Below are 144,179 nucleotides of genomic sequence, written 5' to 3'. Positions count from 1 at the left end.
AGATTTCATCCTTCTTAAGGCTGAGTAATATTCCATTGTGTATGTATACCACATCTTCTTTATCCATTCGTCCCTTGATGGGCACCTAGGTTGCTTCCAAGTCTTGGCTATTGTGAATAACGCTGCAATGAACATAGGGGTGCGTGTATCTTTATGCCTTTGTGTTTTCAAGTTCTTTGGATAAATACCCAGCAGTGGAATAGCTGGATCGTATGGTAGTTCTATTCTTAATTTTTGCCCATTTTAAACTCACCCAGAACTTCTGGTTCCCAATCTCATATGAGAGACAGAATCATAGGCACTGTTTCCAGTTAAGAATGTTGAGAAGGCTGCTGGTGGATTTTAGTCGGGGCTAAAGTCAGAAGATTTCTCTCTGGGGTTGAGAGCAAGTGTTTTGGCTAAGTCTGGGTGAGAGGTTGTGAAGGAAAAGCAACAAAATGGTGAGGAATCAGGGTCTCATTCTAATTTGTTATCTTCACTACTCCTTGCCTAAAGGCTGAGTCCTCCAGTATCTGATCGATTCTTCTCATTAGACTAAATCAGGCTGGGGGTGGGGCACAGTTGTAAGGAATCTTGATCATAATTGTATACTGGAGCTCTGAATCCTCTACTGGAAGAGCAAGGATAATCGAAGCCAGGTGGTCCGTCTGAAGATGCAGGGATCAACTGGAGGGGCTATGTGGAAAGGAGACCAAGATGATGGAGATGGACGGACACTGGGAAACCAATGATGCTGAGGGAGAGGCACAGCAAAAGAGGGGGAAAGTGGAAAATGAGCCTTTGGCAGTTTCAGGCCTGAAATATTCAGATATAGTTTCTTTTTCTGGTTGTTTCTATAAACTAGTTTCAGAGAAATAAACATATTAGACAAACTCAGAAGTGAGGAAGTATCAACCAGAATGCCAATTTGAGTGATTTACCAAAATAAATTTAATTACCAATATAACTAGACTAGCAGGCTGGCAAATCTGTTCTGGAAGTGAATTGAAAATTAGAAGGTGGCCCAGTGAGTAGAGCACTAGAACAAAGGGAGTTAGTTTTAGGCACAAATGTTTAATGGCAACGGACTAAGATAGCCCAGGGTATCTTCTTCACAAGAGGGACGCACAGGGATTGGAGGGCTAAAGGCTGTGAGCCGGGGGCCCTCTCTTCTACCCACACTACGCTCTCTGACTCTGTTTTCCTAAGTCCAAGGTGCCCCTTCTCCATCCTTTCTCTTTGGCTTACTCATTCTTCAGATAAGCTAGTCCCTTTTACTATGTAACATCCATTTTGATTTTCTTGCTTGTTTACTCCAAATGATTTTGTCTCTAAGCCACCTTCTGCATATTACATCTTTTAGTGTTGACTGTATAGTTTAATTCTCAGAATTCAGGCTATATGTTGCTGTCATCCTTATCTATTTCTGTCACTTGTAAAGAAATTTTTATCGACTAGTTCCCTCCATAGTTCATGAATGATCCATGGAAAGAAAAAAAAAATCAACCTATTTGTATTTTGGAACTGTCCCTCCTGTCTGTCACCTTGCTAAAGAGAATTTTACTCCCACATTTACCCCCTGGTCTTTGAGGTGGGTTCAGACATTGCCAGATTTGTTAGGTTGCTACGGTGCTAAAATCATCTTTGAACTCATGACACCCTTGTTAGGCTTTGCTTCTTGATTGATATTGAGAACTCAGAGCTAAGGGATCTGAGAGGTTCTTTTCTTCTAGTCTCAACATATTATGTTTCTGTGGTTCTTCTCCTTAGGTTGGGTTTCATGACATCATGGGGATGAGGCTTTACAATAGAAGGTTTTACAGTGATATTTGAATGGGTCATTTAGGGAATGAGAGGGACCATTCTCATAATCAGTTACCAAATGCTTTTCTAGAAATGTCTGGAAGTGCAAGTATGCTGCCAGGTTTGTCTGTGTGTGTGTGTAAGAATGAGAGGGTAGTTCAAGACATATCATTAATTAAGAGTTTGTGGGAGTCACTTTTCTTTTTTCTAACTGATTGCTTTAGTAGTCATGCTCCAATAAACTTTGGCCTGGTAAACAGAATGATGGCAGTGATTCTATTGAAGTGAATTGACTCATTTTCAGAGACACCAAAGGATAATACTAAAGTAAACATGAAGGGAATTGTTTTAACAGTTAGTTAAAACAAAACAAAATAAGCGAAAACTTCTACCTACGTGCGAAGATTTACTGACATTTGTATTTCTTTTCTCTTGAAGGATTTTTATGGAGTCTGCATTCAGAAAATTAACAAGATTTACAATAACACATTGAAACCCTACAGTAACACATATGCCCACAAATCCATTATAATAACAGTATTTTAAAATGATGCTGGAAGAATATTAAGTTAATTCTATAATGGCTGTCGCATCCTCTGTCCAAAAGAGGAAACGCCAAGACCAAAAATTACTGTCGCTGATTACAACACGGAAGCAGATTATTAAAACTGTCAAGTGACAAGAAATCTTATATATCAATGGGTGGTATTAAAAGTCAACCTTGACAGCAGTATAAAATAATATGTTCATTGAAAGGAATACACACAATTTCTTTCCTGTGTTCATAACATAGACGTAGGAGAACTCAATGGCCAATCCAAGAGCTGCTGAGGTAGTCTGTGTCTAATAAGGCCCAGGCATGCTCAAGCTCCTTGTAGCCTCCTTGTTTCTCCATGTGGCTCTCCGTGGTGGCTGGGAAGCATTACACAGTGCTTCCTCTCCCTGCCCTTCAATTCCCGCCTTTGCAGGACCTGACCAGCAGTCCTTTCCTTGTGTTGAGAAACTGTGAGGCTTGCTTGATGTGTCTAGAGCCCTACAGCATACTTGGACACAAGACAGCATCACCAAGGGTTAGTATTATTACTTCTAGGTGTGCACCTTGAATGGCTCTGGAGCTCAGGATGCTTTGCAGAGTTGTGCGCTGACAGATAGCCCTGTCCTGAGATGGGAACAAATCAAGTACAGAGTAGTTTGGGAGACCACAATGAGATGGGCAGCGCCAATATTCTTCCTTCTGACACATGCCAGAATGAGAGAGGATATGTTTAAATTTTAGCATCTTTAGGCAGCTCTTAGACTGCTTTTGAGGGGGAAATAGCAACTTGCCTTTAGGTAAATATTTTGAAGATTTACTATTGTAAAATTTTTTGGTTAGAAGTTAGCACAGTGCTTAATGATATTCACCTCATATCTCATTAGTTCATTAAAGGGTGGAGGATTTACATTCCACAGAGACCTATTACGAGAAGTAATTTTATTAAAATCCTAATTATTATTTTAAGGCATATAAATTAATATTCTTATTTGTGAAGTGTTCCCTCTCTCTGCTTAGGACGCTGCATCGACAATTAAAATATAATAAAGATGATTAAAAATGAATAAACATAAAATTAAAATATCATAAAATATGCAATTAAAAAACACTAAAAATCCTAGCTGAGTGGAATCATTAAAAAAGGCTAATCATGAATGGAAGAGTAGTGCTTCTGGAAGATGATTTTGCTAAGCTTTATCTAATCATGGACAGTTTTTAAAAATGCGTATTGCATGACTTATCAGTGATAATGATGTGAATCTTGTCAGACCTTTGATGCCCAAAATAAGCAAACTGAAAGAGACCCAGGTCATACCAATACGTAATTTGACCTTCCAGTTACTTCTGTGTCATAAAAAGGCCCATCTTGAACCCGAAGGAGAGTGGCCAGGTGTGTTATCAAGCACGTGCCACTGGTAATCAAAAATTTCAATATTATTTTATTAAATGTAATGTTGTTTATGTGAGTATTGATATATGTGCATTATTCAAAACAGCTCTCTGAAAACTGGACTAGATAACCTCTAAAGTCCTTTCCTGCTTCAAAATTCTACCCCGAACTGGGAAGTTGGGGCTGTAGTGTGACAGAAGAACATTGCACAGGGCCAGCCCACTGGTGCAGTGGTTAAGTGCACATGTTCTGCTTCTCAGTGGCCCGGGATTTGCTGGTTCGGATCCTGGGTGCGGACATGGACATGGCACTGCTTGACAAAAAGCCATGCTGTGGCAGGCATCCCATGTATAAAGTAGAGGAAGATGGGCATGGATGTTAGCTCAGGGCCAGTCTTCCTCAGCAAAAGAGGAGGATTGGCAGCAGTTAGCTCAGGGCTAATCTTTCCTCAAAAAAAAAAAAAGAACATTGAACAAAGAATAAAACCTCTGGGTCTGACCATTTCACTTTTTGGGCCTCAGTTTCCTTATCTGTAAAATGGAGAGTGTAGTGCCTTCCTCACTGATTGCTGGGAGGAACAAAAAATGTATGCGAAGACACTTTGAAGGTAAAAATTCCTAGAAATAATACAAATACTTTTGCTTTAGTAGATGAGACTCTCAGATCCAGGTCTGATGTTTAGGCCCCAGAGCTCTGGATGGTCTTCTGGAAGAGCGAGCTGATTTCCGATTTTCTGTTTCTTTTTTTTATTGATTTCACAATATATGCTGTATTCGTTTCTCAGCAACCTCACATCCTTTCCAAAAAGAGATAGGATGGAAATAAATAAAAAGTTAAAATGCTGTTTTCATTGTTTTAGGAAAAGGATTTGGCCCATGGGATATCTTAATTAGGATAATAACGTATTGTGGTAGAGAATTTTACTTTTTTCTGTTAGAAGTGGATTCCTTTCTGTCTTTAAAGGTGCTTTGATTTTCAAGATGCTGCTAGTAAAATGCCTTGGGAGGGAAAACATTTAAATTCTTGCCTATGCTGTCTATATGTCAAAGAGGGGAATTTTGCCTTCTGACTAATAAGATAGTTGAGATAGTGAGGCTATGAGGATGGGAAAAATAACAACCTACTTTGTGCCAGATGTATGTTAAGTGTTCTGCATAGCTTGTTCCCCGTCATTATTACAGTTCAACAAATGTTGGTATTGTCAGTCCTCTTGTACACACATGAAAATGGAGGCACAGAGAAATTAAATTACTCAGTTTACATGGTTGTAATATGGCTAGCTGGTAAGGCTAGACACTGGGATCAGAGTAGAATCTTAGGGTGAAGAGGGTCTTCCATCAAGAAGAGAGAAAGACAGGCTCTGGCCAGATCTCCATCACAAGTTTGCCTGGGAGCGTCGCTGTTCTCATAGGATTTAGATGGGCAGGTCCTGTGGACTGGGAAAACACATGATTTTACTTGACAGTGTTTCATGGAGTATTAGGTGGTGTTTGTCCTCATCCCTCATCATGGTGACATGTGCTGCTTCATTCAAGAAACAGGATAAAATAGCTTGTCATTCCTCCTCCTTTAACTATAATCTCTACTTTTAACACGCATAGTAAGAACACAAGGTTTTTACGTCAATTTTCTCCTCTGTGAAATAGAAATAACAGTGGCACCATTCTACTTAGGAGGATTAAATTTGACAATCCATGTAAATGCTTAACCCAATGCCTGGCAAAATCAAAGGCTTGATAAATGTTAGCTTTACTGCTCTAATTTTCTCAGCTACTGGGAATAGCTAGAGCACACAAAACTTGAGTTTTCTTTGATGAAACTCACCCTAGCTCATAAATCCTTCCATTGCCCCTTATGGCATATTATGGACTGTTTGTGTCCCCTCACAATTCGTATATTGAAATCCTAATCCCCAGTGTGATAGTATTAGGAGGTGGGGTCTTTGGGAGGTGACTGGGTCCCGAGGGTAGAGCCCTCATGAATGGGATCAGTGCCCTTATAAGAACAGACATGAGAGCTTGCCTACTCACTCTCTCCTCTCCACCCTGTGAGACATGGCAAGAGGACAGCCTTCTACAAGCCAGGAAACAGGCTCTTACCAGATACTGGATCTGTTGCCACCTTGATCTTGGACTTCTCGGCATCCAGAACTGTGAGAAATAAATTTCTGTTGTATACAAGTTACACAGTCTATGGTATTCTGTTATGGCAGCCTGAACGGAGTAAGACATGGCAGAAAACATAATCCTGGGCTACAAAGTTCTACTTGTTTAAAGCTTAGTGTTCTTGGGGTTGATATTCAGTGAAATTCAAGACTCTACTCCTTTCTCTCCTCCTCCTCTGGCATAGCATCTAGGTTAGTGGCAAGGAGGTTTGCATGTGTGATTCTTTTCTTGGGTTTCTGCTGGCTACAGCTTTCCACATCATCACTGAGTTGGTCCCCAGTGTGGGAGTTGTTAAGGCTGGCAGAGCAAGAGATGGGTGCTAGCAGGGGACTGGGAGGTGTCCACCATCTCTATTGGGGCTGGTTTGACGTATGTGGTCACAGCTGAAATGGTGGTCTTGGATTATGTCGTGCGCACCACCCTCCACCCCTCACCCTGCACCCCGTGCTCCACCAGAATTCAGCTCTACTTCTGCCTCCTGGTGAGGAGGGGCTGTCACTTCCCCATTTGGGCTCTGTCGCCCTAGGTGCCCACCTTCTGCACTGCTGTCCAGAGCAGTATGCCAGGATGACACCTCTGCTAGCCTCTGTGCCTCTCCATTCAGGGGCCGGGAAACAAACATAGAATGCTCTTCACACCTCCAGAGCACAGGGAATGAGGCAGGGTCCCTTCTTTTGACAAGGCACACCTCAATCTGGTTCCTTCACTCCCCACTGAGGGGGGATTAATTTGTAAGCCTCCCATTTTCAGACATCTTCAAATGAAAAGTTAATGTCAGTCTTCTTATTTTGAAATCATCCCCCTCCCCAGGTGAAATCTCTTGGAGGCGCAGCATATGCTCCTCTTCCTTTGCCCTCTCCACTCTGCTCTTCCTCAGACTCACCCCTGCCTTTAGTCCAGGAGTGGTTGCAGAAATGAGGTTCACTGGACTGTTTCTCCTCGGGGTCACAGTCTCTCTATACCACTTCATCTGCCTGAAGGGAAGTGGTGTGTCTGGCACCTGAGAAAGATGCTTCTTTGAATGTCAAGACTGAAGAATGGTGGCCTTTTCTCATTTTCCTTAGTCTGATACCATTTATGGGATACTCACCACTCACCAAGCATTGAGCTGTATGCCTCATGGGCAGCCTGACCTTAAATCCTGTGAGCTCTTCCTAAGGAGTAGGCATGGGTGCTCTGACTTTTATAGAGGATGAGGCTTAGAAAAGTTAAGTGACATGGCCAGGTCAGTCAGTGGTGGGCCTGGGGACTCTCATCTCGAAGATCTTGGCTCCGTAGATAGTGGCTCAATAAATAATTGGGAAGCTGAATGTGTCATGGGGGAAGCACTAGATTGTGTGTTTGCCCTCTCTCTGTCTCTTTTTCTCTCTTCCCTCTACGAGAAAGTTTCTGTCCTCAAGCCACAATAAGGTGATTATTCACCATTGCTTTCTGCCCTCATGTCTTATTGTGTTGCTCTTTCTTCCTGGATTTTCCTCTATCTGGAAATCTCCAACTTATTTCTCAGTGCTCATATTTAAAATGTTGCCTCCTGTATGACACCATCTCCCACATCCTCCTTGGAGGATGACTTGTTCACTCATTTTGTGCCTGCAGGAGGCACTGTGTGTACCTGTATTATAGCTCTTGTGCTGGGGTTGGCAGATCTCCCCTCTTCTGACAGTCTTTTCCTTCAGGTTAGAACAATTCTGAAATTTATATGTATTTTACAGTCAGTAAGTGCATTTAATGTTGCATTTCTCTTTTCTCCCCTCCCCTCTCTCATTTACGCATTTTACAATAATGACATCTTAGAATTAGGAAACATGGTCAGTGCTAACCTTTTTTAATCTTGGCTGGTGTGTTGTGAACTCAGGAGCGCAGGCAGAGATGGAATATTTTTTCCTCTTTTTAGTCCCAAGTACCTGGTAATTTCTCTTGCACATAATAAGCTATTGAATAAATGAATGAATAAATAAATGAATAAATGGTCTACCGAAAAGAATACAATTATGATAAATGAAATGTATTTAACTTACGGCTTCATAGAGTATTGGGCATTTGCTTGGAAGCTTTTATTGAAACTCTGTGACTTGGAATTTTATTTTAGGGAACTGGCAAATCTTTAGTAAGTGTTCCAATGCTCTGCTTTCTCTTCAGACTGTATCAATTTGTTGCCTTTTACTAAGTGTTTGACTCCCCACATGTAACTGCTGCTTCCTAACTACAGAACTCTGTACATTAGTCAGTTGAATCTTTGTTTCCTTATTTGGAAAGATGGTATAATAGGACTTATCTGCATCAGAGATTTAGGAGGGTTTAGAAACTGTCAAATACTATGCCCATGTAAGATATTTCTCTTAAGATCACTGTAATCTTCAAATGTCGTAGAGCTAACCTACGTTGCTAATTAATCATTGATGCTCATGCTCTGGAATACTGATGGTTGCCCACACAGCAGTTCTCTCTTCTTTCTGCTCCCTAGCATAAACTTTTTTTTTTCAGGTACTCACCTCTCTCCACGCAGCCATATGCCTTAGCATAAGCTGATCACAACTCCTATCAGCCTAGTGAGGAGAATTTCATTTACCTTGTGAGTCATGTCTTAGGAAAGGACCTGGAATCCAATCAATGAGCTGTGAAGGGGAAAGATTCTGAGAGCTCCTTGGAAAAGTTTCGTTGCTGGTAAAGAAGAGCTGCAGGCTCTGGCTCTAAGAATTATGTTTGCTCAGGTTCAGGGAGAAAACTGTAGTCAGGGGATTACAAGCCTCATTAATAGTAATGAAGAGCATGCATTCTTCAAAAATAAATGAACAACACATACGTAAATAAAGTACAGAGAGAGCCATAGGGAGTGATCGTCTCTTTTCTTCCTGTGACATTATTATCTGGATGTGACATCTGCTTCAGTCATTGTGCTACCATTCAGAAGTCATATTGATATCAAGGATTCTGCACAGCCAAGGGTTGGAGAGAACGTGGACCCATGATGACAATTTGAGTCTCTCAATCACCCAACCCAGAAGCCTACCTACCCTAGACTATTAGTTATATCAGAAAATATATTATCATATTATTTAAGCCAGCTTCAGTTAATATTTCTGTTGCCTGCAGCCAGCAGTGTCCATTTTCATTCTTATATACCCCAGTTGCTATTATTCTCCCCAATAAATGATTTGCTTCTTGCATATTTTCACTATTCCTTTGCAAAGCTGACATTCTTTTCTTTTTCTTTTGAGGAAGATTAGCCCGGAGCTAACATCTGCCACCAATCCTCCTCTTTTTGATGAGGAAGACTGGCCCTGAGCTAAGATCTGTGCCCATTTTCCTCTGTTTTATATGTGGGATGCCTGCCACAGCATGGCTTGATGAGTGGTGCATAGGTCCGTGCACGGGATCTGAACTGGTGAACCCTGGGCCGCTGAAGGGGAGCGCATGAACTTAACCATTACACCACCAGGCGGGACCCCTGCAAAGCTAATATTCTCATCCAGGAAGGACTGTCTTCTTTTTGTAGTGTCAATAACTTTTCTGCAAACCTCTTTCCTACTTGGCTTAGCTTGGCTCTATTTCTAAGACAGTTCTCATCTTCTCCAGGTGCCTGTACTCTTGTGGTTCTTCACTTCTAGTAGTGCTGGTAGCCAGGAGGCATCAATTCATGGTCGGACATATGACTATTTGTTATTCAGTAGACTCTCATACTTTGGCTGCATGTTACTTTGTTAATTTCTTCAGTAACTTATTAAAACAGCTATAGCAGTAGACACTAGGTCAGGTTTTGGGGCTACAACAGTGAACAAATGGAAGATCCTTACTTGGAGATTAAGAAATAATTTTTCTGGCCAATCATGAACGAGGATGGGCTCTGAGAAAGTTTAAGAGAAGGGGAGGCATAACATTTGCTCTTGACTGATGCTGCCTCAGGAGGCACTGAGAGTTTTCTAATTATCCGTAAATTAGAAAGAATGGCTTAGGTGAGCAGTCATCTTTCTCTAGCTAAACACTAAACTCATTTCCTTTTTCCTAAATCTCCTGGAGAAAGAAATACCTCTCCAGTATTAATACCACCAAACAAGTGCAGGGACTGGTAACGAGCAGGAGACAAGTATTGCAGGTGTTTGTAATGACTTAGATGTAGGTTATAATTAAGGGCTGGGATAGAGCCCTCACAGGCTTCTAACGCTTTGAGGTAAGCTGTTGATTCTCTCTGGGTGTTACATCTGGAAGAGTGGAGGACTGCACGTTTCCTTAGCTCCCTCTGGCCTCTTGCCATATGTATTTTTATCATTATAATTAATGAAGTTCAGGATCAGTCAGTAGACAACTAACAAACACCCTCAAAATTCATCCTAGGCAAATATAAGGAAAATATTTAATTGATAAATAGATTATTTTTACCCATAAAGGTGAGGAACATTGGAGTTTTATAAATTTGGACAAGTCATTTGGGTGCCAAAGTCCAAGTTTTTAGCAGTGTGACCAGAGCTCATACAGATTCTCAAACAGTCGTTCACCTGGTCTTTCAGGCAGTGGCACCTCATAAATCAGGGCTGATTGACCATTTCCTTCTTGCTGAGGAGTTTTCTTGCCAGGTTTCAGGGAGAGAAATGGCTACAACCACTAAGTACTTCAGTTACGGGTTCTTGGATCCTATTACTTGCTCTCTGGTCAGTTCTTTGTGCATTTTGATGTTTTGAGCCTCTTGGGTGTGGCTGTTAAGAGGTGGCATGAATGCCATCTTCTCAGGTTTTGCTCATCAAGCTGTGAACACATAGTCATTGACAGCATGTCCATATAATATATTGCCTAACTGGGGAAACACTGGGGAATGAATGAAGATACTATTGTCAGTTATGCTGGGGAATAGGGGTAAACTGGGAATGGCTTGAACAAACGGGCTTTATGCATACCCTATCCATGGAGCACCAGTTATTTAGAAGTGGACGGATTATATGTAACATGGAGACATAGATACCTACTCTGGTCACCCCTCTCAGCAAGGTACCATCATCCCCACTTGCTAACACAGTGGTCTGCAAATGCCCCTGCAGTCCACCTCTTACACTTTGTGAGGTCTTTATTAGCCCCTTTAAATGTCTGATTCACTTGCTTTGTTTGAAATAACAAATGTTGGGCGGCTGATTGCCTCATAGGAAGTCCCTGCAATTTGTTGCTTTGCTAAAAATTAAATATATAAATGATTCATCCTTGCTTTATCCCCTATTCAGTATAATTAATTCTAATCTTTGCATTTTCATTTTTCCATGTTTAATTCCATAATTTAAAAGACATAAACAGAAGAGAACCCTTTTAAAATTAGTGGAATAATTGTGCTGCTCATGCTACTCTGTGAAAAGGCTGTTGAAAAAAATACCATGACCCAATCTCAAACATTCAATGGTTTAGAAGTGAGACCTTCAAAATCTGATTGAAGGGATCACATTGAGAATTGTTTTTATCTTGCCTTTTACGCCTTCTGATGTGTCCTATCTCCTCAGCACAGCGCTTTACTCTTGGAGAATATTAAGCATGGATTTCTAGTTAATTAGTTAACACTATGGATAGCTTTGTTTTTATATTTCCAACTCATTGTTTCTGGCATTGAAGGGTATCATAAATAAACTTCAATTTTACAGCAAATAATCTGAGTATTGAGATAACCTGAAAAGTGCTTCAGTAATTGCCTCTATGCATACAAAGCTTGTCACTACCAGGGAGGAAGAAGAAATTTCAGGGCATTTCAAGGTGCTCAAATTGGAGGAAAGGGTTCTGATTGCCCTGGCTCATAAAGCATAATTTGTAGAATCTGCTTGATCCAAAAATTTTAAGTGCCTTTTATATCCATAAGCTTTCTTTTTTTCTGAGGGATCTACCACTCCCTGTTGGTAAGGTATTCATAGAGACAGCACATATAGTAATTAAAATAAAAATAGTACTCTATACTTGCATAGCAGATTATAATTTACAAAGTAATTTTGCACACTCATTATCTCATATGACCCCCTCCACAACCACTGAAAAAAGTGTTTTTGGCAGAGAATGTTATGAGCTCGTAACACCTTATTTTCTTTTCCTCCTGGGCAAAGAAATTATTTTCTAGGCTTCCTTGGAGTTAGGTATACCCATGTTCTGGTCAAGGAATGGGCAGAAGTGATATATGCCATTTTAAAGTCAGGCCCATTAAAAACTCCTGCCCATTTCTCATACTTTGATTTTTCCCCTTTAACCAGTTGGTTGCAAAGAATCCAGAAGAGGATTTCAGTAACTTAGGGCAGGGGTCATAAAACCATGGCCAGTGGGTCAAATCTAACCTACCATCTGTTTTTCTATATGGTTTTATTGAAACTGAACCACATGGATTTGTTTACATATTGTAAATGGTTGCTTTTGTACTGCAATGGTAGAGTTGAGTGCTTGCAACATATGGCATGTAAAGCCTAAAATATTTCCTCTCTGGCCCTTTACAGACAATAAAGGGGATGACAGATCCATAAGATAGAAGGAGCCTGGGTCCCTGAATCACTCTGTGGAAGGCTGCAGGCTAAACATCTATACTGAACAGTTATGTGAGCAAGAAATAACCTTCTGTTGTGTTAAGCCACTTAAGGTTTTAATATGTTTGTTTTTTCAATCATTATCCTATCTTTATTACCATAATTTTTCTTATATTCAATTTATTGATGAAATAATGAGGTTCAGAGAAGTAAAGTTACTTATTTACACTCACAGAGTTAGAGACTACTAGCGATAGTCAATCTAGAAGTTGAACCAACTTAGGTATTTTAATTCCAATGCCAGTGTACTTTTCAACACATCTCAGATGTCACTACTAAACATATTATAGCAAAAACATATAATACTACAAACTAAACTAAATATCTAAAGGCCTAAAATGTAATAAGTCTGTCATGGTCAAGAGCAGTTAATGTGCCTCACAAATCATCTAATAGGGTATAGAAAACCATTCTGAAAGAAAGAGTGTTGCGACATCCTCATTTTGTAGACTGGTAAAATTGGGGCTTAGTGAAGTAAGTTGATTTCCAAAAATAGTGATACAAATTGTGATAATCAAGTGATATAAGGTTTTGTGAAGAATTAAAATGAGGTCTTCAGATCATCTTCAGTGTCTTTCTTTCAAGCCATATCAACAGAAGACAAACAAGTCATATCAACAAAGAAATCAAAAAAGAGAGCTTCCTTAGTGTAAGAACAAAGCTGTCAAGAAAATCACTAGGTCTTCAACATTGAATGTTTAGATTTCACTATCTTTGAAGAGGGAATTTTGGGGTTTTGAGTTTAGTGAGCATCTTGGTTGTTTGTAGACAAGTCGAGGTACTGTTAAATGGTGGGTACTTTCTATTGGGTAGATTACCAATAAAAGTCTAATCTCAATTGTTCTTCAGCTCTGTTCATTTGGGGCCTGCAACTCTCCTCCTGCTTGGACGAACTCAGAATTGACACTGTGAGGAGATTCTTTTAGGTGACGAGTATTTGAGGCAAGGAGTATGTAGGAGCATTGGAGGCACGGATTGCCAGGATGCTGTGTAGAACTGGAAATAAAAATCAGAGACCAAATAATGCAGCAACTCCCAGGGCACCAGAGGAGATAGGACAGGCTAATCACACACAAAACAATTTACATTACTGATCTTTTCTTATTGTAAACCATGTTAGCATAATCTGAATAAATCCTGGGGCTGTGCATAGCCCAGTCTCACTGCAGGGTCCTAGTTAAATGACTAGAGTCTAGCATTCTGAAATAAAAATAATTATAATTTTGATTTTTTTGAGTAATGTCAAAAGAGTTCCACGTCATCATCCCTGACAGTATTTCTTAAATTCTTTCCCCACACTCCTCTCATTCACCTCGTTTGCCACAGCATCTATCCACGCACCAATTTTTGTTTTCTTCCCTGTCTTGTAGATTTTCATGAAATGCTTCTCTACACCCATTTCTGTGGGCCCTATTTTTATGTCCCTATCCCCTTTTTCTCTGACAGCTCTGTAAGATATTTCCTCAGTGCGTAGATGGGGGATGGGTTGAGTAAAGGAAAGCGGTTACCTATATTCATCAATTACTGATGATTGCGCCTGTTATATTAGAAAGGCAAGAATGGAGAGAAAATATTTTGGGACGAAGTGTAAGAAAATTATAAAATCCTTGTTTAAAACCAACTAGCCTTTGACTGTGTATTAAACAGAAGTCCTTGGTTTTATTGGATTGAGAATCAATAAGCCTTGATCATCTTTACGTTCAGGTACATGGCCTTTGCAAGGTCCATTGAAAGTTCCATCAGGGTTGCTTGACAGCAATTGTTAAATGCCCAATGCTTTTCATTTTTGTAGAATAATAAGGTGCTGTGACTCATTATTAGATACATTCTAAAATATCTACCCACCTATCTCCTATTCGTGACCACCCCATCAACCTCCAGTATTCACTCTGCCATGGAGACTTATTCTAGCCAAACGAACCAACTGAGAAAGAACATTTATTCAAGCCAGACATGACAAAGTGGCTCTGAACAAATGGTGTTGGAACTGCCTTGCTGGTGCCTACTGTCACAAAATACTTGTGGGATAAATGAGAACAATACATCCCCAAGTGAAGTTTAGGAACCTTGGCCTTGACAGGTGCGTAAGTATATATGAGGAAGTTGCATCGTTGGAGGTAATCCAGTTTAATTAATTGATGTCTGCAGTAGCTAAGAAAGAGACCATGAAAAACTCAAAGTAAATGAAATGGTACATAACAAAAGCTCCTTCTTCCTTTTCCCAGCCTTAAAGGGAAGTAGCCTTGGAATTGGGAACATATTATGTTGAATCTCATGCAAGTGCTCTTTTTGTAGGTCAAAAAGGGTTGAATATCAGGAATTTCATGTGATTCAGCCTAATGTGCATTTTCCCTTTGGTTGAAATAGTTTGTAAAATATTTAGTAGTCGTATTTCAATGCTGTATTTGAAATCCACTTTAGTAGAGGAAGCATACTGCTTGAGGTTGGAGTATAATGTGGATTTGAAACCCTGCTTATGCATTTCTCATTGTGTTACCTTGAAGAAGACCCTCCACCTATCTTTGCCTCAGTTTTCTTAACTGTAAAATGGGAATTAAACATTTATAGGAATTAGAGGTTTTGGAGGAAGGATTAAATACACTAACCTGTGGGAAAAGTGGTGCCTAGCACAGCGTCATCACACAAGTAAACCTTCCCAGAAATGTGCTACGTAGGTTAACACAGACTATTGCATTTGGGTCACGCAGAGTTCACTAGAAAGATTGGATACTACACGTTGTCAATCAACACCATCTAGAGCCTACTGAGTTCAGTTTAGTAAAACAAATACTTAGGAGTGACGTAGACCTGCCAAGCATTGTGCTAGGGGCTGGGCATGGAGGCAAGGACCTTGCAAAGTGTCTGCCAATCTCTGGCTTTCTCTTTAACTTCAAAGGGCACTTGCTGGTATTCTTACTTGCACATGGTAATATGTAGGCAACAGGTATCCAGGAAACACGTTTTAAAAATATTAACAAATCTTGCTTGATTTGGGTTTAGAAAGAGGTATTGGTTTAAATGAGGAAACTTTTCTCTCAAGGTTGTGTTTGTGAAATATTAGGCTACAAAGCACGGGTGCCACGTCATACATTTTACTCATTTATGCGTTCCCAAGATGCAGCACCATGTGTGACCTTGCTAAGCTATCCAAACTGTAAAATAAAAGATTACCCAAATGCTATTGGATATGTATAAGAAATTACTTTGCGAGTCATAGCTGATTTCTCAGTGCTTGATTTTCTCTTTCAGCTGAGCAGACAATTTTTTCTTGGTCTGAAATCCCCTAGATGGCACTAGAGAATACTGTATGTAAGTGGTTTATATACTACCCCTAAGTAGATGAGGGGAAGTAATTTTTATTTTTCTGCAAATAAACGCTAATAAGAAGTTGAACAGGATGGAATGTAATGTGCAAGGTTAGCGTTTATGCATTCTGTATTTAAAAGACATACTAGATGTTTCTTGAAAGTGAAAATAGGAAATTTTAACTGTGGATGTCTCAGAATTGGTCTTTGGTATTTTAATTAGAATAAAATTTGTTTGGTGGAGACAAAAAGACTTGTAGAAACAGCTGAGATCCTGAGACTGATTGTTGGCCTAAATGACATTTATATCAGAGCCATATGAGGCAGAATCAGCATCTCATAGGATAGGAGGGAGTGGATTTAAATGGGGACCCTGAACTCAAATGGCCCACGAAATGGACAGGTGAGATGAGTGGAGAGGCCTGGACGTAAGACAATGGGATGTGAAGGCACAGGTGGCAGAGCTACTAGGCACATGTGCCAACAAAAACCAGCACAGCTGTAGGTCCAGTGTGGCCCACAGGCTGTCAGCTGACAACTTCTGTAAATCTAATCCTGAGAGTTTTTAGGTCAGAAATCTAAGAGTGAGATAATGTGCCTTACCCAAGGTCAGAGAGTTATTTAGTGATAAAGTGAGGACTCAAGTTCCATTTCTCTGACTCCACTCCCTCCCCTTTTAATTGCACCATAATATGCCAAAGTTGTTTCCAGCACCTCACATCCCTCTGGCTCCCCCTTGTTCTTTCCTTCACCTCCTTTCAGAAGTGCAATGTCCTTGTATCATGTGATAGTTTGGGCACTCTAAGCTGCAGGTGGCTTGAATGCTCCCAACACGTGAGGCTTAAACAAGGCAATTCTATTCCTTTCTAATAGGACACTTGAATAAGGCAGCTCTGGGGTTTGCTAATTCAGCACCTCAATGATATCATCACGGGCCCAGGATTTTTCCCATCTTTGCACTCTGCCGTCTTTTCATTCTCAACTTTTGCCCCCATGGGTGAAAAATAGCTGTTGGAGCTCCAGACATCACATAGAGACTTAACCACATACAGTGGTAGAAGAGGAACGGTTCCTTCTTTGGGTCTGTTTTGTAGTGTATGGTCTCTTTCTCAGAATCCCCCAGCAAACTTTACCTCCTGTCTCATTGGCCAGAACTGGGTGATCCTGACCAATAAACCAATGACAACCAAGGTGAACGTATAACCCCGGTTGCCTGACAGCCTTCAATTGCGTGAAGGCCCTCCCACAACGAAAGGATTTGGAAATGTGCAAGGATGTTCTTGGTTTACAAAGTGACTAAATGCCTGGGGGAGGTATTTAGGGCCCAGTACACAGGAACAAGAAGTATCCTGTGATATTCAGGTGAGTCCCTTAGGATGAAGAATCTTCTTACCCAGGTGGCAATACTATGCCTGTTGAGAAACACTGGAGCCCAGTCAGGACTTGCTACTGAGTCATAGGGAAGGGGATGGGGCAGAACCATTTAGGACTCCAGCAACAGAAGAAAGGGAGATGTGACTACTGAGTAAACAGTCAACAGCCCACTTCTCCCTGCACCAGTAACATAAGGCTAAGTGCTCAAAGAAGGCCAGCCTCCCAGATCTTTGGGTGATAGATTACAATAAAATAAAGTAATATCATAATTATCAGGAATTTACTTAGATAACATGAATGGGAAAAGAGCTGTTATTCTTCTTCAAAATAAAATAAAAATAAAAGCAAATAGTGCTTTTATTTGCCACGGGGGTGAGTATAGGAGGAAGCAGATAACTGGTGAGGATAGATGGGTTTATTTGTTGGTTTGATTTTTGCAGGGATGGAGGAGTTGGGAGGCCACCTGGAACTAGAGAAGGGCACTGGATTTCTTCCACATTTCCTAAGTGTCATGGCAGAGAATTAACAAAGATGAGCCGTCAGCATCGTTATATGGAAAGAACTCAGGCTTTGAAGCCATAGAGACCTTGGTCACCAAATCCAGGCTTGTTGTGAACTATATGACCTTGGGAAAGTCACCAAAGTTCTCTGAGCCACAATTATGTCTCTTTGAAATATGGTTAACAATGATATCTATCTGGCAAATTGTTGCCATGATTACGTGATTACTTACTAGGCAAATCTCTAGCACAGTGCTCAGTAGATGTCAAGCCCCATCTCCTTTGCCTGAACATGACATTGTTATTTGTTACCCACCCTTACTCCCCACATAGGGTTGCAAAATTTAGCAAATAAAAATACAGGATTCCCAGTTAAGTTTGAAGTTCAGATAAACAACAAATAATTTGTTAGTATAAGTATGTCCTGTGCTCTCTGGGATATACCACGAGACATACATACACTAAGAAATTATTTGTTGTTTGTCTGAACATCAAATTTAACTGGGTGACCAGCATCTTTTCTCGCAACCCTATTCCCTCATTTTCTCTCTTCCTTGGGTTTTCTCCAGCAAATGATGAATATAAATGAAGCCAAAATTAAATATCACTCTCTCACTCACATGTTTTAAGCTTATTGGGAAACTGGCAGAACAATGGACAGCACCTTCAACTTGTTTAAGTGAATAAGCCCAGACCTGAGCAGATCTCAAAAGCCACCTTCGTCTTATCAACTTTGTTGTTAATCTTCTTCCAGAGTGTTTTCGTTCACAGTTGGCTGTTCCATGTTTGCATAGATCTGCAGTCAGTACTGTACTGTACTGCTGAAGACGGAGGAAAAACATCACCATCTGCATCTACAGCTTGCAAATTACAGCTTGCAATCACCTGCTATTAAATAAAGACACTTTAACAATATTTTGGGTTTTAAATTAGCAATTTACATCACAAGACTCCGAAAATACTAGTCTTTTAATACTGCAATTTTCTTTCCTTTTAACCAGGCATCAACATGCATTGAAGTTTTTTAAAAGCAATACAAAGTAATGTTTATTTAAACAATAGCCACCAATGGTATGAGATACACAGATGGAAATCCAATAGTTCCTTACTCAGCGGGCAGCTTCGTTGGAGGACCCTGATGGGGCCAGAACACTCTAATTTACATCTTGGGGGGAATCTAAGCATTGCCTTATTTTTAACTGCTTGGCCACACCAGGCTCTGTGTCTTGTAAGAAAGTGGTCTCAAGCTGAGAATTAGAGGCAAAGTCTTTGTTTGAAGGAGACTTGAAGCAAAAGGGCTGAAAGGGAGAGAGTTCAAGTGGGAGTATTTCCCTTTGTCATTTGACATCAGGGCTGAATTGGAAGGGACTGGCATTCAAACAAAGCACACTGGATGCAAAACGAGATGGGATTTGGATGCATACAAAGAGAGCAAGATTAAGCAGCTTTGTGCCTCACGGACACTACTTCTATAGACAGAGGGTTATATCTATATCTAAATATAGTGGTTTGCCTTCAAGTTCTTATTATCGGAACTTTCTTCCCCTTTTCTCTTGACATCTGAGTTAGGGAATGGGAAAACACCAGGAGCTGGCACACGCTGCAAAAAGATAAGTATAAGCTTTGCAGTGTGAATCGCTGGGTTGTAAATTCCTTTACACAAACAAAAAGCATTCCAGAGTACTGTAACTATTAGCAAGCAGCCTGCTTTTCTGTGTGTTCTCGGCTCTTCCGTGCATTCAGCTGCTCTTGACAAACAGCTGCTTCTCAGAGCTTTCCCAGATTCGGGGCTGCTTTCAGTACTCATTTTTCTTTAAGCCTAAAAAAGAGCTACTACTCTTGTCTTTGTTGTTCATGCCTTGCCGTTTTTGCTTTTTATAACCCAAGACACTGGTCTAAATCTTAAATTCTTTCCTTTTCACGGTGTACTGAACTTTGATTCCTACACATGGTATGTGCTCAATAAATGTTAGATATTCTTATCATTTTTATTAGTCGTAAAGGTTTAAAGCTATGTCATAGGGAATTCAAGTTTGAGAGGGAAGGTGTCTGAAAATACTGTGCAGTTTACGTTTCAGCTCATTCCACGAGCATGCAGGGGGGATTGGTCTAGGGCTGTAGGCAGCGTTAGATCCTTCTCAGCTTCCGTTAATTATGCTGTTTCGCTTCACAGGTTCAGTCATGACTCAGACCAAACACAGCTTGGGTATAGCCAGTTGTGGCTGTTAGTGATTTACTGGGAAAAGCAGCAAACTGAATGACTCTCAGACTTTTCCAGTCCTCTTAGGTTTATCGGTCACCTCTGATGCTGTTTATCACTGTGTCTTGTTATCTCTGTTAAGGTCTAATGTTAGTCCCTGTGTTTAAGGATTAAATTGGTTTCAATCTAATCTCCTAAATAGAATTCAGATGATTTGGGGCCCAGCCTAACTGTTTCCTGGCCAAAGGGCTTTCCTCAGGTCCTTTAATTCACTGCTATTTATAGTACCATTTGCTACTTGAATCAGGAGATAATGGATAGATTTTTATTTTGTGTTGATTATATACATATTCTTTTTAAAGGCTTTTAGAAACTCAATGTACAACTTTTCACCAAAGCATGACACTGGAGTCATTCTCATTTGCTTAAATAGAACCTGCAAAGATTTAAATTCTTCCTTCAAACCTATATACACATTCTTGAGTGATGGAAAAGCCCTTATTGGCTATTGCAAGGTGTTCTGGATTAATGACCTATCTCATGTCTTTTAGTAAATATTCTAGGTCCGGACAGCACTTAGATATAAGTATTGCCTGAAACAGAAAATGTCATCAGCATCTTTGGATAATTAGGCTTTGACTGTTTTCTCAAGGGTGCATGTTGTTTTATATATGTGTGTTAGTCATAGATGTCATAATATGGTATCAAGAATGCAATCAATCCTCGAATTTGGTCCTGCCTGATTCAATAGGGGCTAGAGTGAGGATAAAGTAAGATAGTTGTGAGAGCCCTTTGCAAAAGTGGAATGCTATTTTTTAAAAAGCGATTAGAATTACACAGTGAAAGTCCATCCTAGCATTGATGTCAGGGCCTAAGACCAACACCTAACTTGGCTAGTCTTTAGCAGGATATTAGTCTATAATGTGTGTGTGTGTGTATGTGTGGTGTGTGCAGGAGCATTTGAATGTGTGTTTAATTAGGTTTATTTAAATGCTTCTATTGAATTTTCCTCAAAAACAGTGTTTTCAAAAGCGGCTACTATAATTTCTTTTCAATTATGAGACTGCTAATTTCTGTTTCCATGAGATATTCTTGAATCATTTTGAGGAAGAGAGAGAGAGAATGAGAGAGAGAGCGATCTAGCAAGAGAGCAATCTGCTAACCTTTATTAAGACTTCAAAACATTTGTATGTACACTTCCTTAAGACTCAATAGCTCACCAGTCCTGACATTTTACAAATCCTTGGACACGATTTAACATTCTTCATATCCATTTTTATGATCTCTCAGCTGGAGAGAAGATGGTAGACTGTTTTAACTACCTCTAAGCCTTTAGCTAATTAAGTAAACAATTTCATGTAATGGCCTTTGCCATTGAGTTTACATTTTAAAGAGTCTCTCACAATCTATTTGTTCACTGAGGTTTTATATAATGAATTTGGCATTACAGGACTGTAGCTGAGAAAAGCACATTTAAGAGCCATGGTAAATGGGAAGATGCAGAATGTTTCAGTCCCCAATCCTTAGTTTTACTAATGTTGTAAACATTTTTAGTCCATCTCTCTCTCTCTCAAGAATTGCTTGCAGATAGCCAAATTGATTTGTTTTTCTTTCACCATTTAAAAATTTCCTTCTGCCTACTCTTTTGAGGCTGGTAGTGATCACAGAACCATAGAATTTCAATCTTAGAAGGTATTTTAAATGTCATAAAAATCCAACAGCTCATCCCATGCTTGAATCTCTTATATTATATTCCCACCAAAGGGCTAGCCAGGCTTCTCTTAAATTCTTTTAGCCACAGGACACTCACCACGTGTCAGGGGAGTCTATTCTGTTTCCACAGAGCCCTAGTTGTCAGACTAGTTGTTATTCTGACAAGACATTCCCCTATTGACTTCTGCTCTGTTCTCAGTGGACAGACAAAACATGAGCAATCCCTTTTTTCCCATATAGTGAAGATAACTATCTTGTCTCCTATATATTTCTCCATGAAAAATATTCCTGATAACACAAGTCCTTATATGATGTGATTTTGAGTCTAGACACCCTGAATCCTTGAACTCTGAACATGCTATAGTTTGCTGATAAGAGTAATAATGAAAATAAAAGCCACCATACTGAGCTTTTAATAGGTGTCAGGTATCTTGCAAACATTGCCTTTAATATCCACAATGGTCTGAGTTATGTATTTCCATCTTCATTCTATATATAGGAAAGCCAAGGGTAAAGAGAAGTTGAGTAGCTTTCCCGGGGCTGCATATCTAGTAGTTGGCAGAGCCAGAATTTGAACTAATGTCTTTACTGATTCCACAGTGCATGTTCTTAACTGTAGATTATAGTCCCCTTTATGAGATATGATAACAACCTCCTCACCCGCCCCATGAAGTAAGCTGAATGCTCCAAGTCTGGGTTAAGCAATTTAGAGTGGAAAACGGTTGTCACTACCTTGTTCTAGAAGTAATGCCAAACCAAATAACTGATAAGGATGAGGCCAGCCAGAGAAAGAAGGAGGGGGAACAAAGGATCTAGATGATTAATAGGATGGCTTATGAGCTGGGAATAATTAAAAATGGTGTGTCTGGCAGGTGGAGAGGCAAGCCCTACATGTAATGGCTGAAGTGGAAAGTTGGCAGACAAAAAGCAGAGACATGGATACTGTTGCACAGATCCTCAGTGTAGGTTCCAGTTGGAAATTCAGCTCTGAAAAACACATTGTCTGGCAGCGTTTTTAGGGACTGAGCTGTAGTGTATTGTGAGCTGCCCATTGCCTTTGGGATGAGAACAGTGAAGTTATGGGGGCAAACACCAGCACTCAATGTCTTGCCCGCCTGTGAGTATGCTGGGCTTCTTGAGAGCCATCAAGCTTTTATTTAAATCGACTTTGGAGGGAGGGTGTAGCTGTAAAGAAATAGTCATTAAAACTAGGCATATTCTGGGTATACCTGGTTCTCCCTTTGAAAGTGTAGCCGGGTACCTGAGGGTTATTGTAAATATTGAACAAGAACATGATTACCCTTCAACCTTGTTCCCAGCACAGACACAGATGAAAAGAAGTTAATCTTGTTAATTTGCTGTCTTCTTGTTTAACCTGAGGGGTGACTGAAGGGTCACAAGGATTTATGAGCTTGTTTTGCAGAAGAAAAAAATGCCTTTAAGGAAGTTATGACCACCAGATAAGACCACCAGATAAGCACCCCCCAGCAGAAGTCTGATTGCCCAAGGTTTTATCTGGAGTGAAAGGAGCAAGGGCTTACCATTTGTTTCTCTGAAACTCCACCTCCCAAGCCCCTTAGCTCTATAAAAATCCCCTGTATTCTTCTTTTATTAAGGCAAATTTGAGAGAACCTATCCTCCCGCCTTCTTGTTTTGGCCAATTTGAATAAACCTTTCTCCATCTCCAAGTGCCTGGTGTCTCAGTGATTAGCTTGTTGCACATTGGGCCCATGAACTTGAGATTAAGAGGTTGAGTATCAAAAGGACATAATTTTTGCAGGAAATGAGAAATAAACCCTGAACGTGGAAAAGAAACCCTTATATTCATAAATATTCTCAGCAAAGTTGATTAGAGATGAAAGGAAAAAAAAAAGAAAGTCCTACTGTCTTTTGCTTATTTCTTAATGGACTCAAGTGGGCCACTATGTTAGAGGATATTATTACTAAAAGCACCTAAGAGATTATTTAGTTAAAAACTCACCTTTTATATATCGGGAAACTGAGGTCCAGAGATGAGAAAAATCTTTCCCAATGCTGTAAATCCAGGCAGGGACTGAGAAGAGTGTTTGATTTAAGTCTACCAATTGCAAGACCACAATGCTTTTTACTATACTTCCTTACACTTAATGTTCCTTTGGTGAAGCAAATAATAGCTGTCCTATTGAAAAGCACTCACACAACGAACAGTTGCAAGAAAGAAGCTTACACTGGAAGCTTGCTGTGCAACACGATGCAGAATTCAGTGTTTGATGCATCTTTCTTGGGTATGATTGCTGAAAGTACCAGGGTAGGGTGAGGGGGGGATTTGTGACGACATTATTCCAGCTAGTGTCATGGGTTCCTGTATGGTGAAACTGGTTTCATTCAGTGCTGGAACCTTGGAAGCAGAATCATGAGGGGTGGGAGATGTATTCATTAAAAATGCAGGTTCTTAGGCTTACCAGCAGCCAACCCACATCAGAATTTGGGGAGAGTGGGAGTCTGGAAATTAATGTTTGACAAACATTTTAGACAAGTGTGCATACTAAAGTTGGAGAAATACTTGTGTTAGTCCATTACTGTGTTAGTTTCCTATTGCTGCTAATAAATTACCACAAACTTAGTGACTTAAAAGAACACATATTTATTATCTTACAGCTGCGAGGGCCAGAAGTCCAAAGTGGAGGTCAGAAATCCAAAATGGGTTTCCCTGAACTAAAATCAAGGTGTCAGCAGGACCACATTCTTTCTGGAGGCTCCATGGGAGATCTCTTTCCTTGCCTTTTCCAGCTTCTAGAATCTGCCCACATTCCTTGGCTCATGGCCCCTTCACCCTAGGATCTCTGCTTCTGCCGTTACATCTTCTTCTCTGACTCTGATTTTCCTTCTTCCCTCTTTCCCTTATAAGGACCTCTGTGATTGCATTATCCAAGGTAGTATCTTTTCTCAAAATCCTTAAATTAATCACATCAGCAAAGTCCCTTTCACCGTGTAAGGTGACACGTTCATAGAATTTGGGGATTTGGAAGTGGACATCTTTGTGGAGGCTTTAAACTGCCTTTCATAATTGGTTTTAAAATGTTTCAAAGAAACAGAAAGGGGCTGAGAGGAGAACATTAGATACCAGTAGGTGTGCCTGCCCCTCCAGGAGTCTCTGGGATATCTTCAGGAAACTGAGGACTCTGAAGAGCACAGTTTGAGAAAAGTAGTCCTAAGGTATATGCTTACTTAAGAGGCCATATGGGTGGGTGGGGGGTGGCCCTGTGGTCTAGTGGTTAAGTTTGGTGTACTCTGCTTTGGCAGCCTAGGTTTGGTTCCTGGGCACGGATGTACACTACTCATTGGTGGCCATGCTATGGGGGTGACTCACATACAAAATAGAAGAAGATTGGCACAGATGTTAGCTCAGGGTGAATCTTCCTCAAGCAAAAAGAGAAAGATTGAAGCAGATGTTAAGTCAGGGCAAATCTTCCTGAGCGAAAAAAAAAAAAAAAAAGGGAGTCCATATGGGAGAATCTGTCTACCAGTCTTCATTTAATATATCTTGCATGACTTTTTTACATTGCAGCTATCATTCAGCCGTCCCATTCTCCTATTTTCAGTTTTCTAAGAAACTCCATTCAAACTTACTGCAGAAAACAAATAAAACGTGACCTTGCTTTATTAGGGACAAAATCACTGCTTTAACTGATTATAAGAGAAAATGTCTGTCAGGAAGCGTAGGGGGCTTCCAGTCAACTTTACCTTCCTTGTTACTATTTTCCAATATTTTTCTATTAAACAGAAATAAACAGGTAATTAGTGGAATTTTTAAAGATATTCTTTTCTTCTGTTTTCCTGTACAGCTCTGTCTCTTGTCATTATGTGCCCCTCCTCCCACTCCAACATACGCATTTTTTCTTGGACTAATCTTGGCATTGTTTGTGAAAGTTTAATTCCTCTTGTAGTATTTTTCCTGTGAGATGCTACTTGGGCTATGACAGAACTTTGTGGATAATTCTGAATTAATCTAAGAAAAATGGCCCTGAGTTATATATTTTAACTTTATATTTATGTAGTTAACTTTTAACTATAAACTTTAACTAGTTTATTTTTATATTTTAACATATAACAGCAGCAAAAGTTATCTAATGGGAAATAATCCAAAGGCAGAGAATTAAGGGTTTTTCTTTAAAAGGCATACTTGTATTTCACTATAGCAGGAGACCCTTGGTCATCTGCTCTATGACAATACTTGTAAAGAGTTGAATTTCATAATTGTCCTTAGTGTCTGTATTAGTCAGATTGAGCTGCCATAACAAAATACCATAGACTAAGTGGCTTAAGCAACAGAAATTTATTTCTCATAATTCTGGAAGCTGGGAAAGACCGAGATTACTTTGCTGACAAGGTATGTTTCATTCTGAGGCAACTTCTCTTGGCTTGTAGATGGCTGCCTTCTTGCTGTGTCTTCACCTGGTGAAGAAAGAGAGAGCTCTGGGGTCTTTTCCTCTTCTTGTAAGGGCACCAGCTCTACTGGATTAGGACCCTACCCTTATGACCTCATTTAACCTTAATCTCTTCTTTAAAGGCCCTATTTTCACAATCATATGGCCCTATTTTACAGTCATATGGAAGGTTAGGGCTTCAACATATGAATTTTTGGAGGGCACACTTCAGTCCCTAGTCTGCCCCTAGAGCATCACAATTGTTTCCTGATTCCTGCAAGACCTTGGCTATTTCATTACAAAAGATGGTTTATATGTTCACAAGGGAAGAAGCAGAAGCACAAACAGGTTTTTTAAACTCACGTCTTGTTTTTTGTTTAGAGAGATTAGTCATCCTTGTTCCTTTGCAAGATTTCTATTAGACAACAGAAAAATCCTGCCTTCAGGGCCCCCCAAATTCAAGAAAAGCTGTAACTGGATGAAATCGCTGTCCATCATTCACATGCCTCCCCTCCTAGGAAGCAGTAGTCATATGATATCCACAAGGATTGGCTGTAGACGATTTTCTGTCTCCTCTTCTCTCCTAAGATGGGTGGGGTACGGATGGGGTTCTCTGTTGCTCAGAATTTTGAAATTAAGAAGAGAACTTATCAAGAGAAGTTTTAGAAACCAGTGAGGATGATATTGATCATTATTAATATTATCTTTGTGTGAGAGCTCTTTTGATTGATATTTTCTCTTGGAGGTTTGAATAAGGTGGGGCAGGTGAGCAGGAACAGGCACAGGAGACTCTGAACCACATGCAAATGTGCCTCTTGTGAAAGGGGAGAGGGAAGAATGGATGGTTAGGAAGAAGGAGTCTGAGATTGCCGTGCAGCTCTGAGAGTCTTGGCCAGGCTGATGAGCGTCTCAGAGCGAGATTGCCCATCAGAGAAGCTGCGTTGGGCAGGAATTGTCCAGCCCTAGTTGGCCTGCTGTGCTCAGTCAGTAGGGGAGACTGGCCCCAGGTGAACAAGTCCTAGATATAAGTGCGGTGGCATGTCTGTAGGTGTGGCAGCTAGAGGCTGCCAGCTAGCCATGCTCTGCTCCTTATAGCAGGTTCACCTGAAGGGAGATCTGAGAGGTGCACCTTCATGGACATCATAGGACTCTTTCATGTTCTACGTTATAAAAAGGACCAATTGATTAATTGGAGCATGGCAAAGGAAAAGGCATCTACCTGAATCTCTGGCCAGAAATCCCTGAAACAATTATATCTACACCTCTATCATCCATCTATCTATCTTACTTATATTAAAGTAGTTATCTATTGCAAGGAGGGAACCAAATGGTATGCTTGAAATAGAAGAAAGTGGCTTTTTATCGGTCTAAAAATCTGTTTCCCAGCTTGAATTTTGCCAGTCTCCAAGGAAACTCTTATCACTACAAAGAGGTAATGGAATTTACCTAGCAGTCATCAAATAGACTATTTGTAAATCACTTGCATTGAAGACATAAAAATGATTTTTTTTGGGTAAAATTTCTGTTCAAACTGTCCTATTTTAAAATCTCTTTCCCTTTCTTTACTTGCACAGGTCTCTAAACTTGTCTACATCACTGCTAAAAAACATATCACATAAAGGGAATGAAACCAAATCTCTTGGTGACCTCCTTCTCTGACTCCAAACACAAACAAACAAGGATCTTTGTTTTCATCTCTGTACTTTTAGTGCTTAGTAAGAACTTGGCAAAATATGAAATGATACATCAGTGCTTATTGAATAAATGAATAAATAAATAATAAATATAATAAATAATGAATGAACAAATGAATACAAGAATAAATGTTTGATGGTTTGCTTTTAGTATGGGTTGAAATATATGAGTTGGGGAGAGAAATAATTAACTTATAAATTCAAAAAATGTCACAACTCCACAATTGGAGGAAATCATGGATTAATTTCCAGGGATTGAAGTGAATGACTTCATAATCTGTACATCTCAGTCTAATACTCTGAGAAAGAGCCAAAAGAACTGTTCTCCAAAGGTGGCCGAGAAAATAAGCCCTGTTTAACTTGGTTGGATCCTACAAGAAATGTAGACATCTTTGTATGTTATGGAGTGAATATTCACCTCTGAGTCAGAAGACAAGGATTAGAGTCTGGCTCTGCCACTAACCACCCTTATCCCCTGAACAATATACCTCACTTCCTTAGACTCAGTTTTCTCATCCTCTTGGTGAGATTCAATAGTCTCTAAGTTCCCCAGCAGTCTAGAAACTCCAGAAAACTAAACTGATGAGCTTAGGGTCTTGTTGGGGTAGGCTGTTGAAGAGCACTGGAAATTATAGCTGGGGCATGCTATAAACAAGGAAGTTGGCAGAGGCTAATGCAGACAAAGGAGGCAATTGAAGATCTACTTAGGGAAATATTGCAAAAAGCTGCCTAGAGAATCTCAGTGATTTTCAAATAACACCCAAGTATTCCCAGGGATGCTTGGGGCAAGACAGTGCTCTGCTATTTCAGAAAAGAAAAATATGTACTGTGTTCCATGAATTTGAATATAGTCAAGGACATATATCATAATTGCATGCCAAGCTAGCCTTGTCAGGGTAAGGTACCTTCTGGGGACAATTCTTTTCTGGAACAAAGCTCTGTGAGGTATGTAGGAGCATGTAGTACTTTGAATATTATCTCTATGCTAATGTAAGGGTTTTTTTGGTACAAGTTTTAACAGAATTAAGTTCAGATATTATGAATATTGTGCGTGGTAATGGGAGTCTTTGAAAGTCATGTGATAAATTGTGTTTTGGATATTGTGATGACTTCACCAATTTATTACAAACCTCATTTATCCACCAATGAAGACAGGAAGGAAATCCTCCTGGCCTACTATGTTACCACCATTAATTAGGTACTAGGGCTACAAAGAAAAATAAGACAGGGTCCTACAAATATATTTATGAAGAATGTAGGCCTAAAGCAGCTGCATTTAAATAAAAAGATAACTGGTCATTCAAAAGTTTGCATGCATTCTGGAGAAGTAGAGTCGTCAGCTAGAGCTTTTGAACTCTGGCAGCCACACTTATCGACGCAGGAATCCCAGGGAATAAAGAAAAGAAAACAATAAAGAAAATAAAGCTACCTTTTTTAACCTTGCAAATAGTATTTTAAGTGTTTTTAAAATAACAAATTTAACCTACTAGGGCACATGTTCATGAAACATGAAGTCAGAAGGAAGACAGAAACCACAATTCATGCCTTTTCTTGTTCTGTGGACATTTCCTTTCTTGATTTAAAGTAGGGCCAAATCGTCTCCTGCCAATGAGCAGCTCACTTATAGGATGCCAGTCCACTGCTCACAGACTCTTAGTGTTAAAGGCCAGCATTGTTTTCTGTTTTTTTTTTTTTTAACTTTTAAAAAACCATTAAACCTTCTGGTTTAATCCTTTAAAGATTCTGCTCACAGCTTTGAAGATTGGCTTTGGCAAAGGCTACCAGTCCAGCATTACTTGAGCTCCTGCAGTCGTCAGTTTGGATCATTCCTTCTTGGAGTTCTTTTCTCCCTTAGTTCTATGACTACTCCTGATTCCTCTAGACCTCTCTGGTCTTTCCTTTCCAATCTCTCTAGAAGATTCTTTTTTTTTTTTTTGCCTCCCACTTTCCACGTGGGAATCACCTAGACTTCTCTTTTTGTCTTCAAATCTGTATTAGTTTTCTCTTGTTGCTATAACAAGTTACCACAAACTTAGTAGCTTCAACAACATAGAGTTATTATTTTATAGTTCTTTAGGTTAAAAGTTTGACATCAGTCTCACTAGGTCTCACTAGACTAAAATCAAGGTGTCAGCAGGACTATGTTTCTTTCTGAAGGCTCTAGAAGAGGATCTGTCTCCATGCTCCTTCATTTTTTGAATACAGAATTAGTTCCTTGTGGTTGTAGGACTGAGATCTCTTCTTCTTTGCTGGCTATCAGCTGAGGTCCACTCCCAGCTTTTAGAGACCATCCATATTCCATGGCTTATAGCCCCCTGTCTCCATCTTCAAAGCCATAAATGGAGGGTTGAATCCCTCTCACACTTTAAATCTCTCTTCCTTCTGTTTTGTCTCTCTGCCCATAGCTGGGAAGCTAGAAAAGTTCCTATGCTTTTAAGGATTCATGCAATTTGATTGGGCCCACATGGATAATCCAGTATACTCTCCCTAATTTAAGGTCCATAACCTTATTAACATCTGCAAAGTTTCTTTTGTGCCATATAAGGTAATGTATTCACAGGTTATGGAGATTGAGGCATAGACATCTTTGGGGAACCATTATTCTGCCTACCCCCAAGTCCAAAATCTAATTTGTTATCAGATTCTGCAGACTTACCTCCTTCCTGCTTTCATATCAAAACTTCACTGTGTATATCAAAGTCTGTGACTTCCAATCAACAACTTCAGGCACCATCTAGATGTCTTTGCTTTGTCACATCTTCCCAATTCATCTCAAATCTGGTCAAGTCCTTTCTCTGCTAGAAAACTTTCAATGGTTTCCACTGCCCACAGGATGAAGTTCAAAATCCTTAGCAATGCTTAAAGATTCTAATATTTTTTTCCTATCCTTTCTTGTGGCTTTCTCCTACTCCACCTCTTTCTTCTCCCACATCCTTCATCTAGGTTGTGCCAAGTCTCAGTGCCTTCATTTACATTTTTCTTTACATCTGGAACATAGTTCACCTTCAACTGCTCATTAAGTGTCTTCCAAGTTAAAATGCTCTATGAACTGACTTCTCCCTTGTCTTTGACTACCATCTACATGCAAATGGTCTCCCATAAAACAGATTTCTGCCATAAGGTCTCTTCCACTCTATTGTTCTTACTTTTTTTTGTCTGTCTCTTGTTGTTTATTTGTAAAGTTACAGATCTTAAGTACCTGGAATTATTCGCTTTTGTACTCCCATTGTCTGGGAGAGTGCGTGGAAAATATTTATTTTTTATTTTTGAATATATGAATAAATGAGGGAGTAAATAAAAATTTATCTTTTGAGAAATTACATATTTTTCATAAAACTCAGTTAAAAAGTTTTGCTTATAGTTTACTATTTATTAAGCATTTATATCCATTAAGTACGTGATCTATATATGACAATTGGGTTATCATTTTTGTGAACTGTAGGTAAGCCAACACATTTAACTGTATTTTCTTCCAAATACTAACATTGAGTTTTGTGCATAGTAGGTGCTCAATAAATGGCTATTAAATCGAACTTCTGCCCTGTTTTAATTCAATTAATGTAAGACATTAATTGAAGGGTCTGGAATTGTAGAACTCTATATCTCCTGCAACCTCATCATTCTGAGGATCTAGTTGGCTGGACTTGGAGGGCCAAGTTCTTGGAACATGAAAAACCTAGATTTTCATGGATTTGATTCCTGGATTCCAGTCCTGGCTCAGGCACTGGTTTGCTATGCATATGACTTTAGAGATTACATTTTGTTGTTTTGAAAATGCTTTACTATTTGTAGATTTTTAATTATATGATTTTTAAAAGCCCATCACATTTTCTGCCCATTAATAAGAACATCTTGATCATTACTGTATGACTGGTATTGGGCTGGTGTCTGAGAGTCACGCAAAGAGGTATTAATCATAGTCCTTGTCCTCAAGGAATAATCTCACTCAGGGGCCAGTGTGGTTCTGTAGAAAGAGAGGTGGTTTGATAACAATAATAGGTTTGATGCACAGCCTGAAGCATGAGAAGAATACTTATATTCATTCTTTGCTTTTATTCTCACACTTTACCACCTACATGAGAAGGCAAGATACTTGGCTTTTAGGTCTCCCTTCACACGGGTGGGCGATCTTAAATTAGGAGGGGAGAAATGCCTATTTATAGCAGAGGGTGAGAGATACCGGCTGTGAGTACATAGAGTGAGTATAGAGTGGAGCTTCCTGGGCTTCCACCAGAGAGACGAGCAGGGAGGGTGGTGAATCAATGGTGAATCAACACTCTGGAAATAGCCCCAGGACAGCAAGGATCAGGCAGGCCTCTTCCTGTCTTTCACTACATTTGAAAAGGCTGTGGCCGACATATGTTTTAGAAGCTAAAAGGCAAAACAAAACAAAACAGAAAACAAGCTTTCTTACTGCCAGTGAGAAAAGGCAACAGAACATTTGTCCTGGTGGTTTAGAATGCAAAGATGAAAATTAAAGCTCTGTTCTCAGTGACTCACTCAGACAAATTGAGATCTTAGTCATCTCCATTTTCCTAACATCGATTTTGTTGTTTATCGCGCTTGATGGAGTGACTGGCCTGATCCAGCTTGGTTTGAAAGGAGTGCCGCTGACAGAAATGGTTGGGTGGCTGAAACAGTGCTTGACAGACATCCGTAATGAATCCTGCCCTTGAAATCAAGTTCTCAATTAAAAGAGCACCTTTTTGAAAGGATGATGCCCAGGTGATCTTAAAAGGATCTTTCCTTTGGGAACATAAGTGAGGTAGAGCAGTTAGCAGGCAGCTTGAGAGAATACACAGTGGAAAGGAGAAAACCGTTGTTATTAGGAGAAAATTGCGTTTTTCTTATAAGTTTTAATTCAACAAAGGAAACTTGCTGAATGACTCTCTTCTCTTGGTGGCGTCAGAAGAGAAACAGAAAAAGAGAAAGACTCAAAGTGATAATATTGTCTCTCAAAAGGAAACAAAGCCAACACTTTGATCCAGGCTTGTGCCTTTTCTGTTTTAAATGATCTGTTCCAGCTTCCCTGATTGGAACAGATCATTGAGACCCAACTGGTTTCATGAGATCTAGGATGTACAGCTTTATTGCTTCGACAGAAGTGTTCTAGACCAGGAATAGAGTAAAAGACTCTTGATAAACAAAGGTGTTGACTTAGTAATGCTTTTGGAGTGGGTGCCACATTTTCTCTGATCCTTTCTTTTCGACATAGTTAGGTCTGACTCCTATGGATACGTCCTCATTTACGTAAGAGTTTGGGTGTATTGGAAAGTGGTATTGGGGAGTCACCTTCTTCTCAAAGCCAAATCAATTGTTTCAGTTTTAGAGATAAGAATAGTTTCTCCCATTCAATGGCCACTTTACCCCCATACTCAGTGCTCTTTAAGCAGGAATTGAACCCCATCTGCCAATTGAAAAACGTGTAACTCACCCTAACCCAAAGCCCTAAGGTTACTTTTGTTTCCGACACCAGTTAAAAGCTTCAAGAAGAGCAGAGAACGATGATTATTGCATTTCTCTCTGCTTGGGCTGGAGATAATGAGCCGCTCCTGCTGCCCTTTTACATGCATAATGCCTATTGATGTCAACGAGAGCCTCATGGGGTACAAAAGCCGTTAGATCACATGTGTCATCTTGAAAATAATAAGGACAAAGGGACACTTTTTTTTTTTAACTTGGCAAAGAGAGCCTCTATGGTTCCAAGCCTCTCTAGATGTTCCCAATTAAGAAGAAATAATTTTCCTAGAGTAGAGCTCACTGTTTCAAGGTGAGCTTTTCATGAGGAAAGGATAGAGCAGTTCCTGAGATGGTTTCACTTTTCCAAAGTCACTTCTCCTGGGAGACGTGATTAGGAAGTGTTAGCAGTCCTCTCAGAGATTCATCAAAAACATGGAACTTCTTTATATTAGAAGGGGAATGAGGAAATTTGAAAGAAGAAAGCAAAAAGAAAAATTATTTCTCAACTGTGGGAGGTGAACTGCTTCTTTTGGAAATTACTTAACTCTTTGGGCTTTTGTTCCCTGTTTTGCAATGAGAGTTTGGTTTTTGATCAGTGTTTCCCAAACTTAGCTCATCATCGATATAACTTGGAGAACTTGTTAAAAGAAGAAAAAGAATAGGTTTGTAGTTTCCTCTCTGAGAGATTCTGTTTCAGTAGATCTGGGGTAAGTCCTGAAATCTGCATTTTAAACAAGTTATTTTGATAATTATGCAAGTTTGGAAAACATTTGTAGATGATTTCAAGTGTTCTGAACACTAGAATTCTTTCTTCTTTTAATGCTCTTTATGTATTAGACTATGGATTGGCTTAGTCTGGTTAATGACTGGGCATATTAGGAAAGACTATACCCTGAATCTATGCCTAGTTATTGGCTACAGTGGGCACCAGGAGGACAAGTTTCACAGGTTGAGAAAGAGTCTAATCTGTCAGATAGGATGTAGTATTAAATGTCATAGCCACAGGGAGCAGACACTGGTTCTAACAACGTAATGGAGCTGTCCAAAGACTTAGGTAGAGAAGGAGACATTGGTCATTCAAATTCAGGTATGTTAGTAGCGTTTGATTTCAGAGATCTTCCAAAACCTTGCACAACACAAACCACTGTCCCTACATTTTGAAAGTCTAGAATTATCTTTGATTCCTCTCATACTCTTCCATCTGAGCATGATCAAGCCTTCACAATTAGGATGTATCTCCCTACTTGTGACATATATCCTGAATCTGACTGCTTCTCACCATTTTCAGAACTACAATCCTAATCTAAGGTCCCACCATTTCTTGCATGGACTACTGCAATATCTTCCTAGTTGGTCTCCTTGCCTCCACCCTTGCTTCCTTGCCATCCTGTACAAGGAGCCAGTATAACCTTTTAAAATATAAATTACATTATATCACTCCCTTACTTAAACTTTGATCAGATATTTTTCTAACTTCCTCTTGGATGCAGGTGTAGGGGAGGAAGACATTTCCTCTACCAACTCTGGGTTCTTCTGGCTGGAGAATGAATTAAATTCACATGAGACAGAATCACAGGAGAAGATTAAACAAAGCTGTATAACATGTATACATGGGAGAGGCTCAGGCAAGCTGAACAACTTGCCAAAATGGCTGAAGCCACCACCTTAAATATCATCCTCAGCTAAAGACAAAGGAGGATGTTGGAGGAGTTTACCAGACAAGTACAGTAAACAAGATGCAGATTTAAGTCCTTGCCTTCAGCATAGATTAAGAGTTTCTAGAGCTAAGGTCATCCCCCCTTCTTCCTGGTACAGAGAGGGAGACACCTCTACAGATGGAGATTTCCTTTACAAATGTAAATGTCTCTTAACAAAGGGTAAGTAAATTCTACTTTTCAGAATTTCTTTCTTGTCTGCAGCTTTTTAAAAGTAACCAGCCCAAAATATTCCTGACGACAAAGAGACATATTTTGGGGTGGCCAATTCCAGGCCCCCACACAGGTTATAGGCAAGGAGTCTATTTTATCAATGGAAAAAACAATCTGAGAAAGCTTACGTAGCCTGTCAAAGGTCACCCAGTAACTAAATTACACCAAGAGTGTTCCTTAATCCAGAAAAACAAAGTTTTTCTGAATTCCTTTCTGCTATATTGCCTTTGCTGACTCGTAATTAACTGAACCTTCTGCACATATGAAATCTTCATCTTTCTTATTCATATCAAATGAAGTCAGGAATCTAATTATGCTCACTGCTTTTAATAAATGCAGTTGATGTTCTACAGTTTGTTGTTAGGAAAACTTTCTCAATCAATTATTTATAGTGACTCCTCTTTTCTTTCCTAAAGTCACTTTTCTTCACTAAATGCTGGATTAAGTAATTCTCTAGTAAAAGTCAGTCAGACAGAGTGCTGGCAAAGGACATTATGGGAAGAGGAATAGTACGTCTGAAGGCATGGACATGTGTGAAGTAACGAGACAAACTCAGGGCAGTACAAGTTATTTTGTGTCCTCTGAAGCAAAGATTCTCTTGGAGGAACAGAGGGAGGTGAAGTCGGGGATATGGACAAGCGCCAGGTCATGAAAGATCTTGTGAGCTATATTAAGGAGTTTATATTGTGAAATTTATGGAGAGCCATGGAATGTAAGCCCCATAAGTAGGGTGATAACATCTGAAGTGTGGAAAGACCTCTCTGGCTCAGTGTAGTGGGAGGGATGATGGTTAAGGGTGTGAGGCGAGAGAAAACAGAGAAGATGGATTGACAAGACTTAGGGAGGAATTAAAAATCAGTATCAGGAAATTTTATTGACTCTACCTTCAAATTATAAACAGAATGTAATCAATTCTTACCATGTAAACTGTTACCATCTTGGGATAAGTCATCCTCATTGCTCTCCTGGGTAGTGAAGTAGTCTTCTAACAAGTCGCCCTGCCTCTGTCCTTGCCTCCCTTCCTTCTAGAGTTGTTGTCAATATAGTATCCAGAATGATAGTTTTAGAACATAAAGTATATTATGTTGCTTCTTCCTTAAAACTCTCCAATGGCTTCTCATCTCACTAAGAATAAAAGTCAAAATCATCGTGATAACTACAAGGCCCCCCAAAAAATAATTTCTAGTTATTTCTGTGATCTCATCCAATGACTTTCCCCAACATATCTGCTTTATCTATACTATACTCCTTGCTGCTCTTTCAAAATACTAGGCATGTACCTTCCTTAGGGTCTTTGCAATGGCTGTTCCATTTGTCTGGCATGCTCTTCCCTCAGATATCCACACACAGCTAATTCCATGATGTCCTTTGACTACTTGAATGTCACCTTTCTAAAGAGACCACCCTGACCCCTCTTTTAAAATTGTAACCTGCTGCAACTTCCTACCCTGGAACTCTAGATTCCCCTTATGCCCTAACACTAACCACATGGCAATACGCCTTATGATTTACTGATCTATTGTATTATGGTTAATTTATTTATGTATTTTGGTCTGCAATATAAGCTCCACAGGCAGGGATCTTTTTCAGTTTCATTCACTGATATAACCCAAGAGTCTTACAAAGACAGTGGACTTGAGAAAAAGTGTGGAAATTAAAATGGTAAGTCTTCCTGGGAATTTTTGTTTTTGTTTTTCAGAATTCAAAGAGAAGCATTAAGGGGACAGATATTATTTGGAATTCTCTCTCAGGGCTTTAGACTTTTGGGTAATCCAACTTGAACTTCAGCTGATTGCTTTCACAGGAGATTGGGACCCCAAGTGCTCTAACCCCAGGGTCTTAGAATTCCTCCATGGCTCTGTCTTTTCCTTTCCCACCCATTCAAAAGGAGTGGCTATGCCAAGAGTGAGTCTCACCTAATTGTGTAATTAGCTCAGGGGAAAATAATGTCAATAGGTAACATTTGTTTGGTACTCATTATGTCTCAAGAGCTTAATTAATTCTCACACAATTCCATGCTAATTATTATTGTCCCCTTTTTGCATATGGGGAAAACTGGACACAGAGAGATAAAAGCAGTTGGAAGCAGCATAGCTGGGATTTGAACTGGAGTCCATAATAGTAACTAGTGTGCTTTACTTTTATCTCTTACACTGTTCATACTTGTTCATGAGGTAAAACTCTTGGGCATCATAAGAAAAATACCCTAACTATTGAATATTTAATTTTTATATGAATCAAGGAACCTGGTTGTAAGCAACAGAAACCAAGTCTTATTATTTAAAACAGAAAGGGAATTTATTAAGATACAGAATATCTCACAAAATCTTCTGGACAGATGGAGAATCAAACTTGGAGCTTCTGCAGCCAGGAATAATGCCTGAGTTATGCTGTGGAACAAAATCTGCTGGGCACTGCCACTGAGTACTGCTCCTGGGTGTAGACATTCAAGCTGTCACTGCCAATTACTTCTCAGATGCTGAACATTAGGTATTACAAGTAGAACTGTTATTACTCACACTGCCTCTGCAAGCTGGTCACTCCTTTTGGCACCCTCACCAGAAAGAATTCTGCATGCACCCTGCTACTCTGTGTTCCTAACTTGGATTTCAAAGTCTGGGATGGTGCATCTGATTGGTGAAGCACAGGGAACATGCTGTACCCCACCTTCAAAGGCGACTGGGAAAGTGAGAATTTGGCATTTTCAACTTCTGTTGGTGCACATTTGTCATTCTTTTAGCTTCCCAGTAAGATAATCCCTTCCCTACGTCTTGTGAAATTGGGGTTTCAGAAAACAGAGGAAGAGAGACTTCTTACGAGGTAGCTAAAAAGAATGATGCAGGTCCACCAAGCTCCATATATTACCAAAAAATATGCCTACATTGTATGTATGCAATGGAAAATCACCACCTCTAATAAATATTGATGCAGCTAGCTGAAGTGTCAAACAACACGTGGTCAGGTCTCTTTTAATGTAGCAACTGAATGGGAAAATACATTGTCTAGTTTGTGGAAGAAGATTTTCAGACTGAGATTCTCCTATCTATAGATTTATTTTTTTTTCTATGAATTAGGCAATGATAGTTAAGACTTAATTTCATTAGCTGATCAACTAGATTCAGCTTTTCAAATTCTGTTTGAGGAAGAGCATGTTTTTGGAACCAGAACTTAGTTATAGGGGGAGGAGAAGGAGAGGACAAGGAGAAAGAGGAGGTGATGGCAGCGATGAGATGGGAGATGAGGAGGGGAAGTAAGTCTTTCCAGAGGGAAAGCTGTTCCTTCAAATGCTTATCCTGTGCTCTCAAAGATAGCAACTAGTGGCTTACAACTGAGTTCAATTCACAGTTGTGTTTTATTTGGACTTCATAAATCAACATTTCCAAAAATCTGGAAATGTCTTATAAAAATGTAGATTTCTGGTTTCTCTTGGAAAACCAGAACTGGATTTCTAGTTTCTCTTGGAAAATCAGAACTGGATTTCTGGTGTCTCTTGAAAAATCTTACCCAGACCTGCTGCATTCAGGACTTCCCTGGTGTGCTTATGGCATTGATTGGTTGGAGCTGAGTAGCTTCTTCCCGATTTGGACACGTGCCACAATCTCCACTCTTCCTCACTATCTGCCCGTAACTGAGGTTGTGTGCCAGCCACTGCACATCATTTGTCTTTTAGCTGAGAAATGTTTTTCTACTTACGTCTCTATCAAAAGTTGGACAATGAGTGCTGGACTAAGAGTGTGTTTCAAGAAAAACGAGACAAAGCATATTTCTCTGTGGAAGTTAAGAGCATTTCTACATTCTTAATAAACAGTGTCTGTGTCAAAAATTCAATGCAAGATGCCTATGTAAAACAAACCATAATGAGAATTATGAAAATTATGTGGGAAAAAAAGCACATGTGGAAAAGTTTAATGATTTCAAAAAGGAGGTGGGGACTCAAATTTCAATAAATGTTATTTTTTAAAGTGAATAAAATAAGTAAATCAGCTTACACTAACCAGTCCATTTCGTTGACCAGTGTTATCTTTCCAGCCCTTATGGGCATACGAGCTTGTTACTAATCTTTGCAGTTGGAGACTTGTTAATATCCAGAATGTTTAACTAGATGGTTAGTTCCCAGAGTAGGGCAGAAAGGAACTTTACTTTTTTACAATAATGCTCCTTTTTTTCTCCCCAAACTTTCCCACTAATCAGTGTTGTGGGTTGAATTGTGTCCCCCATAAAGATATGTTAAAGTGCTAATTGCTGGTGCCTGTGAACATGACCTTATTTGGAAGTAGGGTCTTTGCAGAAGTAATCAAGTTAAGATGAAGCTGTACTCGATTAAGGTGGATCCTAATACCCTGCTCCAGTATGAGTAGTGTCTTATAAGATGAGAAGAAGAGACACAGAGACAGATACATAAGGAGAATGCTGTGTGATGAGACCCAGGAGAGGGCTCCCTGGGAAGGTGGAGGCAGAGAATGGAATAATGAATGTACAAGCCAAGGTGCACCAAGGATTGCCAGCAACCATCAGAAGCGAGGAGAGAAGCAGGAAACAAATTCTTCAGAGTCTCCAGTAGGAACCAAGCCTGTTGACACCTTGATTTCATATTTATGGACTCCAGAATGGCAAGCGAATACATTTCTGGTGTTCCAAGCCACCGAGTTTGTGGCAATTCATTATGGCAGCTCTAGGAAACTGATACAATCACTTTAGGAATATGTTTGGATGGCTGGTCTTGACGCAAATCATTCTGTATGTTATTCTGATTATTCATTGTCAATGACATCAATTTACAGCCATAGGTGTCATGCTTCCATATCAAACTGTGATCCTTTTATTTTTCCCCATGGAAACTTAGGAAGTTACTTTTCCTATCCATACAAAGTGTGTGACTTAAAGCCATTAATTTGTGTCTGGTGTCCCGGAAGAATCTCTGAGCATTCTCCACCAAGTGCATACTTAAATGTTCTGTGCTATTTGCTAATTTGAAAGGCAGTTTCAGCTTATCTTTTATCAGTATCCTGTGATAAAGGGAAGCTGTAAAATGCTTGCTGAGCCTTCTAAGCAGGTTTACTTCACCACTGAAATAATTGTCCTCCTTCCGTGTAAAACTGCTGCTTCGGCTCCCATGGTGGTACCATTTCACTCCCTTGGAGAAGATAACACTGTAGGTTGAATCATCTGAAGTAAATTGGCTAGGATTATTTTCTTAGTGACAGCTTTGTTGTCATTCTGTAACACAATCTTAGAAGCTGATGAACTTGATAAAATAAACAAGGATGTTTTCTCTATCTAAAAGTAAATAGAAATAAACTCTTGAAAAACGCAATTTTACTTTTTGTTTCATGTCAGACATCTATTCAGGAGTCAGCCCGTTTGCCCAAGAAGCGTTTTACTGAGGTCTTAGCTTAAACTCTTCTTTATTTGACTTTCTAAAATGCAGACTCATTGGTAGAGAACTAAGAAAGGATATAGGCATTGCAATTAGTTAGCTAGACTTCATTCAACTCCATGGTGTCACGTAATTATTTCTTAGATTATTTTATTATGCTTATGCAACCTTAAAAATGATTTAAGATGCCTTAAAATTTTCATGCTTTGCTTTCCTTTTTGTGTATAAATTATTTAAACTATCATAAATGGGGATCCTTTGAAGTGCACATGACACATGGCTGCTGCACCAAGGGAGGAAAACTTTTATGGCAAAATTCCCTAGAAATTGAAATGGCTTCTAAAAAAGATCTATACCATGATTAATGATTTGTGATTGTTGTTTGCTGCATGGTGTTATAATGGAGAGTTTCTACTGAGTATTCAGGACCAAGTACGTACAGTTTTCTTTCATTTTTTCTTTGTTTATTCTTTGATACACTCTTCTCTTCAGTCAATGAATGTCCCATAACTACTTTCATATTTAGTTATTTTTAATAATGTAATAAGCATCTATGAACTTGCCATGCAAAACAGAAGCTAAGATCCTGAAAATAATCTACATCCAGCTCTATGGTTCACCCCTTTCATTCTACCTTCCTTTCAACTCCCTTGTTCTAACTCCTGTGTCCATTCTCTTCCTTTCATTTTTATTGCCTCTATAACCATTCCTAAAACAGTGTGTCTATTTTAGTTATTTTAGCTTTTAAAATAGGGTGTGATGCTTCATGTAATCATTTGAGACTTAGAATTTCACTTAATATACAACTAAGATTCATTTAGTTTATTGCATGACACTAGTTAATTCATTTTCACTGCAATATAGTATTCTATTGTGTGAATATAGGACATTTCGTTTATCCAGTCTCTAATGGGGGATTGGGTTATTTCCAGGTTTTTGCTACTGTAGACAGTACTGCTATGAATATTCTTGAATATGCCTTCTATTATATCTTTGTGAGGGATTCTCTTGTGTGTACAATAGGAGTTGAATTGCTGAGCCTTCACAGTTATAAATATTAAATGTTAGACTATGAAGTCAAACTCTTTTTCAAAGTGATAGTGTGTATTTACATCCCTACCAGCGAAATATCAGAGATCCTGTGGATCCTCTAACACTTAGAATGTTCCATAATTTTAAGTTTTGTTAATTAAAACAGTGTTAAAAGGTGCCTCCCTATGGCCTTAATTTTCATACCTCTGATATAACGAACAGCTCTTTATTCACGTATTGGTCATATGTGTTTCCTGTTCTGTGAAGGATTCTAACATTTCTTTTCCCTTTTTAAAGTAATTTTAGGTGTTCTTGATACTAATTTATATTGCACTATATCTTCTTGATATTGATCTTGTCTATTTCGAGTATTATAAATATATTGAGTAAGTATATGACCTGTAATTTCACTTTCTTAAATAACCTTAAGATTTTTTTGTTGAACAAAATTATTAGTTTTAATGTAGCATAATTTAGCAATTTTTAAATTTTTACAGTAAACCTTATAAGAAGTTTTTCTATATCCCAAAGACTAAAAAATTGTAACCTATTTTTCTACTGAGAGTTTTAATTTTTGTTTTTGATATTTAAATCCTAACTCATATGGAATAGGTTTTTGCATATTATGTGAGGTAGGGATCTAATTTCATCATTTTCCATATAGATAATCAGTTTTTTTTCTGTTTTCTTTATTGACCAATCGCTACGTTCCTCAGTGATCTCCCATAATATATCTCTAATGCCAAAGATCCATCCATGCACGGTCATAGTACCTATCCATGATTACTATAGTTTCACAGTCCATCCTGATATGTGGTAAGAAGAACCTTTCCCCCTTGCCCTTCTTCCAAGTTGTCCTGGCTATGTTTCGCCCTTTTTTTGTCATCTGGATTTAAAATAATCTTTATGAAGTTCCATAGAAAACATTTTTGGGAAGTTCTTTGAAATTTTATTGACCTTTTACATGAATTGTTGGAGAACTGACATCTTTGTGCTATTAAGTCCTATCCATAAATGTGGTTTGTATCTCTTTTTATTTGGGTAATCTTTAATACTGCTTCATAGAGTTTTATAATTTTTCCTTTACAGATATTGGGCATCATTTTTTGGATTTATTCTTATGTACTGGATTTTTTTTGATACAGTTCTAAATGGAATCCTCTCTTTAATTGTGTTTTCTAGATTTGTGTTGCTGGAGAATAGAAATGTATCTGACTTTTGTGTTAAGCTTATATCCGTACACCTGGCTAAATGCCACTATTATTTCTAAAAATTTTTATGTTCATTTTTCTGGGGTTTATAGGTGGATGATAATATCTCCAAATATGATAGTTTTATGTCATCCTTTCTAATTCTTGTGACTTTAATTTCTTTTGCTTGCTTGATTATAGTAGCTAAAACATTAATACACTGTTGATTAGAAGTTGTGATAAATGTGCTTCCTTGCCTTGTTTTTTTGGTTTTAAGGCTAATGCTTTAGAATAATGTATGTTTTTAAATAGACATTTTTTATCAAGTCAAGGATGTGCCTTTATAATCCTAATTTTCTAAAAGCGTTTTGTCATGAGTTTTGCATTGTATCAAATTTCTGCACATGTTGAGAAGATTGCATAATTTTCTCTTTTAGTCTGTTGCTTTGGAAAATTACATTAATGGGTTTTATAATATAAACTATTCTTATAGGACCTAGAATAAACCCATTTTGGTCATAGCGTATTATCTTTTTAATTCACTATTGGATTAATTTTTTTCTTTTGTGTTTTTTAGGAATTTTGGTTCTATATTTATGAGTGAAATATGCCCATAATGATTTGTCTGGTTTTGGTATCAGCATTATATTGGGCTTATAGTTTGAACTGAGGAACAATCCTCCTTTTTTGTTGTCTAGGAGAATAGGCACAAAAATTTTTTGAAAGTTTGGTAGAACTTGTCTTTTAAAACCAACAGGGCCTGGTGTTATGTTTACAGAAAGAGTTATTGACCACTGCTTCAGTTTCATTAATGGCTATACAACTATTCCAGATTTTAATTTCTTAAATTATGTTTTTTTCTAGAAATAGCATAGCATTGTTAATACTGTATTCTCTTATCTTTATTCTTTATCTGTGATTATATTCCCTTTTCATTCATAACATTGCTTCTACTTTCTTCTTTGTTCAAACAGAATTTTCAGTAGTAAATTTATTTTGTTACAATTTTTTGTAAAAGAACCAACTTTTTCTTTGTTGATTTTTTAAATTTTATGAATTTCTGTTTTTATGTTTATTATCTCTTTCCTTCTATTCTACTTGGATTTATACTATGATTTAGGGTGGACCACCTAACTTCTTTGTTTTTTTTTCTGTGTTTTTGGTGAGTAAGATTGTCCCTGAACTAACATCTGTTGCCAATCTTCTTCTTTTTGCTTGAGGGAGATTGTTCCTGAGCTAACATCTTTGCCAGTCTTCCTCTATTTTGTATGTGGGATGCCACCACTTAATGAGTGCTGTGTAGGTCCACACCTAGGATCCGACCCCCCAAACCCTGGGCTGCTGAAGTGGAGCGTGAGAACTTAACTACTAGGCCTCTGGGCCAGCCCCAACCACCTAACTTCTTAGTGTGAATACTTAGCTCATTAATTTTGAGGTTTAAAAATTTCTAATGTAAGTATTTAAGACTATAAATTCCTTCAAACAACTGTGTTCGATGCATTACGCATATTTTGATGTGTAGTGTTTGCTGTTCTCTTGTAAAAATGTCCATCATGTTTTCTTCTTTAACCTGTGAATGATTTAGCAGGATATTTAAAAAAAATTTCTACTGGAAATGTATAGAGTAGTTTTTGTTTGTTTCCTCTGATGAATCCTGACAGATACAAGCTCTAAACTCTATTTCCTGATCTGTAAAAGCAGGATGTTGAGAATATGTACCTCGAAGCTTTGTTTTGAGGTTTCCATGAGTTAAAGGAAGTGAACCACTTAACACAGTGCCTGGCATACAATCGTTTCTCAAAAATATTAGCTGGGATTATTTTTTTACTATTTATTTATGAATCATGATATTTATGCAAAATTGGAGCATTTAGGGCTTGTAGAGAGGCTCTCAGTACCCATAAAGATAACATGCTGGATAAATTCTATGTGAGGAAATATTTTGTATTTCATCCCACATTAATGGAAAATAAGAATTTGGAAAATGCGGCTACATGGACATATTATTATATTTTCTTATATAGGCATACCTTAATTTATTGCACTTCTCTTTTGATCTTCGCAGATACTGGGTTTTCTACAAGTTGAAGGTTTGTGGCAACCTTGAATTGGGCAAGTCTGTCTGTACCATTTTTCCAGCAACATTTGCTCACTTCTTGTCTCTGTGTCACACTTTGGTAATTCTCACAATATTTCAAACTTTTTCACTATTATTATATAATCTGTAATCAGTGGTCTTTGAAGTTACTATCGTAATTGTTTTGGGGTGCCATGAACTGTGATTATATGAGATGGCGAACTTAACAAATGTTGTGTGTATTCTGACTGCTCCACCATCCAGCTGTTCCCTTGTCTCTTTCCCACTCCTCAGCCTTCCCTATTCCCGGAGACACAACAATATTAAAATTAGGCCAATTAATAACCTTACAGTGGCCTCTAGATGTTCAAGTGAAAAGAAGAGTCGCACATTTCTCGCTTTGAATCAAAAGCTAGAAATGATTAAGTGTAGTGAGGAAGGCAATGTTGACAGCTGAAATAGGCCAAAAGCTAGGCCTCTTGTTCCAAACAGTTAGCCAACTTGTGAATGCAAGGGAAAAGTTCTTGAAGGAAATTAAAACTGCTACTCCAGTGAACACATGAATGGCAAGAAAGCAAAATAGACTATTGCTGATATGGAGAAAGTTTTAGTGGTCTGGATAGAAGATCAAATCAGCCACAACATTCCATTATGCCAAAACATAATCCAGAGCAAGACCCTAACTCTCTTCAATTCTTTGAAAGCTGAGACAGGTGAGGAAGTTGCAGAAGCAAAGCTTGAAGCTAGCAGAGGTTGGTTCATGAGGTTTAAGGAAAGAAGCCATCTCCATAACGTAAAAGTGAAGGTGAAGCAGCAAGTGCTGATGGAGAAGCTGCAGCAAGTTGTCCAACAGATCTAGCTAACATAATTAATGAAGGTGGCTACACAAAACAACAGATTTTCTATGTAGACAAAACAGCATTATATGGGAAGAAGATGACATCTAGGACTGTCATAGCTAGAGAGGAGAAGTCAATGCCTGGCTTCAAGGCTTCAAAGCACAGGCTGACTCTCTGGTCAGGAGTAAATACAGCTGGAGACTTTAAGTTGAAGTCAGTTACCATTTACCATTCTGAAAATCCTAGGGCCCTTAAGAATTATGCTAAATCTACTCTGCCTGTGCTCTATAAATGGAACAACAAAGCCTGGATGGCAGCACATCTGTTTACAACTTGGTTTACTGAATATTTTAAGCCCACTGTTGAGACCTATGGCTCTGAAGAAAAGATTTCTTTTGAAATATTACTGCTCATTGACAATGAACATAGTCACCCAAGAGCTCTGATGGAGAAGTACAATGAGCTTAATTTTGTTTTTATACCTGCTAATATAACATCCATTTTGCAGCTCATAGATCAAGGAGTAATTTCAACTTTGAAGTCTTATTATTTAAGAAATACATTTTGTAAGGCTACAGCTGCCATAGACAGTGGTTTTTCTGACGGATCTGGGCAAAGTAAATTGAAAACCTTCTGAAAAGAATTCACATTCTAAATGCCATTAAGAACATGCATGATTCATGGGAAGATATCAAAATATGAGCATTTACAGGAGTTTGGAGGAAGTTGATTCCAACCCTCATGGATGACCTTGAGGAATTCAAGATCTCAGTGGAGGAAGTAACTGTAGATGTGGTAGAAATAGCAAAAGGACTAGAATTAGAGGTGGAGCATGAAGATGTGACTAAATTGCTGCAATTTCACAATAAAAGTTTACTGGATGAAAAGTTGCTCCTCATGGATGAGCAGAGAAAGTGGTTTCTTGAGACAGACTCTATTCCTGGTGAAGATGCTGGGAAGATTTTTGAAATGACAACACAGGATTTAGAATATTACATGAACTTAGTTGATAAAGCAGTGGCAGAGTTTTAGAGGATGGAATCCAATTGTGAAAAGACTTCTATCTTGAGTAAAATGCTATCCATCGCATGCTACAGAGAAATCGTTCATGAAAGGAAGAGTCAATCTATGTAGAAAAGTTCATTGTTGTCTTAATTTAAGAAATTGCTACAGCCACCTCACCTTTCAGCAACCACTACCCTGATCAGTCAGCAACCATCGACATTGAGGCAAAACCCTCCACCAGCAAAAATATCATGACTCCCTGAAGGCTCAGCTGATGGTTAGCATTTTTTTAGCAGTAAAGTATTTTTTAATTGTAGTACACTGCTTTTTTAGGCATAATGTTACTGCATACTCAATAGACTACAGTATAGTGTAAACATAACTTCTGTATGCACTGGGAAACCAAAAAATTGTGTGACTTGCTTTATTGAGATATTCACTTATTTTTGTGGTCTGGAACTGAACTTGCAATATTTCTGAGGTATGCCTGTAGCTTAATATGCCTCTCTTTATATTCAAGAAAAAAATATTTTGCTCAGTAACACAAGGGATAATCCATGTTTAATGGCGATCCTCAAAAGAAAATGAGTCATATCACACCATGTCTTTAACTAACATAAAATATTTCTGAACAATATGCGTTTATACATTTATCTTAATTGAATAGCTACAATCCATAATCAGTGAGCAGAAAATCAGAGAACACAATGCTGGTAGGAATTTACCACAAATTTACTTGTGTAGGCTTAAATTTCAGTTTCTATAATAAAATAGAAAGGCTACCCTTCCACTTTTGCAGATGGTTAATTAGTATCCTCCCTCTAGTGTGAAAATCCTCTTGCTAAAAACAAGACCCCATTCTGAAGAAAACGTAAGTGTCTTAGCGTAAAAACAATGCACCAGCTTTGTGAGCGTAGTTTTTTCTATTTGGGCACAAACTATAATTTAAAAAAAATGTAACATATTTCTACAGTGCCTTACAGTTTTCAAGGTGTCTTCCTATCCACAGTCTCATTTGATCCTCACAATTTTAGGCCAGGCAAACATGGCAATGTTGATACCCATTTTACAAATGAAGAAACAAGCCTAGAGCAGTAAAATGACTTATTCAGCTCTGGAGAGTCTGTAAGTAGCAGAACCAAGACAAAAGCCCAGATTTTCCAACTTTCTAGTCAGTGCCCATTTAGTACCTCTGATTCCCAAATATACTGTCCACTCCTTCCCTATACACGTTTTAATCTTAATCGAATTAGCCAACTTGCCTTATACACGCCCAGGTATTGTGTTCTTAGAGAGCAGGGCTTTTTAGAGGACAAATATATCTATTCATCTTCAATAAGAACAACACTGTGTCTTCATTTACCAATAAATGCTACAAACTTTTGAAAAATTATAATGCCCTGTTTAAAAAGATGATTTTAGTTTTAAAAAAATAAAAAGATGATTTTATTTAACTCTCACAAAACAACACTTTGATGAAGAATCTGACTCGGTGGTATTAAGTAACTTGTCACACAGTCTATTAATAATGACCAGTCACTCCTGGTCAGTCTGATCCCAAAGCCATGTTTTAATCACTGAATTCCCCTATAGTAAAGGAATAAAAGACGAAGCAATGAATAAGCTGAATTTGGTAATGATGACATTTTCATACACTATAGAGAAAAAACAACTTGACCTCAAAGCATTTTTTTGCTCTAACAATAAAAATGATTTTTTCTCAAGCGTTTACTTTTTGCTTGATGTTTTGCATATATTATATATTATTTCTAATTTATAATTTAGTTTCTAATTTCTAAATTTTTTTAAAATAATAATTTATAATGAATCATGTCATTCCAATAGGGCATGTATTATTCGTATTTCTATTTTATAGATGGAGTAATTACTAAGCTTGTGAAATATGGTGTTACATGCTCAAGGGTAACTTGTAAGTGCTTGAAATAGATTTTGAATTCAGTTCCATACACTATTAAAGCCCATGCTTTTACATATATTCATATGACTAAATTTATTGTGAAAAGAAAAATTTAGCTACAGCATATTTTAAAAAATAGCCATTGAACCAGAAATAAGTTGTATGGTTATTCAAAGTCCCTAAGTATTTCCTGATGTCTTGGAGTAGGTAGCCATTAGAAATCTTACTTTCTATTCTTACTACCCATAATTCTACCATGGATAAACCACTTCAATGTCCTTCTTTTACTTTATTTTCCTCACTTACAAAGCAGGCATTGATCCAAGATTTAACTAACAAGTAATTATTACAGATTACTGGGTACTTTTTCAAACTGTTCATAAGAAGATATGTTTTTAAAAGAATGACATAGTCTCCATATAAGAAATATCTAATTAAACAGATACTATAAGAGAAATCACTTGTGGCATAAGGAATTTAAGAAACCATGTGGCAGTTTTAAAACATGACCTTCAATTTTTTACCATTTATCCACTGAGTAATGGTCTATGTCCTCTTCTCTTGAATTGGAGTGAATGTTTTGAACAACAAATTATGGTAGAAATAATGCTTTGTGACTTCGGAGGTGAGGTCACAAAAGACCACGAAGCTTCCTGCTGTTTCTTCCAGCTTCCATTCTCTCTCTGGAATTTCCCTCTTGGATGCTTCCTTTTGGAGCTCAGTCACCATGCCTTGAGAAACCCAAGCAGGAAAAGGTTGTGTGTAGATGCTCTAGTTGACACTGTGAGCTGAGGTAAGCCTTCAAATCATCCCAGTCTAGAGGCCAGATGTGAGTGACTAAGCCATTCTGGAAATGGATGCTTCAGTCCAAGTTATTAGAACTCTCAGCTGTTTGAGTCATGTCTGCTGTTCACATCTTTCCAGCTGAGGCACCAAACAACTTGGAGAGATAAGCCATCCCTCCTGTACCCTGTTTGAGTTATTGACCCACAGAATCTATGAGAATAATACAATTGTTATTTTATTTCACTAAGTTTTGGGGTAGTTGTTTGTGCAGAAATAGCAATGGGACACAATTTGGTATCAGAAGTGTGATGCTGCTGTAACAAAAACCTAAAACGTGGCTTTGAGATTCGTGGTGGTTGGAAGCTGGAAGGCCTTGAGGAATTTGCTAGTGGAAGCCTAACAAACTTCAAGAAAGCTGTTGGTTAGGGCTTAAAGAAGATTGAGCAAAATGTTATTGGGACTTAGATGAAAGGAGACCCTTATTTTATAGTAATTCAAAAATTTTAAATATTGTCACCTGTAGGAATGTGAAAAATAGGTAATATTCTTAATGAACTGATGTATCTGGCTAAGGATATTTCCAGGAAGAATGTTAAAAACGTTAGCTGGTTTCCTTTATCTGAATATTATAAGATAGGACATAGATAAATGAGCTAAAAACAAATTTAAAATGAACAGGGAATTATTTAATTTTCAGTGTCTAGGACAACTATAAAAGATCCAAATACAACTGAAAATTCTACTATTTATCACCCCAAATCTCTCCAAGGGCAGATTATATCCAGGGCACTGTCAGGAAAATGTGTCTTAGGGTAAAGAAGTCAAAGGTGAGACCATAAAACTGTCTATTAGGACCTCAGAAATATTTAAATGTGTTGCCTCATAATTCTTTTCAGTCAAAGAGCAATTTTTATGATTATACTCTCAGTTCAATAATAGATCTTCCAGGAATCTTAAAGTGGCTGTCCCACAGCAGCCTCACACCAGACCCCAAGTAGAACATATCTTAGAAAGAGATTTGTAAGTATGACTTCTATTTAAATAGAGTGGATTTATAAATTGATGCATAAGAAAACGATAAAATTTTTAAGATAACTGTATTGGCAGAAATACCACCAGCTTGGACTGAAAGTAAGAGAGACAGAGCAACATGAAGAGAAGTTCTTGGACCTCCATATTTTAATGGGCAGGGAGGAGACTGAGAAAAGCGCTCAGCAAACATAGGGTTATTTTTATGGAAAAGGAAGGGTGACTAAAACAGAGAATTCAGAGTCTAGAATTTGAGGCTAAGATCATTGGAGAACAGCTCACATAACCTAGGACAGGACTATAATCTAGAAACAAGCTATATATGCCTACCTAGATTTCAGAAATAATCTGATCCATGGATAGCTATGCGCCTCCATTAGCACTTTGTAATACAAGTATCCATAATATTTATTCTATGCCCAGCCTATGATTGCATGTTGGGTGGTTGCCTGGCAGATGGCTGATCTCTTTAGTGCACCAGTTTTTAGATGAAGAGGAACTATGCCTGATGACTCTTCTCCACATTTGAACTTAATTTAGGTGACAAAATCCTGACTTTGAGCCTGAGACTGAACTGTAATGCGATGATCCTTTTGAGCACTATTGAAAGAGGGCGAGCGTATTTTTCATGTGGAAGGAATGCAAATAATTTGTGGACAGAAGGCAGAATGTGGAGGTTTTGAAATATGCTACACAAAATTTTTGATGTTACTTCCCTCATAGGTGATGACTAGGTTCCTTCTCTTTGAATCTGAGAAGTCTTGTGACTTCTGAGGAGAGGTCATATAAAGGGTTTGCAACTTCTGTCAGATTCTCTTGGAATACTCCTTCTTAATGCACTTTTTCAGAAACTGGCTGTCATGCTGTGAGTAGCCTGTGCCATGTGGAGAGGTGGTGTGGAGTAGTACCTGTCAACGTTCTCAGCTGAGACCAACCTTTGTGTCATCTCAGCAAGAGGACAGACAAGTAGGCGAAGAGGTTATCTTGGAAGTGGATCTTTTGGTCACAACCATTCTAGTTCCCATCCCTTGGAGTCATCCTCAACTCCTTGGTTCCTCCTAGCTGAGGCACCAGGCATTGTAGAACAGACAAACCATCCCTGCTGCGTCCTATCCAAATGCCCGACCCACAGAATTCATGAGCATAACAAAATTGTTGTTTGTGTCACTGAGTTTCAGAATAGTTTGTTACAAAACAATACTAACTGGAACATTATGAAAGGGTTGTTTAAAAATATATATATACATATTTTCAGAATGCTATGGTAGCTGCCAGATACACTGTTAAGTAATAGAGGCTGTCGTGAGCATAAGTGATATCTCCCATAAGTTTTGCACATCTAACACCATTATTAAAAAAATTTGCATAATTGATATCGTCCATAAATTTTGCACGTTTAACATCACCATTAAAACAAGGCAATTTTTGTAGATATTATGCAGATTGCAAATATTTCTATTGGATATATGTACATATTAGTCTGCTAAGGCTGCCATAACAAGTACCACGGACTGGTGGCTTAAACAACAGAAATCTATTTTCTCATAATTCTAGAGGCTAGAAGTCTGAGATCAAGTGGTCAGCAGGGTTGATTTCTTCTGAGTTTTCTCTCTTTGGCTTGCAGATGGCTGTCTTCTCCCTGTGTCTTCATGTGGTCTTTCATCTCTGCTTGTCTGTGTCCTAATCGCCTCTTCTTACAAGGACAACAGTCATATTGGACTAGGGCGCACCCCAATGACCTCATTTAACCTTAATAACTTATTTAAAGACCTTGTATCCAAATTCAGTCACATTCTGAGGACTGGAGGTTAGGAGTTCAACATATGAACTTTTAGGGGAAACAATTCAGCCCATAACACAGTCTGCCTCTCTCTCATTTATCTATATCCATATATATATATGTCTGTCTATAGCTGTGTACCTATGTATCTACGTATCTATCTATGTGCCTATCATCTATCTATCTATATCTCCAAGCAGGAGAGGATTAAGCAATTTAAATGTTGACTACCTTCATAAACACATTTTGCAATATCGCTTCTTGCATTCTCTGAGACACCTGTTTTTAATTCTCTGGGAGGGATTTCAAATCTTTGCTGAGAATGTCATTCTGAAAAGAACAATATCTATTTAATGATGCTTCTAGTTTCATCCTTAAGGAAGGAAACAGGGAAAAAGAACAGCATTCTTTCCGTTACAGCCGGATATTGGACACCAAGATGCCATCTTACCAAACAGGTTCTATAAATGTTTAGTTGTGTTTTGATCACAGGGGCACAAGATCTGGTCACTAGACTTCCTAATTTATATATGTCAACATTCTGAAACTCATCAAGTTCAGAGTATCTTTTGTGAAAAGAATCCAGAGCCTTCACAGAAAATATCTGTGTTGTGTTTTCTATTTAATTATCAGAGAGGAAGCATAGAATATTCACAGAAAAATTGAAGAAGATAAAAAAAATTCCTTGGAAGTGTTTCTTTTTCTACCTTAGACCTAATAAAAGAGAAAAAAATTGGTGTTTTCTCTGCTAGAGGAAAATGTCTATAGACTGTAAACATGAACTGTTTAGACGATAATGCAATGTGCCAGATATCAAAGTTCTTTTTATATTAGTTGATAATGTTTCAGAATATCCTGAAGAAGTAGAATTATTTTGTAGAGTAAATCAAGGCTCTGTCTGGTTGAGGAATATGTTGTACTCTTGCATGTAATGCCATTAAAAATAATAAGCCACATCAGTGGCAAAGGCTAACATAAACTTTAGCCAGACAGAATAGAGTGAAATTGGAATAGTTTATGTCCCATGACTCCAGGGTCAGCCAGATCAAAGTCTACAAGGACAACACTCTTTCTGGATCCCTGGACATTCTCTTTCAGTCAGTGGGCTGGGTCTCTGTCACCAACTAGGAATGAATTATATTCATGTATTAGTGTTAGTAGGAACAAGCAGGCTTATAGGATCCTGGCATTGATGGCTATCCTGTTGGGATCCACAGACTGGTCTCATCTTGGGATTTCACTTGCAGTGTTTTAGAAATCTGCTCAAATGTTCTTTTCTTCTCTCCTCCATTTCCAAAGACAGATAAATAAGAAAATTAAGTAATATACCTCACTCATGTCAGTTTGTTCTCTCACTTGTCTCAGTGAGCAATTTGCAGGTGAGGTGGCCTATATGGCTTGTAGAGCTGGCTTAATTTTTCTCTGGATGTTCTATACTTTCTTGCAGAGACCTTCCCTGATCATCTATTATCATCTGAAGGTTTGCTTGGCTCATTTCTTCTCTGGCTAAGCATTTTCTCTCCATTATGCTCATTGTAACTTGCCATTATTTTTTTCTGGTCTATTTACCCTCTTGCAATAGAAGCTCCATGAAGTTCAAGACCATGTTTTTCTTGTTCAGCTTTATAGTTCTAGAGTATATGTTGAGTGCCCAATATATATTTGTTAAAGAATGAAAAATTATGAAAAAAATAGCTACAATGTAGGGTTCCTTATGTGGTTCTTACATTTTTCTGATCAACTACATTTAGTCCTTGCCAAAAGAAGTCATAATATACACTTCTGGATTTCAGGGAGAACTTACCATAAGGCTCACCTTCCATTTCAGATGACCAGATAAATCTCAAGTTCTCTAATGAAAAACAACTTTACATCCTCTTCCATTAGCATGATTTTACCTTTGTAGTTTTCTTAGACACTAGCAAGGCAATTTAGGTAGATTTTCCGTTTGTCTCACTAGAGTTAAGCCGGTATCTTCATCTGACTATTTTGGCATAAATAGCATAAAGTGAATGAGATACATAATTATTGACTATGTCTAATGAAGTAAATAGATTTGGATCTAAGAACAAATGTAAAACTAAACCTTTACCTAAGGTAGACAACTGCATGAAGGAACTCCAAAAGGAACACTTAAGAAAGAGCAGGGTTTAGCCTTGGTAGTTTAGATGTCTCAGTTTATCTGAATCCTAAGTTTAGGTTGTGTTGGCTTCATTTTCATGAGCATATTGTTGGGTTTGTTCTGAATTGCACACATAAATTGTGATTATAAAATTTTAAAACCTGGCTTCCACTAACCATGAAACTATTGAAGTTAGGGTGACACAAAGAGGCTCACATTCTACCTCTCATGGTACGCACTAATTTAAGAAAGGATTGTTCATTTGCATTCCAAGCATAAGCAAGAAAGTTTTGGTGATATTGAAAACTCTATTTCACATCGTTCTCAAACATTAATTCAGTGTGAAAGGTAAAACAATACCTGAAAGGTAAAATAATAAAGCTTTAGAAGAAAATAGTAGAATATCTTCATAACCGTTGGGTTGGTGAAAATTTATGAACACAATTCAAAAGTACTAACAATGAAAGTAAAAAATGATAAATTGATCTTCTGTTTATCAAAATACATGATGAAGAAAGGTAATAGGCAAGCTACAGACTGAGGTGGAATATTTTCAAAATATTTACCTGACAACACATATCCAGAATAGATAAAGAAATTCTATAAATCAAAGAAGAAACATACAGAGAATTCAATGTGAAAAAAATAGCAAAAGTCTTGAAGAGGTATCAACAAGCAAATGTGAAGGTGTTAAACATCATTGCTCATCAGGGAAATGAAATTAAAACCGTGATTGAAAACCACTATACAACCACCAGAATGAAAAAATTAAAAAGGCTGTCAATTACAAATGTTTTCTAGAATGTAAAGTAATGAAAATTCCCATACATTCTTGATGGGCTGGTTAATTGTTTTAACCACTTTGGAAAAATTTGGCAGTATCCATTAAAACTAGAGATAACACCAAGCCTATGATTCAGCACTTCCCTTCCTAGGTATACACCCATGAGAAATGAGTACAAATGTCCACGAAAAACATGTACAAGAATATTCATGGCAACCCAATTGTTATAGAAGGGATAAATATGTTTCAATATATTCATGTTAGGAATACTCCACAATAATAAAAAATGACAAATTCTGATAAGTGTGATCACATGGATGAATCCCAGAAAGATAAGGTTGATTAAAGAAGACAGACATAAAAGGGTGTATAATGTACAATTTCATTTACATGGAATTCAAGATCAAGCAATTCTAGGTCATAGAAGTCACAATAATGCTTACCTTTCTGGGAGAGGCAGGTATTAAGTGGAAAGGGACCCAATGCAATATTCTAGAGTAATGGCAATGTTTTAACATTGATTTGGGTGGTGACTACATGGAGGTATAGAAATACAAACAGCTTATTATGTCATACACTTAATATTTGTTTACTGTATGTAAGTTATAACTCCATATGGCATGTATAATGCATTAGCTATATTTTCTTATTTTCTATATTCTTTTTTTTATTGATGTTACATCGGTTTATTTAAATTTCAGGTGTACATCACTATATTTTGACTTCTGGGATGCTTTGGCATCTAAGCCCTCACTGACTGGGGAAAGAATGCTCCAGTTCTTAGAGATAGCAAATGATTGGCCTGGGAGCATGACCCTTATATGTAAACTAATCAATCCAGAGACCATATTCTGAATCCCTTCTTCTATCTGGATTTTATAGTCCAGAAGGCAATGTTGCTCTTTCCCAGTCATCCCAGGGCCAGGTACCAGACAACTAGAGACAGCCCCTATACACCAGAGGGGCTACACCCAGAAATTACTCAAACTACGACATCCTAAGCCTGCTTACTCTGATGTGCCTTGCCTTTCCCATGGAAACTACAATAAGGGCTACTGCCTATGCTTTCTCTTCACTCCTTCTGCCTCCTGATGAACTCTGGTGCTTCCATGCGTGGTCCTGTGTGGCATGGCATAAACCCTTCTCTGGTGAACTCTGAGTAACAAACTTCTTGAGTATTTTTTGAGGAAGATTAGCCCTGAGCTAACATCTGCTGCGAATCCTCCACTTTTTGCTGAGGAAGATTGGCCCTGAGCTAACATCCATGCCCATCTTCCTCTGTTTTATATGTGGGACGCCTGCCACAGCATGGCTTGATGAGCAGTGCATAGGTCTGCACCAGGGATCCAAACTGGTGAACCCTGGAATGCTATAGCAGAGTGTGCAAACTCGATTGCTAGACCACTGGGTTGGCCCACGAACTATCTTTTCAATGGCAATCATCTCCTCATCTGTTGACCTCACCATACCTGAATTAATAATAAAACTTACATTTTAAAACACAACAAAACAGGGACAGCCCAGTGGCGCCAGCAATTGGGTTTGTACATTCCTCTTTGGCAGCCCGGCATTCACTGGTTCAGATCCTCGGTGTGGACCTATGCACTGCTTGTCAAGCCATGCTGTGGCAGGCATCCCACATATGAAGTGGAGGAAGATGGGCGTGGATGTTAGTTTAGGGCCAGTCTTCCTTAGCAAAAGGAGGAGTATTGGTGGCAGATATTAGCTCAGGGCTAATCTTCCTCAAAATAAAACACAACAAACCAAAAATTTTAGTGCCAGGTTGTTTTTATGTCATTCTTTTGAACAATCACAATCAAGACACAGTTAATTACATAATTTGGGTTGGGTAGGAAGACTTAAATGAATTATCAATCAATCAATCAATAATAAATAAAAACTCTTAGAAGACTCAGAGCATGTGACTACCGGGAGAATAGGTGATAGTGGATGGTGAGACCAAATGGCATAAACATAAATGAACAGAAAATTTAAAAAATGGCTCTTTGTATCAATTTACCATTTATAATGCTGCATGTTTTATATAACATCTCTAGGTAATCACTGATACTGAATAATATAGCATCGTTAGAGCTATTTATATACTGCAATCAACAGATGAAGTAAATCAAACAGATGAAAGAATAGAAAGAAGAAAGAAAGAGACAGAGAGAGGAAGGAAGGAAGGAAATAAATTTTCTGGCTAACAAGACTGAGCCAGCACGGAGGATTCAACATCCCAAAATAATATGGGCAGCATTCTTAGACACCTGAATGTCAATTAAATCGTTTACCAAGAGAAGAAGGAAGCAAACTGAGGGGGTGTGGGAATGAGCGTTGAGGAGCTATTTGTAACAACAAAATGTACATTATAAAGTTAAGCTTGAAATACCTCTTGTCTCTATCTCTTCAGATATTATTACTTCTTATTAAAAAATCTGAAATGTGAATCAGAAAATCTCACCATAGTCTTTTAAAGGCGTTTGATGATTCATGAATATGTGTATAAAAGACAAAAACCCTTTCTTGATTATAAATAAAATTGTGATAGTAATTGTTTTTCCCTGCTGGTTTAAAATGCCTGAAGGTGTAGTGAGTTTTTCATATGTCCTTCCTCAGTAGCTTGCCCTTCTGTATTCTCTCCATGATTACTGGGGTTTATCCATTTAGAGATCAGGAAAGACAGCAGCTGACCATTTGATATAGATGGATATAGATATGATATAGACTATCAATTCCTCAAAAGATTGCCAGGATAACTTATTAATAAAAAAACCAAGTTCATTCAAGCAACTGCGGTAAGGGAGAGTACACCTTGATAGTCTTAGTAGTGTCTCGGAAAGGAGAAGTCAGAGATAGACATTTGTAGAAGTTTGCACACTGGGATCAAGTCCTTTAAGGCAGATCTTTCAATGCACATGTCTGATTGAGATTGGGTAAAGTTCACGATGTAGTATTTTTGGTTTGGTGGATGTAGTGAAGCAAGAGTCTTGAAGGGAATTTAGATAAACAAACAGCTGTCTGATAAGTGAGCTGTTTGGCCAAGTGAGCAATCCGTTGTTCCTAGAGCAGAGGCTGTTTGCCCAGATGAGCAAACTATTCATTCAAATGTATTGGCTTTTTCTAAATTCTTGGAACCAACAGTGAAGTTATTTATCTGTTTGCAGTCTTATCTTTCTGGCCAAGAATCTCCTGGAATAAATAGGAAAGTCATATTAACAGAAGTGGCTTCAGAAGTCAATTCTGATAGTTAAAGCTGTGTGGATGCAGGTGGTGTCAGTTCTCAAAATTAAATTCAGAGGATAGAGAATGCCATTTTTTTGTAAGGACTCTGAAACTGTTGAGATGGTGTGTGGGTTTGAGAGGGGTCAATCAGAAAGGAAGTCAGTTTTGAAGAGGTTTCAGGTACATGTTAAGGTTTTAAACTAGCCTAGAACTTCCTTGAATATGAGACATATTCTTAACCCAAATGTATATATCGTAACTGATGTATATAATGAAATCCAAGACCTCCATTGCCTCAGGATGTTAAGAATGGAAACTTTCCATATTCCCATTCAAATTATGACCATATGGGAAGTCATTGTTTGTCACTTGGTATTCTGGCTTCTGAGGTCAATCATTTACATTGCTCTGTGTTTTGTTTATTTGTTTTGCCTCTATCCTCACTCTACATGCATAATAGTTGAAAAGCGTTGCTCATCCTGCCTTGAAGACAATAGTTGTGATGATTCCAGCATATCATCACTGAGTAGGCTGGTCCCTCATCAGGGTTCCTCCTTCCATGACTCACAGCAGTATAATCACCATTGACCTTTGTTGCTACATGGGTTAGTTTATAGAAGAGTAAATTCTGGAGACTGGACAGAGGAGAGTCGGTGGCCTCTACCTGAGTCTTTCTATAACATTCAGGTCAAAATATATGCCCCTGAGTTGAGCTGAGTTGGGTCATGGTTAAAGGGTAAACAGTTTTTGAGTTACTGAAGGGCTACTGTTGCAGATGGAGACAGACAAATACTTTTTATTAATGCGTAGTTTTAAGTGATAGGTGTATAAAACTAGAGAATACATGGAAGGAAATATTTAACCAACTCCAGCAATCCCTGGATTGGGTTAGTAGCGCTGGGGATTTCTTACTCTAATACATGATACCTATGTGATATCACGCAATATCCTTTCTGGTTAGGATTTGGAACTGACCTTTCTAAGATTCCCAGAGACTTACTACAGGAAGTTAAGAATTATTCAATCAAGTCTTTTGAATGGGGTGTGACCAGAGGAATAAATCATGATATTTCCCAGTTAGAAAACAAACCCCTTGTCTAGGAGGTCGCCTCACAGGTGAAAGTGTGCAGAAAGAGTAGTTAGAACTTGTATACACAGCTCTCTAGATGTATGACAGGATGTATTATGTGCCTTGGAGGATAAACTGGAATTTCAAGCTCTGCTCTGGAAGACAGCTTCTGCAGCTAGGTCTCAGCCTCAATCCACTTCTACCTATTCCCTCACTCAAAGGCATTATGGATAGCTTCAACTTTGGTTGCTCCTTCCTTGAATAGCACATTTTACTTTCCTTATGTCATTTAGAGGAGTACTCCATAATGTATCTGCTTCTATCATAGTTGTCTATTGTCTTTTCCCATTTCATACAATTTTAAGGTTCTTCAAGCCCACAGACTTGAAGCATTCATGCAATTTTTAGTAGGCGCTAACTACGTGACAGTTCTGTGACAGTTACTAAGGAAACAAAAAGAAAGACATCATACCTGTCCTCAAATAGCCTATTTAACAAATCTGCATTTCACTTGTACATTTTACTTCTCCAGTCTTTCACATTTTGTCTTATATGCTGTACACATTCCATAAATATATCTCGTCTTTAGAGCTAGATGGGACCTTTATTGTTTAAGAACAGCAACTTTAAAGTCATCATACCTGAGTTTGGATAACTTCCTCCAAGGTGAGTTTAGGGGCCACTTTTAAAGTTCAGTACCCATTTTATACTTTTTTATAATTATAAATGAAGTAAAGCATACAAAGTTGTTAGCGTAGAATGCAGCATAGAACAGGTGCTCCGCAAATGTGAAGTTTAATATATTAGTCGTTAGTATCTAGTTCAGGAGTTTGTAAACTTCTGCAAATATTTTTGGCTTTGTGGCCATATGGTCTCATGGCAATTACTCAACTTCGATGTTGTGGCACAAAAGCAGCCATGAATAATATGTTAACAAATAGGTGTGGCTGTGTTCCGATCAAACTTTACATACGAATGTGGGTGGCAGGCTGGGGCATGAGCCAGAGTTTTCTGATCTAGTCAAACTTTCAAAATCTACATAAGATAAAACTAAAACTATGGCAGAAAAACAAATTATCTTACATGCTATATACGTACGTATTGTTAAAAGCATTACATTTACACCATCTTCCCTGTCAGTTGGAATGCTGATAGTAAGTTTACGTAAATCAGGCTGGAATTTCCTGCCATTTCCCTTAATGTGATCTCTAATTCCTCATCTTACTGCAAGAATTGTGTCTAAAGTCTAAGGTAATAATACTAACATCACTATTTGCCTCTCAGGTAAAATGAGTTTTATTTCAAAACTTAAAACTAGACTGTCCAACCAGAAAGGAATGAAATTCAGTTTTCCTTGACCACTGTCTTCAATGTAGGAAAGCCCATGATCTTTCAATTTTTTCAGGTTAAATATTGCTTTGCTTCATTTTATATTGTATTTCAAATATTACAGCTTTCTTTCTCTTGATATAAACATATTTTTGTATCCTGCCTGCTCTGCCTGCAAGCATTGTTTTTACAATTAACAAAATGACCCAATTTTCTTCTTTCAGATGCAATGCAGTGATTCATTCCCATTCCAACCTCAAACCCATCTGGGAACCCTAAGAAATTCTTTGATGTGCTTCCAAAATTCCCCAGGATCCCAATGCTGTCATACACCCTAAATATGGCCCTCTTTTCATCCAATGATTAATTATTTTGGTTTAGGAGGAAATGTGGGCCTCACAGGGGACAACCCACGGATATCCCTTCTTGTTTCTTTAGGTATCTCTGAACTGTGAAGGAGAAGAAAATTCAGAACCTAGAACCCAGAGCTTTGTGACGTTCAAAGACCAAACCCTTTCTCTATGTTCTACAACAATTTTGTTCTGTATTTATTTTTATTACTCTTATTTATAGAGGGGGAAATTTGATGCTCAGAGAGTAAAGTGATTTTCCAGAAGTTATGTACTGGAGGAGATAGTGGAACCTGGATGAGAACCCAAATCTTCCTGTACTGGGGGTGACTGAGTGGGTCACTACCTCTGGGGTACTTGCCGTATCCGGATAGAAACAAAGCATCTCTGGCAGGCATTGCCAGGGATCCTGCCTAACTTTTGTGGAAAAGGCAATGCTACAGGGAAAGAGATGGGCACAAGGAAGAGGAGTGAAGGAATGGGACCAGCAGCCCAGATGATTTTTATAAGCAAGATACATCCCCATGCAGTAATGGAGACTTCTGTTACCATAAAGCATGTGACAGTCAACTTGATTTATGCTGCATGCTTTTTGGAAGGACAGCCCAAGATGGTCCAGCTATATACTATCATGAAATACATAAAAAATTTGAAACCTTTGGCTATCAAATATCATCAATGAATAAACAGATCCAAATTGTGTTGAATATTTCAATGTTAACATTTACCCTTTCCTTCTAACAGTTTGGTGCATCCACGTGGCATCATTTTCCTTGAGCCTAAGGAATTCTCTTTATTGTTACTTTGAGTTCTGTGGTTCTGTTTGTCCGAAAATGTTTAGTTCACTTTCATTTCTCTGATGGATATTTTTATAGGATATAGGATTCTAATATGACAATCAATTTGCTTTCAAAACTTTAAAAATGTCATTACCTTGTCAGTTGGCTTTTGTAGTTTCTATTAAGAAATACCAATCTTATTCTTGCTCCTTTAAAGGTGATGTGTCTATTACTTTTGCTCACTTAAGTTTAAAAGAACTCTTTGGTTTTTAACAGTTTGAAAAGGATTTATCTACATGCTGGCTTTTTAAAAAATTTGTTTATTTTTTGCATTTATTCTTCTCAGGGTTTCTTGAGGTTTTGAATCTGTGAGATAATGTCTTTCATCAGTTTTGGAACATTCCCAGGCATTAACCTTTGAATAATGCTTCTAGTACATTCCTTCCCTCTCATTTTTTTCTGAGAATCCAATTCCACTTATGTTAGAGCTTTTGGTCCTTTTCTTAAATTCTCTTAACTTTTGTTCTATTTTTTTTCATTATTTCTGTAGAAGAGTCTTTTTTATAAGAAGACAATCTTGAGCATGAGGCTTCCCCTTGTGAGATGGAAAGTTATCCATTTACCCATTGTTGGGAAACCCACAACTCCAAGGACATTAACCTTTATTCCTGTTGTGCCCACAAATTCTTTAAAAGTGTTAAAAGATAAAAATCAAGGAAGTTTTGTTCCTTGGACATCAGGGGAGAACGTTATGAAACCTTGAGATTCATTCAGAAAGGACAGCATCAGAATAACTGTTTCATAAATGTTGAACAGATTTAAAAGACAGGAATTTATCCCAAAGAAATAGTACAAAAGTTTCTTACATTGCAGGACATGAGTCTCATTAGTGGAAGAGTCCAGTAAGTGACTGGCACAATAGATGAAAAAGACTGACACTTAGGCAAATCATGGTAAAATTTTAGAATCCTAGCATTGAAGAAAAGAAACTAATAGCTCCCAGAGAGCAGGCCAGATATGAATGATTGAGGATAAGAATGGCATTAGACTTCTCATTATCAGCACTGGAAAATAAAAGGCAGCAGATAAATGACAAAATTTTTAGGAAAGAACCAGTATCCACTTCCAACATGCAAGCGAGGTGTTTTGTTTTCAGTTTCCTTGATTGGTGCCTAGAAATCATATTTTCAAAAGACAAGAGTTAAAAGAGATTGATACCAAGGTCAGGCACAAAATAGGTTGAGTTAGTAACACAAGATAGTGAAGCAAATTCACACAGTCAGGTTTCACATTTTAGAGAAACCAGTAATATTCTCTAGGATATTTGTAGGTACAAACACCCTGGTGCAGAATCTCACCAGTAGATACAGTGGTTGAGTGTTGATGCTACTGGCTGAGTGAGTGGGGTCTCGTCATATCTTCTGGAAGAATAATGTTCTATCTCTTGGTCTAGCCTAATAAACCTGGAACAGTTTTGCATGTGTATCTGGGTTTGTTTCAGCGATTTGCTCATTTGGTCCATGTTAACTTTATCAATGTCAGAGTTATACAATACACAATATAATTACTGCTTGCAATAAACTCAATCATCAATGAGTTTTCTCATCCATCACCCTCAGCCTCCCTTGGGCTAATGTTGGTTAACACAAATGCATTCTGGAATTCAATGATGGGAACCAGGACATGGGTTAATTTCCCAGTGTTTACAAGCTCGGAGGCTAGCAGTGAGGTTAATCTGATCATCCACCAGCTATGCAGCTTTCTGGAAATCCATGTTGTAGAATCAGAAAGGAAGTTAATTTCCCAAATGTCACCAGGAATTAGGTTAACAAATCCTCAGACCAGCCCTGGGGCTAATGCAGCCATCCACCTCTGACCCATGTTGAAGATCTTTGCAGCCTCAGTGTTTTACCTTAGAGTTTTCTCTTAAACAACTTTTACATCTTAAAGTTAGAATAAATACAATAACAATGTGCTATTCTTACATATATTTGAAATATCCAAAATAATACATTATAGAGTATATAAAACATTCTACATATACTAAATACCAGCATATATTTTATCTAATACTGTTTTATAATTTTTCTCCAATACAAGACCTTAATCTTCTTCCTTTTTATATTTTGTTATTGAACAGTTCTGGGTTTGCAGTAAAATTTCTAAAATAATGTTATTCTGTAAAATTTTTTCTCCTGTTATTTTTCATCTAGACAAATAATCTCTATGCATACTTCATTGTGTAGTGGTCAGAGTTCAATTTCTCACTCATTGTTATTCACGTGAATTATAAATTCATAATTGCATCATATCCCCAACTTTTCTAATTCAAGATGAAGGCATTGAGCCACAAATTATACTGGTACACAGTGCCTTATGCAAAACTTTCCAAATAGGAACTTTATTTTCCAGGTACCATTTGAATTTTCATCATAATGAGAGCAGTGGGGGTAAACATCACTTTGTCCACTGTTTCCCAACAGCCTGAAATAGGAATGAATATTTTCTTCTTTTTTAAAAAAATAATATATGTTGGGATGTATTCTGCATCCAAATATGAGATCAATTCAGAGATTTAATAAGTGTAAATACCCATGTAAATGCCACTAAGTTAATATACAGAACATTTCCATCAACTGAAAAGTTTCCTTGGTGTGCTTTGCAGACTATACCACCACCCGCCAACTTCCAGCCCCTAAGCAGCCAGTGATAGGTTTTCTGTCACTATGGCTTTGTTTCTTCTTTTCTAGAACTAAATAAAATAAATAGTCATACAGTCTGGATCCTATTTTGTCCGTCTTCTTTCACTCAGCAAATTTTCTTTTTATATTTATTTATGTTATTGCTTGCATCTGTGGCTAAAGCTGCTTTGGATACTTTTGTACAAGTTTTTATGTGGACATATATTTTCATTTCTCTTTGCTAAATAAGAGTATACTTATTGGGTAATATAATTGCATGTTTAACTTTGCAACAAACTGATAAAGTTTTGCAAAGGAATTGTATCATTTTGCAATTCCTCCAGCAATGTATGAGAGTTCTGATTGCTCCACATACTCACCGATATTTGAGCTGGGCTGGTATTTTTACATCTATCTATTCTAGAAAGTAATAATATCTCATTTAAGTTTAAATTTGTATTTCTCTGATTACTAATGATGTTGAGCATTCCTTCTTGTGCTTCTTGCTCATTCACGTGTTTTCTTTTATGGAGTACCTGTTAAAATCTTTTGACTGTGTGTGTTCATGTGTAGTTTGTCTTCTTATTGAGTTGTAAAATTCTTTAAATTTGGTGAATGCAAATTTTTTGTGACATTTATAGCGCAAATATTTTATCATATCCAAGGCTTTACTTACTTTTTGAACTTCTTAATGGTGTCTTTCAAAGACCAAAAGTTTTCAATTTTGATAAAGTTCAATTTATTATTATTTTTTGTGTCATGCTTTTTTGTTTCCTATCTAAGCAATCTTTGTCTAATCCAAGGTCAAAAATATTTTTTTCCTGTTTTCTTCTACGAGTTAGAAAGATTTAGCTTTTAGTTTAGGTCTATGATCAATTTTTCCATTTTCCCCATGCAGTTACAAAGTTCTAATAGCATCATTTGTTGAAAAAGTTACCATTCACCATTGAATTATATTATTACCTCAGCATGTTAGTCAAAAATCAATTGCCCCTATCTATGTGGTTTTGTTTCTTTGGGCTCACTGTTCTATTGATCTCTATGGATAGTTTTACATCAATAACATATTGCCAGATTACTATTGTTTATCACAAATCTTGAAATTCGGTAATGTGTATTCCAACTTATCATTGTTACCTTTTTTCTCTTTTTATGTCTTTACTTTTATATATAAATTTTATAGATTTACTTCATCATTTTTTATGACATGGCTCCCTGTAATTTTGTTTAAGATTTCATTGAATCTGTAGATCTATTTAGACAGAACTGTCATCTTAGCAATATTGTCTTTCACTTCATGAACATGGTATATCTCTTATTTTTTCAGGTCTTAAATTTCCCTTAGCAATGCTTTGTAATTTTTACTGAATAAGCCTTGCAAATATTTTATTAAATTTATTCCTGTTTTTTTATTTTGAATGTAAATAGTATTTTTAAAATTTCATTTTCCAATAATGTGTTGCTAGTATATAGAATTAAAATTGATTTCTGTATATTGATCTTGTAAACTGTAACAGTCCAATTTACTTACTGATTCTAGTAAGTAGATAGGATTTATGGATCCATTAGGATTTTTATGTACATATCATGTTATTGAGAGTAAAGACAATTTTACTTTTTTCTTTACAATCTGTATGCCTTTTTTTTTTCTTTATCTTGCCTTAGTGCACTGTCTAAGACCTCCATTACAATTTTGAGTAGAAGGGGTGAGAAAAGACATCCTTACCTTTTTTCCATTCTTTGAGGGAAAATGTTTAGTCTTCCACCAATAAGGATTATTGGTTTTCCACAGATCCCCATTAGCAGTTTGAAAAATTTTCTTTTTGGTTCCCAAAATGCTGTCAAATGCTTATTTGGTATCTATTGACATAATCTTTTGCTTTTTTCCCCTATTTATTCTGTCAATATGGTAAATTGCATTAATTTTCACATAAGAAACCTTTCATTCTTGAGATAAATCTCATTTTATTATGATATTTGACTATATATATGTGCATATATATATTTACTACATATATTTTTATAATATAGGTTTGTTGCTGTATCCAATTTACTATTATTTTATCTTTAAAGGATGTTGGATTTTGTTCTATAAGTGGCTAAGTTACATGTGGATTAGGTTGATTTTTTGAGGTTTGTTTAAAATTTTTGCTTGGCTTGGTCTACAGTGCCCTCTATCGTAAGGCTAATTCAGTCTTACAACCAAGAGGTGACCATTCGGAAGGCTTTACTTAATAAGCCAGGAGTCCAACAATGTCTATCCATTTTGGCCAGATGAAATATGGATGATTCTCTGGCTCTGTATGAGCTCTGAGAATTGTTTAGTCTACAGCACTTCAGTAGTTCTTTTTTTCCCAGCTTCCTAGAGTCTCTCCCCATGCATATGTGGATTTGTACTCAGCGGCAGACTCAGTGGGTTCTTTATATAGATTTCTAGAATGCTTTCTCTGCAGAGTTTTCCCCTCTTTGCTAGTCTTCTGTGCAAATTGAGTCACCTGAGTCTGCCCAAATGCTGATCCTTATCTCCTCACCTGTGTGAGGTCACCATGCTCTGTGTGGATTTCTCCTCCCTATTCTGTAGTATCTTTAGGCAGAACTCGAGGGTAGGTTTCACTTCATTCATTTCCCCTGTCTAAGGAATCACATTTCAGTGTTGCCTATTCTTCAACATCTACAAATATTTCTTTTAAATTTTTATATGCTTTCTAATTGTTTATGACAACAGTGGGAGGGTAGAATGTACAGTACCAGTTTATTTTCCATGGCTGGAAATAGAAATTTTTCATGTTATCTTTGTCTGGTAGATTTCCACCCATTTTACGAGATGATCTTTAGTGCCATTGATCACTCTTGGAAAACTTCTTAAAAGATGACATCTAAACCAAAAAGATATAGTCATGGCCTACCATGTCTATTGTGTCCTAAATCAAGGTCACATTTGTGAACCCTTGGCATAACACTCTGGAATTCTCAGCATTGATTTAGGTAAACATTAAATTCTCTGTTCACAAAAATTTTATTTTTTTTACTTTTTATTTTTTTAACTTATCTAAAAAATTTTTCTTATTGCAGTCACGTTGGTTTATAACGATAGGTACATTTTAGGTGAACATCATTATATTTTGAATTCAAAGACCAATTACATCCAATTGCATCCAAAGACTAATTACAATCCATCACCACACATATGTGCCTAATTACCCCTTCACCGTCTTCCCACCCCCCTTCCCCTCTGGTAGCCACCAATCCAATCTCTGTCTTTATGTGATTGTTTATCATTGTTTTTATCATTTACTTATGAGTGAGATCATACAGTATTTGACTTTCTCCCTCTGATTTATTTCACTTAGCATAATATCCTCAAGGTCCATCCATGTTGTCACAAATGGCCAAATTTAATTGTTTCTTATGGCTGAGTAGTATTCCATTATGTATATATACCACATCTTCTTTATCCATTCATCCCTTCATGGGTACCTAGGTTGCTTCCAAGTCTTGACTATTGTGAATAATGCTATGATGAACACAGGGGTACATGTATCTTTATGCATTTGTGTTTTCATGTTCTTTGAATAAATATCCAGGAGTGGAATAGTTGGATCATATGGTAGTTCTATTCTTAATTTTCTGAGGAATCTCCATACTGTTTTCCATAGTGGCTGCACCAGTTTGCAGTTCTGCCAGCAGTATATGAGGGTTCCCCTCTCTCCATATCCTCTCCAACACTTGTTTCCTGTCTTGTTAGTTGCAGCCATTCTGATGGGAGCTATCTCATTGTAGTTTTGATTTGCATTTCCCTGATAGTTAGTGATGTTGAACATCTTTTCATGTGCCTGTTTGCCATCTGTATATCTTCTTTGTAGAAATGTCTGTTCAGATCTTTTCCCCATTTTTTAATTGGGTTGTTAGTTTTTGTGTTGTTGGGATGTGTGAGTTCTTTGTATATTTTGGATATTAACCCCTTATCAGATATATGGTTTGCAAATATCTTCTCCCAATTGTTAGGTTGTCATTTCATTTTGTTGATGGTTTCCTTTCCTGTGCAGAAGCTTTTTAGTTTGATGTAGTCCCATTTGTTTATTTTGTCTGTTTCTCTTGCCTGGTCAGACATGTACTTGAAAATATGCCGCTAAGTCTAATGTCGAAGAGCATACTGCCTATGTTTTCTTCTGGAAGTTAGTAGTTTTCAATCTTACATTCAAGTCTTTAATCCATTTTGAGTTAATTTTTGTGTATGGTATAAGATAGTGGTCTACTTTCATTCTTTTGCATTGAGAGCCCAGAAATAAACCCACACATCCATGGACAGCTAATTTTCAACAATGGAACCAAGAATATACAATGGAGAAAGGAAAGTCTCTTCAATAAATGATGTTGTAAAACATTTTAGATATTATTTTAACACTAGCTTATGCTCAGGATTGAGTACAAACCCATTGTCCCTGTTATTTTTGGATCTGAGCTGTCCAATTCCACAAAGCTGCCCTCTTGTTCCATAAAGATCCAAGTTTTTATTAGAGTTTTCAATGAGAAACTTGGCAAGGGCTTCTGTTTCATTCAACAGTGCTTTGTCCTTATTATATCTCTGAGTCATAAATCTATCCTGTCTGTTTCAGGGCTCATAGCAATGTCAACTAGAAGTGGTCACATTATCTTGCAGTGGGTCAATGCTGATTATTCTAGCTACATGTTGATTCTATTGAGTTTAGTTACATTTCTAATGCTCTGGGTTTAGATAATGACCAATAACAGTGCTCATTATTCTACCTCATGAAGATATTTTAGAGTCCGAAGAATGTTATCAGATTTTTGGCTATGTTACAACAGCTGAAAGACATAAACTGTGCTATCAGTTCTGGGAAATAAATAACATCAACCTATATTTTAAATCAGTTTTTTAATTGGGTCATTTAGAGCTCAGATTTCAGGTTGAATGTAAGATGGAGAAGTAAATTCAGCAAGTGGCAGTGTTGATTATATCATTAAGCTAAAGAGGGCTAGATATGTTTTATTTGTCTTTATGCATACTATATCAGAGCATCCATCCTTTGAGAAAATGAAATATAATTTAGGAGATGTAAGAAATAAAGTTTGTAGTTTTGAATATTTTTACCATTAGTTAAAAACTCTTTTCCAAACAATATTCCTGGCAGATTACCCTATATTCAGCTTATGGACCACATGAGTAGGTACTGATATTGACAAAAGAAAAACACAGGTGAACTTTGCTTTCCTCGTCCACAAATGAAAGTCAGTGAAATGAAAAAAACTCAGTAACCATGACCTTTTTACAGCATGAATATAGAAGGTTGCTACAATCTTTCTTCATTCACTGTTTGGCTATTTTTCTTGATATGTTAGCCTATATGTCCCTATTGAACTCAGTTGGGGAATAAGCGTTTGGGTCAGTCTGTTCTCCTTATGTGATACAATGGCCTCTTGAAAGAAAAGGAATGTAGCTAATATTTCTTGGAAGGGTTCTATGAGCTACTTTCCGTGTGATTACTTGCAATCCTCACAATCCTCTAAGGGAGGTATTACTATTGTCAACCTTACAGTTAAGGAAATTGAGGCTCGGAAAGGTTAAGTGAATTGCACAAGGGTGTGCAATTCTTAATGTTGGAGCTGGGACTTGAAAAGGAAATATTTTGTCCCTGTATTTTTGGGCTCCCAGAAAAACTTTTGAGCACATAAGACCTAAGTTCTCAGGGCAAAGACACCAGCAAACAAAGTCTATAAGTGGGAGGTATCCTCCAGCATCTTATCCAGGCTACATGGATTAGAAATTCCTTTACACAATTCATAGACTGATATACAGGTAATTTGCTTCATCATTGTCCAACAGAGCCTGAAAACGCCCTACTTGTTTTATAGGATTGCTGTGAGGATCGAGGAAGATAGTTTATATTAAAGTACTTTGAAGGGATAGGGCCACATAGATATGGGTGTGCTTGGTGGTATTGTGTTATCATTCCTGGCTTTTTCAAGGAAGAGTTGAGTGAGAAAGGTTGTACATATTCTTGTATGAATTTGGTATTTTTTATTAAAAGTCGAAGATACTGATTAGAGCTTTCATTGGATTCCCTATGCATCTGTGTGTGAGAGTTCTGGAGGAGGGATTGGCACCTTGTTAGCTACCAGCTGTCCATTATAGAGGTTTAGGTCAATAGGCACCACAGCCAAACTATGCTACTCTCTGAGGCACCCCAGCATCAGGAATGTGGCAAAAGTATGAAGATTAATTTTTTGGAGATATTTTATTGGATATTTTTAAAGAGAAGGCTACAAAGAGTCATTCCAAATTTCGGATAAGAACAAGAACAAAAATACAAGTATTTATTAAATTCTTAGTATGCAACAATATGCTAAGGTATTTTTATCCACTTACTCCCCTATCTCCTAAAACAACTCTGTGTGGTAGGTACTATTATTATCATTACCTTTTTGCAGAGAGGGAGGTAAATGCTAAGAAATAAATGTTTATATCCCCCCAAATTCATATGTTGAAATCCTAGCCCCCATTGTGATGGTATCAGGAGGTGGAGTCTTTGGGAAGTGATAAGGTCTTGAGGTTGGAGCCCTCATGAATGGGATTAGTATCTTTGTAAGAGAGAACTCAGAGAACTCCCTTCCCTCTTCTGCCATTTGAGGACACAACAAGAAGACGGCGGTCTATGAACCAAGAAGTGGACTCTCACCAGACAACAAGTCTGCCAGCACCTTGATCTTGGACTTCCCAGCATCCAGAACTGTGAGAAATAAATGTTTGTTGTTTTGGCCACCCAGTCTATGGTGTTTTTGTTATAGCAGCCTGAACAGACTAAGTCAGGAGACTGAACAGACTAAGACAGGAGACGTCAAAGCATTAGATGACTTGTCCAGAGCTATACTGTTAGTGAGAGAGAGAATCCAAACTTAGGTCTGCCTGACTCTAATACTTGAAGGTTTAATCATGACAAGACATTTATTCATAGCAATTAATTAATTAAATTAGGCAAACCACTAGTAAGTGTTTAGTATGTGGCAGGTATTCTCCTATTAAAGAGAGTTTATCTATTAGGTGTCCAAAAAGTAATTATAATAGAGAGAATTAAAATTAGAGGTACTAAGTTCTGTGTTAGAAATAACTGAATCCAGAGAAATCTATATCAGTCAGTGTTCAACCAGAGAAGCATTAATATTCTTTGATTCACTGATTGTTGTACTCATTGGTACATTGATGTATGTATGTGTGTATGTATGTATTGCAAGGAATTGGCTTCTACAGTTGTCAGAGGTGTCTACGCAAATCTGAAAGCTGTAGAGCAGGCCATGAGAAAGGGCTGGCTGGACTCTCAGGCATGGGCTGATACTGCTGTTCACCGGTGGAATTTCTTCTTTCACAGGAAAGCCCCAGCTCTGCTGTTAAACTCTTTTAATTGGTTGAATCTGGGTGGCCAGATCATCTGAAATAATCTTCCTTGTGTATAGTCAACTGGTTATCGACTTTAATCACCTCTACAAAATACCTTCACAGTGAGACCTAGAATGATGTTTAATTGAATAACTGAAGACTGTGGCCAAACTGAATTCATACATAAAACTGACCATCACAGCACCTAACTCAGAACAGAAGAGGAGAAAGGCATCAAGAACCTTCTTAGAAGAATTTGTTCCTAAGATGATTCTTAAAGTATGGGTAGGATTCAGTCAGGTTCAGAGTGGAGTACAGGTGTTCTAGCTGGCAAAGGAAGGTACATGCTTTTGAGGTTACCAGATTGTAAACTCCAGGAGAGAAGCAACGGCCTGTGGCCCTTTCCTTCACGTCTGCTTAATCAACACTGTTAGAGACCATGAAATGGTGGTATTTTCATGGGAAAAAAATTAATAGAGTTTAAAAGAACCATCATTCATCCAAGAGGCTTTAGAGAATAGATGGCTTAGAGCTGGGCTTGAAGAAAATAAAAGAACTTAGAAAAACAGAGAAGCTTGAGTGGCATTTCAGAGAGCGCATCCAGCGATGACTCTGCTGGCTGTGGCTCCATATCCACCCCTGGCATAAAACCGGCTGCCCCTTCACTCCCAGCCCCTCTATAGCTTCTTACTTGCGTGCTTGTACTTCTGGTTTCCATCACCATGCACTTGTGTGACTGCTACTGTTAACTGTTTCTGTTAATGCTGTCGTTAATACTGAGGGCTACCACGCACTGTCTACCGTCTTCTAGGCCCTGTGCTAGGATTCTAGATGCTCACACAGATCATGTGAACGGTATTATCTCCATTTTACTAGCGTGAACTTTGAGGCTCAGAATGGTTAAATGATGTGTCTAAAATTATGTGTGTGGGGGGATATGTATTTTTAACTATGTCATTAGAAAGCATCAGAATTTCTCATTTCTTTTGCCATTAGAATCAAACTTCTACCAGTAAAACATGAATTTATCTAACCCAAGTCTAATCCAGTGAACTTTGAGTAGCTTAACTATTTCCATCTTAGGTGTCAGTCAGCACACCTGGCTTCCAGGTGTACCTACCAAACAGTAGGTTTGTGGTTTTAGGCATATTACTCAGTGTTTCTGGATCTTGCCTCCCACTTCTGTTACAGGAGAGTAACGTAAGGGAGTAATGTCATCTCTATTTGTCTTACCTACTGAATGAGAGGGAGTCACAATAATTGCCACACCACTATCCCTATTGTTGCTGCTACTCCACAACTAACAGCAACAAAACAAAACTCCCCGAGCTTTGTGTGAGCCAGGCACTCTGCAAGGCGCTTTATATCACACACAGACCTTCGAGGGGAGCCTGTTATTCCTCTTGTATGGGTGATGAAACCAAAGCAGAGGGAAATTAAATAAATCAATTGCTTAAGGGCACACAAGTTTTAAGTCCTGAGTCAGGATTCCAGTGCTGTCAGTTCAACTTCCTGCCTCTTCTCCTCAACCCACAGAAGCCTCCCTCACCAGGCACAATTTTTCCTGAAGGTGGGCACCATGTCTTAATAAACTGATGATATTTTCTCCACACCTTTGCATCCTGTATTCAAGAACAAAAATTCAGCTGTGCATCCTCAGAAGAAAACCACAGCCATTTTGTACAGTTTGGATGCCTGCATTTTAACCTTTGGCCTCAAGGAGATAAAATGGATGCTTGAATTTACAGGTTGCAACTCATATTAGTGATTCAGAGGGAACACAGTAACACTTTCCAAGAAGATGAAAATTGGAACTTGCAAAATTTTATTAAGGATATTCTTCAAAGACTCCAGGATCCTTTTGGGTTATGTGATTTTCATAGTGGCTGGCAAAACAGGGACAGTTTATCTCTAATGCTCTCATTTCAAGAAGTATACTCTGATTTGTGAGAGAGCAGATATGACTTCTCAGTCTTTTAATCCAAGTATATTACACTGACACCCATGAATGCCAAAGGAAGAGGTGAAAAAAAACATATATATATTAGAACAAAATTAAAGTTTTCCAGAAATGGAAATGAATCTATTTTAAGATTCTACAGCAAAGGCAGCCACCTTATCAAGATGCAGAAAGAGCTGGAGTTGGAAAAGTAGAAGGTAAAACTTTTTAAAGATTTCACCAAGTTTGACTAAGGTCCTTATTCTCCAATGATATTCATTATTAACTCAAAATTTATTCAGCTCTAACTAGGCAGTTTTTTTCAGTCAGTTTCTCCAGTTTAAACTGTAGGAAGGATCATTTGGTAAAATCTCTCTGATTATTAAAAATATGCATGTGCTTTGATCTAGTTCCTTGTAGGATTCTGTCCTACTCACATAGCATACGTGTGTGTTTGAGAATTTAGGTACAAGAATATTCAATGTAGCATGATTTATAATAGAAAGTGTTTAGAAACAACCCAAATCTTTATCAATAGAGATCTAACAATATGGCTTCAACACACGTCAAACAAAAATTGACAGAATTTCAATGAGAAATTGACTAGCCAACAAATAGTTTCAAAAAAACATACTTCCCACAATAAAAATTAATTGAGCAGCCAAATTATTCAGGCTGTAGATGACTTGAAGAAGATGACTTGGCCTGCTCCAACAAACAGACATAGAGTATTGTGCTCAATGGTAGTGAACACACAATCTTTTCAAGCACAGATGGGACCTTTGCAAAAATGGACTACGTAACAAAACACACAATAGAACTAAATAAATATTGAAGAACTAGCGTCAACCAAATACTTTCTCTAACCAGTGTAATAAAATTAGAAGTCAATAAAAAAAATTGGAACTGAAAAATTCAACAAAAGATTAATATCTGGAATATATAAAGAACTCATAAAAATAAACAAGAAAAATAAAGTAGCCTAATGCATAAATGGACAAAATACAAACACGCAATTCTCAGAGAAAGAACTGGAAATCTCAATAATTATATGAAAGAAATGGTTGGCCACACTAATAGACGGGGACATTTAATTAAAATATCAATAAGACACCATTTCCCAGATTGACAAACTTTAGTAAACTTGAGAAGGCCGAGTGTTTGCAAAGAATTGGGGTGTGGGGAGGGTGAGGGGGTGAAAGGAGGGGAGAAACACATTCCTTGGTGGTGGATGTTAGTTGGTTCAACAAGAAGGACATGCGTTTATTTAGCCAACAATACTACATGAAGTTTCTACCCTAGAGAATGGCTTGCTCTTTCGTAAGTTCCATGTAACAGAATGCTTACCATGGCAATATTAGTATTCATGAAAATGTGGAAACAATGTAGCTGTCCCACTGAAGGGGAATGTTATATTCACACAACGGGGGACATTTAAAAATGCATTTAAAAATGAATCAGATATTTACTGCATTGAGAAATCTAAAAACATAATATTGTCTAAAAGGGAAGTTACAAAAAGATATGTAGCATATGATATCATTTATGTGGAGTTTAAAAACAAGTTATTCTTATCCAGTAAGAAGCTATTCCTATCCACAAATATAATTAGCAAATGTTTTAAAAAATACAGGGAAATAATACATAATGTGAGGAATGGTAATAGCTGGAGAAGAAATGAGGAAGAAGGATGAATTTTTTGGTAAGTGTAAAGTTTTCCATTCTTCTTTTCTTCCCTCCCTCTTCTCCTCCTTCCTCCTTTTTCTTTCTTCCTTTTCATAAGAATTCTTTAGGCAAGTATGGCACAGTTTTTATACTTAAGTTTTTTTGTTGGTGGACACATAGGTTTTGGTTATATTCTTTTCCATATTTTTCTATATGCTTTGATTATTTCATAACTCAAAGTAAAACATTAAAAAAAGTATCCCTTGACTATAAAGCCCCTTTTCTATTCACATTTTTCCGGTCTTAACTCGGACCCTTATTACCGCATGCTCTGTCATAGCCAGAGTACCTTACCAAGAGCCCTGGCCTCTTATGCAATCATGTTGTGTCCAAGATATTCCTATAAAGAGTGTCAAGTAGGTAGAGCAAAAATCAGTAAGTTACCAATTTTATAGACAAGGAAAGAGAGTTCTTTTGCCCAAGGCCTTATAGGCAAAAACAGAACTTAAATCACTGGGCTCCCAGTCCAGTGCTCATTTTGTTATTACACATTGCCTTAAATTATTTCTTGGCTTTTCTGCCTCAAAAGTTAAATATCATTGTATATCATATACAAACATAATGAAGAGCAGAAGTAGGGCAAATACGTTTCACTATCCTGTCAAGCCAGATTAATTAGTAACTATTGTTTATACATTATGAGTTTCTGGTGTTCATTTGGCATCAGCAGAAACTGGGTCTCGTTTATAACTCAAGAGTTGGAGACGTATTACTCATGACTCAGATTTGACATCTTGGAGAGCAATAGCCACATGGAAGGCACTTATTTAGTGGTGATTCCTGACTACTTAAATGTAAGATGTATTTGTGCTTCCTTTTCCACACACATTCACACAGAAACCTGTACATGACAAACATCCTTTTGTCTCTTGTGTGATCTGTTTTAAACTTTGGACTGTGACATTTTACCCTGATAATCATAACCATTATCCTATTGAAGTTGTCTTCCTATGTTGGGTGACTCTCTCCGTGTCATACAGTTCAATGGAATCTTTTACTGATTCTATTGCAGTTTCTTTAAATTCAAGAGCATCATTCTCTCCCTGAGAAGTGTTGACATGACCCAAGTCAGGCTGCAAATCCATAGGTGGCTCATGCTGTTTCCTAGCGGCTTGAAATCTTTCCTGATGCTACGCCAGCCACTTTAAGCAGAGCAACAGCAGTCTGCCAAATTAAGCAATCAAGCCATTTCACCTGCATTTCTCTACCAACTGCAATTTATCCTTTTTCCTCCTAATGTTCCAATATTATTAACCTAACAGAGTCAGGCAGAGCTTTCAGATTGTGTTTCTTTTAAAAGTTACGTAGAAGAGGCTCTTAAAGTCTGGCCTCAGCCATTCATACGAGTGATATGCCTCTGTCAGAGACAATTACTGGCACCATCCCTCCCCCATTAATCGCTGAGACACAAAGCCGAGGCAGGAGGTGATGAGGCTGGCCCTGAAGACTTCACGGGGAGGAGAGTGCCTCTCGAAATCTTCTCCACTCTGTCAGGTGGTCCTTTCCCTCCTAACTCCTCAGCATAAAATCTGGGATGTGAAGTCTTGGTCTGTTGTCATATCCGTTAAATCTCTCACCATCTTTTTCTGTGATCACTGCTGAGCACAGCTGGGCTTATGATCTCTTGCAGCAAAATGAATAGGAATGGAGAGCCATACCAAGTGAGCAAGAAAGGATTAGGATGTCTTTCTCCTTACTGCAAACCTTTCATGAGGGAGGAAATGTGGCAATTTCCTTTCCATTCTTTTTATTATTTTTTGCTGAGGAAGATTAGCCCTGAGCTAACATCTGTTGCCAAAGTTCCTCTTTGTTTTCTTGAGGAAGATTAGCCTTGAGCTAACATCTGTGCCAGTCTTCCTCCATTTTGTATGTGGGATGCCACCACAGTATGGCTGACACATGGTATAGGTCCGGGCCCAGGATCCAAAACCACAAACTAGGGCAGCTGAAGCAGAGTGCACTGAACTTAACCACTATGCCATGGAGTCGGCCCCTTCTTCTCCATTCTTATGACGTAAATCAAGCTAATAAACCACAGGTCCTAGATTCTACAGAAAAAGAAGTTACAGTAGTTCCTTATGTGTAGCACATTCCCTCTTTCATGGTAGCTCAAAGCTTTTAATATGCCTTTTTCACAACATTGAATCCCCCATGCCTTAATGAAGACTTCTTGAACCATGTGTTAAGGGATTATATTCTTTTATTGGTTGTGTCCTTATTCTCATACTTCTGAAACTTATGGCCTGTAGACAGTACATCTTTCACAGTGGAAACGTTTTGTTTCTATTTATTTATGAGTATTAATATTTCTGCTCCCTTGGCCTTTAGGATTTCTCCTCCATGGTTTATTTTTAATGTTCTTCTCTAAGAACATCAGACTGATGCCTGTGTTAAAAGGCAAGCTCCAAGAAATGGAGAGGAATGGCCTCAATATTTACAATCCAAAGACCTAGCTTGAGCCCCAGTTGCCACGTGTTATTTGACCATGAGTAAATTAATTTACCTTCCCAGTTTCCTTATCTGTAATGAAGAGGCTAGTCTCTTTCCAATTATAATGTTTTATGACAGGATAGCACAGAAGTCTCAATGAACCCCATCTCTATCTACAGCTTTCTCTCATTAATTCCGATTCCCTTGTTCTCTTAGAAGCTACTCTTCCTTGCCCACCAACTGCTTTCCATGTTTGCCCTCCATCTAGAATCAGTTGTCTTGAGCTGCTTTTCTTTTGGTTATTTTTATTTTTTTAGTTATTTATTTTCCCTATTGGATAAAATAATATTTTTCTCAGTGAGTTGAATAGAAATGATTTAATTTGAGTACTTAATTGTATTGCTGCTCACTAGGGTTTAAATTCTTTAAGTCCCTTTGCGAGGCAGGGATAATCTAGCATTGCCCTGTGGTACTCACACTGTTTCATCTATAATTATTCCTGCAAGGGTAAAATGGAGCTTGGTGTTCCATATCTATATTCTGAGATATTTTTACAGACTGCAGTTACTACTGAAGACTTTCTTATTGTCTTTAGGATGTAACTTGATTAAAAGCAGCTAAATAAAAGAATGAAAGTTTAAAATATATTTTTAAATTTGTTTTGTTTTTGTGGGTCATATTTTCCCTGTAAATTTCTTTCTCTTACTTTCAAATCAGCTATGCTCGTTCTGGAAGGCCATTGCCTTCATATTGTTTTATAAAAGATGTTCCTGTTGGCTTTTGAAGCACATGTGGGAATGTGATTGGCTCTTTACTTTTTCTCTCTTCTCTTTTGCCTCACCCTGAAGTGGGGGTTGGAGCTTGGGAGAGAGAAGACCAAAGGTGCCCAGGTGTTTTTGCTGACTTGACTGACTGGCTTGATAAAATGGCCTTTGTGCATTTTGGGCCTGGCAGGTATTGAAGAGTGACTCTCTGTGGGTGCTTTCACGAGGTGTTTAGAAGTTTCCCTCCTGAGCCTTTGGATGTGGACAATATATTTTCCTCTGGATGCTGACTGCCTCTGGTAGTCCAGTCCAAACAGACTCCTTTATATTGGAGTCCTCATGCACTCCAAGCCGTCCTCGTGAAGACAAGACAACAAGCTTGGCACTAGATCTCTTTGTTGCATGGCCCACATCTGTTCCACGGGAAATGCTTACATGTCTTCTGTCTTGAAAACTCGGGTAGTGCAGGACTACCATTCCAAGTCGCTTGTCCTTCACTAAGCAGACTTCTGGACCATCTCTCTCGCGTTCTGAATTTCCCACAGATGGATCAGACACATCTGCTCTGCTTTTCAACCTCAAAGTTACACATATTAAATTCTATGAATGGTCCCATTGAACCTCTCAATTTTAGGCTTAAGAGGAAGGAGATTGAGCTCCCCCCTCCCTTCAGGTGCAGGTGTCTGTGTGTGAGAGAGAGAGAGAGAGTGCGCCTCAGCATCTGAGAGAGCCCTCAGAGAGCAAGACACTCAGCACTCCATTGGTTCACTGCAAAGGAACCCTCCTCACAAATTCTTTCTGTGCCCATTTTATACCCTCTGTATGAGATGATGGATCCGAGAGAACTGCAACTAGTTCTCAAATAGTGGCTTTGAAGACTTCTCCAAGAGGAACTGTCTTACATGCTCTCAGAGATGTCTGATATCCACTATAATTTGGCCTCTCAGCAGAAAGTTTGAATTTAATGTTATATTATGAATGTGTTAGTAAATTTGATAGAAATTATATTTTGAAATACACATCTCTCCTCACAGTCAATCTTTTAAGAATTTTAAACATCCTCCAATTACTCATTCTTTTCAAGGACTATTTCCTAAATAATACCAGTTCCCCATAAGATAAAATGAGAAATTCTTTCATTTGTTAATGTTTTCATTGTGATATACTAGAATTCATTCTACAAATATCTCTTGTATGAGTTTTTGCTATGCTCTGGTTGAAAAGTGAATAAAACAGAGCCTGCCTTCTCAGAGAGTTTGTAAACTAATGGGGAAAACAGGTAACACTGTATGAAATGCTATGTCAGCAAGTACATGCAGAGTATCACAAGGACACATTGGAGAAGCGCCCAACCCCAACTGTGGGATGTCATCACATTCATCCATCGAAGTCATCCTGGAAGAAATAGTATAAAGAATGAGCCTGAAGGGTGAGTAGGATATAGCCAAGAGAACAGAAGGTAGGAGGGTTTCTGGCACAGAGAAGAACACATGCAAAGACCTCAAGGCATTAGAAGGACAATTCATGAACGCAGAATGGCAGAATCACTACAACGAGAGAAGACGATAAGAAAGTGGCAAGAGAGAATGCAAGAGATATAAGCAAGGGCTGGATCATGACGGGCTTTTTAAAAATAATAGTAAGAAATTTAGACTTTACTTACTGGGAAATAGGAAACATTACTAGGTGTTGAGGACATAAAGATTAATAAGGCAGAGGTCCATCACTATGAAAGACTCAGAGTATAGTTATCTTTATTTGCATACATACTTTGTAGTTTATAAATTTTTTGTATATTTTCTTAGCTATTATAATAAAACTATGATAAAGGTGTTATTCTCTTATACAGATAAGTAAAATAGGCTTACCAATGTTAAGAGATTTGCCCAAGGTCACACAAAGGTTGTGGTAGAGCTAGATTTTTGAACCTGTATCTTTTAAACTTAATTCCCTCTTATTTTCATTATGCTGTAGGTTTATGGATATTTGAAAAACTCTGGATAATTTTATCTTTTAATCAATGATTGTTTATACATAAACACCAATAGAGGTACAATTCTGAGATTTCAAAAAAAGATGGATAGATAGATAGACAGATAGACAGATAGGTAGACAAATAAACTTAAATATCATTTATTAAATGCTTATTTCAGGATCAGTAATCCCAGTTTCCTTGTTCCTTTTAGACTTTAAATAATTTTTGTTATTAGAAATGAAAAATAAACAAAATGAAATCAAAGGCTAATATCATCTAAAATAACATTTGAGACCTAGAGGTTGAGAAAGAATGGATTCTAGATAAAAGCATCTACTAAGTTTTCTGAGTGAAGAGAAAAATAATGACTTGAATTTTATCTTGAGGGGATGGTCTTTCTACGCTTGTTCTTCTCATAATCTTATCAGTTTCTTTCTGGAAAGTAAAGACTGAATCTCCTTTTTCCTTCTACATTGATTTGCACATCCACAGCTGACTACTACCCTACGAGCTCAGATAGAATTCTGGCAAGACAATATCAGTAACAAAAGCAAGAACAAAGGGCATCATGTGTGGGTCAATCTGAGGTATACACAGGATCATTGAAGATTACATGTGCAGAGTTGCTACCCATCTGGTGTTATGCAAAGCTCGTTATCTAAATATTTGATTTCCAATCTTTTTTCAGAATAAAGGAGAATTTATTGGAAGGGCAGAAATGCATCTGATTTCACCAATAACTAGAAACAGATATGAGGGCCCAGAGACCTTCCCTCTCCATCACTTGATCTGCTTCCTACAAATTCATGACCAATAAGGAGTTGTTTGATAGTAATCATAATGTTAATGCTATCTGAGTTTTAAAAATATTTTTTAAATTAAAGACTCTATTTTTTTAGAGCAGTTTTAGGTTCACAGCAAAATTGAGAAGAAGGTACAGATTTCTGCTATACCCTGCCCTCCCAAGCATGCATAGCCTCCCCCATTATCAATATCCCCCATCAGAGTGGTACATTTGTTACAATTGATGAGTCTACATTGACACATCACAATCATCCAAAATTCCTAATTTACATTACAGTTTGCTCTTGGTATTGTACAATCTATGGGTTTGGACAAAGGTATAATGACATGTATCCACCATTATAGTATCATACAGAGCATTTTTCCCTCCCCTAAAAATCCTCTGTGCTCCACTTCTCTGATTACCCTCAAATTGTAAGTGGAGGAACTGATGCAAACATGGGATGCGGGGGCCGGGGGGGGGGGGGGCGGTTCTTGCTCGGCAGCCTAAAATCTTCAACTCTACACCCTAGTGTTTCTCTCAGATCCAGTTGGAAAAGTATCAGGAAGAGTCTCTGATGGTCCCTTTTGCCTTATTTGCCTGTTACTAGACCAATAGTCTGCATCCAGAGTCAAATAAAAGCATGAATGTTTTCAGTGGAAACCTGTGATGGGAGGGTGGAGAAAGCATCTTACAGAAGAAATGGGGAGGAATGCTGGGCAGACAAAACAGTGCAGGCTTCTACACTCCCTCCATTCTTAGGGAGCAGTTAGTTGTCTGGCATCTGCTTAAGTGCTTTAATGATGGGAAAACCACTACCTCCAGGTATAAATGTTCTGAAATATTATTTCTGAAGTTTTCCTTCTGTGCTTTATATCAGATAGGAGATGCTGTTCCGGTAATTGAAACACATACCAAACCTAGCATCCTTTGCTTTCTTAAGATCTTTGAAATGGCAAACAAACTTGAAGAGCAGCAGGATGGAGGGATTTGGAGAGCCCTTATGGTGCATTTGTTGCCACAGGAACCAAAAATGAAAAGACCAACAGTATAGTATTTGAGCACTTGAACTCCAAAGAGTGTTGTTTGTGCGTACTTTGTTTTATCTTTTTTTTTTTTTTCTAAATAAAGGCTGGAGGTCAAGTAATTGAGCAACCTTGGTTTAAACAAATAGAGGAAGAAAATAGAAGTCGCTTGATCCTTCTTGAATATTAGGTGGCATCTTGTGAATGCAGTGAAGGGCTCTGAGTACCCTTCAGAAGCAGTTGGCATTATTTCTCACTCTGCGTTTGGGACGGAGGGTATGGGAAGAATGTAGGTGGGTAAAAGGCCACCAGCAGGCAATGAGGCGAGAAATGGGTGTGTGGAGCAACACCTTGGATTTACCCTGCTGAACATGTCTGTGGTTTTGAGTCCCTGATATTTTAGCAAAAGCAGGATGCTTCTCTGAGTCTTATACAGGATCAGGGATAGGAAAAATGGGAAAGCGAGGTTTCTTAGCTGTAGCTTTAGGAAAGCACTAGACCAAGGGTTGGAAGAACTGGATCTGAGCCCTGGTTTTGATAGTTTACAAGGTGGATTTCTTTCTCTGTTTATTAAGGGATTACAATTTGCTAGATACTTGGTCTAAATATAATTATGTAATTATATAATTAGTTACATATAGTAACAGATTTTATCCTCAAAACAACCTTTTGAACACACTGTTATTATTTTTTCTTCAGTTTAGAGATGAGGAAACAGACCCAGAGAGATCAAATACTCGCTAATGTCTCATATCCAGTAAGTAGTAGAGCCAGCATTCAAACTCCAGTAGTGTGGCTCTAGACCCCATACTCAGCTCTATACTCTCTTTCAATAGTTCATTTTTATTGAGTGCTTACTACATAAAAAATATTGTTTTATGCACTTCACATGTTATTTAATTTTCACCATAATCTTAATTAAATCATAGATTAAACTGTAAGGGTTCGATGAAATATCATGGTTCCAAGGGATAAAATAAGGAGTGAATGCAAAACATTATTATAATTATTAATTATGTTCTAGCTTTAGAGAAAATTTATACAGTAATATTTATACCTAATTTATACAACTAATACATTTATATTGTATACTTTATATAAAATTGTAAAATTTTGTAACTATAATTTTATGTATTGTATTATAAAATATTATATAATTATATTAAATATTTTAAAACATTATATATAAAATACAAAATTATAATAGCATTGTCAGGTACTATTATAACTTTTATATCTAGCATTCATATAGCTCTCAAAACTACCTGTTTTTTCTAATTCATGAATGAAAGAACAGAGGTTCAGAGATGGGATAATAGTGTCAGAATTACATAGATATTTGCGATTCTCAGTCCAAGCTTTCAGTTGCTCTAAGGTTCTGACTCTCACAGCCCTAATTTTCTGACCTTTTCTTAGTCTCTTTTCCTCTATCAAAACTGTGCTTTTTACTTACAAGTGACAGTGAGTTAATCCATGCTGAAGTGTTCAGCAAGTTCTAAAGGATTCGTGCAGTGCCTTCCTCAGGATACAGTGGTGCGTAAGAGTGGCTGTCGTTTACTGAGCTTTTATTGAGCACCATGCAATATGCTAAGTGTCTTATATACATTGTCTCAAAATCATCCCAAAATACTGTGAGGTTAATATTCTCTTTCCATCTCTGTTTGAACAAGCTGAGGCTCAGAAAGCGGAGGTATTTCCTAAGGTAAAAACACCCAACTAGTAAGGACAGAGTCAGCAACTAGATAGGAAATCCTCATCTTTCTACCACCGGATTTATTTGTTCCCGTAATTCTTCCTTCGCTTCTGGAAGAATGGAAGTATTCTCCCTGCTTGTAAAGCCAACCCTCCACCTACGCTCTGTATTGCATCTTCTCTCACCTACTCCAGGATTTACTTGCACAATTGTTGCCTCTCTCTCCTGCATCAACAATTTCTCCTACAGTAGATAATTCCCATTGGCGCACAGTCATGCTCTAGGACACGTCATAGTTGGAAAAAGTCCCCCTTTGACCCCATGCCATCTCTGCCCACATTTCTCTTCTCATCGATAATGGTGGAACTTTTTAAAAGATTTGATACTCTATCCACTTTTAGCCTCGCATTCTCTCTTCATCTCACTTGAATCAAGCTTCTGCCTTTCACTTAAATTCCTCTTATTAAAGTTCAAACCCACTATTCACCTTTTTATGTTCATCTTATCTGACATATCAACTAATCTGTAATGTAACCTCCATCAGATACTGTAGGGGAGGAAGACATTTCCTCTTCCCAAATGGGGGTTCGTCTGGCCAGAGAACGAATTAAATTCACATGAGACAGAATAGCAAGAGAAAATTAAACAAAGCTTTATGAGGAACCATGGCCTGGGGCCTTTCTTCCCGAAGGAAGAAAGGGCACCGAAGAAGTGGGGTGCACATAGTGGATATATACCCCCAAACTGGGTGTTTCACATGTGATTGAAATGTCCCTTTTACAATAGTCACAAGGTTGCTCTGTCAGCACAGCTCTTGATGGAAACGGCAGATAGGTCTGCTGTCTCAGTGAACACTGCAGGGTGGCAGGTGTGTTACCTCAGGCTGGGGGGTCACAGATGAGCGCCGCAATCGGTTCCCAGCCTAAAGAAAGATGCTTAATCTTTAAGGAGATGCCAGCATTGGGAGGGGGAGGGAAGTCAGTTACAGGAGGTTACCAGACTAGCACAATAAAATGCAGATTTAAGTCCTTGCCTTTGGTATTGATTAAGAGTTTCTAGAGAGAAGGTCATCTCCTTTCTTCTTCCTGGTACAGAGAGGGAGGCACCTTTTACAGATAGAGATTTACCTTACAAATGTAAACGTGTCCTAACAAAGGACAAGTTCCATTCCTCAGAGCCTCCTTCCCTGTCCCAGTTTATCAAAAGCAATCAGCCTCAAATAATCCTGATGCCAAAGAGACGTATCTTGAGGTGGCCAATTCCAGGTCCCCACAATACAAAACTGCCATTAGGACATGGGTCATATTTTAGGTTTCTTAGTCTATTTTTCTACTTGCATCAACACCACTTTTAATTATTATAACTTTCAGAAATTCTAGATATCTGACAGAATGAGTATTTCATTCTCTCAATCTCCTCCTTTTTTTTGTTTTTTGTTTTACTCTTTCTCTTCCTTCTCTTTCTCTTCCTTCTTCAAATGTCATTTTGTCAAATTTTAACTCCATTTCCAAAATAATTTTAGGATATGTTTTTAAAGTTTGGTGAAAATGCTTATTAGAATTTTTGTTGGAATTGCATCAAATTTAGAGATTATTATGGGGAGCATTACTATCTTTGTGACTATGCTGTTACAAAAGGACACCTATCATTTCAATAATATTATCATACTCCTAACATCAAATCTGTGTGTCTTCTCTTTTGCTCTCGATCAATTGTACTAGGAAATTGTATGTTTTATTGTTCTTTCCAAATAATAAATTTTGTTTATAGTGATTTTTCATTTCATGAATTTGTCCGCCCTTCATTACATTCAATCTTTTGCCTACTCTACTTTTTACTATGTTATTCTTTGTCTAACTTTATCAGTTGAATGATAACTTCACTAATTTTCAGTTATCCTTTTTTGCAAAGTATATAATTATTGTTATATATTCCTGCCTCGATATTTCATTATATGCATTTCATAAAATTTGATATATAATGTTTTCACTTTATTTCAGTTCTACATTTTTCTAATAGCCATCATAATATTTGATCAATAAATTATTTATAATATGAAATGTGCATATTTTCACACACGATGTTCCTAATTATTAATATTTTATCATTACTTTCTAGTGTTATCACATTGTCAGAGAACATAATCATGGCCTACAATGTTGTACATGCAAATCCCCAATCAGATAAGTCACCTTTCCCTGGGGAAGAAAAAGGTGTAAAGATATGCCGTGAATGTTAGATTAATTTAACGGTTGATTTGTGCAGGAAAGGAATCATTTGAAATGGAAAAGAAGCATTTCCCCAACGCCCAAGCCTGCCAGGTTATCTAAATGAGTGACTCTGCAACTGCGTGGGAAATCTCCACTTTCTCACCACCTTCTGTTTTTAGAGAGGGAGGAATGGGTGAGGACAGAGATAAAGCAGGCAAAGTATCTTTGTTCAGACTTTTAAAATTCTCAGTGTGTGAACGTGAAAGCATGTACGTGACATGTGAACATAAATTTCTCTTAATGGGCATTTCTTTTTCTCCCCATCATCTCTCTACTAGAACACTAACCCTGTCACCCACAGAAAATCCTGAGCACATAAAAATTGCTTCAGGGGCAGTCCGTGGCTGAGTGGTTAAGTTCCAGTCCTCTGCTTGAGCTACCTAGGGTTTGCAGGTTCACATCCTGGATGGGGACCTATGCACCGCTCATCAAGCTATGCTGTGGCATCATCCCACATAGAAGAACTAGAATGGTGTACAACTAAGATATATGGCTGTGCACTGGGGCTTTGGGGAGGAAAATAAAAAAAGAAAGGAAGATTGGCAACAGATGTTAGCTCAGGGCCAATCTTCCTCACCAAAAAAAAAGCATACCTTACAAAAAAAAGTAAAATTGTTTCAGCACCTGGAGGAAGAATGAAAAGTTCTCACCAGAAAAAAAGAAAATGATCCAAGTGAATAAAATTCTGAATTTTATAGAAAACAGAGTTTGTTCTTTGTTGTTTGTAAATCAGCTTATTATTGGGAATCTAATATACCAGTCAACCCCAAAATGTGCTGTCTTTTCATAATAAACACTGTGATGCAGAGGTGGGAGTGGGAGGGTGAAGACACTGGCTTCTTTATGTTTATATAAGGCTAGGTGGACCCCATGCTTCCAGAAGTACCTGTGCACTCCTGTCGGCTTCACTCCACAAGACTTGACTTAAAGGGGGAATGTGAGGAAATGCACACATCTAGTGTTCTTGAATGTACTGGAGTATAAAGTTCTAAAGAATGCTGGGGTGGAGATTTTGCATCAATCTCACAATGCCTGTTTGAATTGAGAAAACAGAAACTTTCTGAGTTTCCCATCTTTAAAATGGGAATGATAATAATATTACATAACTTATACAGTTCTTGTGAAGTTCAAATGAGATACTTTTTCAAAAAGATTAACAAAGTGCCTGGCACATACCATTTAGGTATTATTAATATTATTATTACAAGCTTCATTTATAATTTCACTTGTACGAAGGACTCAGGACCATGGTCTCTTGTTCTTTGGTAAAAAGAATATATATGCTGTGTAGGCAAGGCTAAAACAGGAGCATAGGCTGGGATAAAATGTCCAGAATGTTTTTTGGACAGGTCCACTGTTCAGCCATCCCTCACTTTCGTCCAAGGAAAGCAATCAGGAGATAAACTCGTGTCTTTCTCGAGTTCTCCATGGAGACTCAGTTCTCCATAGGCGCCCTTCGGCACCTCTGATAATGAATTTTGTCATCCAAGCCAATGGTCCTTTTGAACCATAATTATTCAAATATATAGATTGCTGAACAAATCTACCAAGATTTCTAATTTATGTCTCACATTTTGTAAGCTACAAGGGACCACATTACCCCTATCGCATATGAAGAAATTGATGCACAGAGAATAATCTTTTGAAAATGTAGATTTAATTATATCATTTTTCTGAATAAAATCACTCAGTACTCTTAGTTAGCATAAAACACCCTTTAGCCTGATTTACATGACTCTAAGCAGCTTGGTCTTGGTTCATTCTTACAGATTTATGTTTCCATATTTCCTACCTTTTAGTTTATTCAATTCACTTTGCCTCTGCTCCTACTAAAATATTTTTTCTGTTACCCAGAATTTATTACCTTCTTCTCTTGATTGTTTTCCCCACCCCTTTGCTTAAGTGAATTCTTCTCGTTCTTAATGTCTCAGTTTAAACATCACATCATCAGAGAAACCTTCCTTGATCTCCCAGGCTAGACTGGGTCCCTGCTGATATACGCTCCATTAGCTATCATAAAACTAACACTTCCTTTTCAGCAGTATTGTCTTTTGACTACACATCCTGTGTAAGACCAGAAACTGAGAAATCTCAAACTACGTCTTATTTGATGAACACTGTACTTCCGTTGCTTAGCATAGTGTCTAGTGCATAATAGGCAGTTAATAAAGAATAGTTAAATGAACATGTAAATAATACCACAATTGTGACTTTACTAATGGCTCAAAGCACATTATTGATATCAGTGCAGTAACAGTAATACTAGAGCTGGTTTCTAAACAACCATCACCAAAGAAATAGCCTATAGGAACAAAGTATATATCATAAATGGAATATCTCTGAGAAAATATATTTCAGGAAGGTTCTTGCAGATAAAAGTGTAACTTGTTATTTTGATTCCACTAGTCCAGGAATTTATAGGGATTTTAATTTTGCTTTGGTCCATCCTGATAGCAACAAAAGTAAGGGTACATTCAAGTCTTGAGAAAGATTCTGTGTAGATGCTGCATGTGGGGAAACCGCCAGCCGTGAAAGTTCAATAGAGTGTTTCTTTACATTTTTAAGCATATACATTTTCCTAAAGATTTATATCAGGCATTAGAAAGCAATTTATTAATCAGCCTTCTTTGCAAGGTTGTGCTGCTAATGTGCGGGTAATTGTGCTGTAGAATTAGGTACAGGGATGAATTAGATCAGGGAAGTCTGGAGTTAACCAGTCAGAGTAATGACATATAACAATATCTACATGCCTTTAATCTACTTTTCTTAGAAGTTTACTGTTTTTCATTCTTAAATAAATCAATCTAAAATTTTGCTCTGGCTGTATATACTTGTTTTAGCAGCTGAGGTATTGCAGTAAATTATTCAATATCAACATCATGATTCTATTTTTTATTAAGATATTATGTGTCTTAAAAACTCCAAAGTAATAATGATAAGAAGGAATGACAAAGATAATAGCTAGTGAATTGATAATTGCCGTAACTATAGAACGTTTTTTCTCTCAGTTTTGACACATTTTATCTCTAGATCTTTCACATATCTCATTAGAATTGTCTTGGAATACACAGAAAGAAAGAAAACAAGTTTGGGAAGTCGATTTTATTATCATTAAGCTGTCAAACAAGATTTGTAGCAGGATGAGGCATTTATGTATAAAAAGCCATTGTGCATTCTGAAAGTTTTAATTGCTGTATTTTTTTTGAAAGTTAAGTTTTACCAAGATCTTTTTCATGTCGGTAATTTAGAAATTTGTGGTCTTAAAGTACCTAAAATTAGAGAAAAATATCTGAAGCTGATAAATGCTTAACCTATAAAGATAATGCGAAAAACCAGTCTTTTTCCTCTGAGAAAAAAAGTGGGCTTTTTTCCCTTCTTTATTCTTTCCTGGAAATACGTATTTTCATTTTTTGACTTCACAGCCAAGATGGAGAAAGGCATGTCTGTAGCTTTGTCTATTTCTATGATGTGTCCTTCATAAATGGGTATTTGTTTGTCCCACTATCTGCATTCAATAGCCAAATGAAAAATTCAGTCTTCCTTTTTTAGTTTCTGCTACCATTTCTCTCCAGGGTCAGATAATAAAGTATATCAACCTGGCCCAAAAACTGTGTCGATTCTCTGTCTCTGGTTTCCAGTCATTTTTCCGTCATTGTAGCTATACTGCCTGAGATTCAGGAACTGACACTTGTCCTGTGCCTGCACGGGATGGAGTAGATTTGACTCCCTCCACCAAAAAAATAAAAATAAAAATGTAACCATCAATCAAGCCCCCTGGCTTAAGGATAGGCCTTGTTAACAGCTTGCTTTCTCAGTTACAACCACGTGGCCTGAGTTGCCGTTTTGAATGGAGATCCAAGAAGCAAATCACAGAATTTTAGATTTAAAAGAGCTTGTGTAGCTCCTTTTCAATTAAAATGCTGAAAGCCTAAACGTTTCTTGACATCCTATTTTGTTGTATTGATTTTTGACACGACTTCAAAGTGAAACAAGGATGACTGATAACATTAACAAAAAGCTATCTTCTTTGTTGAGAAGCAAGATATAGTTACTGTCACAAATATGATAAGTTGAGCTTGAATTTAGGGTTGAAATAAATAGTCCAGTGACATGAAATGTATTAAGGTGGCATCTGTACTGGTGGTTAGAGGTCAGTGCCAGGCAGAGCAAAGAACTGAGACAGCAGAGAAAGGTAAGAAAAACTCTCTATCTATCCATTTTCATTATAAATAATACTTGGTTTAACATATGTCATGTGCTGAAGAATTTTGGTAGATTAAAGGTTTAGAAAGCAAAGCAAAATTTCCAATATCAAGAAAATTACAGTCTTTGTGAAAAGACAATCCCCTGAGATAATAACTGAATAAATGCATAATTATGGGCTATAGGGATGTTAATTGGAAACATTTACATGAGTTAGAGATAGTTAAGAGGTTTATACAAATGAATACCTCAAGGCAGTAAATATCTGATGGAAAAATTAGGCATTCTGTCATCAGTTTATTCCCAATATTTAGAAACTTTGTTATTGTAGCAAAATCAAAGAATGTAAAAAGGACACTGGATTGTTTTAATTCGTTTAGTAGTTGCCTTAGGATTTACAATGCACATGTGTAATTAATCAGAGTTGATGTTCAGATAATATTATACACTTCACATGTATTATTAACCATTAGAACAGTATATTTCAAATTTTCCCTTCTCATCCTTTGTGTTATTGTTGTATGTTTTACATTTATGCATGTCATAAATACATGATACATTGCTATCATTTTTGCTTTAAACGGTCAGTTATCTTTTAATGCAATTCAAATGCATTTAAAAAATTCATTTTACTTCATCTACTCCATTTCCTGTTTTCTTCATTTGTTTATTTAGATCCAGATTTCTGTCTGCTGTCATATTTCTTCTTCCTAAAGAACTTCCTTTAACGGTTCTTGAAATACAGATATCTACTGGCAATTAATTTTCTCCATTTTGTTTTTATGAGAAAGTCTTGATTTCTCCTTCATTTTTGAAAGATATTCTCACTAAGTGTAGAATTGTAGCTTGAGAGTTTCTTTTCTTTTAGCACTTTAAAGATGTCTCTTCATTGTCTTCTGTCTTGTATAGTTCTGATAAGAAGTCTTTTATATTTCTCATCTTTATTCTACATATAATGTGTCTCTTTGCTATGGCTGTCTTTAAGATTTTCTTTGTCTTTGCGTTCTAGCCATTTGAATGATATATCCTCATAAGTTTCTTTATTTGTTTTTTTTTTGTAATTTCTTTCCCCCCTTTAGTATTTATTTTGCTTGGTGTTCTCTAAGATTCTTAGATGTGGGATTTGGTGTTTGCCATTAATTTTGCAAAATTCATGGTTGTTTCTTCAAATATTTCTTCTGCCCTCTTTTCTTTCAAGAATTCCCATTAAATCCGTGTTAGAGAGCTTGAGTTTTCCCCACATGTCTTGTTTGCTCTGCTTTTTACTTTTGCTTTGTTCAACGTTTTTTTTCTTGTTGTGCTCTATTTTGGGTCATTTCTATTGACCTATCTTCAGGTTCACTGATTCTTTGGTTGTATTAGGACAACTGATAAGATCAGCAAAGTTATTATTTATCTCTGTTACTATATTTTTTATTTCTAACATTTTCATTTGATTCTTAGAGTTTTCATCTCTCTGATAAATTTCCTGCCTGATCTTGCATGTTGTCTACATTTTCCCTTACAGTCTTTGACATATTAATTAGTAATTTTAAATATCCTGTCTCATAATCCAACATCTATATCACATTTGGGTCTAGTTTTTTTTTTTTTAGGGAGATTGGCCCTGAGCTAACATCTGTTGCCAATCTTCCTCTTTTTTTTTCTCTCCAAAGTCCCCATACCTAGTAGTTGTAGGTCATTTTTGTTCTTCTATGTGGGCTGCTGCCACACCATGGCTTGATGAGTGGTGTGTAGGTCCATGCCTGGGATCTGAACCAGTGAACCCTGGGCCACTGAAGCAGAACATGTGAACTTGAGCAATCTGTCATGGGGCTAGCCTCCTGAGTGTAGTTCTTTTGATTGCTTTGTCTCTTGATGGTTTGGTGGGTTTTTTTTTTTTTCTTTTTCAATTGCCTCATACTTCTTTTGTTGAAGAAAAGTGTGATGGTTAATTTTGTGTATCAACTTGACTGGGCCATGGAGCACCCAGTAATTTATATATATTCATTATATATATTCATATATAATATACAATATAAATATTATTCAGCCATGAGAAAGGAGGAAATTTTGCCATTTGTGGTGATATGGATGAACCTTGAGGTTATTATGCTAGGTGAAGAAGTCAAACAGAGGAAGACAATTGCTATATGATCTCACTTATAGGCAGAATCTATAAAGAAAGTCAGACTCATAGAAAAAGAGTAGAATGGTGGTTACCAGGGATTGGGGGTGGCAAATGAAGAGATGCTGATCAAACAGTACAAGCCTTCAGTTACGAGATGAATAAGTTCTGGGGATTTAATGTGCAGCATAGAGACTATAGATAACAATATTGTATGCTGGAATTTTGCTAAGAGAGTAGATCTTAAGCATTCTCACAATATGCACAAAAAAAGGTAACTATGTGAGGTGATGGATGTGTTTAACTGGAATGTGGTAATCATTTCAGAAAGTATACATATAGCAAATCATCATGTTGTATACTTTATGTATATATAATTTATTTGTCAATTATACCTCAATGAACCTGGGAAAAAAAGTTGACCCTTCTGTGAGTAAGAGAGAATTCTTTCTACCTAACTGCCTTCAAACTGGGACATTGGCTTTTTCCTGCCTTTGGACCAAAACTGAAATTTCATCTCTTCCTGAGTCTTGAGCCTGCTGGCCTTTGGACTAGAACTACACCATCAGCTCTCTTGGTTCTCAGGTCTTTAGATTCAAACTGGATCATCTCTCCTGAGTCTCCAGCTATATAAATATAGATATACACATAGGTATAGATATAGATATAGATATCCTTTTGTTCTGTTTTTCTGGTTAATCCTGGCTAATACAGATTTTGGTATTGAGAATGGTTCTAGAGGAACAGAATTTTAAGGATGAGTTTGTTGAATTGGTTTTTGGGTTTCTGGAGTTGACTCTCTAATGTGATTAGATTTAAAGATGCTAATGATTATATCTCCAGTAGTAAACAGAGCACTGATAATCTATGTTGTGATCTGGTGGTAGAGATATGCAAAATATCAACATTAGATGCTTCTAATCAACTATTTTTAAGAAGCAAGGAACTGAGTGACTCTATATAGGATACTTTTGAACATGTTTGTGTAATTAATAAATATAATGAAATTGGCTGGTTGTTCCTAATGCCATTGGACTAAGTAGAGAATGAAAAGGATGAATGAAAAGGGATTCGCCTTTCCCTTCCACAAGTTACCACACTAGTAAATTACACTGATGACATTATGCTGATTGGACCTAGTGAGCAAGAAGTAGAAACTACTCTAGTCTTATTGGTAAGACATTTGCATGTCAGAGAGAGGGAAATAAATGTGACAAAAATTCAGAGGCCTAACTCAGTGAAATTTCTAGGGGTGCATGCAGAGATAGCCTTTCTAAGAAGAAAGATAATTTGTTGCAAGTGGCCCCTTCTACAATCACAAAAGAAGCACTGTACCTAGTGGATCTCTTTGGATTTTGGAGGCAATGTGTTATTCCAGTCCATTTACCAAGTAACCCAAAAAGCTGCTAGTTTTGAGTGGGGCCCAGAAAAAGAGAAGGCTCTACAATAGGTACGGCCTGCTGTGTAAGCTGCTCTGCCGTTTGGGCCTTATGATCCAGCAGATCCAACAGTGCTTGAAGTGTCAGTGGCAGATAGCAATGCTGTTTGAAGCCTTTGGTAGGCCTCTATAGGTGAATCACAGTGCAGGCCATTAGGATTTTGAAGCATGAGATCCTCAACAAATGACTACTTCTATTTTGAGAAATAGCTCGTGGTATGCTACTGAGCCTTAGTAGAGATTGAACGTCTAACCATGGGCCACTAAGTACCATTTGACCTGAGTTGCTTGTCATGAACTGGGTGTTATCTGATCCACTAAGCCATAAAATTAGGCATGCAAAACAGCACTCCATCATCAAATGGAAGTGATATATACCTGATTGGGCCTAAGCAGGCTCTGAAGGCACAAGTAAGTTATGTGGAATGTGGAGCAAATGCCCATGGTCCCCACTCTTGCTACATTGCCTTCTCTATCCCAGCCCGCAGCTATGGCTTCGTAGGGAGTTCCCTGCAATCAATTGACAGAGGAAGAGAAGACGTGAGCCTGGTTTATAGAAGGTTCTGCAGAACATGCAGGCACCATCTGAAAGTGGACAGCTGTAGCACTATAGTCCCTTTCTAGGACATCCTTGAGGGCCAATTGTGAAGGGAAATCCTCCAAGTGAGCAGAACTTCAATCAGTGCACCTTGTTATTCATTTTGCTTGGAAGGAAAAAAGATCAGGGATGTGATTATACACCAATTCAGGGGCTGTGGCTGATTCTTTCGCTGGATGGTCAGGGATTTGGGAAGAACATGATTGGAAAATTGGTTTCAAGGAAATTTAGGGACGAGTTATGTGAATAGACCCCTATGAACAGAAAAAAATATGAATATACTTTTGTGTCATGTGAATGCTCACCACAGGGTGATCTCAAAAAAGGAGGATTTTAATAACCAAGTGGATGCCAATGAGCATCTTTCCCCAGCCACCCCTATCATCACCCAATTGGCTTATGAACAGAGTAGCCATGGTTGTAGGAATGGAGCTTATGCATGGGGTCAGCAACATGGATTTCCAGTCATTGAGGTTGATCTGGCTACAGACACTGCTGAATACCCAATCTGCCAGAAGCAGAGACCAACACTAAGTCCCTGATATGGCACCATTCCCAGGGTTATCAGCCAGCTACCTAGTGGCAGGTTGATTACATTGGACTGCTTCCATCCTGGAAAGGGCAGCATTTTGTTCTTACTGGAATAGACGCATTATAGATACAGATTTGCCTTTTTTGCATGCAATGTTTCTGCAAAAACTATCATCCATAGACTTACAGAATGCCTTATCCATCATCATGATCATGGGATTCCCCACAGCATTGCTTCTGATCAAGGAAATTACTTCACAGCAAATGAAGTGCAGCAATGGGCTCATGCTCATGGAATTCACTAGTCCTATCAAGTTCTCCATTATCCTGAAGCAGCTGGCTTAATAGAATGATAGAATGGCCTTTTGATGACTCAGTTATAGTTCCAAATAGGTGGTAATATCTACCAGGGCTGGGGCCAGGTTCTCCAGAAGGCGGTATATACTGTGAATCAATGTCCAATAAATGGTGCTATTTCTCCCATAGGTAAAATTTGTGGGTCTAGGAATCAAGTAGTAGAAATGGAAGTGACATCACTCACTATTACCTCTAGTGACCCACTAGTAAAATTTTTGCTTCCCATTCTCAAGACCCTATGTTCTGCTGGCCTAGAGGACTTAGTTCCAAAGGAAGGAATGTTTCCACCAAGAGACACAACAATGATTCTGTTGAACTAGAAGATAAGACTATAACCCAACCACTTTAGAATCTTCGTGCCTCTGAATCAAAAGTCAAAGAAGGGAGTGAGATTGCTTGCTGGGGTGAATGATCCTGATTCCCAAGGAGAAATTGAATTATTACTCTAATGTAAGGAAGAGTGTGTCTGGAATACAGGAGATCCCTTAGGATATCTCTTAGTATTACCATGCCCTGTGATTAACATCAATGGAAAAATACAACAACCCAATCCAGGCAGGCCTACTAATGGTCCAGACCCTGCAGAGATAAAGGTTTGGGTCACACAATTAGGTAAGGAACCATGACAAGCTGAGATACTTGCTGAAGCCAAAGGGGATACAGAATGGGTAGTGGAAGAGGTAATTATGAATACCAGCTACAACCATGTGACCAGTTACAAACCAAGTACTGTAATTATCATGAGTATTTCCTCCTTAATTTGTAATGAACATATTTGTGTGTGTGTTGTATGTATTTTTATATATAAACACACTAAGCAAATATGTTTGTTTTCTTGCTTCTCTTTTTCCCTTACCATGTCAATTAAGATGAACTAACTTTACATCATAGTATTTAAGTTACAAGATATCAAAAATAAGACTACATATCACTCAAGGACTTTACCTTCTCTTCTGGGGAGGGGCCTAGTGCCTTTTCAGTTGTATGCAGGATAGTTGTATCATGTTAGGTGGAATTATGACCTTGTCATTGCCTTTATTTGGAGATTAAGTATAGTTTAAGGAGTTGCCAAGGGAGCCAAGTTGACAAGGGATGGGCTTGTGATGGCTAATTTTATGTGTCAACTTGACTGTCCACAGGATGCCCAGATATTTGGTCAAATATTATTCTCATTGTTTCTGTGAAGTAGTTTTTGGGTGAGATTAATATTTAAATCAGTAGACTGAGTAAAGCCGATTGTCCTCCCTAATGTGAGTGGGCCTCAACCAATTAGTTAAAATCCTGATTAGAACAAAAAGCTGGCCCTCCCATGAGTAAGAAAGAATTCTTCCTGCCTGACTACCTTTGAACTGGGACATTGGATTTTTCCTGCCTTTGAACTGGAACTAAAACATCAACTCATCCTGGGACGTGAGGCTGTCAGTCTTTGGACTGGAGCTATATCATTAGTTCTGCTGGGCCTCAGCTTGCTGACTCACACTGTAGATGTTGGGACTTGTCCGCCTCCATAATGGCATGAGATAATTCCTTATAATAAATCTCTTTCCCTCTCTATCTCTACATCCTATTGGTTCTGTTTTTCTGGGGAACCCTGACTAACACAGCCAGACATCTTGTGCAGGATAATAGACACTGAGGTAAATAGATTTTATGCCTGGAAATGAGCATGCCTTTCCTTCTAGGCTTTTAGTTGTGGGAGTATGAGTCAATTTAGGAGTTAATCAGCACTTGGGACTTCTGTTGTCATGGTTACCCTCAGTGTAGTACTGTTGTCAAATTTCTCAGTGCTCCCTTGTTTTCTGAGTGGTGGTGGGCTTTCCAGAATGCTTTTCTCAATGTCAGCTCCTCCCTCAGCTTTAAGTCTCCGCTTTCTGCTTCCGCTTTCTCCTGTTCTTGTAACCCTCCCAATGGTGTTCCTCTGCTCTTTGTTACTTGATGCTGATTAGTCTCATGTTAAGGCTGGTGGGGGCTTTCTTGGGTGCTCCACTGAAGCCTCAGTCTCGGCCAGGCACTGTGTCCCTGCATCTGGGGGATGTGCTCAGATCAGTGCTCTTATTCCTTTCCCGGCTATAGTTCTGGACCATTTATCGTTCTCTCAGCCATGGAGGTTTTTTCCTATTTCTTTCCCTTACAAGTGTCACAAGAGATGGTAACTTTTGCTCCTCACAAGTGTCCTCAAGAGACAGTAACTTTTGCTCCTTTCCCAGCAGTTTAAGGTTCTTGTTCCGTGGGGCAGTAGCAGAGAAGAAACTGGGTCGGGTTTTTTCCTTTTCCATAGTGACTGTTCTTCCCTTACATCTGGCCTGTACCCTGGGGGACCCTTCCTCAGCTTTCTTGTTTAATCTATTTGTGAAAACCTATTGAAGTCCATGAAGTCCCAAGTAGCTGGGAATTCCATTTATATCCACACCCCCAGCAGTTTTGTATTCTCTCATTAGCCAACATTTTGCCCTTACCAATTTACTGACAATTTTAGCTGAATTCTTTTTATTGGTGTCTCAGGTAAGCAAATTCTTCCCTCTCCCTGCCAGCATCTGTCTATCCTGAGATTTCAGGCTAGCTAGTCGCCCTATGAACTCAGCTCTCAAGTGGATTCAAGAAAAGTTATAAATTCAGATATCCAGCCTCCTTTGCTTTTTTGCAAGTCTGTGAGAGATATGCTTTCCAGCTTTTTAGATCTCAAATGGAAACTGGAACACTTGGCAGAATTGTTAGCTTTGTGGCCACTTCTGACAATCACATGAGGTTTGCTGTTTGAGTTTAGTGCAGTGAAACAGTATAGTATAGCACACAGGGCCCGAGCTGGTGCTGATGCTCAGTCCCAGGATTGAGAATAATTTAGTGTGTTCTCAAGCAAATCATCTATTCACTTTGGGTATCAGCTTACCTGATTTAAACTAAATATCTCTAGAACCCTTTTTAAATTGACTAAAGAAATGAATTATTTTTTGATTATGATATAGATCAGTGCAGAAATAATATTAGCAGACTGGCTAGTGAGTATCTGGTTCTTAATTTAGGATTCTTCTAAAAAATCCCCCTTTTTCAAAAGTTCTCTCCTAGTCTATCATAATATTTGAGATTTCTAGAATTAAATTTTAATTTACTTGCGTTAGTAGTTAAGAATGGTTTTGATTATAGGTAATAGAAAAATATAAAATAACAGTTGGATGACGTTCTTTATAATGATAATGGTTAGAAAACAATATGCAACATACTATATGAATTTACTATATACTTGGTACCTTTTAAAGCATGCTCTTTGTATTAGCTCATTTAGTTCTCAAAACAAATCTTATGTAATAGGAACTTCCTTTATTAGTCCCACTGTACAGGAGAAAAAAACTGAGATTTTTTTCAAATGAAGTGACTAGCGTTATATATTCTCTGACATCAGGATATTATTAATTGTAGCTTTTAGGATCCCATAAGTAGATGCTATTTTCTAAACAAAGTGTAGAAAAAAGGAAGTGAAGAAATAGATTTAAAATAAAACTCTTTTAAGACACTAGTGTGATCAAATAAAAAAGACTTTGTATCAGTTATCTATTGATGTGAGACAAATCATCCCCAAACACAGTGGCTTAAAACAGCAATTTTAATTTGCTCGTAGTTCTAGGGGCTGGCACTTTGAGCTGGGCTCAGATGGGATGGCCTCTCTTTGCTTCATGTGGTGCTGGCTGGGCTCATTCACATGCCTGGGACATCAACCAGGATGTCTGAGATATTTTGGGAAGCTGGACCTCTCTTCACACAAACTCTTTCATTCTCAAGAGAACCAAGCTTTTTCATAAGATGGCATCGTTGCAAGAAGAACGTGAATTATGTGATGCCTTTTGAGGTCTATGCTCAAAGCTTGTTCAGTTTCATTTCTGCCATATTCTAGTACTCAAAGCAAGACATAAGGTCAGCCAGTATTCAAGGGGTGGAGGGGCAGAAAGGGGAATGCATACGGAAACAAAAGCAATTTATGGTTTGTTAGTCTACCACTATGTGTCCCGTGTCCACAAATTACATATATTCCTCTCATGCCCATTTCAGGACCCAAAAATTCTTGTCTAATTTTTTCATCAAGCCCAAAGTTCAAAGTCCATGATCACATGATCTGTATCAAGTCTGGATGAAAATGAAACTTTTGGGGTGTGTCTCTTTGCGTATAGACTTGTGGACAAAAATGAAGTTATGTGCTCCACACACATTCAGCATACAAAACAGACACAATGATTGCAGTAATCACTCCCATTAATAAAAGGAAGAATGGGAAGGAGATAGCAGTCATTAGATCATAGAAATTCTGAAACCTGGCAGGGCACAAGTTTCCAGGTTCTGCAAACCTGACAACAGCAGGTATTCCTTGATTAAGGAATTCTGCTCCGTCAGAGTGGTCCCTTAGTCTAATATTCTCTGAGGCTCCTATCTCTGCCCTTTTTATTCTTAGATCTGGCCTCTGAGATGCTCTTCCTTTTATGTAAGAAATGGCCTGTGATTATAGTTGAGTATCTTTTTTAGACTGCTTCTTAGTCACAGAAAGTTGGAGATCCAGTGGCCCCTTTTCAATTTTAACTATCACAATCTCTTTTAACTCATGTTGTTATAGCCCCTTTAAATATTTTGTGGGTTTCCTGTGCATCATTTTATAATCAACTTCATTAGATAAAAGTCACACAGTTTTTTCTAATATAGTTCTCTCTCTACTTTGAGGATCCTTAAGAAGCACTTTTGTCTAGATGAGAAGATGTACTATGCACCACCTTAAATCTTTCTGAAGTATTAACAGTCTTACAGCTACATCCTCAATTTAATGTTTAGCCTGAGGCTCTGTCTTACTCTTAGAACCTTTTCCTGGTTTGAGACTAGAATTGAGAAGTTTTTATTTTTCAACCCAGAACATCCTGAGCCTTCTATATTTTCTCAAAATTCAGCTGGTGAATTGGAACAATTCCTTCTTCTTTCTTTCCTCTCTTTGTGTTACACGTAGCTAAAAGTGGCTGATTGATACTTTTAATATACTGCTTGTTAATATCCTTAGTCACACCCACAACCTCATTAGGTACATATTTTTTCTTCCAAGTTATTACAGGTGACAGTTTGATAATTGTTTGTCTACCCCATAAGAGAGATCACCATTTTTATAACCTGCTGTAGAAGTTTTCTGACCATTTTTTATCTTTTCATTGACTTTGTCAATAGTTTCCTTGCTGCTTTTCTACCTTTCACCTACCAACTGGTTCTGAAGACAATGTGATCTATATTAGAGGTTTGTTACGACAGCATCTCACTTCTGGATATGAATTGCCACATCTATTAACTTTTGCTGTATTATAAACCTCCACAAAACTTGGTGGCTTGAAACAACAATCATTTATTTGCTCACCATTCTGGGGGTCAGCAATTTGGTCTGGGCTCAGTTGGGAAAGCTCATCTCTGCTCCACGTTGTGCACCTGGGCCCATTTTTATGTCTGGGGTCTCAGCTGGCATGGCTGTGGTGTCTGTAATGTCAAGAATAACTGGACCTCAACCGGAGGCTGGCTTGGACTTTTTCTCACGTTGGCAGCATTCAATTAGCCAAAGCAATTTACAAGGACATTCAGACTCGAGGGGTGGAGGGACAGATCCCATCTATCAGTGGGAGGAATGTCAAAATCTCATGGCAATGTGATGTCCATATAGGAATGGGAAAATTTTCTAGCCAAGTTCTACAATTTACTAGAGATTGATGTCTGGAAAAGAGAGAAGTTTTAAAGGAGAGTTTTTTGTTTGTTTTTATTTTATTTTCAGGGAGGACTGTGTTTTTTTTTTAAGAATGGGATAAATGTGAGGATTCTTCAAGATTCAGTCAGAGGGCCAAGCATTAAGGGGAGTTAGAAGGTTTAGGCAATAGAGTAGATAACTGTTACAGCAAGTTTCTGGAGGTAGTGGTGGAAAATGGGATCAAAGCCATAGGATTGATTATCTTGTGTTTGGCAGAGGAGAGAGACTACTTATCTGAGTCAGAAGGGAAGGAACAAAGATACGTGTGCGTGCGACTAAATTTGGATAGGGGATTGATAGTTGAAGTAATTGTTATCTGAATGTCATTAGCTTTCTTGATGAGGTAAATGACGATATAATTTGCTGATGGTTATGGAAATAGTAACTTGAAAATGATAAATATTTAAAATAAATCCTGGGGGCAGTGAGAGAGTTCATTGAACAGGGAAGAATTAAAGGGTTATTAATTTGTGTTGAGGGCTCAGGTGGGGGTGAAGACAAAGGATTTGTAATGGCAAGCAATGAGGAGCTGATAAAGGAGACTCATACAGGGAATATCATGGTTTAACTTTCATTTTTGAGGGATGACACTGGCAACATTGTGGGAAATAAGCCACAGGGAGACCAGATCAGAAGCAGGACCTCCTGTATCTTAATTTGGATGGCTATAACAAATTACCAGAGACTAGTTGGCTTATAAATAACAAGAATTTATTTCTCACAGTTCTAGAGCCTGGGAGTCTGAGATCAGAATGCCAGCACGGTCAGGTTCTGGTGAGAACCTTCTTCCAGGTTGCAGATGACCAATTTCTCCTTGTATCCTCATATGGTGGAAAGAGGGTAAGAGAACTCTCTGAGATCCCTTTTATAAGGGCACTAATCTTAGTCATGAGGGCTCTGCCCTCATGACATAATCACCTCCCAAAGGGCCCACCTCCTAATACCATCACATTGGGGGTTAGGGTTTCACCATATGAGTTTTGAGGGGATACAAACATTCAGTCTGTTGCATCCTGTTATGAGGCTGTTCCAGTTACTATTGCTGCATAACAAATTTCCCTCATACACAATAGTTTAACTTACCATGGTAAAATATTCACGGATTATGTGGGTCAGGAATACAGAAAGGGTACAACGGGTAGCTTATTAATGTTCCATGACACCTGGGGCTGCATGGAATTCCATGAAAGCTGCAGGTGCTGCAGGTGAATTGATGGCAGGGGGCTGAGATCACATGAAAGTTTGTTCACTCATAAGGCTAGTCCCTGGACTGGATGAAATAGAAGACTAGGACTGCTGACTAGACCACCCATTTGTGGCTACTCCATTGGGCTCCATTTCCTTGCAGCATGCCTGCCTGAGGGTGGTTTGACTTCTAACATGGTGGCTTGGGGCTCCAAGTACAGTATGCGTGCTTTAGCAAACAGGTAGAAGCTGAATCACACTTTATGATCCAGCTTTAGAAGTTGCATGGAGTTACTTCCCCAGCAATCTATTGCTTATAAACAAGTCACAAATCTACACAGATTCAAGTGAAGGGGAAATAGTTTCCCCTCTTGATGAATAAGCAGCAAGTTTCTAGAAGAGCATGTGGGATGGGAGATCTTCTTGCAGCCATCTTTAGAAAATACAATCTGGGATAGAGGCTTTGCAGTCCTCTGAGTGAAAAGAGTTGAAGCTTGGAACTAAGGTAACAGTAGCAGAGATGGAGAGACAGGCTTGGGTCTATAAAATATGCCATCTATATAATCGACAAAACTGACTACATCTCCTAAATCTTCTTCCTTACTGAGAATGTTGTAGGACACAAGTGTATGGTCAAAAATGCTTTCTCACTAAAACTATACGTCTCAATATTTTCTCTTCTCTATTTAACCAAGTCTTATAGTTTTTTTCTCTTTTTTTTTCACTTGCTGTGTATGATGTTGTAGAGGCTTATAAAGAAATAGAAGTTTTGGTCTCTGTACTGAGGATACACAAAGGCTATTAAGAGATATGAGGCTCAAGCACCCAGGAGAGAAAATGTTACATACAAACTCCTTTTAAAAATGGAATGTAATTACAGCTTTTCAAAATGACATACATAAGTCAATGCTAAGGGGAAAGAAAATTTCAATATTTGAAGAGATAACTGACATACAAGGTTGGAGAAATGCAAAATATTTGGATGAAATGTACAATTACTTGGTGTAAAGCAAAACTCAGGCTTTTCCTCAGGCATTTATCTTTTTTCATTTTGAGGTTGTACATAGAAATTTTTTTGTGTTCTTCACACATTCAGATGACCTGGCATGCTTTTTCATTAAAAAAAAAAAAACTGATTAAATACATTTATTTAAAAATCTGTTTTCTGTTTCCACAGATCTCCTTGATGAAAGGTACCATGTTGAGTGAGCTTCACCTTTGAGGGACAAGAATCCTTAACCTCCTTTGGATGTTCTTACAACTTAGGTGTTTGTTCATTTTGTGCCTCAGTTTTGTCATCTGAAATAATGAACCAAAGGCCATCATTACTTGAAAGGCCTTCATAAAGATAACTGGGTGCAAAAATGCAAAATATGTATGCACTCCTTCAAAAGACTTACTAACTCCGGTGGAGCCAAAGGATTTGTCCTCAAGGTGGAAATTCAGAACCAGAGCTGAGATTTGGCAAATAAAAGTGCATGTCATAAGAACCAGGAGGGAGCTTTTACTCATAAATTTTTACACAGAGACCTCAGGTGGCTGCAAATTTCTAAATGTCAAGTGCTAACGGCTATTTTGGCTTTCATTTCTTATACTCAAAATAATCAACTCTCCACACTAATATTTTCAAAGGGAATTCTGAAAGTGAAATGAATAGACTAACAACTTCGAAATTAAGAACTAGGGTAGCCGTTTAGTGTTCTGATATTTATGAAAAGAATAGCTCTGTTTGCTTAGCTGGCAAAGCTCATGTTTCTACAAGTTTTCAATTTTGGTCTTGTTTTGTTTTATGAAAAGTTATTTTTTTTCAAAATGAAAACACTTTAATGAGGATTATTTTGTGCTTTAAAAATATGCTGATGCAAGTCAGTTGCCAACTACTGGAGCCTAAAAAACTAAATTTCAGGGTAAAATTCTCCACAGGATTTTTTTCCTCATTCGTCTTGAGACCCAGTATCCCAATTTTAACACTGAGAAAGTTATCTTTTTGCTTTGAATGATGAAAAATTTATAAATATTGGTGTTTTATGAATAGTTAAAGGGCCAGTTGAAAGTAAAGTGTAGAGATATTGGAAAGATATTTACTTACTAGTTGTGTGACCTTGGGAAGTTTGCTTAATCTTCAGTTTTCTTGTTGCAAAAAGGGAATAAAATATTTCTTTACTTTATAAGCTTCTTGTCAGTTTAATTGATATACTTTTATTCAACTGTCATTTATTGAACACTTTATATTCTGGGAGTGGGTAGATGGGCAGAATATAGCCCCTGTGTTCCAGGAGCACTCTGTTTTGGGGCAAAATGGTTGACTTTTTCCCCCACATTGAACAACTAATAGTTGTAATGTCATACATACAGAATCTTTGTCATTTACTCTATCATAAACAAAAACATTAACTTATTCTGTGGTCATCACTAAAGGTTTCCCTCAATGCCTTCGAAGAGAAAACACTATCCTTTCTCTAGTACAGAGTTTCAACTGCAAGATAAGCTTGATATCACTTGATACTTGATTACGTATAGATATAAAGTTATATATATATAAAAGAAATTATAGATATATGAAGTTTCTAAAGTGAATACTGTGCATTTGTTGTTATTTATGTTAGCTTATTAATATCCTCATTCTTCCAAGTCCAGCCAAAACCATACTTCATTTGTGATCCGTCCTCTCTGGAATTTGTCACTTCCTTCTTCCTACAAATCTGAAATACTGCACTCATTACATAGTAATTTATTCATTTGTCCCTCTGCCTGGATTCTCAGACAGTTTGTTTGGTATTCCAGGATCTAAGAGTAGGAAGAGTTTCAAAAAGAAGGTAGTGGATAAAAGAGTAAAATACTGCTGAGAGACGTGGTACAGTAAGGAAGGAGAATGCATTCCTGTTATGGCCAAACCGGGGAATCTGGTGAGTGAGAGTTCAGAGGAGTGTGAGAAACAAAAGCCTGAGTGAAGTGGATTAAAGAAGGAATTGGAGATGAAGAATCTAGAAAGAAGTACAGAGAAGTGTTCTTGAGCTTTTCTTAGTAAAGAGTTAAGGATAATCCCAAAGTAGCTGCAAAGAGTCTGGAGCCTGAGGATTCGTGGTCGTTGCTAAGGTGGGAGATAACAGTTATAAAGCTGTGTTGGTCAGAGAGATTCAGTAGAGATGAAGGCAAGACCCTTGGTGTTGCAGAGAAGCTGGGGGATTCCACCCATTGACAACGGAGGGTGAGCAGAGAATACAAATCCAGATGTAGATGGTAGGTAGGTCTAGTGAAAGGATGATTAAATAGTCTCCTCTCGTGCTTCTGTTTTCTTAGAAAACTAACGTGTATGGTCAATATTTGTGATGGTTAATTTTGTGTGTCAACTTGACTGGCCAAAGGGTGTCCACATTAAATGTTATTTCTGGGTGTGTCTGTGAGGGTGTTTCTGGCTGAGATTAGCATTTGAATCAGTGGACTCAGTAGACTGCCCTCCCTGATGTGGATGTGGGTGGGCATCATCCACTCCACTGAGAACTTGAATAGAACAAAAGGCAGAAAAATTTGCCCTCTTTGGCTTCCTTCCTGCTTGAGTTGGGCATCTCAGCTCACCTTCCCTGGCCTTCGGACTGGTATGTAAACCATAGGCCCCCCCCGGTTCTCAGACCTTCTGACTTGGATTGAATTGCACCACAGGTTTTCCAGGTCTCCAGCCTTGTAAATGGTAGACTATGGGATTTAGCATCTATAATTGTGCGAGACAGTTTGTCATAATACATAAATATATATTTATATTTCCTTGTAAATCTATCTATATATCATACTGAGTCTGTTTCTCTAGAAAATCTTGACTAATAATATCTGAGAGTCAGTAAGGGGAAGGTATGTGGAGATTAGAGGAGAGAGTATAAGAACTACAACTGTCTTTTGTGGAGAGGTACAGTGAATTGAGTACGGAATGTATTAGGGCTTCTAGGCAAGACTGCAAACTTTCTTCTTCTTTTTTTAAAGATTGGCACCTGAGCTAACAACTGTTGCCAATCTGCTTTTTTTTTCTTTCTGCTTTTTCTCCCCAAGTCTCCCCAGTACATAGATGTATATTCTAGTTGTGGGTCCTTCTAGTTGTGGCACGTGGGATGCTGCCTCAATGTGGCCTGATGAGTGGTGCCATGTCCCCGCCCAGGATCCCAACCAGCGAAACCCTGGGCCGCGGTAGCGGAACGTGCGAACTTAACCACTTGGCCATGGGGCCGGCCCCTGCAAACTTTCTTCTGGATTAAAAGTTGTGTGCTTTTTCTTCCATCACCTTCATCTGTGCAGATGTAGGCTCATAGCAGGAAGATTGAGTTTAACTAGAGAGAGGAATTTTCTTTTACATAAATGGAGGAAAAGAAGGACAGGAATTGAAAGTATGTACATGAAAGGAAATGGAGTATTCTTTCCTCAATCCTTCACGATCTTATCCAGTTCAAGGCCTGAAATGCCATCCGTACCCTATTATCGTCCAAATATTATCATCATCTCAACTTGTCCCTAAATCCCATATGCACATTCCCAACTTCGCACTTGGATGTCTAACACGTGTCTCAAACTTACAAAGTCCTAAATCAAAGTCTGTATCTTCCCTCCAAAACTTTCTTCTTCTCATATTCTTCGTCATCTCTGTAAATGACAATTGCATTCTTCTTACACAATATAAAATCTTGGAGTGTTGATTCAGTGTTGTCTTGCTCTCACACCTCACATCCTCTCCATTTGCAAATATTGTGACCTCTCCCCTCAGAATGTATCAGAACCTGGCTACATCTCATTTTGTCTTCACTGCTGCCACCTTGCCCAAGCCACTACCTCGCTTGTCTGCATTTGTTCTCTTTGCTTCTAACCTTACACCCTATACTCCAATGCCAAGTTGATAGAAAGAGTGGTCCTTAAACAACACAAGTCAGTTCATATCACTACTCAGCTCAAAGCATGCCAATGGTTTCTCATCTCACTTAGAAAAATAGCTAATTCTTTAAAATAAACCAATAGAGCTTATATTTCTGGCCCTTTTATCTCTGACCTCATCTTTTACCACTCTCCTCTTGCTCACTCTGCTCCAGTCACACTGGCCTGGTTTCTGGCCCTGGAATACACCAGTTAGTTTCCTTCCTCAGTGATGTTTTTCCATGGAGTTCTCTTTTCTTAGATATCTGCATGGCTGGATCCCTGGTGAGGCCTATCCTGACCACTCTACTTCATGCAACATCCTTTGCGCCTATCTGTCATTTCCTAGACTTTTTCTCTGACTTAGTTTACATTCAACTTGTGTGTGATGCACTGAGCTCACATTTTGGCTAAATGGTCTTGTGTTTAAAGCAATAATTGGCCAAAGTTGAGCTGCACTATTATTGATTAATAAATATGAATTACATGCAACTATTATTCATTTTTACATTTTTTCAATTTTATTAATAAAAATATAGTCATCACTTTTACATATCTTGACTTACAGAACTGAAACAATACCTTCTCGGCACTGTCAGATACTGGATTGTTCAGGCAACACTATTTTGCATCTCTGTGATACTGAATAGGTGCTCATTTTCAAAGACTAGGATTTTTTTTCTAACTCTGCTCACATAAGGTACTTGTAAAGGGGGATATTCCCAATAGATTTTTAAGTTTTTGTTTCTCTGCACAAGTAAATAACTAGGCAAAGACATTTCAACATCTCATTTTCATCTCCTAGATCAGAAGATTTTTGTCAATGGGGTTGATGTAATTTCATTGAACAGATACCATAAATCACACCTTTTATACAGCTAGATAAAAGATGCTTATTGAATATTTTCAGAAGCAAATTTGAGATGTCTGCTTCTCTTATCATTTGTTATTTCTGATGTTTTTGCTTTACATAATACCTTCAGAAAAATGTTATTTTATTTACACAATCACAAGAAAATATAGATCTGGTAATATGGAAATGGAGGAAAAAAATGGCTTAAAGATAAGTAAATTCTCTTTCAGCTTCTATTGGTGTCTCAGCTTTCACTGCATGACACTAATTTTAGCACCTGTTCTGGTGTAGAATGCTGTAGAAATTATCAGGTGAGAAATACGTACACTGCCAAAGTTTATCAAGTTTATTTGTAGTTTCCAGCAAATAAATTGTTTTCTCTGCAAACAAAGGTACATTCACTTGAGTGTTATTATATGCTAAGTACAGCACAAGACATTCTTTTAAGCTTATAATTGCTGCTGTTCCATCCTGTTAGAACATTATATAAGAGCATAGCAAGGCAATAGCAAAATCTATTAGGAGTTTGTCTTTGGCTGAAAAAGAATGTGGTTAATTGTCTTTCTGATAATGATGAGCAGTTCATTTATATCACACAGGGCTATAATCACTTCATGAACACTCAACTGAAGGGTATTATTTTCTACTCTGTAAATATTTCTTCTGTCAGAATCATCATGTTGTTATCTGTGTGAAACCCAGAAATGTCTTGGCCAGCTGGTAGAAAAGAAGCATTGTTGAATTCCTCATGATCAATATACTGTCAAATGTTTAACATGACTAATTGACTAGACTGAAAGGAATACATTTAATATTATCATGGACTTTTGTGTTTATAGAAAAGTATAATGAATGAAGCAAGAAAAAATGATTTTGGTAACTTGTTTTCCAAAAGGATCTGTGAACCTAGAATTGATAAGTTTTTGAAGTCTCCAAAATTATTTCTTTTTCAGGTACAAGAGGTAATAGATGATATATAAAGATATAAAAGATATATTTTTACTGCTTAATTCTATATTTCTGCCCACTGAAAGTAAGCGAGCTTCATAGGAGTAGGTATTTTTTTTCTGGTTTGTTCAGTTCTCCATCCCTAATGCCCAGAGCAATACCTGACATATTGATGTTGCTCAATAAATATTTGATGAACAAAGGAATGATGAAGGAATGGTTTATAATAATCAGCCACCATCAGGCCTAAGGAGAAATGTGCAGACATGAGAAGACAAAACAGAAGAAGGTGAAAAAATGGTGGAATCAAAATACTAGAAGTCCCTATGAAGTTCAAACATCTTTGGAGATTGGTTAATAGAGGCAGAAAGCTGGAAAGATAGGAGGTGATGGTTTTGAAAGTAGAGCAGTCAATGGTAATGACAAAGTCTAAGGTATAAGACAAGAGTGGATATTTGAGGGAAGTAAGCGGTAAAGATAATTCAAAGTGAAGCCGTTCAGAAACTGAGATGCCAGGGTCCTGGGTGGATGCAATGTGCTCTGTGGATGTACTAGGCTCTTAATTTTGTCACAACAGCATTTTGAGATTTACTGGGGAAACATCTATGTCTGATGTCACTCACTGTGCAATGCTTCAACTCCAGACTATTCCAAATTTCTGCTTCTTATGCAACTATAATTACCTTCCTCACATTCTGAGGCTTGTTGAAAATAAATTTATGATAAGGGACAGAGATGAGTCTTAGTTAGAATACAGATTTAGTTGCTCTAAAAAATACTCAGCTAAAGTGCTTAAACAGGAGAGAAGTTTATTTCTTTCTCATGGCACAGTTCAGAAGGAGATGACCCAGGACTGGGATAATGCCTGTATTCACTGAGGTTTTCTAGGACCCCAAAGTATCTCAGTCTCATTGTTACAGTATCACTTCATTCAAAATGGTATGCTAATATGTTTGATACATCAACCTGATACCCAGAAGAAGAAAGGGGGAAAGCAAGTTCATGATTGCATACTTTGTAGTGCCACCTGGAAGTATGATACACTACTTTTGTTCAGTTCTCATTGGCCACAAATGCCATAACTACCTGGAGGGAGACGAGGCTTGTGGTCTGCAGCTTGATAGCTAAGTTCCCAGCTAAAGTCAGGAGATTCTATTTCTAAACTAAGAAAAGGGTAGATCTTAGGCGATCTAGGTGTTGAGTTTGTTAATGGCCATGGGGATGATGAGGCCCCAAAAGTAGTAGAAGCCAGGTGGTGGTGTTTAACTGTAAGGGTGCCAGAGAGCCACAATTACTGTAACAAAATGTAAGGTTGAGGAGCAGCCAAGTAGGCTTAATCTTTAGATATAGTTAATAGACCCTGGTCTTCCTAAGGGAAAAATAGATGGGCAGCCAAGGAGAGTGCTATATATTATCCATAATCAGAAGAAGGCAAGGATGGAGGATTGTGGGGCTAAGGGCAGTCATCCTAATAAAAAGTCATGAGACCTTGTTTATTTCCTGGATCTGAGCCAATTTCCAGATTTGGACTCAATGAGTGAAGAGAGGGACCTGCAACATAATGGCAAGTATATACCATAATGATTCCCACAAACCTTCTCCAAAGAGACCTCTAGTTATTTACTCAGGTGACTGTATACTGGTAACAAAGACCATCCAGACATATTGAGGATTATTAGACATAGGGTTTGAGTTGACCTTGAAATGTGGACACCCAAACCTCTTGATGAGACCCCCTATTAGGGTGGGGATTTACAGGGACCAAGTAATAAATGGACTCCTGACTAATGTCCATGTTACCGTGATTCCGCTGTGTTCCTAGACCTACTCAGTTGTTATTTTTCTGGTCCCTAAGAGCATAATTAGGATAGATACATTTGACAATTAGAATGAAGTCCATGTTAGGTCCTTGGCCCGTGGGGCAAAAGCTATCAAACTGGGAAAGGGGAAGTAAAAGTTTCTACAAATGCCCCTTGAGCTCAGCCAAGATAGCAAAAAAACAAAAATGAAACAAAGTGAAACAACAAAACAAAACAAACCCAATCCCCCAAACAAAACAAACAAGCAACTCAATGTTGCATCCTAAGAGGAACAGGAGATCTTAGTGCCACCTTTTCCTGAAGGATTTCTCCATTCAATTAACCAGTTTGACCTCTGCAGAAACCAGATGGATCTTTGAAGATAACTGTAAACTACTACAAGCTGAACCAAGTAGTGACCCCAATTGTAGTTGTTTTGTAGGAAAAAGTATTGCTATTAGGGAAGATCATTAAGGCTTCAGGTAGTTGGTATGCAGCCATTGATTTGTAGAATGAATTATTTTCCTGTCTAATCAGAAAAGAGATTCAGAAATAGTTGCATTTATATGGGCCTGCTTAGCCCCAGTCAGAATCATTTTCCAGAAGCCCATAATTTCTTATGGCAATTAAAGAACGACTGATCCATAGTCATGGATTCAGGAACAATATAGCATCTGACCAGGCAACTCACCAGTAGGTGCAGAAATGGACTATGGAAAGAATACCAATATTTATCTGTAGTTTTATCACAGGGTTATATGTCATAATATGGTCCAAAGAAACTACGGCCTTCTGAATATCCTGCGGAATATCACATTGATGCATTACATGGGTGACATCATGCTGATTGGACAGGCCAAGCAAGAGGTGGCTAATACCCTGATGGCCTTGGTAAGATCCATGCTGTCCAGAAAGCAGGAGATAAAATTACAAAGATTCAGGCAGCCCAGGAATCAGGAATATTTTAGGATACCCCTTCAAAAGTAAAAGAAGTTGTGGCACCTTGCATTCCCTACCACATAAAAAGAAGCACAGTGGCTAGTAGTCCTTTTTGGGACTGAAGGCACTCATTCCATACCTAGGAATTCCTCTCTGGCTTACATACTGAGGAATATAGAAGGCTGTCAAGTTTGAGTGTGGCTTGAAGCAGGAAAGGGCTCTGCAGCTAATCCAGGCCACATTAGAAGCTGTTTTCCTTCTTGGGCCACATCATCCAGCAGATCCCGTGCTATTGGAGGCATCAGTGGTATGGAGTTTATGACAAGTCTAAATGGGGTTCTGAAGAAAGGTGCGACCATTTGGAGCAAAGAACTATACACCTTTCAAGAAAGAGCTCCTAACTTGTTACTGACCACAGGACACTGAATGATAATGCATCTGAAAATTCCTATTGTAAGCTGGCTTCTTTTGAACTTGCTAAATCATAAAGTTAGACATACTCAGCAGCAGTTCATTATAATATGGAAATGGCATATGTTGGATCAAGCATGTGTAGGACCAGAGGGCAGAAGTAGAGCTGGTAGCCCAAGACCCCTCATGTCACTCACCACAGTTTCAACAGTGCTTCTCTGCCAGCACACACCTACGGCTATACGGAAGGTCCTGTAAAACCAGCTGAAAGAGGAGGAAAACGCCCAAACTTTAAGGATGGATAAAGTATTGTTAACCAAAAATGGATAGCGGTTGTTTTATAGCCACATTTGGAAATACCCATGAGAGACAGTGGAGGGAGAAAAATCTTTCCAATTGGTAAAGGTATAATCCAAGCACCTTGTCATCTACTTTGTGAAAGAAAAGATGGCCCCAGATGACAGTCTATACAATTTTCTGGGAAGTGGCCAATAATCTAGCCAACTTCCTGAGGGCCTAGAAGAAAAAGTACTAAAAGTTCAGAGACAAGGAGGTCATGAGTAGAGTCAAGTGAATGAATATATGGTAGTGCGCCCAAAGTATGAAGATTTTATATCACATACAAGTGCCCTCCAGAAAGTATCCATTAGACAAAAAGCGCTAAACCAATAAGTTTTGATCCTGTATCAACAACCACCCCAGAATTAGCACAATGGTCAAAAGAATGGAATGGGCAGTTGCAGAGATGGTGGCATGGTTTCTCTCTCACTAAAGATGACCTCAATAATGTAACCTTTGACTGTCCAGTCTACCATCTGCAGAGACTAATGCTGATAAGGAACTATTCCTTGAGAAGATAAATAGACTTCTTGGTGGTAAGTAGACTACATTGGGCCTCTTCTGTCCTGGAAGGGCTGGTGGCCATCTATTCTAGGTATGTTTTTTCCTTTCCTGCCTGCTGAGTCCTGCCTGGTCAGTACCACTTTCCAGAGGTTTATGTTTTCTTCTGGCAATTAAAGAATGCCTGATCCATAGGCATAGATTCTCATACAACATAGCATCTGACCAGGGAACTCACCAGGAATGGATCCATGACTTTGGGGTAATCTGGTTGTATCATATACTAAAGCAGCCAGTAGCTGCTAGCTCTACAGAGCATTTGAATGGTCTGCTGAAGGCACAGCTGAAGTGAGAGCTCAGAGGCAGTACTTTTCAAGAATGAAGTTCTATTCTTCAGGACACAATGTCCGAATCAGCTCCCTCTATACGGTACCAACTCAATAATAGGAAGAATTAATAAGCCAGAAACTAAGAGGTAGAAGCATGAGTGCCCCACTTAACCATTCTCCCAAGAATCCTCTGTAGGACTTTGTGTTTTTGTCCCTACAATGCTGGAAGCTGTAGGGTTAAATCTTCTGGTCCCTAACAGGAGAGAATTTTTGCCAGTAACACAGCAATGTTTCCATTGAACTATAAGCTTCAGCTGCCACCTGGGAACGTTGGACTCAATATCCAGTCATCAGCATGCAAAAACCAAATCACCATCTTGCCAGAGGTAATGGATGCTGATCAGTAGAGTGAGAAAGGGCTACTTCTACACAGTTGTGAGACGGAGGACTACAGTGGAATACAAGTGATTCACTTGGGTACAATTTATATTCCCTTGCTCAGTTATAATCGAGAAAGGACATGTACCATGACTTTGGCTGGAGAAGGTTATGGTTACCAAGGGCTCAAACCACTTGGGAATGAAGGCTTGGGTCATTCCACCATGTATTGAGCCTCTATTCTAAATTCTTACAACATAGAGGAGCTTTTCCCTATTTTTAGAACTTTGGTAAGTGGAATCACACAGTGAGTGCTCTTTTGTGTCTGACTTCTTTTACTCAACACTTTGTTTGGATGTTTATGTATATGGTAATGTCCAGTACTAGACTGTTTATTTGCTATGTACTATTCCATTTTATACACTAACAAAAGGTATTTATTTCTGTTACAGTTGACGGACATTTAGATTTCTTCCAGTTTGAGGCTGTTAAAAATATTGCTCTCAAGAATGTTCTAGTACATGAGTTTTGATTGAAATGTGTACATAGCGCACCCATTTCTATTGAGTCTGTACCTGGAAGTGAAATTGCTAGGTCATGGGATATGCATATGGTCATAATGGCAAAGAGTTTTTCAAAATAATTTTACCAATTGATACCTCACCAGTAATGAATCAACGTTGTAGTAGACCTGCTTTATTGCCAATACTTATTTGAATACTAATAGTAGAAAAATTAATGAGATTGTATAATTAAAATAATAATGCAGTTAATGACAACTACAATTTTAAGAAGAAATCAAACTGACATATAAAATCTTTGAATGATTTTATCCAGAGAATTATATTGGCTCTGCCAAAGTATCTATATTTTTAACATTACCAATGATGTCTTTGGGCGAAGGATTTTTAAATGTCTATGTCTATCTCAGAGGAACAGAATTTTTTAACACTCATTTTGAAGTAAATTTATAAAATGCACATATGTGAAAAAGTAGCTTCATGAAGGAATCTTTTTACACAACAATAACTTTTTTTTTTTAAGATTTTGTTTTTTCCTTTTTCTCCCCAAAGCCCCCCGGTACATAGTTGTATATTCTTCGTTGTGGGTTCTTCTAGTTGTGGCATGTGGGATGCTGCCTCAGCGTGGTTTGATGAGCAGTGCCATGTCCGCGCCCAGGATTCGAACCAATGAAACACTGGGCCGCCTGCAGCGGAGCGCGTGAACTTAACCACTCAGCCACGGGGCCAGCCCCGCAACAATAAATTTTTATAAATATATTAATTAATCTGAAAAGTGAACCTAAATCTCAAATATAGTACTTTCTGACAATTTCTGAAGTAGTTCCCCTTCATTTTGTAAACCAAGCTTAGATAAAATGCTTTGCAAGTATGTCTTCATCTTAGTGTAGAAATTGTATCAAAGTAGTTGAAGAGTATCCTGGGATAACAGAAACATTTTAAGTTATTTTAGAAGCTATAAGGTGGTTGCTCACCTTTTACAATAACATGCTTATATATAATAATTTAAAAAAAGACATGTCTCTTTTTAAATTGACACTATTATATACTTAATAGAAGTAGGAGATTGGTGCTTGCTATTGGCTGATGTGGAAATATCATCTGGCAGAGAGAATATGGAGCAAGTAAGACTGAAGCCACATTAAGATTCTTTAGACTGGGAATGACCCCAGAAATAATCAGGAATCCCTGGCCACATCTTTGACTCTAAGTTTGATGGGATTATTAGTTGATGAGCACTGGGTGGTACCCAGTGAGAGATTATGCTGGGGAAAGCAGTTGTCAGAGGAGCCACAACTAGCACTGAATTAATAAAAATAGAATATGCTGCTACGTCATGAAAACTGAATAGTTTTTAAAACAAGCTTCTATTTAATAGAATATTATGCGTAAAAAAATACATTCAAAGCGGCTATCATAAATCAGCTCTTTTAAAGTTATCTTTTATGTCTAAAACTGCTTTGTATGGAAATTACATTAGCAGAAAGAGCCTAAAGCTGAGCTGTGCAAAGGGGAAGTTGGAGGTGGTGACACCTGGATAGAAAATGACATTTCGCTTTGTCTAGGATAGCTATGAAATGACTACGGGTGGCATATTGACTTGGAAAAAGAACTTGATAGTTGTAATTCTCAGGTTTAATTAGAGAACAAAAGTTCAAGTTTGTTATCAGAATACAAAGAGGGAATATGCTTTCAAGGTGTTGATATGATCCATAACATGATATTAGGATACTCATATTATTGATTAATGAAACGAGGGCTTTAGAATACTCCTGTAATCAAATGTTAATATTAATTATAAAAACATATTTCTGATGTAAAAAAATAATTGACATAGTGAATTAATAGAGAGCATGCACTGACTCATAATTTATGCATTCAAATGTAAGTGGAGATCATCTCAATCTAATCACCGCTAGTTTTCTGTGCGTTGCATTGTTAACATGGCTTTAGACTTGCCTTCATTCTACCATGATTATAGCATGGTACCAATTTAATCTTTCCAAAATATTAAAAGATTTTGTGATAGCTTTCAAAAAAATGGGCAGAGTTAAAATGAAAATGAAAATAGCTTCGAGACCATTTAGATAAGGCAGATGTCATTATAATTGAAGTCAGGGATAAAATATGTACTTGACTTGATTAAATTTAGCTCTGAACTTAGACATAAAGACAGAAATGGAAACAATCTTACATAGTTCTCATGGAAAATATGCAAGGTTTCTATAGGTTTTTCTACCTCTCTTACAATTCTTCTTTGAGTTATTCCAAAAGCTATAAAGAATAGCCCATTCTAGCTGACATTTTTTGTTTCTCCTTAAAAATTTGTATCAAAATCTATTTTATTCTGACAGTCTTTCCTGTGTTGGTGTAAAATAGTATCACAGACTGAGCCTATGTGGGAGGATGGAAGAGTACTTCCAAAGATGCTGTTCCAAATAGGCCATGTCCACAAGCCTCAGAGATGCTGTATGTTCACGTTGTTTAAAAAGGCAGGACTAAATATCCTGGATTTGAATACTAGTGCTGATGGTTTTATCTTTATGAATTTCGGTAAATTATTTGGCTTCTCTGAGGCTCACTTTCCGCATTGGACTGATGATGCCAATGGTGTGTACCTTGAAGGTTTGTTGTAAGGATTATAACCTAGTAAACTACTTAAAAAAACTACTTGATGAATCAATGAATCCTTGAATAATGCATGTAAAATCTTTGGCACACAGACTTTGGAATAAAGCTATTTTCAATAACAATTCTTTCCCGCTAAGACAAATTTGTAAACGTGTAGAAAAAATATTGACCTGTGGCACTAACATAAATTGTTATTTGGTGGAAGAACAGGCTTAGAATAATTTCATTTGATTTCCTGTGCTTAAAGATGTCTTCCCACTGGAACCGTGTACTTATAAAGAGGCAAACCCGTGATACGGAGCCACAAACACTGCTACTCTGAGGAAGCAAACAGCTTCCGTAGTTTGTTTTGCTATTTTCTCTGACTGCTTAAGTGATGTTACAAGACCTTCCTCCCACAGCCTAGTTTGTGAAAAGAGCATGGAATATCAGAGAAACCCTGCATGAGAACATACATAGACTGCACAAGAATGCAGCCGTCCAATGAGTCAAGAGACCAAACTTTGTTTTCTACACTGTCTTGTGTGCTCCAAATACTGTAGTGTCTTTTGCAATTTTCTTTTTTTTCTCGGAGGCTATGTGCTCTGATGTTCAAGGATTGACATTCTGGGTCTGGTGCCACACAGCTCCGGGTATAATATCATTCTCACTTTAATTTCTTCTTCTCCATTAGCCTTATGTTTGCAGGTGACTGTGCTTCCAAGAGTCCATTCAGGTCGTTCAACAGAATGACTCCTTGAGGAATCAAATATTTCATGCCAATTTCTACTGAAGCTGCAGTTTATGTGAAATACCAAAACATAAGCTACAGCTTCATTCAGGGATTCACTTGTTCCCAGAGTCTTCAAATTGGCCATTATCAAGGTCACTGAGGCTGGATGAACTTTACCTTGCTGCATCTGACCCTCCCATGCTTCACGGTAACCTTGAAGTATCGCTGAGGAAAATTTGAGTGTCTCTGCACCCAGCATCTGATCAGATTTATTCCTAAATGCAAGGATACAATTATTTTACTTCTACTTAAATCTATAATACAGGGGCTGGCCCCATGGCCCAGTGGTTAGGTTCGTGCACTCCGCTTTGGTGGCCCAGGGTTTCCCTGGTTCGGATCCCGGGCAGAAACGTGTCACCGCTGATCAGGCCATGCTGAGGTGGTATCCCACATAGCACAACCAGAGGCACTCACAACTAGAATATACAACTATGCACTGGGGGGGCTTTGGAGAGAAGGAAAAAAAAAAAGATTGGCAACAGTTGTTAGCTCAGGTGCCAGTCTTTAAAAAAAAAATCTATAATCCTTTTTGAAAAAATTGAAAAAAACCCTATAAATATTCATTTTTTATCATGCTAGCTCTTAAATTGCTAACACTGTTCTCTGAGTTATTTCATTAATTGCTTTAAAACTCAAGTTCAGAGTAGTATAATTGTATGTATAGCTTTATTAATCCTAGTTTTGCTTTTGTCTTGTTTCCTCCTGTGGGATAACCTCAAACCTTGATTAGTTATTTAAAAATCAATATCTTATAAAGGGGGAATTGCTTTTATATCTTACTTTACAGTGTTTTGTCACACACAGCATTATTGGTTTAAATGAAGAAATATTAACTGTTTAAAATGTTAAACTTTATGCATGGCTGATACACAGCAGGCTCAGCAGGCGTAGGCTACTGCGTGCCAAAGGAAAACACGTTAATGAAGCAGTTTGTCTTCTACTTATTCTCCAAAATTCATTTAAAATTAGGCTCAGTGGCTGGCCCCATGGCCAAGTGGTTAAGTTCGTGCACTCCACTTCCGTGGCCCAGGGTTTCACCAGTTCGGATCCTGGGCACGGACATGGCACCACTCATTAGGCCATGCTGTGGCAGTGTCCCACATGCCACAACTAGAAGGACCTACAACTAGAACATACAACTATGTAGTGGGGAGCTTTGGGGAGAAGAAGAAGAAGTAGAAAAAGAAGAAGAAGAATGGCAACAGATGTTAGCCCAAGTGCCAATCTTTAAAAAGACATAAAAATATAAAGTAAAATTAGTCTCAGTTCTGCTAATTGGCAGCTTATTGTGCTATCCACTTGTTTTGTGCTTTTTTGTTTGCTTATTTTTAGATGACATATGGTTTTAAGAGGTTGGTATTCAGAAACTTTTAAATTTCCAACTAGAGATGACTTATTCCATCATTAAAGCAGTGGTCTGTCATCCATTTATGCTGATGTGTGTATTTATTTACTTCTTCAGTCTTCTAGTAGGAGCTGAAGTCAGAGACTGAAAAATCCTCCTTGCCCTTTCTAGTACTTACCATATGACCGATGTGGGCTTTGTTGTTTGCCTGGTGTTCTCTGTGCAAACTACGTCTTTAGGCCGAGCCTTCGAGTGAAGTGTAGCTGTCATGTTCAGGGTCACTGTGTGGGAGTTGGTTAGGGGTGAAAATGCCCTTTTAGTGTTACAGATTTTCCCCATTATTCAAAAGTAGAGCATTCCTACAAAATCTTTCATAAGCCAAAAGTGGCATAGAGTGAAGAAGCAATTACCACAAATTTATATGGGAAAAATCTTTGGGCGTTTCTAGACCAAAAAAAAATAACCTACCAAATCATACCAAATAACGCATAAAACCCAAAATAACACTAGCATGTAGTAAAAGCTGGAATGAAATGATAAATACACAGCCTATATAAAGTGGAAATAATTTATGTACAGTGTAGTTTCACTTACCAGAATCAGGAAGACCCTGGAAGGCTGAGGAGTGGTGGCGGTGGTGATGTGTGTTAGGCTGAGTCGTCAGAGGTTGGGGTGACGGGAGGTACAGGAGACTGGGGTATAGCCAAGACAGGAAGAGAAACATCTATTAACATCTCATAATTCTCTGAATCCATCAGAGCAGGCAGGTAACAATTGCACCTTCTTCTATGTCTGCCTGCCTCGATGTTGAAGGTTCGTTTCTGCTGTGGCTGATTTGGCTGATGTGGAAGGCTTGAAATATGACAATATGCTTGACTGCTTAGCCTTTACGACAGCTCACTGCAAACAAATACTGAAGGCTATTTTCACTTTTCACCTTTTATCGTAAAAGCGAAAATCCTCTTTGGATTCCTCAGTTAGCGAAAACAGGTACTAATGTAGACCTTTCCTAAAAGTAAAGTGGCTTAAAGCAAACTTTGGGATAGCAAGGGAAGCCTGCATACTCTTTTGAGATAAAGTGGAGCCATGTTACAGTTAGGGTCCCTTTGTATGTAAGATGTTCACTAATTAACAAGATGCTGGACCTGGGGAGGGCCCATTCATTCTGAAGAGCACCAACAATTTGGGCACTGGGATGGTGTTGAAACGTAATTACAAAACTTTTGGAAAAGCAGGCAGACTATCACTCAATGAGATTAATTGATGAAAGCGACATTGAGAATGTAAAAATAAGCCAAGTAAAGAAAGTAACTTTTGTAAAGTAAAAAGCAATCAAGAAAATATTCTGTTTTCCACAAACTGAATATATTTTAAAGCTTTGTTACATGTAATCCTTCCAGAATGAAAGCATGAAGGAATTGCTGATTGTTCTTTCTGTGAAACAATTTATAATTATTCTGCTAAATGGTGTAATTATACAATTACATGTAATCAGTATTAGTTATTTATTTTACTCAATGTAGAGTGTGGTTCTAAGCACTATTGAGAAGAGCTTATGGTTTAGAATCCGATGTAGATTTGAAACTCAGCTTTAACACTTACCAGCTGTATGAATTTGAGCCTCATTGGAATGAACTTCCTTCATTGCGTTATTGAGAAGACGTACAGAAGACAAATTCATGTTAGGAATCCGGCACAGAGTAGGAGTTTGATGGATGTTCATTATCCCTTTTGTCCCCCTTCTTCTCTATCAGAAAAAAATGCACTTGATTTACTCACTCGGGGTGGAAGGTAATGAAGAACAGCTGAGGTATATTTGGAGAAAACTAGAGGGTTGATAGCTTGTGCTGCTGCAGCTAGAAGATGATCCACTGAAATGGGCTTAAACTAAATAGAAACTGGCTGCTCTGAACAACCAAGAAATTATAGTCATTCAAGAAATAGTAATGTCTAGAAACTTAATGGTCTGCAAAGTAATATCAACATGGGATTTAAATATACTAAAATTGATAACTTAGAACAGCTGAGGGAGAGGGAACAAAATGAGTGTTAACAGCAATCAGGATTAAAGACAGGCCCACATGATTTTCAGTGTTTAAGGGATTTTTTCCTCTCTCTATTTACTAAATAATAGGATGTAATTTATTTATGTCTGAAAATGTGAATGTGCTTTAATGCTTTGGGAGTCTAATATTTGGTTAGTTGTTTTAAAATAAGCTTTATGTGATGGTTATCCTGGGTTTCTGGAAAGTTTATGGGTTTTGTAGGCTCTTCTATTAAGAAACACTGCATGGATTAATGATAAGGTCATGGTACAAAATGAGAATTTAAAAAATAAGATAAAAAAGTAAAAAGTAATTTACTGACAATAATGGTGATGTTATACTTTTCAATAATAATAATTCTATTATAGCATATTGTGATTACCACACTTTACAAGAGAAATGGGATTAGAGATATTAAACAATGAGTAAATAGCTGTATGTAAAATATATGAGAGGTAGGCTCAGAGGATATAAATGGGAACAACTATGAGAGGCATTTGTAATATAATGGAGAGGAAAATGAATGTGGAATCCCTAGACATTGGTAAAATCCTAACTTTACTACTTAATCATGTAACCTCTCAGAGATATTCCAACTATAAAAAGTATAAAAATGCATACTTCATCTTATGGCGTCCAACCATGACAGAATAATTTGTATTAGACTTTTGCTCCTATTGTAAACAACTATAAAACTAAACTAAATATATATGTTTGCATGTATTGAACAAAGGGGACACAATATTGTGATTCCTGAGAGAAGAAAAACACAAATCCTACCCCTTGTTCTTTCTGGGTGCGCTTTCTGGATGTCAGCCCAGGGAGGTGAAGCTCAGGCAAAAGCCAACAGTCTAATTGTCAAGAAGTCAGTGTTCCGAGTTTGGGGCAGCTTCAGTAGCTGGAATTTTCAGGACATGGTCCTAGAGAGGAAGTAGCAGGAAAGATGAAGACCTGAGAGGTCTGAGTGGGGACTCCTCACATGACCCTTGGCTGATAGTTGGACAATATATGCACAGGGCAAGACTTTATGAGGTCTAGTGGAGAGAGGCTGTTGCAGGACTGAGAGCTGAATGGAAATGTCAGAGGTTATGTAGTGCTAGGAGATGATGGAATTCTGGCTCAGCAAAAGTGTAAGAAGTCACTGAAGACTTCAAGCATTGATTGAGATCCCAAATGCCCATACTTTAGAAATAAGGTTGACATCCTAGAGTAAAGATCCTGAGCAGACTAAGGACAAAATCTGTACAAAAATATTTACAGCAGCTGTGTCCATAATTGCCCACAAATGGATAAAGAAACTGGTACATCCATACAGCTAAATACTACTCAGCAGTAAAAACGAAGACACTTACAATTATCCAATTAAAGAAAATGGTAGAAACATTGAAAATATATACTGGGCCTCAGTGTTCCATAGAGCAATATCATACAGACACACACACTTTAGACAGAAGCCCAGAAAAAGAGGAGAGAGAGAGCGAGCATGACAAGAAAATACCTGAAGAAATAATGGTCAAAAGCTTCCTAAATTTGTTGAAAACCATCAAATTATATTTTCAAGAAGATCAGGGATGCCTACACAGGATGAATACAAGGAAAGCCAACATATTGCAAAACTGCAGAAAACCAATGATAAAGAGACTATCTTGAAAATAGCCTTAGCAAAAGGAAGAATGAAAGAACCACAAATTGTATCTCATCAGAAGCAGTGGAGGTCGCAGTCAATAGAATTACATATTTACAGTGCTAAGAGAAAAAAAAATAAATGTTCCAAATTGAAAGTGAAATAAATACATTTTCACATAAACAAAAGCTGAGAAAGTTTTCACAGGAAAGAGAAATGATACCAGAGGGAAACTTGATTTAACAGGAAGAAATAAAGAATACTAGAAATAGTAAATATGTTTGTAAGTAAAAAGCAATCATTTTCTCAATTTCTTTAAAAGGCAAATAATTGTTTAATCCAAAGATAATAAGCTATAATGACAGCTTTATAACATGAACAGAAATAAAATATAGTAAACAATAGCAAAAGAGCTGGGGGGGTGGGCAGAAGTTAAAAAATTAAAGTATTGTAGGATTTGTGCATTTTTAGTGAGATAGTACAACATTAATTCTAATTAGACTGTTGTAGTTAAGGACGTATGTTGCAATACTAAAGGCAACCATTAAAATTTTACAAAGAGTAACAGCTAAACAATAGGTGAAATAAAAAAGGATACTAAAATAAGGTCAGGAAAGGAAAAAGCAGAGCAACTTTGGACTTCACTGGAAGAAGTAAAACTATCTCTATTTGCAGATGAATGATTATTCATATAGAAAATCTAGAGAATATACCAGGAAAGATACTAAAGGAACTACTAAGCAAATTTATCAAGGGAAAAGTACAAGGTCAGTATACAAAAATAAGTTGTATTTCTAGCAGCAAAAATTGAAAAATGAAATTAAAAATACAATCTATAATATCATATAAACATACAGTAATTCAGAATAAAGTTAACACAAGATATGCATGACCTTACATTGAAAACTACAAAACATTGCTGAAAGAATTTGAAGAATATCTAAATAAATGGAGAGATAAACCATATTTATGGATTGAAAAGTTAGATACTGTTAAGATGTACATTTTCCCCCCAGTTTGATCAAATAGATCTAACGTCATCCTAAACAAAATTCTGACAGGCTATATTGTAGAAATTGACAAGTTGATTCTGTGGAAATGCAAAAGACAATATTTCCAAAACAAATGTTGAAAAGAGAAACCAAAACTAAGGAAGAACAAAAAATATAGGACTCATATTAATTAATTGCAATATTAACTCTATGGATATAATAATCAAGAAAGTATAATGGGAAAAAAGCCCGACAAAGAGATCAATTGAAGAGAATAAAGAATCAATCAGAAGTGTAACTACACATATATAATCAGTTAACTTTTGACAACAGTGCTAAGTTGAGCCAATGGGATAATGAAAAACATTTTTTTCCAATAAATATTCCTGACCAGGTGTATATACAGATAGAATTAAAAATGAACCAATAGCCCTGTGGTGGTTAAATTTGTGCATCAACTTAGAGGATGTCTGTAGATGAGATTAACATTTTAATTGTATGGAAACAACCTAAGTGCCTGTTGACAGATGAAAGGATAAAGAAAACATGGTCTATATACAATGGAATATTATGTAGCTATAAAAAAGAAATAATTTCTGCAACAACATGGATGAACCTAGAGGACATTATGCTAAGTGAAATAAGCTACAGAGAGAAAGACAGATATTGTAAGATCTCACTTATATGTGGAATCTAAAAAAGTCAAATTCGTAGAATCAGAGAGTGGAACAGTGGTTGCCAGGGACTGGAGGATGAGGGAAATGGGGAGATGTTGGTCAAAGGGTACAAATTTTCAGTTAAAAATGAATAAGCTCTGGGGATCTCATATACAGTATGGTGATTATAGTTAATAATATAATACTGTACACTTGAAATCTGCTAAGAGGGTAGATTTTAAGTGTTCTCATCACACACACAAAAGGTAACTATGTGAGGCAATGGATATGTTAATTAGCTTGATTAGGTATTCGTTTCACAATGTATACTTATATCAAATCATCATGTTATACACTTTAAATATATACAATTTTTATTTGTCAACTTAAAACAAATAAAAAACATTTAAATCACTGAACTTTGGGGAAAGCAGATTGCTCTACATAATGAGGGTGGGCCTCATCCAATCTGTTGAATCCCCAAATAGAACTAAAAGATTGGCCTCCGAGAGCCAGAGGGGCTTCTCCAGCAGAGTGCCTTTGGACTTCATCTGCACTGTTGACTCACCTAGGTCTCTAGTCTACTGGTACACTTCAGATTTTGGACTTGCAAACCTCCCTAATTATGTGGACCAAGTTTTTATAATAAATCTCTTTCTCTCTCTCTCAAGAGAGAGAAAGCATATTTCACTCAGAGGAAGCTCGAATTTTTAAAAAATATTTTATTTAAATGAAAAGTTATTTACACAGTAACCAATCATGACACACAGAATTGGGAGAGGATCTAATTTCATCTCTATCATTAACATCACATAATGAACAGCATTCCTCTAATCTAGTCAATTTTGTTTAACAATAATGTATTTTATGACTACGGTGACATTTTAAAAATAACAATCTATGAGATACATTCTCTGTAGCCAATACTAGAAACATATCTGAGTAAATTATGGCATTGAAAACATATACAGATAATTTTACCAAGGTGTAATATAAAATTGAGTGAAAAACTAAAAATATAGAATTCTGTATATGTATAGCATGATATAGCAGTATGAATGTTTGAATGTGTAATTTATTTCAGTGTGTGTGTGTGTGTGTGTGTGTGTGTGTGAATGAGTGTAAGTACAGTCAGAAAAACATGGGGAAAATATATTATTATATCATTACTCCTAGTTGGTGAGTTTACAGATGAATTTAATTTTTTTCCATACTTTTTGGTATTTTCCTAATATTTAGTAAGAAGCATACATTATGTTTTATTACAAGAAAAATATACAGTGTTGAACTATTTTTCAAATTTTATAGCCCTACCCCATTTGAAACCTTCCTTATATGCGTGAACTTACTAAATTTTCACAACAATTGCTTGTTGTAGGCAGGATACGTATAGTTATTCCCATTTTACAAATGAGACTCAGAAAGGTGAAGAGAGTAAACCGAGATCAAATCATCTAATAAGTAGCAAGGTGGGGAGCACAACATGTGTTTGCAATTTCTGATGTTTCTTCAGTTTAGTTTTTACTATACCTTGTTGGTTCTGCTCATCAATGAGGCAGATGCTCTTGTAAGGAGTGTTTGTACTGAAGCTTTCCTAAGAGAGTTAATAAAGCCTTAGTTGAATATCTCAGAAGTAAAAAAAGAGGGCAACAGGTCAATAACAGGAAAAACCTGGCTGTAAAGGTGCTGGTGAATTTCCCGTGTGTGGCATCCTAGGCCAACCCCATTAGGATGAGTCTAGGAGTTCTTTGGGGCATATGATCAACCCCACAAGAGAGTAGAGAGTCAGAGTCCTTCTTGAAAGGGAGTAATGGGGACAATGATACTGCTGGGCCCCAGTCCCAGCCATGAGAGGGAGAGTTTGAAAATTTTAGGGAAGTCATTCCAAAGTGCAGGGCCTCTGAGTTGTGGGACCCAGGATAGGAGCCAGGATGCCTGCCCAGGCTTAAAGCAGCACTGTGGAGGAGATTGGAAAAAAGTGAGAATTCTATGTACTTTTTACTTTGGAACCTGTAAACCTTTAGCAAATTAAAAGTCAAAAATTAAATTTAAAGAAAAAGCACTAAAAAGTTCAAGTTTACCTAAAAGTTTAAAATACATGGAAACAAATAACTTTACTGTATATTAGGTTGGTAAGACAACCATACAGGGAATTGAAATATTCCAACTGATCCTATAACATTTTGTCATACACTTTAGAGATAAAATCCTGCAAAGAAATCTTTTACTTCATTTAGAAATCTTACTGTTAGTAATAATATTGATATTATTATTTTGAAACTATGACATTCACAGCCAGCTCTGCTATACCATGACATATATTAAAATCACCATGCTATGCAAAATTCTGCAATGAAAACTACAAAGCTTGTGGGAAAAATAGAATTAGGAGCACAACACTAAAAAACTTTACAAATAATGCATTTTTTAAAAAACATGGAGACTTACTAAAAAGGGGAGCACAGTTTTACAAAAGTTAAATGGTTAGGACATAAATACTACGATACAGATGGCACTTTGCTTTGAATAAGACCTGAAGTTTGCCTGTGGAAGTGCACATTGGAAAGGTTGCAGGTTGTGAGTTATTGTGAGGTAGTGGAAGGACAGTTATCTGAAATCAGAGGGAAAATTATTGCACTAGGTGGATGTGGCTCAAAGCATAGCCATTGACTTGAAGTATCTGGTAAATGTTTGAGGGATCTGTGGGTTTTTTGCATTTCTACATGGTTTAGTTCAGCTAGGGGCAGTTGTCTATGTTCACCTAATGTTTGTTGCAGATGAAATCATGCATAAGCAAATGAGAAATTCACATTTAAACTCAAATGGTCCCATAATCTATAAATCATATTGGAATGAATTCACATTTTCAAAATAAGTATTATAGCAGAACTGTCTATATGTTATTAAAAGATCAAGCAAGTAATTACATTAATGTTGTTAGGAACCAAGATTTCATCATAGAGAATAAAATAAAAATAAGGAAGTTAATAAAAACCTGGCAGTGGTAAGTATAAGAAGTAAATATCGGTGTTAATTTCTAACTATTTCCTTTTAAAAAAATACATATTTCTAGTTTTTCCACTTAAAACTCCTAGAAGCTATGACAACTCAGCAGCAAAGACCACATATAATGCCAATATGTTGGTATGTAAACAGAATTCTCCAATAAAAGCACCCACGGATCTTTAGAAAAATAACTCATTGCAGTCTGGGAAAGAGAATGGTGAAGATGAGACTGAAATATCTTTTCTTCAAAAGACTAATGGCATCATGTCTAAAGGACACAGTGGCCAGCTTGAAATGGCTCCCAACTGGCCAAAAATGGTACAGTTAGAGCATCAAAGTAAAATTATGATTGTAATTGATTAAAACACATCATTAAACATATAAAACCCATGAGTTCAATATTAAATTTAAAAAGGAGGGAGAAAAAATAAAAATTAAACTCATCAGTCATGATTGAATGTCAATAAGTCACTAATTCATTAATCTGAAATTCGATGATTAAAGGGGAAGAATTAGGCATTTATTCTGCCTTTTAGGGTAATACACATACCCATAGTTGGAGGGGAGAGAGAAAGAGATATCAATGTTTGATACAGAAGAAATTTCAGCTAAGAGATGTAGAAGAAATGATAGAATGAGCAAAACCATAATTTTGCCACCCCAGATGAAATAACTAATGGTTCTTAGCAGATCGTGAAGATGATTAGGTGAAAATTTCAAGGGGAACCTCACAGTACAGTGATCAGGTGTCACCTTAAACTGTTATCCAGATTTAGATTTATTGCAAGCTGAAAAACTGACATAATTTGCCTTACAATGTGGCAAAATATGTATATAGCACCACCTATGAATTGTTCTTGCACGAATAAATTGGACCCTTAATTTAGCAAAACTTTGGATCTTTCTCTTAGTCTACAGGAAACAGAGGAGATAGAAGAAGAAGTTAAATGCTACCATGAGAAAGTAGTCAAATCTAGAACATGACTCAGTTTACAGAATATTGACTTTGTTCCTTTAACGGGTCAATTGCATGGAAAAGGTAGGGCTGTTCTAGATTAAGTACATTTGAAAGGGTTTAAAGAGACAAAACAACAAATTATAATGACTCTTCCTTGGTTATTTCCTCATTCAAAGAAAATAACTGTGAAAAATAATTTTTAGACAGTTGGGGATATCTGAATATAAACTGCACTGAATGATATTAGGAAATAATTTTTAATTATTTCAGGTATTGATAATGGCTTTGAAGTTACAAAAGAAAATTTCTTTTGTTTTAAGGCACATAAAATGTTTGTGCGAGTTTGCCTATCTTGTGTCCTAAAAATACTTTAAAATATGCCAGCAAAAGAAAAATTCTCACCCCCCAAAAGTATTTAACCTGGGGATGCTGAATAAAACAATATGACAAAATGTCAGTGGTTTTGATGCTAAGTGACATGTTCATGTAAGTTTGTTTTATACTCTCTACTTTGTGAAGGTTTGGAAAATTTCAAAATAAAAAACAAAAACTATTAAAATAGCAGAATGTCATTTGGCTACTAGGTCTAGTCAATGGCAACGAAATTACAAAAACAGTATTCAAATTATGAACATTTAGCTTAGCAAAATTCTTTCAATTCCATGCCATTTAAATCCATCTTTATTCAATAACTCTGTAATAAACTTCAAAAGAAATTTTAAGCAGTATTTCTTTCCAACTGAGGCTGCAATCCATTAACGGGTTTAGAAACCAATTTAATGGGCCTGACCAGCATTTTCAAAAATAAAATAGAAAAGAAGCAAAACATAAACAAACAAAAATACCCCCAAACAAATTATTCAAATGAAAAGAAAAAGAAAGAGAAGGAAAATATTCCAGTATATCATAGAAAGTAATGAAAAATCATTACGTAGAAACTATGTCTGTATTGGGTTGTGATATATAATGTAAATTTTGTGGTTAAAAGCATTAAGGACCATCGCACTAAACATGCTTAAACATCACTACCAAGCCCCACGACACGCTGCCCCAGCAGTGAATCCTGCACATCTCATTCTTCTTACCTTAGTTCTGTTACGGGGCATAGAGTACTTTTATCTTTCTTAGAAGCCAATGACTCCAAACCTATGACCCTGAACTGCAAAACCCTATTTATGACCCTACTCAAAACTCCTTTCCCTGACCAGCCTACATTCCCTCCAACCCTGACCCGCTAACATTCGTTATTCCGCTAAACCTCCTTTAGTAATTTTTATTCTTTTTTTTAAATTGTGAAACATAATACACAATGAATCCTGGGTAAATATAATGTATGCTGTAATAAATAATTAAAAGCAAAGCATACGTCACCACTCCCGGAAATGTATTTTCATATAACCCTTATTGCCATTCGACTTCCGGGTTTCATTTGCTTACCGTTAGTGCCTTTCCTCAATCCTTATTGTGAACCCCATGAGAGGCACACTTGACTGTTTTATTGTATCCCCAATATAGAGAATGCAATTAGGCACTCACTCAATAATTTTATTTGTGGAATAAATCAATAAATATGGTATTATTTTTCAAATGTAGGCTATTGGGAAGTAAATTAACACAGATGCATCACAATAGCCTGTATTTAATGTTGCAGTTTTCAGTGTGGGGGTCTTTATTAGGCAGGGCTCAACTGAAGAAGCAGAACACAGGAGATTAGATAGACAGATAAATGGAGAGGGTGGAAGAGAGATGTAGAGAAAGATTTGTTACAAGGAATTGGCTTATGTGATAGGAGGGACTGGCTAAGCAAGTCCAAAATTTGTAAGGCAAGCAGAAGGGAAGATCACAACCAGGCTAGAACCCGCAGGCATGAGCTGAAGCTGCAGTCTGTCCACAGGCAGTCAGGAAAGGAAGATGCAGAGATGGGGGAGCAATTGTAGACTTGGTTGCTATTGAAGTCTCATTCATCAGAAAAAACTCAGTCCCTTTTAAGGGCTTGCTTGATTGGGTCAGGCCCACAAAAGATGATCATTTTAGCTTTAAGTCAACCGATTAGAGACTTTTGCTACATCTGCAAAATCCCCTTACAGCAGTAACTAGATTAGTGCTTGATTGAATAACTGGAAGAGGGTGTGCATATGCTGCAAAATGCCTGCTTTCCCTCCATCCCATCTTTATAGTTTAGCTAGCCTAGCCAAGTTGATACATCACAAACCATCACAGGGTCAGAAAGTTTTTACAAGCACAATTGTTAGTACTCACTATTTTATGTCAATATGATAATGTCTCATTGAGGCTCTCCTGGTTTATGAGAGCCTTGAGTCTACCCTGACAATTTTAATCAAGTGTATGGAAGAATCTCCCAGCCTGGGTTCCTGTGAAGCAATTGCAAATGTCCATTGCTACTCTGGTCTAATCATTACAGAGTGGAAGTGAATAAAGAGCCAATTTTCAAGTCTCAAGTTATATTACGAGGTGCCAAGACAGCAGGGTCCAAAGAGAGACCATTGGCCATTCTAAGTTAAATGATGCTTTTACTGCTAGCCTGACTGCTTAAAAATCATTCATGGAATCAAGGTTTTTCCACAGTTTGGTAACAAAGTGCATTGAACTTGACAGTGGTGGAACCCATTTTTTAAAAAATAGAATTTAAGTCACATCTCATGAACATTTTATTCTTAGTCTTTCTTCTGATATTGCTATCACAGTAAAAACTAATGTCAACTGAAATCTGACAGGACATTTAAATGCCAAGTATGTGATTTTAATATTAAATTTCTACCATATCTTGGTTGCTGAATTACATATTGTATGTGCACTGGTTTTCTGAAAACTAAGCATTGCTGGCCTACCTAAGATAACTTGCAGGCGGTCAGTCAATTAAAGAGAAACCCAATGATTGCATGTAATGATGGTTTCATTTACAGCCTGATGGCTTAAGGAAGTTTGAACAGAATGAAATTACCTTCCTTGCTCAGTAACTTAGACCATTCTCTTTCCTCAGTGACACAAATCCTGGAGCAATTTGGTCATAAGAATTACCCAAGCGAGAGAAAAGTTGGAAATCAGCAAGTCTGTATAAAACTAGTTGGATTTTGTGGTTCTTCCACAGAGTAAAAAGTAGCAAGACTTTAAAGTGTAGTTATGTGGAGTCTGACTTCCAGAGAAATTCTTATATTAGCGAACTCCTATTCACCCAGCTTTCAGCTGAAAATGTCATTATTTTCAGAGGAGAACATAGTATTGCATGCTTATCCTTTATTAGCCGTGATCTCGAGGCCGACAATGCATCCTATTACAGAGCCAGGGATCCATGCCCAGAAGGCGCTTATAATGCTTAGAGTCAATTGGATTACAAGCTTTCAAGCACATATGTATTCTTTGGTAGAAAGGCGATTTTTTTTCCTATCCTTCTTGGGAAATATAAGCTAGCCTTCCAAGTTTAATGCAAAATTTAAAGCTAAATTAGTGGTTTGTATTTTTATTTCTGAGTGAGAATAAAGTAAAAGATGCCGAGGGTATTGGAAATGATTGATCTTGAAATGCGAATAATGTAAGATCAAAAGCAGATACATTCTTTTCTTTTTAATGCTGGTTTACTTATAAATAGCTTTATAAGTCTACTTGCACAAAAAAGTGTATTAAACAGCCATTGGTTTTACTTAAATATCCACTCCTTAAAAAACTCCTATTTACTTGAGAAATAGTGGTATATATAAAAATAAATTCAGCACTATATAAACATAAAAGTAGTGAAAGAAAATAATGCACTGATGTTGAAAACACTGAAAATAACTACTCTGACTTATGACATATTGCCTTTCCCCATCAGTAGCTCTTTAATGTTTTAAATCTATGCTGATAAAAACGAAAGGTGGGGCCAGCCCAGTGGTGCAGCGTTTTAGTTTGCAGGTTCCACTTTGGCAGCCCGCAGTTCACTGGTTCGGATCCCGAGTGTGGACCTATGCACCGCTTGTCAAGCCATGCTGTGGCAGGTGTACCACATATAAAGTAGAGGAAGATGGGCATGGATGTTAGCTCAGGGCCAGTCTTCCTCAGCAAAAAGAGAAGGATTGGCGCCTGATGTTAGATTAGCTCAGGGCTAATCTTCCTCAAAAAGAAAAAAAAGAAAGGTAATATTAAAAACTGATTATCATTAAGTTTTTGTATTCTTTTTAAGTGAAGCAATTTTACAATTTTCCTTGAGAAAAAAATAGTGGAGATGCAGAAAATAACAGAATCTTCATAATAGCTTATATTCTTAAATATCTTCCATGAATATCTTTTCATCTCCCCCTTTTTTTTTCCTGGCAAAGTAGACCTATGGAATCTAAACAGTCTCTAAAACCATCAATGATTGATAATAATGAAGTAGACACTGGATTATCTTCCAAGGCAATCATTTTCTTCCTTGCTAGTTTATCCTTTGTTCCATTTAAGTAGTTCAAGAGTGAATTAAGATTATGTACTTCATAGAGGTGTCTGATTGCCTTTTAAAATTCTTTTTTGCTTACGACTTTAGAGCATTGAATCACTTTTTAAAAAACAAGCATTGTGCTAGTAATGTAACAGTACCAATTTTCTTGCTTTTTATTTTTGTCCCTTTGAAGAGTTCCTGCAAATATAAACAACTCTTGTAAATCACTGTAGCAAAATCAGAGAGTTTGTTCACCAAGAAGAAATCCAGCAGTTTGCCCAAAGAGTCTTCATGGGGTGGCAGTGATTACCCTGTGAATTTTCCATGGTCAGTGTCTGACCCTCCTACCCTGAAGTCGAAAACCAGATTTATCAATTCCCCAATAGTGGATTTATCTCATAGTTACAGATTCACACTACCCACGTGCAAAGACTGATACACAGTGTCAGAAGACCCTGTAAAACCGAATCCTGGGAAATTGTATCCTGGACGTACTTTCCATATGGGGAACCAGATTATACAGAGAGGTTTGCTGTTGAATATGGACTGAACATTGAGCATGTATTACCATTGAAGTTTCTGCATCAGGCAAAAATTACCAGAACATTCAGAGTCAATTGACCACAATTGCTTACATGCACGGTCACCCTGGGAATTTCTGGGCCTAGGGAGAGGTAGAGTAAATTTCCAGGGAGGCTCTCTCCTTTTGAACTTGGATGGGCCCTGCCAAACTTGCCTCTGTGACATTGCTTTTCCCAGAGGATCAACAAGGATCAACAGCCATCTTCATTGACAATTGCCTTTTAATTTGTGTGTATTTACGCAGATTACTGTAAAGCTTGGCTGGTTTAGGGGCTGTACTATCTCTTGAAGATGACTCGACTCTCTGTTTTGTTCCATTTGTGTATGGATTTTAAATTTTTACAACAGAAATTTTGCAACAAAAAAGATAACTTTTTGCAAACGCGGAAGGCCCACCTCTCTTGCAGTGTACTTGTTTTCCTGACCACTTTTCCGCTTTGAATTATAGACATTTGGGGGTAGAGATTGTGGGCTTTTAAGATTTGTACTTTCCTGCATTCATGAGTTTAGTTATCACCTCCATTCTTTCCATGCATTTTCTCTGTTAGTAGTCAATATTTAAGTGGGTGCCTAGAAGTTTCTACTACTTTTTGCTAATTACTTAATTACTTTCGTCTCAGAAACTCACGTAGACTTAAAGAGCTTCCAAAAAAAAAAATGCAGAAAATATCAGAAAGATCTGCTACTGTGGATGCCTTAGAATTTCCAAAGCTATTTTAAAGATATTTCTGATGAAACATCTGTCTAATTTCTAAGAAAATGAATTTGTTAAAGTAACAATTTCCTCTTTTTTAAAATTAAAACATATAATTTCATTATTATGCAAATAAATCAATTTTAAATTATCATGTTATTCTTTTTATATAAAAATTCATCTTTTTAATATATATTCTTTATATATTGAATGTCACTCTAACCCCAAGACTGGGGAGATAATTTAAACAAAATATCTTCATCTGAATTGTGGGATTAGCTCCTCTGACCTTTTGGCTAATGATAACTTCCAGGAAGACTCTAATAGCCATCTGAATAGCAATGAGTGATGTTTTTCACAGAAGACAATCGAATGGAGACTTATACATAGAGACATATGGGAATTGTTTTCACTCATTTATTTTTTCATTTGTTCAATATGTAACGAGTGCCTCCTCTATACCAGGTACTATGCTAGGTTCCAAAGCCACACTGCCTGATATGTGAGCCCCTAGCCACATGTGACTATTGAACACTTGGTATGTGGTAGTGTGACCAAGCAATTGACTTTTAAATTTTATTTAATTTTAATTCCTTAAAATAAAAATGCTTGCAGCAGTGTAAAATTTTAAAATTGTTTATATATTGAAATGACAATGTTTTGGACATATTAGCTTAAATAAAATACGTTATTAAAATAAATTTCACCTGAGTCTTTTTACATTTTTCACATGACTACTAGAATATTAAATGCCTATGACTCATTCTATTTCTATTGGACAGTGCCATTCTAGAGCTTCCATGGTGAATAAAATAGACATGGTCCTCACGATTGTGAAACTTTAGTCCATGGTTAATTATGAAGTTTAGATATGGAAGATTCCTTTTGATCACTAACTTTAGCAACCAGAATTGCACCAAAAATGAATTAAGAGTTCAAGGTAAATAATGAATGTTTGAATGTTTCTGTATTAAAAAAAAACAAACCATAAGAACCTAGGGGATCTTAAATGTTTAGATGAATGAGATTTTACACTTTTGTGTGGTTCTATTGTACTTCTACTTTATTGTGGCATACTAACCATTTTTTGACCCTGGACAGAAAGCCCATTACTTTATAGAAGAACTCATTTAATTATTATAATAATTCTGTGAGATAAATATTACTTCTATTTTACAAAAGAAAGGCTTAGAGTGATTATTCAACTTTTTAAAATTTATACAAAAATGATGAACAGAGAAATAAGACAAACTCATATTTCTTTCTTTCTTTCTTTTTTGAGGAAGATCAGCCCTGAGCTAACATCTGCCACCAATCCTCCTCTTTTTGCTGAGGAAGAGTGGCCTTGAGCTAACCTCCATGCCCGTCTTCCTCTACTTGATATGTGAGACACCTGCCACAGCGTGACTTGACAAGCGGTGTGTAGGTCCACACCCGACATCCGAACTGGAGAACCCCAGGCCGCCAAAGCAGAATGTTCGAACTTAACCCTTGTGCCACTGGGCCAGCCCTGGCAAACTCATATTTCTTATTTCAAATTTTACACTCTTTGTCTTCTACCAAGGATCAGGTCCATTGAAGTTGAGGAAGAGGCCGTCGCAATGTTATTTTCAGAAAATAATACTCTACTTAAATCTCTGGTCCAGGTGCTCACACAACATATGAAATAATTTTGTCTTTTACCCCAGAAAAAGTATTCACCTTCCTCCATTCTGGGATTGTTGGTCATGATAACCAGTTAGCCAGAATCACTCAGCCTTCTCATCATGGGAGTTTTCTCATTTTTCCTCCTCTTGCTTAAAGGTCCCCGCCACAAGCTGCATTAAGGACAGCACCAGGTACTCTTAGGTTTGGATCCTACAAGAAATAAACTAATGGAAGCAGATTCCTCAGTGTAATCTGACATTGCCACTAGGAAAAGCATCTACACCGGAGGACCGAGTCACGATTTCCAGGACGCTTTTACTACAGATGCAGATGCCTCGTGAGAGTAGACTCCTTAAATCCAGGTCAGCAAAACAAAATTTAATTACCTGACACTAAAATAAGTGATGGGTGAAGGCAGTCAAAAGTACTAACTTCCAGTTATAAGATAAATATGTCCTTAAAAAATAAATTAAAATGTGAAATAAGTGATTTAACAATGACTCATATTCTACCAAATTTTTTAACAAACATCTGAAAAAAATTTTCTAATCCGGATTTTAGATTTCTAATCTCTAATCCTCAATTTAAAGCCTGTACTTGTATAAACTGAATTTAAATCCCTGAGAATTCCGAAAAAAATGTTTTAGAAAAGCTCTTAATATAAACTAAAAGCTAATAAATCATCAGGGAGACTCAAAATAATGTGATGAAAAGAAAATAGTATCATATTTTTATTAGTCTAATGAACTCTTCAAAACAATAGTTAATTATTATAGAAATTGCCCATATCAGACACTTTTATTTTTCATGGCTGTATTGTTATTTTTGTAGATTCAACAAGAATCTATCCTTTTTCTCACCAGGACGTACCTGAATAAATCAGGTTTCAAACTAGATCAAGCCATGAATGTTATTTAAGTATGACAAGTCCTTTATTAAAGAACGCATACTATTCTTGTCATATAGCCAAATAGGGCAAAACATCAAATTTATAATATTGAATTGGAAAAATCAATTAACAAATTTATATGTACATTAGAGGAGACTTGAACACAAGTCTCAATTATTGCAAAGCAGGAGAAACAAAACATCTTTCACCCTGAGATACACTAACAACAAATAGGGTCACCCTGCCCTCTTCTCCTCACCAAAGTAAATGGACCGGTGAACATTTCCTGTAATTGGCTAATTCCCGAACGAAAACATTACTCCTGATTTTGCAGTATTAACACTGGATTTTTATGGCACAAACTTTGTAAACCCATTTTCTCTGTTAAATGCTTATCTCTGAGGCTTCTTTTTAAACAGGTAACTCGGAAAAAAGCAAGGCTTATCGAAATCCATGAGATTGGAACATATCATAAAAGCAAATTTCTGCTCTAGTTTGGGTTTGTGGAGAAGAACGTGGGTATTTTAACAATCGTGTTAGAGAGGAGATAGTCATTTAAAATACAGCAAAGATAAGGGGAAGGGCCTGTTTTTACCTTACTAAATAAAGGCTTTTCAATCCAGCTTAGGAAACTCTTATCATCATAATTAAAATCAGGCAGATAAATACAGTTGCATTTTTAAATTGTGTCAATCTTTCACCAATGGAAAAACTGCTTTTCATTGGTCTCAACATAAGGATACTATAAATAACCAACGAAAACAGCCACATGAAGTGATTGTGTCCAGTATTATCACTATCATGGAGCATAGATCTTAACATGTCTTTCCAATCTATTGCTGCACTCAAAACTTTATTAAATCTGGTGAGTTGCAACTAATTCAATGAGTTAAAATCCTTTTATGTAGTAGATATTAATTAAAGATACTATGTCTTTCAGGTTATTTTATGGTTGTATATAATAAATACAGAATATATTGAATTTTGCTAGGTTTTCAGGTGGAAAAAAATTATGTTTCATTTTCTGGAGCATGCAACGTAAAGCATCTGAATGACTATTTTCATGTAGTTTCACAAGGTAAAAGTTTTTAGTCTTTTGCCCCTTTTGAAGTGTTATTGTAGCTTTCTTAACTAGTTAAGACCCTTTATTACTCATAGTAAGAGATGGTGATTGTTCTGCCTAATTTTGGATATTTGTGGCAAGTGAGAAAAGAGATGACCTCAGATGTTTGTATTGCTTTTACACAATGTAAACAGCAGCAAAATGTAATTTCTTTCCAATGATAGACATGATTTTCTTTTTATATTCTCATATTAATCAAATTTAAAAATACGCTGTGCAGAATGTCACATATGTGAATCCATAAAAGCTTCAAGTGAATGTCACATTTCTGAAAGGTTTTAATGGAGACTAAGAGAGAACACTCATAAAAATGGAACTAGAACACCTAAGGAGTAGAACTAGAAGAAAAGAAACAGGAGCAATTTCTAGAAATTCACGTTTAGGAACAACCATAGCTCAGAAACTCAAATAAAAATAATGATTAATCAACCTTCTATTTTTTTTTAATTTTTATTTTTTTCAGATGTACATCATATTTGAAATTCTGTGTACATTACGTCATGTTCACCACCCGAACACTAATTATAGTGCATCCCCTACATGTGACCCTACTCACCCCTTTTGCCCTCCCCCCTCCCCCCTTCCCCTATGGTAACCACCAGTCCAATCTCCAATGCTATGTGTTTTTTTTTGTTTTGTCGTTTTTATCTTCTACTTATGAGTGAGATCATATAGTATTTGACTTTCTCCCTCTGACTTATTTCACTCAGCGTAATACCCTCAAGGTCCATCCATGTTGTCACAAATGGCTGGATTTCGTCATTTCTTATGGCTGAGTAGTAGTCCATCGTGTATAAATACTACATCTTCTTTATCCATTCGTCCCTTGATGGGCACCTAGGTTGCTTCCAAGGCTTTGCTATTGTGTATAATGCTGCAATGAACATAGGGGTGCAAGTATCTTTATGCCTTTGTGTTTTCAAGTTCTTTGGATAAATACCCAGCAGTGGAATAGCTGGATCATATGGTAGATCTATCCTTAATTTTCTGAGGATACTCCAAACTGCTTTCCATAGTGGCTGCACCAGTTTGCACTGCCACCAGCAGTGAACAAGGGTTCCCTTCTCTCCACACCCTCAACAACATTTGTTGTTTCCTGTCTTGTTAATTATAGCCATTCTGACCGGAGTGAGGTAATACCTCATTGTAGTTTTGATTTGCATTTCCTTGATAGCTAATGATGTTGAGCATCTTTTCATACGCCTGTTGGCCATCTGTATTTCTTCTTTGGAGAAATCTCTGTTCAGATCTTTTGCCCATTTTCTAATTGGATTGTTGGTTTTTTGTTGTTGTTGTTGAGCTGTATGAGTTCTTTGTATATTTTGGATATTAACCCCTTATCTGATATGTGGTTTGCAAACATCTTCTCCCAATTGTTAGGTTGTCTTTTCGTTTTGTTGATGGTTTCCTTTGCTGTGCAGAAATTTTTAGTTTGATATAGTCCAATTTGTTCATTTTTTCTTTTGTTTCCCTTGCCCGGTCAGACATGGGACTTGAAAATATGCTGCTCAGACCAATGTCATAGAGCGTACTGCCTATGTTTTCTTCTAGAAGTCTCATGGTTTCGGGTCTTACATTCAAGTCTTTAATCCATTTTGAGTTGATTTTTGTGCATGGTGTAAGGGAATGGTCCACTTTCATTCTTTTGCATGTGGCTGTCCAGTTTTCCCAACACCATTTATTGAAGAGACTCTCCTTTCTCCATCGTATGCTCTTGGCTACCTTGTCGAATATTAGCTGTCCATAAATGTGTGGGTTTACTTCTGGGCTCTCAATTTTGTTCCATTGATCTGTGTGTCTGTTTTTGTGCCAGTACCATGCAGTTTTGGTTACTATGGCTTTGTAGTATAATTTGAAATCGGGGAGTGTGATACCTCCAGCTTTGTTGTTTTTTCTCAGGAATCTTCTGGCTATTCGGGGTCTTTTGTTGTTCCATATAAATTTTAGGATTCTTTGTTCTATTTCTGTAAAAAATGTTGTTGGAAATTTGATAGGGATTGCATTGAATCTATAGATTGCTTTAGGAAGTATGGACATTTTAACAATGTTAATTCTTCCAATCCAAGAGCATGGAATATCTTTCCATTTCTTTGTGTCTTCTTTGATTTCTTTCAGCAATGTTTTATAGTTTTCGGTGTACAGATCTTTCATCTCTTTCGTTAAGTTTATTCCTAGGTATTTTATTCTGTTTGTTGCAATTGTAAATGGGATTTTGTTCTTAATTTCTCTTTCTGCTACTTCATTGTTAGTGTATAGAAACGCAACGGATTTTTGTACATTGATTTTGTATCCCGCAACTTGACTGTATTCCTTTATTATTTCTAAAAGTTTTTTAGTGGACTCTTTAGGGTTTTCTAGATATAAAATCATGTCGTCTGCAAAGAGTGACAGTTTCACTTCTTCTTTTCCAATGTGGATCCCTTTTATTTCTTTTTCTTGCCTGATTGGTCTGGCTAGGACTTCCAATACTATGTTAAATAAGAGTGGTGACAGTGGGCATCCTTGTCTGGTTCCTGTTCTTAGAGGGATAGCTTTCAGTTTTTCTCCATTGAGAATGATATTTGCTGTGGATTTGTCATATATGGCCTTTATTATGTTGAGGTATTTTCCTTCTATACCCAATTTATTTAGAGTTTTTATCATAAATGGATGCTGTATCTTGTCAAATGCTTTCTCTGCATCTATTGAGATGATCATGTGATTTTTATTCTTCATTTTGTTAATGTGATGTATCACGTTGATAGATTTGCAGATGTTGAACCATCCCTGCATCCCTGGAATGAAACCCACTTGATCATGATGCATGATCTTTTTAATGTACTGTTGTATTCGATTTGCTAGTATTTTGTTGAGGATTTTTGCATCGATGTTCATCAGTGATATTGGCCTGTAATTTTCTTTTTTTGTGTTGTCCTTGTCTGGTTTTGGTATCAGGATAATGTTTGCTTTGTAGAAGGAGTTAGGAAGCCTCCCCTCCTCTTCAATTTTTTGGAAGAGTTTGACAAGGATAGGTATTAAGTCTTCTTTGAATGTTTGGTAGAATTCACCAGGGAAGCCGTCTGGTCCTGGACTTTTATTTTTTGGGAGGTTTTTAATTGTTGTTTCGATCTCCTTACTGGTGATGGGTCTATTCAAATTTTCTACATCTTCTTGGTCCAGTTTTGGAAGGTTGTATGTTTCTAAGAATTTATCCATTTCTTCTAGATTATCCAATTTGTTGGCGTATAGCTTTTCATAGTATTCTCTTATTATCTTTTGTATTTCTGAGGTGTCCGTTGTAATCTCTCCTCGTTCATTTCTGATTTTATTTATTTGAGCTTTCTCTCTTTTTTTCTTGGTGAGTCTAGCTAAGGGTTTGTCAATTTTGTTTATCTTTTCAAAGAACCAGCTCTTGGTTTTATTAATTTTTTCTATTGTTTTTTTAGTCTCTATTTCGTTTATTTCTGCTCTGATTTTTATTATTTCCTTCCTTCTGCTGATTTTGGGCTTTGTTTGTTGTTCTTTTTCCAGTACCTTTAGGTGCACTTTTAGATTGTCTATTTGGGATTTTTCTTCTTTGTTGAGGTAGGCCTGAATCGCTATAAACTTCCCTCGTAGAATGGCTTTTGCTGTATCCCACAGATTTTGGCATGTTGTGTTTTCATTTTCATTTGTCTCCAGGAATTTTTTTATTTCTTATTTGATTTCTTCATTGACCCAATCATTGTTCAGTAGCATTTTGTTCAATCTCCACATTTTTGTGGCTTTTCTGGTTTTCTTTCTGTAGTTGATTTCCAGTTTCATACCTTTGTGGTCAGAAAAGATGCATGGTATTATTTCGATCTTCTTAAATTTATTGAGACTTGTTTTGTGGCCTAATATGTGATCAATCCTGGAGAATGGTCCATGGGCATTTGAAAAGAATGTGTATTCTGTGGTTTTGGGATGGAACGTTCTGTATAAATCTACTAAGTCCATCTGGTCTAATGTGTCCTTTAAGGCGAGTGTTTCCTTATTGATCTTCTGTTTGGATGATCTATCCATTGGTGTAAGTGGAGTGTTAAAGTCCCCTACTATTATTGTGTTACTGTCTATTTCTCCTCTTATGTCTGTTAATAATTGCTTTATATATTTAGGTGCTCCTATGTTGGGTGCATAGATATTTACAAGTGTTATATTTTCTTGTTGGATTCTTCCCTTTATCATTATGTAGTGCCCGTCTTTGTCTCTTATTACAGTTTTTGATTTAAAGTCTATTTTGTCTCATATATGTATTGCTACCCCCACTTTCTTTTCTTTGCCGTTTGCGTGGAATATCTTTTTCCATCCTTTCACTTTCAGTTTGTGAGTGCCTGTAGGTCTGAAGTGCGTCTCTTGTATGCAGCATATACATGGATCTTGTTTTTTTATCCAATTGGCCGCCCTATGGCATTTGATTGGAGCATTTAATCCATTGACATTTAAAGTAGCTATTGATAAATATGTATTTATTATTTTGTCACTTTTTCTTTTTTTTGGGTGTTTTAGTAGTTCTTCTCAGTTCCTTTCTTTTTCTCTTGCTCTCTTCACTTGTGGTTTGATGGCTATCTTTAGTAATATGTTTGATTTCTTTTGTCTTACTTTTTTTCCTGCTTGTTATAGGTTTCTGATTTGTGGTTACCATGAGGATCCTATTTAATATACTATGCATATAACAGTCTATATTGAGTAGATAGACTCTTTAGCTTGACCTCTTTCTGAAAGCTCTACTTTTTCACTCCCCCCCTCCCACATTATATGTTTTTCACATCATATATAGTCAACCTTTTAATTCTAAAGATGCAAATTTTTCTGAAATATTAGTGACATGTAAATTTAGCAAATAATTTTATTCCTGTTTAATGTTATTGCTGGTAACTATCCAATTAAATATCCAAAATAATTGGAAAGCTAATTTAGAAAATAGTAATATTGCTTATATATTTTCAGGAAATGTTCCTAGATTGTTCTCTCCAGTCTGGGACTCCATATAAATTCTACTCTACTTTACAGTCATTCATTCTTTCTCTCAATCACTCCAAAATATTTTAGAGTGGCTAATATGTGCTTGTCACTGTTTGGGGTGCTAAGGTAGAGCCAGGAACAAGGGAGACGAGGTTAATATTCTCTTGGAGCTTGCATTTCAGTGGAGGGATGGATAAATCCCCAAGATGGTTTCAGTTACTGGTAAATGTCACAAAAAATAATTGGATCACTATATAAGTTTGCTAGGGCTGCTGCAACAAAGTACCACAAACTGGGTGGCTTAAACAACAGAAATGTATTGTCTCACGGTTCTGGAGAGTAGAGAGAGTAGAAGGCCCAGATCAAGGTGTTGGCAGCTTTGGTTCCTTCTGAGAGCTGTGAGGCAGAATCTGTTTGACGATTCTCCCTTGGCTTCTGGTGCTTTACTGGTGATCTTTAGTGTTCCTTGGTTTGTAGAAGTATCACCCATATTTCTATATATGTCTTCACATGTTCTCCCCATGTGTGCATGTCTCTGTGTCCAAATTTCCCCTTTTTACAGCCCAGACTAATTATCTTAGTTTAATTTGATTACCCCTGTAGATGCCCCATCTCCAAAGAAGGCCACGTATCTTTTTGGGGGGCCACAATTTAATCCAGAGTAGTAATTTGTTAGAGACTGACTGATGAGGGATGCTGTGGAGAGTTTGGATAAGGTCGCGTTGGTCATGCCTTGAAAAAGGACAAGGGCCAGATGAGAGAAGTTAAGGAGTCAGAGCTTTCCTTGAAGAGCAAGTATCAAGTGAAAAGCCCCTCAGGCTGGAACAGATTTGTAGAGTCTGAGGAGCAGACAGGTCGCTATGGCTGGAGGATCCGGGGCAAAGGAGAATAGTGTATAAAAAGATCAAGGAAGTATGCAGGGCCTGAATTGTGGGGCTCTCTGGAGGCCATGAGAAAGAGTTTAGAGTTGTCTTAATTTAAAGAGTCAGCAGCTGGAAGTTTTTAAAGAGGGAGTAATATGGTCTAATATACATTTTAAAAGATGACTCGGACATTTCTCTTTTGTCTGTGAAGGCCATCCAATCCCTTCAGCTCTTTGCGATGTCTCTTTTTCTTAACACCTGGATCATTTACTGTGTTCTCACTCCATGGACGTGTTAGCAGAAATACAAGAATCAAACACTGTTAGGTGCTGTATTCACCTAGAAGGCTCAATTGTTATCTTTATAGAAGATTCTTCTTTCGAAGTCCTCTGCTCATTGGTTGCTACACTTGGTGTCATTTCATTTTATATACATTCAAAAAGTTTAGAGATGAAAGTCTTCATTTTTTTTTTTTTTTTTTTTTTTTTTAATACAGAAGGGAAAGCTTATCCTTCTAGGTCCAGGCTAAACCTCACCTCTTC

This window comes from Equus quagga, chromosome 3, assembly GCF_021613505.1.
Source record: "Equus quagga isolate Etosha38 chromosome 3, UCLA_HA_Equagga_1.0, whole genome shotgun sequence".
NCBI lineage: Eukaryota > Metazoa > Chordata > Mammalia > Perissodactyla > Equidae > Equus > Equus quagga.
Note: the sequence above shows the minus strand (reverse complement) of the source record.